Source organism: Mercenaria mercenaria, chromosome 12, assembly GCF_021730395.1.
Source record: "Mercenaria mercenaria strain notata chromosome 12, MADL_Memer_1, whole genome shotgun sequence".
In the NCBI taxonomy this organism is placed as follows: Eukaryota; Metazoa; Mollusca; class Bivalvia; order Venerida; family Veneridae; genus Mercenaria; species Mercenaria mercenaria.
This window is the reverse complement of record NC_069372.1, coordinates 61188899-61333077: the sequence shown is the minus strand read 5'-3', so window position 1 is coordinate 61333077 and position 144179 is coordinate 61188899. Positions and strand designations below refer to the sequence as shown.

General features: G+C 35.0%; 5 protein-coding genes across 12 annotated transcripts; 3 read left to right on the top strand and 2 right to left on the bottom strand.

Moving 5' to 3' along the window:
- Positions 1 to 28872: 28872 nt before the first annotated feature.
- Positions 28873 to 35858, bottom strand: LOC123533893 (uncharacterized). Its single transcript, XM_045315854.2, has 3 exons — positions 34653 to 35858; positions 33456 to 33655; positions 28873 to 32017 (listed from the first exon to the last, which is right to left on the bottom strand). Exons 1-3 carry the CDS (start codon positions 35713 to 35715, stop codon positions 31097 to 31099), a joined length of 2184 nt encoding a protein of 727 aa, XP_045171789.2. The 5' UTR covers positions 35716 to 35858; the 3' UTR covers positions 28873 to 31096.
- Positions 35859 to 48794: 12936 nt separating this feature from the next.
- On the bottom strand, positions 48795 to 91919 carry LOC123533739 (SANT and BTB domain regulator of class switch recombination-like). 8 transcript variants are annotated; one of them, XM_045315567.2, is made up of 22 exons: positions 91800 to 91919; positions 84758 to 84914; positions 82128 to 82287; positions 81606 to 81672; positions 80701 to 80741; positions 79567 to 79752; positions 78812 to 78838; positions 74592 to 74650; positions 73886 to 73980; positions 73003 to 73068; positions 72476 to 72562; positions 70851 to 70916; positions 70056 to 70371; positions 69412 to 69563; positions 68010 to 68036; positions 63969 to 64080; positions 61403 to 61608; positions 61077 to 61147; positions 60763 to 60845; positions 59749 to 59840; positions 59236 to 59263; positions 48795 to 50622 (listed from the first exon to the last, which is right to left on the bottom strand). In XM_045315567.2, exons 2-21 carry the CDS (start codon positions 84902 to 84904, stop codon positions 59236 to 59238), a joined length of 2088 nt encoding a protein of 695 aa, XP_045171502.2. In that variant the 5' UTR covers positions 84905 to 84914; positions 91800 to 91919; the 3' UTR covers positions 48795 to 50622. The 8 variants fall into 8 exon arrangements, with proteins under 8 accessions (XP_045171502.2, XP_045171503.2, XP_045171497.2 ...); XM_045315568.2 differs by lacking the exon at positions 59236 to 59263 and adding an exon at positions 57344 to 57366; XM_045315562.2 differs by lacking the exon at positions 59236 to 59263 and adding an exon at positions 53932 to 54012.
- A 134-nt stretch (positions 91920 to 92053) lies between these two features.
- Positions 92054 to 112753, top strand: LOC123534994 (nucleolar complex protein 4 homolog B-like). The gene is made up of 14 exons (XM_045317500.2): positions 92054 to 92207; positions 97696 to 97801; positions 98574 to 98677; positions 99282 to 99383; positions 99938 to 100078; positions 100760 to 100868; positions 101255 to 101334; positions 102600 to 102711; positions 103097 to 103157; positions 105227 to 105337; positions 106389 to 106552; positions 107076 to 107158; positions 109711 to 109827; positions 112609 to 112753. Exons 1-14 carry the CDS (start codon positions 92088 to 92090, stop codon positions 112720 to 112722), a joined length of 1524 nt encoding a protein of 507 aa, XP_045173435.2. The 5' UTR covers positions 92054 to 92087; the 3' UTR covers positions 112723 to 112753.
- Positions 112754 to 119754: 7001 nt separating this feature from the next.
- LOC123535482 (cubilin-like) lies at positions 119755 to 127140 on the top strand. Its single transcript, XM_053520194.1, has 6 exons — positions 119755 to 119953; positions 121536 to 121690; positions 122757 to 122847; positions 125038 to 125181; positions 126474 to 126688; positions 126906 to 127140. Exons 1-6 carry the CDS (start codon positions 119887 to 119889, stop codon positions 127044 to 127046), a joined length of 813 nt encoding a protein of 270 aa, XP_053376169.1. The 5' UTR covers positions 119755 to 119886; the 3' UTR covers positions 127047 to 127140.
- A 5973-nt stretch (positions 127141 to 133113) lies between these two features.
- Positions 133114 to 134467, top strand: LOC123535123 (astacin-like metalloendopeptidase). Its single transcript, XM_053518873.1, has 3 exons — positions 133114 to 133499; positions 133746 to 133903; positions 134338 to 134467. The coding sequence occupies exons 1-3, from the start codon at positions 133430 to 133432 to the stop codon at positions 134440 to 134442; spliced, it is 333 nt and encodes a 110-aa protein (XP_053374848.1). The 5' UTR covers positions 133114 to 133429; the 3' UTR covers positions 134443 to 134467.
- The last annotated feature ends 9712 nt before the right edge of the window (positions 134468 to 144179 follow it).

The window sequence follows — 144179 nt, the reverse complement described above, 5'->3', positions numbered from 1 at the left end:
TTTTATGATTAGGGACAGCCAAGAACTCAATTTGATTAAGCTACATGTTGTAAACATCAAATCAACTAATTATAAAGATTGACAAATACTATTTTTGCGTGTAAGAACACCTTTATTACTTGACAGATCTTGCCAGTTTTTATATAAGCATATACACTACTTGAACTGCTTAATAATGAAAGGTATTGACAGGTGTTATAGTAAACCATGCATGAAAATTTGATGGCTGTATAGTTTAAAAAGTAACCATCCTGCCAAAACTGAACAAATGGTTCTGTGCAAAGGTCCAATTATTGTACAAAGCAGAAATTAGTAACATCTGTCCAGTAATAACGATTTTCTTACACGCAAAAGACTAATCGTTTGTTTCACCTTGTTACTGGCAAATTAGTTGTTTTCTGAGCATGGCTGTCAATTTAATTTAGTCGTTTGCAGTATCTGATTATTTAATGACATACTTTCTGAGTCACAGTGTAATAATAATCAGTGAAATGGAGATGCATAACACTGATGTACGCTTGTATATCACTGGTGTGAATTATGTCAAAATGACCCCATCGGGTGGTTCTTGTACATATACTTAAGGTAGACCACCCAAAAATGACTTCACGTCATCCCGGAATGAAACGTCACATTTCGACATCGTCCAGAATTACCTCAAACTACAATGGAAACTGACCTAAATATGTTATTTTTCAACAACAATAATACAAAAATAAAAATTCTATACTGTCTATGTTTACATTATTTCAATGAATGAGCAAACATACTGCGCCAAAAATATATTAAGGTAGTTCTGCACGTTTGGATCGAAAAATTTTCTACAATGTAGAATTTGATTAAACTCTGATTTTTCAAAACTTCAGCATATACCTGGAAAATTCACCAAATAAAAAAGATAGGGTCGTGTGCATTATTTTTTGCTAGACTGATTTGAAAAATTTGGACCTCAAGCAATATTTCATAATGGGAGTCTATGGGAAAATCATAACTTTCATAACATTTTCGCGAATAGAAATACCTCTACAGTGTAGATTTTGATGAAACTCTCACAGTTGTAAATAAACACATGACCTATAATTTGGTGAAATAAAATGTATAGGTCCGTGTGCTTATTTTTGAGATATTTGTACATGATTAAAGTGAACCGGACATTTCTCGCTAATTTTAAGACATTATTTTGAATATTTTAACGTGTCATATGTTTTAATATCATATTTTGGTTTTTAGAAATATAGCAACACTGTCATTGTTATAAAGTTACTCACAGGTTTCGATCAAATCATAAAATTATTTTCATTTCCGTACGCCGAATCCAGGCTTTATTCTACGTTTTCCAGATAAATGACGTTACGCCATCACTTCCGGTTTATCAAACGTGCAGAACTACCTTAAAATAAAACGCAGATTAATTATATAAATTCAGCTTTTTTACCGAGATTACGCGACGTCATTTGTAGGTCGTCTGCATTAAGGAGGATTAAGGAAAACATTTTGTCTGCCATTAGAAAGGGGTTCATCAGTAGCTTACTTCCAAAATCAGGCCGCGATAGAATAAAACGTATTACTCGTCAATACTAAATTATGATTATTTTATTTTCAGGTGTAAGGCAAAGAACTGCGCACAGATTTGTCAGACGGTCATATTTCGTTGCTGGCCCTAACGTCATATGGCACACTGATGGCTATGACACAGTGAAGCCGTATAGACTATATATATACTGCTGCATCTGTGGATATAGCAGGAAGATGATGTTGTTAAACGTTTAGAGTGATTGGAGGTTCTTTTCTGGAGGCTATGGAGAGAAACGATGGCATTGCGTACATGATAAGGGGCGATGTATTGCTAAAAGACATGCAAAGTTGGTTCCGGAGGCACGATGATCTTAGCACAACATACCTTGAAGGAGCAACACACAAAACCAAAGAATTGAAAGTTGGTGGGGGTATTTGCGACGGCAGCATATCCAACACTGGATGGATATTTTCAAGAATCTCCAGGACAACGGCGAATTCTCTGCCAGTGACCTAGACAAGAACCTGATTCAGTTTTGCTTTATGTCATTGATACAGGTAGATTATTTTACTGAAGTCATCTACACTTAGTAACTCGAAATTTCGAACATTTTGATACAAAGTCTGCGGTAATTCAGGTAATAATTTATTGAATGTTCAATTACTCTCAGATAATTCCTCGACCATTTTAACTTCAGACGGTAGAATTTGAACATTTTGTCATGCTTTTCTTACTTTGACATAAGGAAATCACTTCACTGGCAAAGAACGGGATGAGACAGGTGACGCTTTGCTCCACCACTGCCAAAAGTACGTGAGGCTTGTCGATGTGATGAAGTAAAGTATCCCCATAGAATAACGACCCCTGGTCATTATTCTTTAGAAAAAGTGACCCTTTTCTAAATAATGCTGACCCTAGTTAAAAAAAATATTAACACACATCTAGTCGATCACTAGCTGAATATTAACTACTGCAAGTGTTATTATTGCTAATACTTGTTGTTGTTGTTGAATTTTGTCAAATATTTCTGGAAAATGTAGAATTTTAAATATCAATAAACGATGCAAAATAAAATGTAACCTGAGCTAACTCAGTTGATAGAGCTACAGACTACCATATATAGGGGAGGGGTCCTGGGTTCAATTCCCTTAAAATTGATTAACACTTTCCTTTTTTAACATTGCAGAACAGATAGGAAACTTCACATGATGAGTGCCTGTGTTGTATGATTTCCTTTAGTTTTGTTATTTAGTCAAAAATGTTTCACTCATCCTTGGGGATCAAATTTGGGCATACAAGCATATATCGCACAAAGTGACTGTGGTAAACAAACAGATCCTAATGTTAAGGTCATACTGACTATGAAATCTTAAATCATTTGCAATCAACATATATAGCTTAGAATAACAGACATCAACTCTCTTCTTAAATCCTGGTAAAAAAATGGTTCGTTTTTCTTTTGGGTCCGTATGTCAGATGTCAAGAAAATGTGCACCCCTTCACATAATTTTATTTTTTTTGTGCGCGTAGGCTTGTGGTATCGCATGTTGCATTTATATTTGACCAAATGTTTGTTTCTAATAGATATCTTTTTTAATTTCTATGCCATAACATTTCAGGGCATGTACATGTGTTAAGCAAAACATCTTGCAAAATTAATATTTTGTGTTGCATTAAACAATAGCAAATATGAACACTTAGCAAGATTAAATGCTTTTCCAGTATTATCCTCTCATTGTTGTAAACCTTTCGATAAAAGAAGCGTTAGATATGTTCTTGGTTTGGTATTTTTTAAATCTGGAGTACCGATGACCATGCTAAGGTCATATACATTTTTCCTGTTTGGATCCTCAACACACACAGTCGCGCCACTATCGCCCTTTTCGGCAAAATGTTTTTGCACTGTTCCTTCGCCACATATTTCGTCTTCTACTTGAATTAAGGTAGTTGAAAGGCCATTGTTAACACTTGGCATTGTAATTTCGCCTTTACCTGGGTGTGATATGTATAGGCTGTCCACCCCTACATATTTCATCCTCCTCTTCATTATATTCATGTAATTTCCCTTTCAGAAGAGTTCGTCAGATGTACTTGAACATCGTCCCATCTTCTTCTACAGTTTTATTATTAATGTAGCAGAAATGTCAAGACCTTTAGGTTGATGCATGTTGGCGAATTTTGATATATGACCAATAATAAGGCATTACATTGTGACCTTACCTCACGTAAAAACATCGCTGCAATCTTCGAAAAGTGTTTAAAAAGAAAACCGCGTTGTCCTTCTCAATCATTTGTATTTGCAAAACAACAAAGCATGTCATCTTTGACAGTCTTGTGACCACTTGCCATTCTTGATCTCAGCGAGTAAGAAGTTCTATTTTGGCCCCAACGTGCATAAATTCCATGACATGTTCTGCAGATGAGGCTATTTTGAAAGAGTCAGTACCATATCTTTTCAGAACTAAACTAACATATTTCTTTCTAAATTCCTCATTTGCCTGGTTTTCAGGTTCAACAACATAAATGTAAAATGTTCGGTTACGATAACCTATTCTTTTTATCAGGGGACATATCTGGAAACAAGAGGGCCAAGATGGCCCTTTATTGCTCACCAGAGCTGATCAAGTCTACTGACCTAGTTTTTGACCCCACATGACCCAGTTTCAAACTATACCTAGAAATCATCAAGACAAACATTCTGGCCAAGATTCACAAAGATAGGGTCACAACTGTGGGCTCTAGAATGTTAGGATTTGACCAAGTGACCTAGTTTGTGACCCTAAATAACCCAAATTCGACCTTGACCTAGAGGTAATCAAGTCAAACATTTTGACCACCTCTCAAGAATTTCAAACTTAAATTCTGGACTCTAGAGTGTTCACAAGACTTTCCTTTGAGCTGGCCTACTGACCTAGTTTTTGATCCCACATGACCCAATTTCTAATTTTACCTTGAGATCATCAAGACAAACATTCTGACCAAGATTCATAAAGACTGGGTCACAACTGTGGCCTCTAGAATGTTCACAAGCTTTTCCTTTGATTTGACAAGGTGACTACCTAATTTTTGACCCTACATGACCCAGTTTTAAACTATATTTAGAAATCATCAAGAAAACAAATCTGACCAAGATGCACAAAGAAAGGGTCAGAACTGTGGCCTCTAGAATGTTAACAAGTTTTTCCTTTGATTTGACCAGGTGACCTAGTTTTTGATCCTACATAACCCAGATTCGAACTTGACCTAGAGGTCATCAAGACAAACATTCTGACCGCTTCTCATGGGTTTAAAACTTTAATTCTGGACTCTAGAATATTCACAAGATTTTCCTTTGATCTGACCTACTGACCTAGTTCATTATCCTACATGACCCAGTTTCAAATTTGACCTTGAGTTCACCAAGACAAACATTCTGACCAAGATTCATAAATATTACAACTGTGGCTTCTGATGTGTTTACAATATCCTTTCCTTTGATTTGACCAGGTGACCATCTAGTGTTTGATCCTACATGACCCAGTTTCAAACTTGACTTAGAAATCATCAAGACAAATATTCTGACCAAGTTTCATAAAGATTGAGTCACAACTGTTGCCTCTAGAGTGTGCTTTGACCCCACATGACCCAGATTCGTACTTGACCTAAAAACCATCAAGAGTGTTCACAAGTTTTTCCTTTGGTTTGACCAGGTGACCTAGTTTTTCAGCCAACATGATCCAGATTCAAACTTGACTTATAAATCATAAAGACAAACATTCTGACTAATTCTCACGAGTTTCAAGTTAAAATTGTGGTCTCTAGAGTGTTAACAAGATTTTCCTTTGACTGGCCTAGTGACCTAGCCACCAGGGCAAACATTCTGCCCAAGTTTCATAAAGATTTTGAGTCACAACTGTGGCCTCTAGAATGAGTAACTTTTCCTTTGAATTGACCGGGTGACCTTTTTTGACCCCACATGGCCCAGATTTAAAGTTGACCTAGATATCATGCAGGTAAATATTCTGACAAAGTTTCATAAAGATTGAGTGACAATTGTGACCTCTGAAGTGTTCACAAGCTTTTCTTTTGATCTGATCTACTGACCTAGTTTTTGACATACATGACCCTTGAGATCATCAAGACACACATTTTGACCAAGTTACATAAAGATTGGGTCACATGTGTGGCCTCTAGAGTGTTCACAGCCTTTCCTTTGATCTGGCCTACTGACTTAGTTTTTACTTCCACATGACCAGTTTCAAGCTTGATCTAGAAATCATAAAGTTAAACATTCTGACCAAGTTTCATAAATATTAGGTCACAACTGTAGCCTCTGGAGTGTTCACAAGCTTTTCCTTTGATTTGGCCAAGTGACCTTTTTTTAATCCCACATGACCCAGATTCGAACTAGACATTGAAGTTATCAAGACAAATATTCTGACTAAGTTTCGTAAAGATTGAGTCACAACTGTGGCCTCTAGAATGTTCATACGCTTTACCTTTGATCTGGCCTACTGACCTAGTTTTTGACCCCACATAATCCAGTTTCTTGGCCTAGGGATTATCAAGACTAACATTCTGACCAAGATTCATAAAGATTGGGTTACAACTGTGGCCTCTAGAGTTTTCACAAGGTAAACGTTTTCGGACGACGCACGATAATGTCCGGTCATAATAGTTCACCTTGAGCAAGAAGTGCTCTGGTGAGCTAACAATCCTTGTACATCTGAAAACAATATTATTCGGTCCTTTACTTGAAGCATATATTTCACACCTCTACAGGTAATTTGAAATATGTCTTAGAGTATTCTTTGTTCTTAAAAACAAGGAACACTTCTCTCCGATGCAGGGATTTTCATATGCCAATGACTTTGTGTGAAATTACATTGCAGCTTCAAACAATATTGCAACAGTTCTTGTTTTGCATTTAGAACAAAACATTACATCAGGGTAGGAGCGATTTCAAAGTTTCGGTCCTTCAAAACCTGCCCATATACATTCCTAGAAAAAACGTTAGACAGCGAAAAAAAACCAAAGAAAATCGAAACAAAAAAAACAAAAACGATCCTCCAATTATTGACAATAGAATACATATAGTCTTTACCAGTACATCTTAATTCTCCCTCAGACTGGCTTTTTCCCCTTTATTTACTGTTAGGTGTGTGAAAATAAGGGTTATTGGCTAAAAAACACCCGCACCCCTCTCCCTGCCCCTACGCCTATGTATTAGACTTGAAACCCTTGGTCTGGTTTAATATATACTTTTTAAGATTTGTTATTTCAACAAACAATCTAAAAGGAGAAGAACTCTATAAGACTTGTTTTTCGTTCTAATCCTTTTCATCTACTGTACATGTAATGTTTGTATTTCAATATAGTTTTGTATATTTTTGGGAATAAAATATGTTTAAACAAAACAATCTAAAAGTTTGAAGGAAAGAAACAATTGTTTCATTGCTGGTCATGAAATACATGTATAACTTATAATATATAACCGTGCAGCCTTCACGCAAGATCAAACTGAAACTTTGAAATCAGAATTGTATAGTCAGCCAATATTTCTAAAGAAAAACTCAACCACTTTTATACAGAATTTATTTTGTTGTTGGGTTTAACGTTGCACCGACACAATTATAGGTCATATGGCGACTTTCCAGCTTTGATGGTGGAGGAAGACCCCAGGCGCCCCTCCGTGCATTTTTTCATCACGAGCGGGTCCCTGGGTAGAACCACCGACCTTCCGTAAGCCAGCTGGATGGCTTCCTCACATGAAGAATTCAACGCCCCGAATGCGGCTCGAACCCACATCGATGAGGGGCAAGTAATTTGAAGTCAGCGGCATTAACCACTCGGTCACGGAGGCCCCTTTCATAAAGAAAGACAATATGTACATGGCCCAAAATAGTAAAATATGCCAGCCTCTGTCTAAAACCCCACAGAATAATAGAAATCACCCGAAAAAGAGCCGTCGGAGGACAGCCACGCTCGAATATTCAAAACAGCCTTCTCACAAAAAATCTTTATACACAAACTTAAGCAAACATACTGAGCCGAAAAAAAGGCATTACTGTCTGATGAAACAACGTAGAATTATGAAACTTGTACATTGTACGTCGGTTTACAACAGTGAAAAAAACGTACAAAGTTTGAATTTATTAGTTCGAATTTATTTCCGCTATTGTTTATTGAAATACAAGCTTACGTTTAAACACTTTGAGCGATTTTATTTAATGCTTTAAAATCGGTTAATTGTTGAGAACCAACATTTTTTCTCCATCAAAATCAAGTAAATCCCAAACTTGTTGATTTCTTCTGATTGGCTAACATTCTTAAAATTTTAGTTTGATTGGTTCTCTTTACACAATTTTGATAGGTCAGTTTAGTAAAGCAAAATTTTCTTTATGTTAATTTTCTTCATTCTGTGTTTTTCATACAGAAAATATTTCGTCAAAGTTGAATTTTATTTATTTAGTCAATCAAAAATAATGTAGAAAAAACGAAAGGATTTCGGAAATTTATTGGAATTCTCCAATAACAAAAAAAAATGTTTCTTTGAAAAATTTATTTTGGTAAAAATTGGAACATTTGTGAAAATGTCCGGTTCAGAAAGTAGGAAAACCAGTAGGTCAACTGTAAGGCACGACTACAAACAGATGAGTGAGACTGGAATCGAAGTTGACACTGCAGAAAATCCTTCAGGTAGCTCTAGTTGTATTTCACCAACAGAGGGCGCTCGACCAAGGTTGACAAGTGAGGATACCTTACAACTTCTAGTCTGAGTCCTAGAATGTGAGTATAAATCCCTTGTCCAGGAGCAAGAACAGCTCCAGAAAGAGGCACTCATCGCTAAGATGAAGAAAAAGGTGGATAGAAGAGATAGCAGAACTAAGAGGTGAGAATATTTTAGTTGACAACAAAGTTTCTTAACAAGATTTGGGGAAAGACAAAAAAAAACTACGTTCAAAAGCAAAGAAAACTTTAAAAGAAACGGGGTTATATTCTGAATCTACAATTAATTCGTCAGAAATAGATAGCTCTCTGTCGGATAATGACGATTCAATAAATGAGAAAGAGAAAAACAAACGTTTGAAAAAGCCAGAAATTTAAGGTGCTGATTCAGAGCCTGACGAGCCGTCAAATACACAAAAGAAAAAGAAAAAAATAAAGAAGAAAAAAACTAAATCTAAGAAACAAATAGTAAAGGATTCAGATAGTATTGACTCCAGTGATGATAGTAGTTCTACCAGCTCCTCGAGTAGAAAACATTCAAAAAAGAAATCTGGCATTTCTGCTAGGTCATCTGATAATGTTAAACATAGACAAAAATATCCGCAAGCATACTTGAGATTTGAGCATGTCAATTCGAAAGTCAGTTATTTTTCTTTAGACATGAATTTATTAGTGGCTGGGGAAGTAGAGATTATAACAAATTCATCAACCAAAAAGATAGAAAAAGGAGCAGGTTTAGATCTATTGAAAAGGCTTATGTATCTCAGCGGATCAAATGAGTTTTCTACAATCAAAGCTTTATACGCGACTATTTTGCGTGAAATAGAACTAGGGCATAAAGTTTAGGGAGATAGTTTTCATTATGTCGAAACTAATATATTAGCAAGAGCAATTGTAAAAAAATCTTATACTCCTTCTTCTTTCAAAAAATTTGGAAAACCTGTCAAAAATGATGAAAATGTAGAAGAAAAGGTTTGGTTCTGCCCATTATATCAAAAGAACAAATGTGAACATAAGTCAAGTGCTCATATGATGGTTGTAAAAGGAAAGCAAAGATGGGCCAGACACATTTGTGGCACTTGTTGGTTACAGGACAATAAAAACTTTAACATCCAGAAGTGACTCAGATCTGGTTTTGCACAGTTATCTGAAGCCTGCAATTCAAAAGAACATTTGGTGAATCTTTTTCTTCCAAAAGTTTGTTTAAGAAATACAGTATAGAAAATACAAGGGAAAATTATTTATTTCTGTCATCATGAAAAAGTGAAGAATTCTGGGATACCAATTTTTTGGGGTTGTAAAATCATAGTTAATGAAAAGATAAATGCTGAATTTTGACAAAGAATGTTGGTTGGTTATAGAGATACTCTAGTCATAGATTTGCTACAATATGGTTTTCCATTAGAATTTCAAGGTAATGTTTCATCTTTCGAACAAATTGAATTATGGAAATATAAAAATCATGAAGGAGCGGAAAACTTTCCTTCAGACATCATTAACTATTTAGAAAAAGAAAAATCAAGTCATTGTGTTATTGGTCCTTTTAGAAGAAATCCTTTTAGTGATGAAATTAAAATTTCTCCGCTAAATTCTGTTCCCAAAAAAGATACTTCAGGAAGGGGAATTATTCTAGATCTCAGTTTTCCGAGAGGTAAATCAGTAAATGATTTTATTGACAAAGACATCTATTTAGGTGGACACACAGAATTAATTTTTCCAACAGTGGATGATTTTATCCAGTTAATAAAACGTAAAGCTCAACATTGTTTGATGTTTACCCCTTACCCTGCTAAATTTCTATAATGAACTGGTTCATCTTTCAGTTTGGACAGTACCATTAACTGTTAAAAGGGGTGCTTACCAAAAAGTTACTGACAGAATGGCGAACAGTGCAGACCGTGATCAGACTGCACGGATGTGCTGGGTGATTTTGGCCTGCATTGGTCGCAAAGGCAGAATCACTTACCGCCAGCAGGCTAAGGGTTAAATTAGATTTACGCAAAGCATATAGGCAAATAAGTATATGTCCAGGAGATTACAATTTAGTTTCTTTTCGGTGGAAAAAACCCCACATCTTTTGCGACACAGTTTTTTTCTGTGGGTTTGAGAAACGCAGCAGCCATATGTCAAAAGGTGACAAATGCCATTGCATTTATGATGTTTAGAATAGGAATAGCCATTCTGAATTATTTAGACGATTTGGCTGGAGTAGAAACAAAAGATAAAGCTTGGCTCGCATTTTACTGTTTAAGATTAGTGTTGGAAAAAGCAGGATTAGTGGAATCATAAGATAAAGTATGTCCACCTTCAGAAATTATGGTATTTTTTGGGTATTTTGTTTAATTCAAATTCAATGACAATGGAAGTAACTTTGGAAATACTTGAAGGAATTAAGAAATTAGTAGCATTTTGGTTAAACCAAGATAAAGCAACTCTTCGGGAATTACAGTCTCTAATTGGCAAATTAAATTTTGTAACTGCATGTGTCAGACCTGGACGGATTTTTATAAACAGGTTTTTGAATTGGTTGAGGAGCATACATAGTGAACATCCTCATACAGAAATGAAAATTCCAATGTATGTTAAAAAAACCTGATTTGGTGGGATAGATTTTTGATCAGTTATAAATATATCAATTATCAAATATATCAATTATGTTATTTGATGATTGGTCAAATCCTGATAGTATTTTTTCAACAGATAGTTGTTTGACAGGATGTGGTGGTTATTTTCAAGGTGATTATTTTCATACAGAATTTCCCAAATTCATAATGCAAAAAAACTTGGATATCGGTTTATTAGAGCTCTTCACAATTATTATTGCTCTTAGAATATGGGGTCAAGAATTTAGAGGTAAAAGAATTATAGTATACTGTGATAATCAATCAGTATGTCAAGTTTAGAATACAGGCAGGTCAATATCTGAATCCTTTCAAGAAGGTTAAAGGGAAGTAAGTTACTTATCTGCAATGCATGAATGTGAAATCAAAACTTTACATTTTTCAAGTATTGAAAACAGGTTAGCAGACTCTCTTTCTAGATGGCATTTAAGGAAGCAGTATCAGAATGAATTTTATACTCTCACTGCCCATTTAGAAACTTATGAATGTTTAATCTCAGATGAATTATTTAAATTTTTAAATGATTGGTAGAATGGTTAATCTTTTTTGTTTCAGAACAACAGTTTAGAGAATTGGAGCACGACTTAAGAACTTCTACTAATTTGTCTGCTTATGCTTCAGGTTCTAGGAAAAACTTGAAAATTCAATGGGAATCGTTCATTTTTTTTTTTTGCTTGTATTTTCATTTGAAGTATCTTCCGGCAGAAACTTACACGTTACAATTATATCCTCTGTTTTTGAGTCGATCCTTTAAATCAGCGGACAGTATTAGAAATTATTTAAGTTGTGTCAGAACTATGCATTTATTGTTAGGCTTTTCTTTAGATAATTGTAATCAGTTTCTGATTAATTTGTCTTTTAAAGGTTTAACTAGGTTAAAGCAACATTGTATAAAGCAAGCTGAACCTATCACTCCCGTCATTTTAAGCAGGATTCATTCTGTTTTAAACTTATCAACAAAAGAAGATGTAGTCTTTTGGTGTCTGTTTCTCTTTGACTTTTTCCTAGTAGCCAGAAAATCAAGCTTAGTTCCTACCACAAAGGCAGATATAGTGTCGGGTCATTTCTTGTTAAGGAGTGATGTCAGTAAACTTGACGAAAAATTATGTGTCAGTATGCGTTGGACAAAATCTATACAATTTCGTGAAAGAGTCTTACAATCACCTCTTCTACGCTCGCCTTCATCCTGCTTATGTCCAGTGACAGCCTATTACAAAATGATTAATCTCATTCCAACCACTTTTGATGATCAACCAATATTTAGTTTAAGTGATAAGAAAGCTGTTACTTTTTAAATGTTTCAAAACAGGTTACGGTCCTTTCTTTCAAGTCTAGGTTATGACGCGTCATTATTTCCTTCTCATTCATTTCGTCGAGGCTTTGCCACATTCGCATTTAGGTCTAATGTGGCAGCAGATGAGATACAAATTTTGGGTGATTGGCACTCTGACATATACAAAACAATACATCTCACTTTCTGTACAAGATAAACTAGAAATCTTTAAGTCAGTCAGTGATAAATTACAATTTTAACGTAGTATTTACTTGCAATGATTTTGGTACTTTTTCCTTTTTCCTCTCCTAATATACAGTAGGATTTATCTGTTTATTTTTCCTTTTTATTTCTTTCTTCTTAAGTTTCTCGTATCAATCAACTTAGAAACCCTGCTTTGAAGAGATGCTTAACTCTTTCGGATTCCATTGCCATACATGTTTCTGACATTAGAGAGACTGATATCTGCTCTTTTCCTGGAATAACCATATCTCAGTTGACATACATCAAAAATCATGAACGGCTCTATCAATCTGAATTACGAGAAAATTCTCATTCATGTTGGAACAAATGACGTTAGCAACTACTCTTTTGGAGAAATTTCTTCATTGTATTCAAACCTTATAACAGCCGTTAAAACATTCGCAGATAGTTCTGTCACCATTTATTTGTCAGCTATTTTACCTAGACCTGTTGATTTTTCTGAAAGAGAAGCGAAGGTTAAAACCATTAATTTATCCTTAGAAGCTATGTGTATTGAAAGAAAGGTTAAGTTCTTAAAGTCTTTTCGACCTTTTTAGAAAACAAATTTACCTCCTAGAGAATTGTTTGCAGTTAAGGATGGGTTCTTCATCTAAATTTAGAAGGTACAAGACGTTTACGACAGATTTTTATTAATACGGTAGCACACATGTAGAATTAAATTTTTTAATAGGAAGCATTTAATCATACAATAAAGTTTATTTTTTGGACAGTTTATAACTATTTTTCATTTTGAAGAGATATATTTAATAAGAAAAGAATGTTTCAGTCATTATACTGATATATAATATTTTCAAGAATATTCTTGTATAAAACTTTGATCTTTACTGCTTGTAACATCTAGGTTGTTACTTTGGATTCAAGAATGTTTTCTCTTTAGTTAGTGTTAACTTGTTGACTTCACTTTGGATATATGATATCAAAGGAAGTACTGGGACATGTGGGATCTCAAAGTAGTATGTTATACTTTGGATCCAAGGGTTTTTCTAGAGGAAATGGTATATGACTTTTCCCTAGAAAAAGGACAGAGTCAATATATGAACTTATTTTGATGAAATAAGTGAAATTTTTGACATCTTTATGGTGTATGTATATATGTTTCATGATTCATTCTGATAAAACTTTTATCAGAAGAAAGTATATATCTACAAAGTACTATGTTATACTTTGGGGTATACACACAGGTCTAGAGAAAGTGGTATACAACATTTTCCTAGTACTCAATAATATATAATGAACATGTTAATACACTGGTGTGTTTTTTTGACATTGTTGTGCGCCTCTTTTATGATTTCATTATGATGTAAAACGTATCGGAGGGAGTTATACATATATACAAAGTAATATCTTATACTTTGGAATATTACAGTGCTAGAGAAAATGGTATTTTACATTTTCCTAGTATTTATAGTAAATATTGACACTTATATTCTAGTTTTAATCTTGGTGTATTATTCATTCATCTTGCGCACTATTATAATGATTTCACTCTGATGAAAAATTTGTCAGAGGAACTTGTATATCTACAAAGTATTAACTTATAATTTGGGATATATAGTGCTAGGGAAAATGGTATGTCACATTTTCCTAGTACATAAATAAGTAACCATGGACATTGAGGATATAAATATATATGATATAAAGGAAAAACTTTTATATATTATGTATTGTCATATGTTCTATGTGTTAAACGTATTATGCAAGTTTATTTTGTGGGGATGTATTTGAGGTTGCACGTGGTATATGTTATGTTTTGCCTGTGGGTTGGCGTTTAATTAAATACTGACATGATTACCCTACTCATTTATTAAAAAAATTGTTACTACCACTTCAGTTATACAAAATTGTGTTTGAAGTAATGATTAATATATAATAGTATAAATATGTCTAGGTCTTAAGTGGTTAGTTTGTAATTTGTATTTTATAACTTATTATATCGTGATCTAAATTGCACCTATTAAAATTTATTATATTCTGCTCTGTTTTTTATAATTTATATCTATATATCTTAAGTCAGTAAAACAAAATATAGGTGATCCTATAATTTGAGCGATTTTATTGAATTCATTAAAATCGGTTAATTATTGAGAATAAAAATTTTTTTCTATCAAAATCAAGTAAATCCCAAACTTGTTGATTTCTTCTGATTGGCTAACATTCTTAAAATTTATTTTTGCCGTGCGTTCCATTTGATGATAATTCCGCGCAGGCGCAGAACGGCTGCACCAACTCTGCAATGAGAAACATTCTTAAAATATTATTTTGGTTGGTTCTCTTTACACAATTTTGATAGGTCAATTAAGTAAAGCAAAATTTTCTTTGTGTTAATTTTCTTCATTCTGTACTTTTCTTTGGTCAGATCACGTCGTAAAAATTTAGTTTTTCCCACCCACCCATAATATAGTGGTTAGTTTGTGATTTGTATTATTAATCCACCGCCGTGGCGGAGGGATTATAGGAATGGTCTACGTCCGTCCTTCCGTCCGTCTTTCCGTGCCCGCGAAATGATGGTTAAGTGACTGCATAACGGTACTTTCTCTTTGATGTCATTCATTCCGTTCTGTTTATGTGACTATTTTTCTTTTTATGTGACTGTTAGAAGAATAGAGAGAACAATGGGGGAGTCACATAAAGACCGTTTCGTTAGAACTTCCGTCCTTCCGTCCGTAACAAAATCGTGTCCGGTCCATATCTCCTAAACCCCTTGAAGGATTTTCATGAAACTTGGGTCAAATGATCACCTCATCAAGATGATGTGCAGAACCCATGAGTCAGCCTTGTCGGTTCAAGGTCAAGGTCACAACTCAAGGTCAAAGGTTTGAGCCTGCCATTTTGTGTCCGCTCTATATCTCCTAAACCCCTAGAAGGAATTTTATAAAACTTGGGTCAAATGATCACCTTATCAAGACGATGTGCAGAACCCACGAGTCAGCCATGCCAGCTCAAGGTCAAGGTCACAACTCAAGGTCAAAGGTTTGAGCCTTCCATTTTGTGTCCGCTCTATATCTCTTTAACCCCTTGAAGGAATTTTATAAAACTTGGGTCAAATGATCACCTCATCTAGACAATGTGCAGAACCTATAAGTCAGTCATGCCGGCTCAAGGTCAAGGTCACAACTTAGGGACAAAAGTTTGAGCCTTCCATTTTGTGACCGCTCTATATCTCCTAAACCCCTTGAAGGATTTCATCAAACTTGGGTCAAACGATCACCTCATCAAGGCGATGTGCAGAACTTAGGAGTCAGCCATGTCGGCTCAAGGTCAAGGTCACAACTGAAGGTCAAAGGTTTGAGCCTTCCATTTCGTGTCCGCTCTATATCTCCTAAACCCCTTGAAGGAATTTTATAAAACTTGGGTCAAATGATTACCTCATCAGAACGATATGCAGAAATTATGAGTCAAGCATGCCAGCTCAAGGTCAAGGTCACAACTAAGGGTCGAAGGTTTGAGCCTTCCATTTGGTGTCCACTCTGTTTCTCCTTAACCCCTTGAAGGATTTTCATCAAACTTGGGTCAAAGAGAACTCATGAGTCAGCCATGTCAACTCAAGGTCAAGGTCACAACTGAAGGTCAAAGGTTTCAGCTCTGTATCTCCTAAACCCCTTGAAGGATTTTCATGAAACTTTGGTCAAATGATCACCTCATCAAGACGTTGTGCAGAATTCATGAGTCGGCTATGTCAGTTCAAGGTCCAGGTCACAGCTAAAATCAAAGGTTTACCCTTTCACTATCCATAGCAGTGGCGGGGGATTTAGCTGTCTTTCAGACTGCCTTGTATTAACTAATATATCGTGATCTAAATTGCACCTTTTAAAATTTATTATATTCTACTCTGTTTTTCATAATTTATACCTATATATCTTAAGTCAGTAAAACAAAAATTAGGTGATCCTATAATTAATTAAAAAACTCTTTCTGACAAAAGGTCATAACTTTGTAAAGAAGCGACAATGAATCATGGAACGTTTGTTTTAGATGCTTAGATGAGTTTCTATTGTCTTTTTAGTAAGATATGCTTTATGTATCTCATAATGCGTCAAATACTGCAGGACTGCATGAAAATTTTCTGTATGAAGTTTAAGATAATTCGCTTTCCTTATAAAGTTTAAAATCCAATTAAATGCATTTTCATGAAATTAAATCCAGTTTAAATGCGATGTAATTAAATGTTATGTCAGTCATTAAAGAAAGAGTACAGCTAGTCTCTTCTTTACTGTTAAGAAATGAATAAATGTTTCTTGATTGAATTATATTGCCTGGTTTAAGGTTTTGATTTTGGACTGTTTCAGCAATGTAACTATCTATTCCAACTGACAAATCTGTTCCATATCTTTTTCTGCAAACATAATCTCTTACATACTTGTTTACCTGTCAATATTATGGGGGTTTTTTTGCTTGCATAGCAATATATCATGCCTTGTCTGCAGTTCCGAAGACCTGTCACAAGCATTATCGAACCGCGAACCGCGGTAAAAATCCCCATGCGAAAGTAAAACACAAAGAAATGCAATTCACAAGTACTGAGTGAAACTATACCGGTATTTTATTCTATAAGGGTCTTGAGACAGATGGCATGTTTGTTTATATTTAAACTGTTATAGTCTATAGTGTGTATTTCCCTTTTGTATTATTTGATCAATGATGAATGCGCGCAAAATAAGTATCTGATAAAACAGGTTTATCGATGTTACGTTATGCACGCTAGATATAGACCGTAATTATGTCAGTAGGACAGTGTATTTTTGAAAACAGTTCAATATCTTATTCTTTGAAAATGTTCTATTTGAAGATAGTTGCACGGATACGAGGTAATAATGAGATAAGCGCTAATATAACCTATTATAGATCAAGCTATTATATTTCCTGACGTGACAATTGTCAATTATTTATCATAATAGATATCATATGACTTGTGCAATTCTAAATGTCAGTAATCAATCGTATGACGTGCGTACTACGGACGGTAGTATTTCATTTATAATGCAATATTCGAGTAGGTTGAAGACCGTTAGTCTATTGGTAGAATTCCCGCATCGAGTGCAGGAGGTCGTGGGAACAATCCCTGGCCGCGTCTAACAAAAACGTAAAAATGGCCCTAGTAGCTTTCTCGCTTGACACTCAGCATTGCATTAAGGGGATAGTGCTAGGACTTGTCAGCCCGATGTAAGTATAATGTGACTTGGTTGCGTATCATGTCACGTGTCTACGGCGTGATATTCCACTGAGGCGGCACTATAAATTTGGGTACTGTGTTTATTGCTACAAAATGTACAAGTAGACAACGTCTTTTATAAAATATGATAGAGTATTGTAAGCATACAGTATTTTAAGATCAGGGCCTTTATATATTCAGTACTGTTCTTTAAGCATCTTTCTTAAATTTCCATTCTATAGCCCAATTTAATTGTGAACAACACTTCCAAACAGGAATCATCGGCTCGAATGACGAGCGAATTATTTTCTCTCTGAGTGAAGACAATACAACGAAAATTTGTCCTTAAATTCATGCGGAAAAATTGTCACTAAATTATTGAAAAAAAGTTGTTTGGAATACAAGGATCATTGGTGAAGAGTTTCTGTTACGAACATATGGTATTTGACGTATCCTGTTGAAATACTTTTACATTCTCAGTTTATAGCGTGAGCAGTTAGCTCAATAGAGAGAGGTCAAAGTTCGAATAACGAGCGACTAGTATATTGTCTTTGATTATTTAGTGAAATATTATATTTTTCTCCATCTTTAAAATAGAGAAAAGTGGAATCTTCCCAGGTCGCTCAACACGACAAAAACGAAAATGTTGCAGGCTCGGTTTGATTGAGCCTGTTCATGGACGGTAGAAGAAATGCATGCTACCACCGTCCACGCCCTCTAGCCCCGGGTTGAGCAGAACTCAACATTTACACATGCTAAAAGTACAAGAAACAATTTAGAGACACCCGCAGATGTATTCAAACGGCGGCGAACATGGAACCTTCAATGATACACGTGTTGAGGCGTGTAATTCCATGAAGAGCGGCGTTTGGTCCCCAGATAAAGTAAAGGGTTTGCCCCGAACGAGAAAACAATGGGCAGAACTAAACAAACTGGAATTTAGGAAGGGGATCTGAGGTTATAGAGCCTGCGTATCACAGGAACTGTCAAAAGACAAAATTAAAAAGCAGGCACCATATCCATGGGATGATTAAACAATACCCAAGCCTGTGAAAGCGGGAGCATTGGAACCACCCGAGCAGAAATGGTCATGTTGAGAAACTAAACAATACCAATAACACGACATAAAAGTCGTGCTGAACGATCTGAGAAGATCGAAATATAACAGCCCTGATTGGATGTACGGGGAGACTTTTTACGGCCGCCACACGGCACAAACAACGCTGCTGTGATAATAAAATAGAGAAAAGTGGAAACTTCACAGGTCGCTCAACACGACAAAAACGAACATGTTGCAGGCTCGGTTTGATTGAGCCTGTTCATGGACGGTAGTGGAAATGCATGCTACCGTCCACGCCCTCTAGCCCTGGGTTGAGCGGAACTCAACATTTACACATGCTAAAAGTACAAGAAACAATTTAGAGACATCCGCAGATGTATTCAAACGGCGGTGAACAAGGAACCTTCAATGATACACGTGTTGAGGCGTGTAATTCCAAGAAGAGCGGTGTTTGGTCCCCAGATAAAGTAAAGGGTTTGCCCCAAACGAGAAAACAATGGGCAGAACTAAACAAACTTGAATTTAGGAAGGGGATCTGAGGTTATGGAGCCTGCGTATCACAGGAACTGTCAAAAGACAAAATTAAAAAGCAGGCACCATATCCAAGGGGTGATTAAACAATACTTAAGGCTATGAAAGCGGGAGCATTGGAACCATCCGGGCCGAAATGGTCATGTTGAGAAACTAAACAATACCAATAACACGACATAAAAGTCGTGCTGAACGATCTGAGAAGATCCGCTAATAAAATAGAGAAAAGTGGAAACTTCACAGGTCGCTCAACACGAAAAAAACGAAAATGTTGCAGGCTCGATTTGATTGAGCCTGTTCATGGACGGTAGTGGAAATGCATGCTACCGTCCACGCCCTCTAGCCCCGGATTGAGCAGAACTCAACATTTACAAATGCTAAAAGTACAAGAAACAATTTAGAAACATCCGCAGATGTATTCAAACGGCGGTGATCATGGAACCTTCAATGATACACGTGTTGAGGCGTGTAATTCCATGAAGAGCGGCGTTTGGTCCCCAGATAAAGTAAAAGGTTTGCCCCAAACGAGAAAACAATGGGCAGAACTAAACAAACTGGAATTTAGAAGGGGGATCTGAGGTTATAGAGCCTACGTATCACAGGAACTGTCAAAAGACAGAATTAAAAAGCAGGCACCATATCCAAGGGGTGATAAGATAATACCCAAGGCTCCCGGGCCGAAATGGTTATGTTGAGAAACTAAACAGTACCAATAACACGACATAAAATAGAAAAATGTGGAAACTTCACAGGTCACTCAACACGACAAAAACAAAATGTTGCAGGCTCGGTTTGATTGAGCCTGTTCATGGACGGTAGTGGAAATGCATGTTACGTCCACGCCCTCTAGCCCCGGGTTGTCGTGCTGAACGATCGTGCTGAACGATCTGAGAAGAACGAAATATAACAGCCCTGATTGGATGTACGGGGAGACATTTTACAGCCGCCACACGGCACAAACAACTCTGCTGTGATAATAAAATAGAGAAAAGTGGAAACTTCACAGGTCGCTCAACACGACAAAAACGAAAATGTTGCAGGCTCGGTTTGACTGAGCCTGTTCAGGGACGGTAGTGGAAATGCATGCTACCACCGTCCACGCCCTCTAGCCCCGGATTGAGCAGAACTCAACATTTACACATGATTAAAGTACAAGAAACAATTTAGAAACATCCGCAGATGTATTCAAACGGCGGTGAACATGGAACCTTCAATGATACACGTGTTGAGGCGTGTAATTCCATGAAGAGCGGCGTTTGGTCCCCAGATAAAGTAAAGGGTTTGCCCCAAACGAGAACACAATGGGCAGAACTAAACAAACTAGAATTTACGAGGGGGATCTGAGGTTATGGAGCCTGCGTATCACAGGAACTGTCAAAAGACAAAATTAAAAAGCAGGCACCATATCCAAGGGGTGATAAGATAATACCCAAGGCTCCCGGGCCGAAATGGTCATGTTGAGAAACTAAACAGTAACAATAACACGACATAAAATAGAAAAAAAAGTGGAAACTTCACAGGTCGCTCAACACAACAAAAACGAAAATGTTGCAGGCTCGGTTTGATTGAGCCTGTTCATAGACGGTAGTGGAAATGCATGCTACCGTCCACGCCCTCTAGCACGGGGTTGTCGTGCTGAACGATCTGAGAAGAACGAAATATAACAGCCCTGATTGGATGTACGGGGAGACATTTTACAGCCGCCACACGGCACAAACAACGCTGCTGTGATAATAAAATAGAGAAAAGTGGGGGGGGGGGGGAAAAAAAAAAAAAAAAATTTAGCTGTTCAGGACGGTAGTGGAAATGCATGCTACCACCGTCCACGCCCTCTAGCCCCGGATTGAGCAGAACTCAACATTTACACATGATTAAAGTACAAGAAACAATTTAGAAACATCCGCAGATGTATTCAAACGGCGGTGAACATGGAACCTTCAATGATACACGTGTTGAGGCGTGTAATTCCATGAAGAGCGGCGTTTGGTCCCCAGATAAAGTAAAGGGTTTGCCCCAAACGAGAACACAATGGGCAGAACTAAACAAACTGGAATTTAGGAGGGGGATCTGAGGTTATGGAGCCTGCGTATCACAGGAACTGTCAAAAGACAAAATTAAAAAGCAGGCACCATATCCAAGGGGTGATAAGATAATACCCAAGGCTCCCGGGCCGAAATGGTCATGTTGAGAAACTAAACAGTAACAATAACACGACATAAAATAGAAAAAAAGTGGAAACTTCACAGGTCGCTCAACACAACAAAAACGAAAATGTTGCAGGCTCGGTTTGATTGAGCCTGTTCATAGACGGTAGTGGAAATGCATGCTACCGTCCACGCCCTCTAGCACGGGGTTGTCGTGCTGAACGATCTGAGAAGAACGAAATATAACAGCCCTGATTGGATGTACGGGGAGACATTTTACAGCCGCCACACGGCACAAACAACGCTGCTGTGATAATAAAATAGAGAAAAGTGGAAACTTCACAGGTCGCTCAACACGACAAAAACGAAAATGTTGCAGGCTCGGTTTGATTGAGCCTGTTCGTAGACGGTAGTGGAAATGCATGCTACTGTCGACGCCCTCTAGCCCTGGGTTGAGCAGAACTCAACATTTACCCATGCTAAAAGTACAAGAAACAATTTAGAAACATCCGCAGATGTATTCAAACGGCGTTGAACATGGAACCTTCAATGATACACGTGTTGAGGCGAGTAATTCCATGAAGAACGGCGTTTGGTCCCCAGATAAAGTAAAGGGTTTGCCCCAAACGAGAAAACAATGGGCAGAACTAAACAAACTGGAATTTAGGAAGGGGGTCTGAGGTTATGGAGCCTGCGTCTCAAAGGAACTGTCAAAAGACAAAATTAAAAAGCAGGCACCATATCCAAGTGTTGATTAAACAATACCCAATGCTATGAAAGCGGGAGCATTGGAACCACCCGGGCCGAAATGGTCATGTTGAGAAACTAAACAGTACCAATAACACGAAATAAAAGTCGTGCTGAACGATCTGAGAAGATCGAAATATAACAGCCCTGATTGGATGTATGGGGGACTTTTTACGGCCGCCACACGGCACAAACAACGCTGCTGTGATAATAAAATAGAGAAACTTCACAGGTCACTCAACACGACAAAAACGAAAATGTTGCAGGCTCGGTTTGATTGAGCCTGTTCGTGGACGGTAGTGGAAATGCATGCTACCGTCCACGCCCTCTAGCCCCGGGTTGAGCAGAACTCAACATTTACACATGCTAAAAGTACAAGAAACAATTTAGAGACATCCGCAGATGTATTCAAACGGCGGTGAACAAGGAACCTTCAATGATATACGTGTTTAAGTCTTTATTGGGCCAGGAATGCATTTGATGTATAAAGGATTTTTCAAAAATGCCTGGAATAGTACTCTAGAATTTCTTGATCTCCTTTGCTGACATTTGTATTTAAAGGTAATAGATTAGAACACATAGGGCCACACCAAATTGATTACTTTCTTTACGGATTAATTTCAGAAATTTTCATTTGAGTGTTTGTGGATTGAGCAAAAGTAATAGTTAAATTATATTCAGTATAAACTACCTTCAAAACAAAATGGTTGGCATGGTATCACAAAAGTTTGACTGGAGCTACAACATGTCATAACAGCAATAAGAAGGTATCTTCCATTAATAAAAATGTCAACACTAAGCACTGCATTCATTGAAAAGCTTCCATTCTAATAGTGATACCAATATATGACCTTTTACGAACATGAACAAGTACCAATATATGCTTTAGGCCTACAGATTTTGTATATTAAACTAAATACAAATTGAATCCCTGATTTAGATATTCAAGCATGATAGTTAGGACTGAACCTTTCGAACATTTAAGATATATTTAATCACCTTTACCTTACGGCCAATATACATTTTCATAGGAATTGAAATCACAGGTTTAGCATGCGAAATATTCAGTTTTTATAAAATATGTAGTTGAATATGCTGCAGCGTTTAAATGTCCAGAAAGTACTATAAGGCTGTAACGTCAAATGATATAATAGAGTCATATTTTAAAGCATCTTTTTGAAGCATAGAACGCAACTAAGCAAATTAATATCAGATTCCATTTGACTGATTCTGTATATCAGAGGGACTGAAATGCAACACCCCTCGATCCAAATATCAGCACCGGCTTAATTGGAAATGTTGAACTTTATTATTCAGATAGCTACATTGATGAGAGTCCTTGATCCAAAAGGAACTACAAATATAGCGAAAATTGAGTCAAGTCAAGCTATGTGGAGACGTTTATTAGTCCAGGCACGGTACTTAAAGACTTTTTTGTTATAGTTCATGAAATGTATAAGAAGATCATTAGGTAGCATTGAATTTTACTGCAGACTCGGTTTGATTGAGTCTATAAATAAACTGACCTTAGAGATGCTAATGTAAAATATCCTGCCAAACTCAATTGTAAATACTGTTAGATGTATTTTCACGAAACTTGGTCTATAGCTCAACAGTTCTTTCAAATGGTTCTTTATACTTAATTTAAGGCTGTCAGGTCTAAAAATAGGAACACACTTTTAACCTTCTGTTTTCATGAACGGTTTAATGGATCCGCAGCAAACATTAGAAAGGCAAATATTTAAGGGTTGCATTTAAACGCATATATCTAAAGACTGAACACCCTATATTAATATTGGTGCCGTCAATCTGTTATTACTTGTACACTGAAGACATAGCTTGAAACCAACAAATCGTAAACAATTCCTCAGCATAAATAGAAATGGCATCAAAAAAGAACAAGCCCTGTACTGAGCTACTTGATTAGGTAAAGGCAAATGTTATACGGCATGATTCCCTCAATCAGGACATACATGCACCAGATTATTCAAATGGGTACAGGCGGTCTCTACTACATGTAAGCCTTGTTCAAATCAATGATTGTCTCTTTATTGGCCGATATCTTTTTGTATCTTAGCATTGTCATGATCATCTTTGTTTATTTATTCAGAAGTTTAAAATACAGTTTTAAAATTAAATACATCAATATATTGTTTAAATATAATAACAAAAAACAAACAGTTTTAGAATTTATGCTACTAAGTTACTACGTAATAGAACAGTATCCATTTGCGCCATCGCTCCGTTTGTAAGATCAAGTAATCTGAATATGCGGAACATTTGACCACAGTTTTCAAAATGGCGGACATGGTTATCCTGAAATAATTTTGATGAGTACTTCTTTCCATGCGTAATAGTTATACATTATCTATGTGATATGTCTTCGAAGTTAGATATTTGTTCATGTTGCTGCGTAAATTCGAATTAAGTTAGAGCTCAGTAAATCAAAATATTTTGCACAGGCTCTGTGTCAAGTTTGGGGATTCAGTGCGAGTTTTCTCCTCATTTCCTTTTTTCTACTTCATTTTCACAGTTGAGTTAAGCAATTCCAACATTACAGCTATTTTCAAAACTCTTTTATTGCTAAAAAGCATTTTAATGTATCGCGTTTCCGGGTAAAAATCTGCCAATTTTGTTATTGGGCAAATATAAGAGTCTGGTTTCTGAATTGGCCAGTGTTAAAGCACATTTCGTACTGGTCTGTTTTGCGTCAAAAACGGCACATAATATGATGTAATTATTCAGTTGCTAAGCTGTATCATGTTAGGTTAATGATAATCGACCAGATTGTGATTCAACATGATTAGCACAGATCCCAATCCAAGTTTGGTGATGCTGCAAGATTTCTGTATCACCCTATTGTTTAACGCATGATTGTGAATGAATAATTAAACGGTAACTATCATCCATCTAATTTTTCTACATTTGTGCCTATAATTATACATATTTAAGTCGATGTGTTGTGGAATAGTACCACTAGGCGCTTTGTCGTAATTGGTCTATTCATTCTATTCATGGATGGCAAATTCAATACCATTAGAATCTTCCACTGGTTGAAGGTGCGGATGGGAATATCTGGCTCGAGGGCAACTGTTTAGGCGGTAACGAGGCTCTTGCCGAGTTACCGCAAACCAATTACCCGAGAGCCAATTATTTCCATCCGTACGTTAAACTAGTGATAGATTCTTTTTCTTGCATGCCCTATTCTCCAATTTGTGGAAGATATCAAGAAAAGTGTTTTTCGGTGCTATTTTGTTATAGTTGCGTATGAATTTACGCATTTATTCATAAATTATAGCACGTGAGTCATCTTACACCCCTGGTTGTAAGATGAGTTTTTGTAGCACCGGAAAAGCACGGGAAAATCCTGCCCGGCATGCAAGAAAACACCTTATATTGTTTTGTATATGATATTGCAACTTTGGGCTTATATACGTATAGGATAGACAACGAGTGCCGTTGTCTACGGGATATATACAACGAGCAAAGCGAGTTGTATATATCCTGTAGACAACGGCACGAGTTGTCTATCCGACTTAGACCACGTGACATAAAAACTGCAATTATTGAACAATAGAAATTAGGATTATAAAGTAATATCATCTTTGTACCGTTAGCGCTTGTCAGTAGGGCATATGAAATAATGCAGGTTTTCTGTATAAATTCAGTTTTTCTCAAATACCGGATTTACTAAGATTTAACGTTCATTAACACTTTGAGTCATTTGCAATCACAAAATTAATGCTAAACAGTTAAGTATGGATTTCTCAAAAATACTCAAAATTGGACTGCATGGTGAACAATTAGTTTTTGTGAGGAGTTTGCATGTTGGCGAAACACGATGACAGATACGTTGATTCAAGAAGATAGCCATGTTATTTATTTTTTTAGTTAGTTAGTTATTTTTTTTATTTGTTTACTTTGTTTTCAGGATATAGTTAGTGGGTAGATGCACGCAGGACTAGGAATACCTTTTACTATATCGTGCCCTTCTTGTAAGAATGATGTAGTTGTTTTACTTTCTAACTGGGCCAAGTTGTTCGAAACTTTAACGGGCTGTAATTTAGTTTAGTTTAGTTTAGTTTATACTAATTTGTTTTAGCTCGATTATGATGAAAGCTTTAACTGTTTAAGCTTATTGTAACCACTCTCGAGTCCATTTCCTATGAAAACTAGTACTGGGGTCATATGAGAAGTCATGGTCGTGACCCCAATGATGCTCGAACCCACGACCACTGCATTAAGCTGTTAAACTTACCGCCTGTTAAATTTCTATTCAAGATACTAGTCTTGGTGGGTGGGAAACACTAGTATGATATTTTAATTTTACTGTAAAGATGATTAAGTGTTTATAATCCTTAACAAGTACATTTGATTTTCTAAGTTTTCCAAACTGTCGAAATCTACTGATAAAGTTAATCGACCGTTAAGTCAACCGCCTGTTAAAGTTTCGAAGAACTGGATCCAGTTGTTTGCAAATGTAAGGATCGTGCTGACATGTCTTTTTTATAACAAGTGAACATAAAAAGTTACAATTGTTGGAAACATTTCAGTGAATGTGTAAATTACGTTTTTCCCAGTTGGTTCTACACTACAAATATGTAGTTTATTGTAATTCAATTTTATTGATATCTAATAACATGGGGTCATTTTCACGATATTAATATTTAGACGTTGTCAACTGAATTCACCTCCAAGTCAGTCTTATTTTTTATCCCATTGATAACTGGTGAGAATATTGCAAGGTCATTTAACTCCGGCGTTCGCCTGTATTGTTAGATGGTAAATTGACACGAAATTCACGCGTTTTTTGCCCAAGTTTCCCGCGATATATATACAACGCTACTGTTGTATATGAAATATAGACGGGTACAAGTCTGCTTTGCGATTGGCTATTTACGGATTATCGTGGTATAAATACTAATACCCATGGGCTTACAAATAAAATTTGTTCATTAAAATTATACTATCGAGTCGTGAACCTGTATTATTTTAAGGCGACATTGAATATTGCATCAATATTATTATCATCATACTAAAATTATATAACCATGTATCTAGAACGTAAAAGTGTTTTTCATAATACATTCAAAGAGAAGAAATGAATTGAAATATCTATCAATTTATCCTCGATTACTGTATAGCTCCCGTTTCGGATATTATAAACAGACGCGCAGTCAGTCCAAGAGAGATTTTTACAGAAGTATTGACAATGAGATGTAAAAATAAGAAAGTTAGACTGAAAACAGTTAAATATACAGAACAGGTTAAACCATACTTTGATACAACTAATTGCATATATGTTTTTATACTGTCTGCTTGAAAGATTTAAGCTTGGACAGAAGAACAATATTAGCCTTGGGCTGTTCAAAATACGATGCAATAGTCAGGCAGCAACATTGATTTTCTCAGAAAAGAAAATACGACGATAAAGCAACTGCTGTTAGGCACGACGCAAGCCCATATTCAATGAAATAAACACCAAACTCTCTACAGCTTTGATTAACTATTATACATGAAAATCAAACCTAAACGCAAACAAGACACACATAATTATATAGATATAAATCATTAATGAACTTGCAGTTTAATACTTTCATAAGAAGAGATTAATCGACTAGTTTGCGATGTTATGTAAACAGAAGTGTGTTTTTTTAACTTTAAGAAGAATTTTAAAAGCAGTCAGCTTATCCGCTTCCCCAATCCTGACAGAAAGAGAGTTACATAGCCTTTTAAGTAATTCATTTCATATATCACGCTTCATGTTTTGGCAAGTTTCTTGTTATTTTTTGTTTCTTACTGGACTGTACACGTCTATAGTATTTTTAATACAGGCTATGATTTATCATGTAGAACCTTATAGGAGTAGGTCACAGTAGGAAATGGAGCTCCTTTAAAGGGAACGTCCTAGTAATAATGTGTTCTAAACACTGGTATAACACCGTCCAATGTGAGTCGAATCACCGTACACAGAGCCTTATTTGCTGTCCAAAGTTCATATTTGAGTCTTATATTGTCCCAGTGTTCTATTTGGTTTGTTTATTGATTTTATCAGAGTCACCGTCTCAGCGATGAGCCTAACTTGTCTTATTCGTGAGAGACACATAACCTGTGTTTTGTCAGCATAAAGCGTTAACACATGATGATATCAGTGAGTCTCAGACAAGCCTCCTTGCAGTGTCGGTGCCTTACACCTAGCCCAGCTTCTGATGGCTAAAAGGAAAGATATGACTGGGAGTCCTTGGCGTAGAAATGATCAAGCAGTTCGTGGCGTCTACATGTGGCACCCACGGATTTATTGTACAATATGTAGCTCTTGGGACCCAACATTGATCCCTCAGGTGCTCTGTATTTCATCAACACAAACGTCGATAACTCACCATCAGGGCACGGTATTTGATAGCGATCGCTCACATATGACGACATCCGGGCCTGTGCTGTGTCTGTGACTCAATAATAGTGTTCAGGGCGATGTAACAGTGTTTAGTGTTCAATAGTGTCGTAAGCTGTGGATAAATAAAGTCGAACGACTGTGCCAGAATTGTGGTCAATGGACGGATGGATGATGCCATTCTTTCTGTAAGCAGATTGCAGTCCTTCCTGAAGTTTGTTTTCATTTAGATGCAGCTCCAGACGCACACTGGCCTTTAGTGTTCAGGAGTATTTGGTTCGAGATAAGGTTTCTATAAGAAGTATTATCCTCGTTTATTAAAACTCCTTTGGTACTATATCCTGAGAGGGTGATATGAAAAATATTCTCCGCGAGAAATATGAGTATCAGCCTGTCAGGATTGAATTATTTTTTATCATACCGATAACATAATGCTTCTTAACATTTACTGAAAGAAAGAAAACGTAGTGAGTGAAATGATTTATTGAAATAATGAATAAAGTGTAAAATATTAACAACAAACAACTATAAAATATCGCAGATTCAATTACTTTATACATTGTGCAGTATTTTTTCTTTGTTTTATTTTGATAGTCCCTTTTTGTCGTTAGGCGAACGTTTTGTAAGAAAACAACAAGCGTCTAGTCAACATAGATCGTTGCATTGTGTAAATAAATGCAAAAGAACTCTCAATAGTTATCTAAACGGCTGAGAAAAAAAACACATGGACAAAAAATTGAGATTAATATATTGAATTACTAGGGAATATCATATTATATTCGAGTTATACCGATGGAAAATTTGCATTGATCATTATAGAATACAAATACGTAGTAACAAATACAATGCAGCTCAGAGCTTCACTTTTCTGGGGACATGTTGACATGGTGAAATATGTGTCTCAAATACAGAAACAGATGAACTGTAATTTAAGATAAACTGTATAACATGTGCACATATGAATGGCTTTGGGAAATTTGGGGGCATTGAGAAACGGGATCTCATTCTAGAAGATACAGATAATATGATATGTGATAAAGTTTAGACAAAATATTACATTAAGATATCTTTAAATACATCTACATATTTCCTTTCTTACAAATAAAATAAAAAAAAATAAGTATTTAGAAATATAAATCAAAATACGAAATATCTACAACAAGGAACATGTTGCTGCCATTTGAAAGAATTCAGGACAGACACTGCTATTGATTTTCACATATAGTTTAAATGTATGATAAAACACTTTAGGACCCTGTCTTTATATTTAATGACCCCTGAGTTCTCATTTTTCTTGTCAAATAGCCTTCCAGACACAAAGTATGCCATTTTTAATATAGGCATAGCAATTGAATTATTTGCTATTTCTATTTATTGCCTACTTCCCTCAACTGTTAATGAAATTTAGGGCTAATTTCTAACTAGTACATATTTTACTAAACTGCAAACTTCAGACTCGAATCAAATAACTTATTTCAAACGGCACAGAAAACGTTTTATTTCAACTTTAAACATATTTTTATTATCAAAGGCAATCAGCCGATGTCTCATTGAATCTTACAGATTTTCACTACAAGTCTTTAGTCCATTGAAAATCCACAACTCAAAAACAACATCTGACCTTCTGAAAAAAATAACCAAACAGTGTGTAAACGACCTCTTCATTTATAAACCCAATAAACTCTGTTTACTGCATAATATGCTATATCGTTATAGCAATTATTGTATCGGTTAGGGGCAAAGTCCATAAAAATGAACTCGTACATGACACTTAAACAATTATTTAATCATATATTAATCGATCTGCCCATAACATATACCATGTAATGATGTATCAAAATGCATTCTTCGATTCAATCTTTGTTAATACATGAAAATTTGACCGATATTTTTTCATGACCTTTTTCATTAGAAGTATATAAACTTTATTTTAATAGCTCTCCATAAATTATTATTTTCGTACTTGGACCGTCATTTACCGTCATTAGTTTCTTAAAGATTACATATCGTGCTTCCAGATATTTTGATTTTTGAACAAATTAAATTATTGCCGAAATTCACCTTATTAACTGGAGGGTGAAAAAGGAGCGTACTAAAATAAGACCCCAAAAATATTTCGCTGTAAAATGCGGTTTGTTGAGATGTTAATATATAATGTAAGTGTGAGCATGTAATATCTTTAATTATTTACACTTTCTTTTTTTTGACCATTGCATAACAGATTAGAAACTTCACATGATGAATGCCTGTGCTGTATGATTTCCTTTAGCTTTGTTATTTAGTCGAACAGTTAACAAATATGTCTTACTGACCCTTGGGGGTCAAACTTGGGCATACAAACAGACCCTGAAATCATTTGCAATAAAAGTATCAAGCTTAGAATAACAGACATCAACTTTCTTCGCTAACATTGGTCAAAAATGGTTCGTTTTTCTTTTGAGTCCGTGTATCAGATGTCAAGAAAATGAACACCCCTTCGCATAATTTTAGTTTTTGTGCGCGTATGTTTGTGATATTGCGTGTTGCATTTATATCTGACCAACATGTTTGTTTTAAATAGATATCTTTTCAATTTGTATGCCATAACATTACATGGCATAAACATGTGTTAAGCAAACATCTTGTAAAATTGATAGTTTTGTGTTAAATTAAACAATAGCAAGTCGAATTAAACACTAGCAAATATGAACACTTAGGAAAGTGTAAATGTTTTTCCAGTATTATCCTCTAATTGTTGTAAACCTTTTGATAAAGGAAGCGTTAGATATGTTCTTCTTTTGGTATATTTTGAATCTGGAGTACCGATGACCATGCTAAGGGCATGTATATTTTTTCTGTTTGGATCCTCAACACATACAATCGCGCCACTATCGCCCTTCACGGCAAAAGGTTTTTGCTCTGTTCCATCGCCACATATCTCGTCTTCTACTTGAATTAAGGTCGTTGAAAGGCCACTGTCAACACAAGGCATTGTAATTTCGCCTTTACCTGGGTCTGACACTGCCCCATAGATATGTACGGGCTGTCCGCTCCTGCATATTTCATCCTCTTCCTCGTTATATTTATGTAATTTTCCTCTCAGAAGAGTTCGTCGGGTGTCCCTGAACTTCTTTCCATCTTCACCTACATGCTCATTTAGTAAAGCAGCAGAAATGTCAAGTCCTTCAGGTTGATGCTCATTGGTGGCTTCTACCATATGACCAATCATTGCATTGTTTCCTTCTCCAACGTAATATACATCTCTGCAATCTTCAGAAACGTGTTTAGAAAGAAGACCACATTGTTCTTTTCCATCATTCATATTTGCAAAACAACCAAGCGTACCACCTTTGACAGTATTGGATCCACATGCCGTTTTTGTTCTCAGCGAGTAGCATGCTCCTGGTCTTACTTCTATTTTGGCCCCAACATGCATCAATTCTGTCACACGTTCAGCACATGGAGCTATTTCGAAATTATGTATTCCGTATCTTTTCAGAACTAAACTTATCTGTTTCTTTCGCATTTCCTCATCTGCTTGACATTTAGGCTTAACGGCATAAATGTAAAATGTTCGATAACGATAACCCATTCTTTTAATCGTGGGACTTATCTGGAACAGTTCATTGCGCATCTGAAAATAGATAATTAATTCATTCACTTCATGCATAAACTCCACACAACTACACGCCTCTTTGAAATATATCAGAGAGAATTCCTGTTCTTAAAAGAAGAGCACATTTCTTACAAATGTAGAGATTTCCGTATATCAATGTCTTTGAGTAAAGTGGCATAGTAACTTAGAACAATATTTCAGCATTTCTTAAATCGGATACACAGATATAAAATATACTTTTCCAGAACAGTGTAAATAGAACTACTGACAATGCATCTCAATACCTTCTCGAAATTTAATTTACTGTTAATTCTTTGACAACTCAGTTGTTCGGGCTAAAAGGCATTCCGTTCACAAAGTTTGAAAGAGTTGACCTAAGCCCTTACTCCTACACTTATGTATTTAACGCATAAATGATATCTTATGCCTGGTTTCATACACATGAAGAGCGTTTTGACAGTATTGTAATAAAGCTGGCAGTCAGACTTCAATCAATCAGGAAATTTTCTTAATGTTTATCATCCTACGTTAGGTTGTATATCTTCGCTTTATTCAAAGAATACGATTTAAAGTTAGTTCATTTACTGAACAAAACTACCAAATAAACTGTTTCGTTAAGCAATAACTTTTTAATTAGAAGCCTTACAACTTTGACACAACAGCATGCGCTCTGGACTTTCGGAAGAAGATCACGTTATATCCACTTCTCTTTACTGGTACGTGTATATATTTAAACAAATCAAAGTGCCCGCTTTTCGCAAAGTTACACTTTAATTTTGAAATTGAAAAAATATGGTCAATCAATATTTCTCAAAGGAAAAACACTTTAATGCAGAATTGCCATATGTGCCTAACGCGTAGCCAAAAAGGGCTAATCACGCAGTCATCCTACTAAAACCCACACATTGATAGAAATCAATATAGACATCAATAATTATGGAAAGGTGATAAACGACAAAACTCTACTGGAACACGCTGTTTGAGTACAGGCACCGTCGACTTTTCAGCCTTGTCACAAAAATCTTTACCCAAAAACTTAACCAAAAACTGCTGAGTCAAATAAACAACACAAAATTATTAGAACTGTTCATTGTACTTCGGTTCACCACAGCGAACAAAAGTTCTTGAGAACGGCCACAACCAGCTGTCTTAAATTAATTGACATACCAGCTTACAATAATACACTTAACCAAAACGCACTGTCTCAAAATTATACATTAACTCACCAAACCACGGACCACGGATGCCGACGAAAGGCTTGGTGAAATAGCTCTATCTACTTTTTTTTATATATTGAAGTAAAAAAGTAACATCTCTGTCCAGTTTTGCTAAGCTCAATAATAATGTTCTATATAAAACTTCAAATAATTCGGTTTACTTATAAAGTTTATACAGCCAATTTTATGCGGAGCCTAGTAAAAACTTTTGTCCAGTAGTAACAGTGAGTTGTTGTTACCTCTTTGCTGACTTTATAACTCTGTTTAGGAACATTTGGCTTTTCTGTTTCGGGAACATTACTCATTCCGTACAGAGCCAGAATTGCTTCTATAAGGCGCTCTGTACTTTCTTCGACTTTTATGTGACCTGTGCTAGGCGACTGGTATTCTGTATCTGATAAACCGATCTTGTCTGAAAGTACTGTTTTCCGTCTTTTACCTGCAGAATACATTATTAAAGTTTTACCTAAATATAAAAAACATAAACACGATCTACAAACTTAATCTTCCTTGTAATATAATGGGTATTATATTGTTGAATCATCCATTGATACTTCCTGTTAATGATTATTTTAACAAACAAGGTAATTTATTGTTGTGTTAGTAGGGATAGTAAAATTATTCAATATATATGCGAAAAACTGATTCAGAATATGTATAAACAGAAATCAACATTTCAGGAGCAAAGCAACGCTACTGTTTAAAATATCTATTTTGAGAAATATGAATTGATAATTGAACATGTTAGAAAATAAAGAATTATATGATATTTTGTGCAGTTAGCCGGTAATAAACCATATTGGGGCTGCTTGCGATAGCGCGATTCATTAGTCACATTATTGTTTATACTTATCTAAACACACAAAATTTAGCATTCAACCCGCGGAGTTACATTTTTACAGTAGCTTGCTGCAAAAAAGTAGTTTACTTTCCATGAGTATCAGAAAATCAAACTGAATTTCAGTGTCAGTCGAAACAGAGCAGCCGAAAGTCGATTCAACTTTGATATTTACAGGTCAAAAAAAAGTTTTATGTTCTTTCCGAACATTGTGTGCCCAATTTTGAAAGATTTTATTCGAACGACGCAATTCTTTCATGTATCGTTTTCTTAGAATGGCGTCAAATAGCGTCTAATCTCGCGGAAAGGGCCATCTTTCAAATTACTACACCCGTATTGTTTATACAGAAGTAAACGCTTTTTCCTTTCTAAACAAAAACAAAAAACAAACAAACAAAAAACATAAAGTGAATGTAGTCAATGTTGTTTAACTTGAATATCAATTATTTCCGACATTCCCATCACATTTGTCATCGTTATATAAATTGGTAATGGTTATGTTAAAAAAAAATTCTTTTCGATATGACGTCACGATGCTTATTGTTTATTATCGGATATTTCGTCATTACTGTGTATAACAAATAATCTTTATTTTTACCTTTTGATGTGGTAACTGTATCGATTACTTCCGATCTCTGACGAACAAGTCCTTTAATTTCTTTTCGTTTGGAAATTTTTGTGCTGGTAATGGTGTCTTTGGAACCGTTTAGAATTCTTTCACCATGCTGAGACCTTATTCTTGTGTATATTGATGTCGAATCAGGTGCGGATGTATTTACTTTGCTTTCTTCATGTTTGTTTATATATTTGTTAACCTTTTCGGTTTTTTCCTCTAGAGAATGTTCAAAGCCATTTTGCCGACGGAAAGACATATGACCAGATGTTAAATCGGGTTTGTTCTCAGTTTTGATACCAGTATGCCTGTATCCGGGTCGATACTGATCAGATGAATGCATATGGTGAAAACCATTTGGCTGATTTATAGACGTTTCTGCAATCATTTCTTTCCTGTTCCTTAGTTTCCTTTCCTTGTTCCCTGCCTGCTGTATTGTGACAAATTCCATATCAGGAAAACCAGTTGAATTTTCAGCAGCGTCCTTATGTTTCAGCAAATCGTAACAATTCTCACATATTAGTTTTAATGGCGCCAGTGAAATGCGTTCCAACAAGTTATCGATTTCATTTGCAACGTTTCCTTTATTTGCAACAGTTATCGATTTATCATTCGCTTTCAGTTCCTTCTCTAATTCTGTCTTAACATGGTCATCTTCAACAGCCACAATGAAATGAAATTTATTTTTTCCAAGTTTCATGATTTCCTTTTTAGCTTTAATGTCAACAATCATTAAAGAAATAGTAAGGTCAGTCTCTTCTTGACTATTTAAAAATGAATAAATATTTCTTGATTGTAATATTGCTCCTGGTTTAAGCTTCCCGTTTTGGACTGTTTCAGCAATGCAACTATTGATTTCAACTGGAAAATCAGTTTCATTTCGTTGTCTGCACAAATACAGTTTTACATACTTATTTACCCGCAGATCTGCGGGTTTAGGCTTGCCAAGCAAGAGACTATACCTTGTGTGCAGTCCTGAAGACTTGGTACAAGCATTATCAAACCGCGGAAAAGCATCCTTTGGGAGAGTAAAACACACGAAATCCATTTCACACGCACTGAATGAAAATATGAATTATTTTATTAAGTACGGCCTATCATAACATAACTGACATGTTTGTATTTATTCAAATCGCAATAGTATGTACTTCCCTTTTGCATTTTTGCGCAATTATGAATGCGTGGTTATACATATCTGATAGAACATGCATAATGATTTACGTTTAATATGCACGTTAGATAAATAAAAGATCATTATGTTAGTGCGACAGCGCATTTTTCGAAAACAGATTGATATCTCATTCCTTGAAAATGACCTATTTATAGCTTTTGTGCCCGGATACGAGTTAAATAATGAGGGCCATTTAAAATTAATACATGTGTACTTAAAATTCAAAACTTAAAAGTTATTTTTTGATATTAATTGATTAAAACTTAATATCTAAATATTGCATATTAAATAGAGAGAGAGAACACGACACATGCATTCGGCGACGGCTTCCAAAAGGCAGTTGCATGAATTAGCGTTTTAAGGGCAACTGTAAGGGATATCAACGAACTAAATTATTTAGAAGTTGACTACCATCGACTTGGACCATCCAGTGACTCTCTTGTTATGACTTTTGCTATCGCCAGTTCAGCAAGACACAAGTCTGGAACTGATCATAGGTTACTTTCATGAAGGCTTGAAGTATACAGAAAGAGTTTAATTAATTTCTACTTTGCCGCTGTAACATTAAATATTGACCCCGTTGAAAATTGACCCAATGGGTCTTTTTTCAAAGTTGAGAATTGACCCCACTAACATTTCAACTTTAAATTTTGATCAAAATGTCGTTGAAAATATTGATCAGTAATGGGGTCATTTTTTCAACAGTTATTTAAATTTAAGTAAAACGTCGGAGATCGTCTGTATGTAGAAGAGAAACACAATGGAAAGTACCGGGAACTATCGCAGGCTTGCTGGATAAATAATTTCACAAAGCCGAGCCCGGGCTCAAACCGCTAACTTTCCCGAGGTAGGCGAGATCATCTTTATGTTGGACAGGAACTGTTAACGAAAGTTAACCACAATGATTTTCAACAGGTGGGTGGGATGTGGTCGCACTTCGACAGGCACATCAAGACTTCCACACAAGAAATATCAAAGATATTTATAAGTGATATCTCTGTAAATTGTAGTGATATCTCTTTAACACAAAGCGATGTATTTTTACGTTATAAAGATATCTCTGTCCTAGTGCCAGGTTTGAAATATTTTTATTAGGAATTACTAAATCCTAATTACGAGATAGTAGAATTAGGACTTAATAACTTCTAATTATGAGATAAAGATATTAAAATAATCATCATTTTTCTACCCTTTGATCAGATTTATTTTTTGTATAATATCAAAGTTAATGCACCAACAATGCTTGTAAATGCTTACTATATGTCATTTTGTGTATAATCTTCCTTTTTACGCTCTTTTATAGAGTGTACATACATGGTTTTTAGATACAGTCACTTATAATTCTGTTTAGAATTACCACATGCTTTAATGGTTTTATATAGTGTGTATAATTGTAAATGTGGATGAGACTTTCATAAATTATAAATCCTTCTGGCAGTAGGACGCTTCCATATTAAAGCGATTACTCTCTTGTGTAATAGGTATTTATTTTAGACGGTTGTGTAACTGGCAGAAGTGGTAAACTTATACTTGAGGAGCTTATGGGGGACACGTGACTATAACTCCTGGTTTGTAAACATCAAAATAATTTTTGGCGCGTAAAAATGACGCGTTTGAAATAACAACGGCGAATTTGATGCTGAGCTGAGTAAAGTTTTAACTACATAAAAGATGCCGCAAAGAAAGATCAGAGACGCCGACGCCGCGTATGAAGCGACGTTCTCTTAATCAAAACGCACGCCAAAGTGAAAACGTTTCACATTAGCGCACGGTGGAGGGTCCGGATGAAATAAATATAATCTGAAAAGTAGATCCCTCAGAAGCACCGAGAACAAGGCAAACAGTGAAAATTGCAGACGCGGTTTGATTGAGTCTGTTCATGAGCAGTAATGGAAAATGCAACACTGCCCACGCCCCCTAGCAGCGGCTTAAGCAGTATTCAATCTTCAAATCTAAATGAGTTGAAATCAATGATCCCGAAGGACCAGAAAATATAACAACACTGAGATGAAGTCGTGGCGACGTTTTACGGCCGCTACACCGCACTTAACACCCGCTGTTGTGAAGTAAATATAATCTGAAAAGAAGATCCCTCGGATGCACCGAGAACAAGGCAAACAGTGAAAATTGCAGACTCGGCTTGGCCGAGTCTGTTCATGAGCAGTAATGGAAAATGCAACACTGCCCACGCCCCCTAGCAGCGGCTTAAGCAGTATTCAATCTTCAAATCTAAATGAGTTGAAATCAATGATCCGGAAGGATCAGAAAACATAACAACACTGAGATGAAGTCAGAGCGACATTTTACGGCCGCCACACGTATATAAGACGCATATACAGTGACTCAAATCCACGACCTTTGAAGGGAAAGGGGATGTTTATTCATAAAACACAGTGGTGATTGATTATAAACACTTACCATGCTTTACTTGTTCAGTTGTACTTATAACTGTACAATTGACTGTTTATAGAAACTGACCAAATTAGTTTAAGGACCGTCTGTATTTTTGCAAAATCTGTTCAATATAAAGCAATTTACATGCAATTAAAATAGCTATTTATTAATGAATCGCGATAATTTCATTTTAACGGTACTCGGTAAAATCCAAAAACAGGTAAAGCAGGTATGTTATCCGATAAGTGGTGTTAATTTGTATATTGTAGTATTCTTAACTCTAAATACGATCCTTTATTCCAAAACAGATTTGTAGTCTAGTGGATAGTGTGTCGGACATCTATTCTTTTTATGTTTGTATGGTGTAGGTTCGAGCCCTTCTTTTTTTAAATGATTTTTACTTATTCTATTTTGCAGGTTTTTGTTTATATCGTCTTTTGTATTTTTCTTTCATTCGTTTTTTTATGTATTTGTTTAATTATTATTGCAATGTATATAGATTCAATGTCTATTCTAATAAGAGATCCTCTGAAAAATGTCAATAAGTACTCAGTATAAGTGCACGAGAAAATCATGATATAAATATTTTTACATGAATTCCTTCTCCAGGTAAAAACATGCTGGAAAAATAAAAAAAAGTAGCTCGTCCTGTATTCGAACCAGCACCGTAAGCTTACAAATCATACGTGTTAACCACTAGACCACGCCGCAACTTGCATTGGTTTTGCGATATAAGATATTTGTCATATAATGTGTCCACCTGATTCCCTATTTCATTGTTATGGGTTAATCCGGTATTAGTAAATAAAGGCCACAGTTATCGCGTTTTGTTAATACATGCCTTTAAAGGGTCTCCGTGCCTGGTCATCCAGTAAGTGGCTTACTGTCCTTTTCCACAATTCATTTCGGTATCAGTATTTGCTAGATGACTTTTTGTTAGCAATATTCTCATTCCAGTGTAAAAATTGTAAGACTGGTTTTCATAGTGTAAGCAGAGTCATGCATTGTACAAATTCTTTTGTTTTGATATATGTTAATAGCGTTATTGAAAGAATCCATGGCATAAACAAATTTTTGAGCATTTCTGTAAAAATCTTGCTTTTAAAGAGTTAGAGTGGGTAGTATCATTTGCCGTGAAAAACTTGAAAGAATTACTTGTTTTGCACTACTATTGTGTGAATTAAACAAATCAGCGCTCGACTATTCAAATCTTTGACACAATGGAATTAACTATCATAATAAAACAAGGGCCATAATTTTAAAATTATCCAAGCACGGGTTGTCTGACTTTATTATTTTAATATGTTTGATCACTGGGAATACCTGTGTGATGTTTAAATCCAATACATCCAGTGGTTACTGAGATATCGTCTTGATGGTACTTGCATGTAAAATCTCAACCAGAATGATTTTAAGTCGAACAAAGGCCACAATTTGAATTATTTTCAAGCAAGAGTTGTCTAACGTAATTATTTTAATAGGGTTGATAACTGGGAAATCACGTGTGATGTTTCAATCCAGTGCATTAAGTGGTTACAGAGGCATGGCCTTAATAGTAACTTGCACGCTAAACCTCAATCAAAGTGTGACGCAGACGGCAACGCGGACGCCAGGGCGAGTAGAATAGCTCTCCTTATTCTTCGAAAAATAATGATAATAGTAATAATAACATCTTTATTTATAGAAGGTAGCACATGACGATATAGATCAGTACAAAGTACAAATGATACATCTTAATTTTAAATGTGGCCTTTTGAAAAAAAAACAACAATAACCAAATACAATCAACACTATCACTGTCGAGCTAACAAAATGTATGACTATGAGTATAGTTTTATTTTCTTTCATCTTGTTCTTTCATAAAATGTCTCTTCATACGACACTAGTAATGGATGCGCTTAAGGAATCCAAATTTAGATACTTCTTTGATTACAGTATCCGGATTGTAGTTAACGGTGCTCAATCGGATATGATATTGTTTTATAAATGGTAGGTTTACACATAATTGTATCAATTGTGTATATCTCATTATAATTAGACAAGAAAGTATTGTTCATCTTTTGATGAGCAATTTGGCAAACTCTTTGGAAAATATTTCTCTAGTTCACCATAGTTAAGTGAAATGAAACATAAAATGACTTCTTCAGATTTGTTTCCCAGATTTTGAAGAAATTATCCGATCTGGCACCTTTAGTCCCCATGATTTTCCCATGCAATGACCATACAATCCTTTCAGCTGGATGTCTTTATGTGATGAGTTTTGTGATTACAAGTCGGCGACCTTTACCATCCTACATAGGCGATCTCGCTAGAAAAAGGCATGCGTTATAGCTCAGAGTTCATGGTAACATGTAAAAGTTGTTGCTATACGATTTCCACAATATATATTTCTGAATGTTTCGGAATACAAATGTATGCGCAATACTATCCGCACTAAAAGGCATGTACTGGAACTTCCCAGGAAAGACGGCTTCGCTTCTATCGTTGCTATACACCGAGCACGCTAAAGAATCAGACTGTCTATTCGCAAAGAGCTAGGCTAAGTTAGCCAGACAGGATCTTTCTATAAAGGGTTTCTCTCTATCTGTTCTAACTCTGTCCCTCTGGTCAGATTGCTGTTTCTCTACTAGTATACAGAGGATGAATTTCGCGCCCTGTGTGGCTGCGTTTGTTATAGGTAATATGTAAAGCGCCTTTGAATGTGTTTATCATGAAAAGGGCGCTATATAAATCTGGTATCATAATGACAATAATAATTTCACAGAGTCTTAAGACTTGACCCACCCATAATATATTAGTCATTCGTATCGGTTAGCGTTTTATTTTCGGTCATGTAAAAGTGGTGTAATGTTATATTTTGTTTGTTTGTTTGTTTTGGGTTTAACGCCGTTTTTCAACAGTATTTCAGTCATGTAACGGCGGGCAGTTAACCTAACCAGCGTTCCTGGATTCTGTACCAGTACAAACCTGTTCTCCGCAAGAAACTGCCAACTTCCCCACATGAATCAGAGATGGAGGACTAATGATTTAAGACACAATGTCGTTTATCAAATAGTCACGGAGAACATACGCCCAGCCCGAGGATCGAACTCACGACCCCGCTATCCGTAGACCGACGCTCTACCTACCGAGCTAAGCGGGCTATGTTATATTTAGACCCCGTCGGTAATTTACATAGGGGTCATTTACAACGTTGAAAATTTACCCCCTGTGTCATTTTAACGTTACATCACCATTATACATGACAGACCCATAAAACATTCTAGCATAAAACTGCTGTTCTTGTCCCTTCAGGGGTGTTTTAACAAGAGAGAAATCGTGTGTTAACAGAGATTCTTGCGCTCGTGAACGTGCTGTTACAATACATTTTTATATATGCGCATTCCTGGCGAAGCATAAATGTATAACGGTCCCAAAACGGATAATTCAAATGGAAATGACGTCAACGTGAAAAAACAACGTGGAAATTTTATGACGTTGAGGGACAATGTATTCATTTATTAGTTTTACGCATTTTATGCCAACCAATCCGTCGGGATTCTGCAGATGTTATGACACGAAAAAAATGCGTTATCCCTACATAAACAACCAGGTCAATACTGCGACTCGAACTAACGGTCCTAAAACGATGAGAGCTTTTGAATTTAACGTTGAAATATGACCCGAATGTAGCTGATCAGTTTTCAGACATCCCTTCCATACATTACACATATAGTCACCAATTTACACATAGACGTTAATAAGCATCTTAAGATGCACAATGTGTAGCTGGGTTTTAATTTCTATATCTGACCAGTATCTGCAGAGTTATGACCGATGAATTGGCAATTGATTAGGCGTATTATTTATTAGCTTGTGGCGGGCATGACTGTATACCTAAATGTTTATTACTTACTGTCCTGAAAAAATACCAAAAATGTTAATCTTTGATACGTATCGTACTAGGCAAATTGCTTAAGATTATTAGGATCAGTTTTCAACGTTAAATTAAATCAAATATTTAGTAGCTAAAGTTAGATTTTGGTACGATTCGTAAGCTTTTCACGCACTTGAAATTACACAAAATCAAACAATAAATAATATTCGTACATATATGATTATTCTGTTTTATTTAATAACGTCTATTTGAAGTCAATGTCTCGTTATTTATTGGTAATACTGGATACGAACTGAGACCAAAAACCAAAGTATTGGGCCACTTACCTACTGTATACTATATGTGCTAATATAACAAGCTTGTCTTTTCTATAGTTGCTACTTCCTGACGTTCAGTCCTGACAGAACACTATAAGGTGAGCCCTTTTTCTGTATAAATCACAGCGACAGCAGGGATCAGTTTCTTAGTCAGAAAAAATCTCTGAACACAACGTACGTATCAGTATTCTTCCCACTCTCGTTATAAAATTTAGAAATTCAGAAACCACAGTGCAATGTTTTCCCTGTGTACTGTACTTCAGTATGATAGTCTGTATACAGTAGTTACTATTTCTTTCATTCACATGAAATAAGATGTTTGTTATGTTACCATAAATAAGAAGGGGGTATTACTAGTAGTTGCCTACTTATCCGATAAGTTTTCCATCTGTCAGTCCCAAACTCACTTTCAAATGTTTCCAGGAAAGACAGAAAATGTGCATGTTATCAGGACATAAAGATATACTGCAAACTGAAGGAGCATATCCAGTTTGACATAGAAAATGATATTAATTACGTAATATTCATCAAAGCTTATACCAGAAAGATCTCTTACAAATTGTAGGAAATCTACCTCAGTCTTAAAGGATATTATCACGATGAAGAGAACTTAAACACATATTGTAAGAACATAAAAGTCTCAGAGTTCTGACCCTTTTAATATTGCCCAGTAAAACCAGTCTAGAACGAAGACGTCACCGTGAGGCACATAGCGCTGAGATCAGGCAGGTATTAGTGGGGGAGGGAGGGGGCATCTGTCCATGTTAGGGAAGTCGGGGGGGGGGGCGGGGTCTTCCCCCTGGAAAATTTTGATATACAGGTATGAAATGGTGGTCTCTGGTGCGTTCCTGTGTCTAAAGTTTGAGAAAATATTATTCCTTTGCTAAAATAGAAGGGTGCATATTTGATGAGTATAGGTCACTTCTCAGCCAATGGCGTTGGGAATGTGGGGGGGGGGGGGGGGGGGCACGAGCCGGCACGAGCCTCTTCGGTAGCTGCAACCGAGCGCCTGTCGTTTTACCTCATTTTGACAAATGAAACTGAATGCCCTGAACCCAGATTTCGGCAAATGAGAGAACATTTAAAAGAATCAGTTCAGTTTCAATGAGTTTCTTTTTGTGTGCTATAATAAACAAAGGAGAAACTTGAGGACCTACTTGTATGCATCAACTATAGAACTGAAGAAGTATGATTATGGACCTTAATTTTGGTCACACACAAACCTATTCTCACCTTGTATGCTTATTACGTTATTCCTAGAAAGTGATTGGGTGAGATGAGGATTAGGCAAAGATTTTACAAGACAAGGCTCATTATTGAAAGGGTATTGTTCAAATTACATTTTACTTCTCATTAGTTATGCGCAAGAATAAATCTAACCAACCAGACAGGGGGTAATAGCATAGCGTTTGACAACTGTTTGTAATAATCTATAAAATATGTATAAAGTGTTGTTGCCATAGCAACTGTATGTTTACATGTAGAAACAAAATAAAATGACCTGCATATTCTTTGTATTGAACTTTCTACCAGATTTCAAGAAAACTCTTGTACTTAAAAGTTTTTACAGGATCCATCTTTGTTATATATATAGTTTAACTGTTGGTTACCATAGGAACCACATATTCAACTAAATAGAAGAACCTAGTATATATCTGCATGTCTCAGCCACGTTTATTTCAAGTTATTGCAGGGTTCCTTCTTTAAATAATGACTGATGGACGGAAGGGCGAACGAAACAAAATATATACACTGATATCAGACTATAAGACAAGATAAAACATACTGCAAGAGAAAAAGTATACTAGATAAGTTTGAGCAAGAACATATATATGCATCAGGCAAATATTCAACGGCATTTTAAATGACTCGTCCACAGCAGTTTCAGGGGAAATAAGAATAAAGGTTTAAATAAAGATACATTTTGTAGAAGTTTGCTTAATGACTTGTTTTTGCAAAATTTCTCTTTTAATAAAATCTGTGAAAAGATCCTTTAGAAGCAAAGAATGCAACCAAGAAGAATAACAGCAGACTCGGTTTGATTGAGTCTGTTCATGAGAGGTAATGAAATGTGCAACACCTCTCACGCCCCCTAGCACCGGTTTAAGCGGAACTCTATTACACATATGTGGGTTTTTCTTTGATTTGACCTAGTGACCTTGTTTTGACCTCAGATGACCCATATTCAAACTTGACCTAGATTTTATCAAGGCAATCATTCTGATCAAATTTCATGAAGACCAATTGAAAAATACAGTCTCTATCGCATACCTAGGCTTTTCTTTGATTTGAACTAGTGACTAGTTTTGGCCTCAGATGACCCATATTCAAACTCGACCTAGATTTTATCAAGGCAATCATTCTGACATAATTTTATGAAGATCAATTGAAAAATACAGCCTCTATCGCATACACAAGGTTTTTCTTTGATTTGACCTAGTGACTTAGTTTTTAAACTAAGATGACCCATATTCGAACTTGACCTAGATTTTATCAAGGCAACCATTCCGACCAAATTTCATGAAGATCAATTGAAAAATACAGCTTCTATCGCTTACACAATGTTTTTCTTTGATTTGATCTAGTGACCTAGTTTTTGACCCCAGATGACCCATATTCGAAGCTGACATAGATTTCATCAATCATTCTGACATAATTTTATGAAGATCAATTGAAAAATACAGCCTCTATCACATACACAAGGTTTTTCTTTGATTTGACCTAGTGACTTAGTTTTTAAACCCAGATGACCCATATTCGAACTTGACCTAGACTTTATCAAGGCAACCATTCTGACCAAATTTCATAAAGATCAATTTAAAAAAACAGCCTCTATTGCATACACAAGGTTTTTTCTTGGATTTGACCTAGTGACCTACTTTTTTATCCCAGATGACCCATATTCAAACTCGATCTAGATTTTATCAAGGCAATTATTCTGACCAAATTTCATGAAAATTAATTGAAAAGTACAGCCTCTATCGCATACACAAGGTTTTTCTTTTATTTGACCTAGTGACCTAGTTTTTGACCGCAGATGACCCATTTTTGAGCTTGGCCTAGACTTCAACCAGTTAATCATTCTGACAAAATTTCATGAAGATCAGTTGAAAACTACAGCCTCTATCGCATACACAAGATTTTTTCTTTGATTTGACCTAGTGACTTAGTTTTTGACCGCATATGACCCATTATCGAACCTAGTCTAGATTTCATCAAGGTAACCAAAATTCATGAAGATCAATTGAAAAATATAGCCTCTATCGCATACACAAGGTTTTTCTTTGATTTGACCTAGTGACCTAGTTTAATGACTCCAGATAACCCATGGCCTAGATTTCATCAAGATAATCATTCTGACAAAATTTCATGAAGATCAGTTGAAAAATACAGCCTTTATCGCATACACAAGCTAAATGCTGACAGACAGATGACAGACGCCGGACATCGAGCGATCACAAAAACTCACCTGAGCATTGCTCTGGTGAGCTAAAAATGCATCATAACTTGAACCTGAAATTCTAAGTAAAAAGAGGGCATAACTCATAACATATTGGTGCCAGCACTGTGGACCTTGTGTCATATGGTGTAGGTGTAGGTGATGATGTGGAACAACCTTCAAGTTTAAATTAAATCCATTTAGTTATAACAGATATGGTGAAAAATCATCAAAGTTAAACTGAAATTCTTATCAAAAAGGGGCATAACTGATGAAATATTGGTCCAAGAGTTATAGCCCTTGTGTCATATGATGCAAGTGACGATGTGGAATAAATTTTTATGTTAGAATCAACTCCATTAGGTAATGATAAAGTTAGAGTGACATTGCATAAAACAGGGAGTAATGATACAATATTGGTGCCAGAGTTATGGCCCTTGTGTCAAATGATGTGGGTGACAATGTGGAACAATCACTCAAAGTTTTAATCAATCCATTTCGTAATAACTGAGATAGAGTGAAAATGCATCAAAGCTTTAACCTGAAATTCTAAGTAGAAACAAGTGAATGAAGTATTGCCATGCAATACAAAGTCACCTACTGGAAGGGACCTAATTTTCTCTACTGCAGTATACTAGTACCATAATGAACTGATATCTGTCAATATTGTATAAACAATAGTGTACACAATATGCTATAACAAAACAAAAAAGAATTTGTATATATAAAAACCTATAGTAGTTTTCATATAGCATTTTCTATATAAGTCCACAAAAAACTCTTTACCAGCTAGAGATCGGTCAAAATACACCTAAAAATTGGATGTAGCATGTATGTTGTACCACAGAAAACTTGTCTCAATTTTTCCCTACGGCCTATAATAAATAAGTTACAATATAAGTTATTTATAGTAATAACAAAGGGACAAAAAAACAAGAGTGCCTCATGGTGGTGAACATTTGTCCCAAGTTACATCAAAATCCCTCCATGCATAAAGAAGAAATGCTCCGGACAAAGTCATTCTTAAATTTGGCATTTGACCTCTAAGTGTGACCTTGACCATATACCTAGGGACCTGGTTCTTGTGCAAAACAATCAATCTCATTGTAGTGAACATTTATGCCAAGTTACATAAAAATCCCTCCATGCATAAAGAAGAAGTGTTCCAGACAAAGTCATTCTTGTATCTGACTTTTGGCCTCTTCGACCTAGGGACCAGGTTCTTGCGCATGACACTCCATCTCAAAGTGGTGAACTTTTGTGCCAAGTAATATTCAAATCCTGTTTTGCATGACAAAGTTATACACCGGACAGGAAAAATGTCCCATTGACCTTTGATCTCCAAGTGTGACCTTGACTTTTAAGCTAGGGTTCTGGGTGTTGCGCATTACTTGTTGTCTCATCATGGGGAATATTTATGCCAAGTAATATCAAAATTCTTTGATGGATGACAGAGTTCTGGACCGGTCAGGAAAAAAACCCTATTGACATTTGACCTCCAATTGTGACCTTGACCTCTAAGCTAGTTTTGTGCTTGACACGTCATCTCATCATGGGGAACATTTGTGTCAAGTAATATTAAAATACCTTCATGGATGGCAGAGTTATGGACTGGACACGAAACAGACCCTGTTTATGCATGTTAACATTTGACTGCCAAGTATGACCTTGACCTCTGAGCTAGGGGTCTGAAAGTTGTGCATGACACATCATCTTATTATGCGGTATATTTGTGCCAAGTAATATTAAAATCCCTTCATGGATGGCAGAGTTATGGACCGGACAGGAAAAAGGCTGTTGACCTCTAATTTTGACCTTGACCTTTAAGCTAGGGGTCCGTGTTTTGTGCATGACACATCGTCTCATCATGGGGAACATTTGTGTCAAGTAATATTAAAATCCCTTCATGGATGACAGAGTTATGGACCCGACACGAAATTGCAGACAGACGGAAAAGTGCATTCCTATAGTCCCCGAAACTGGTTTTCAACCAGTAGGGGAATAATAATTCATGAAATATTAGTGCCTGAATTATGGCCCTTTTATCATAAGATGTGATTGAGTGATGATGTGGAACACCTGTTTTAAGTTTGAATCAAATCCTTTCTGCTATAACAGAGATACAGCGAAAATGTATCAAAACTAGTGCTGCTTTTGAGAAAAGCACAACTGCCTAATCATCTAAATAGCTAGTCAGTCTTTATATTCTGTTCACTCACTACAAATATACCTTTGAAGAGTAAAACTGGCGATGTGGCTAGTTAATGAACTTGTCTGAGGAGTTATGGTAAAAAAAACATTTGGTTCAAGTTTGGTGAGGATCAGATGAGAAATGTTCGACTTAGAGCGCAGACAAGAGTAAAAAGGCCGATTTTCGGTAATTCAAGGGCCATAATTCTGAAGTGCCTGGGCTGATTTGGCTAGTTATCGAACTAGGGCGAGGACTTAATATGATCAAACACATTTGGTTCAAGTTTGGTGAAGACTGAATGTGAAATGTTTGACTTTGCGCGGACAAGAGGAAAAAGGCCGATTTGCTGTAATTCAAGAGCCATAACTCTGAAGTGTCTGGACCGATTGGCTAGTTATCGAACCTGGCCGAGGCCTTATGGTCAAACACATTTTGTTCAAGTTTGGTGAAGATTGGATGAGAAATTTAGAGTGCAGATAAGAGTAAAAAGGCCGATTTTTGGTAATTCAAGGGAGTGCAATCATTTGGACACACTGGAGAAGACTGTGCCATAATAATACAGACCATGTTTAATGTAATCAAATTTTATGAGGGGGAGATATTAATAAGTAGAAGTGCGGACAACTGACTATGGCCGACAACTAACCATCAACATACCAAAAACTAACCCTGAACCCTTGCTTCAGGTAGTCTTAAATTACTACTCTCTCTCTAAAAAGGAATTAAAGTACTTGTAAATTCTTCATAATAAAAATTTATTTTTTGGTATATATTCATCAAAGGAATTCACAGCAACAATATATTCAAAAATACAACAGACAAGATTATCACATTGATATGCAGCAGTCTACCTCAAAATATCGGATATTTTCTTCACACCCTGCTAAAAAACAACTGGTAAGATTGAAGTATGTTATATATCATATTTTTGTATATAAAGAAAATTGTTAACCTTTAAAATAGTAAGACAAGTTGTACCCCATAAAAATAAAAAAATAAAAAAGGAAATCTACCATCTAACAGATACAAAAGCAATTTATATAAAAGGTAAAGTAAAACATCGATAGTACAAGGACTGCCTGCATAAACTTCCCAAATACTGTGAAATCAGTTATATTCATGGGACAATGTTTTTTACAGATTTTGAGGTTGTGTCAATCCAAGCATTTAAACTCTAGAGAACCCATAATATTCCTATACATTTAATCTTCAAAAATACCAAGTCCTGTTTCCATACCATATCATTATATAACATCAAAATCATATAATAAATATATTAAATATATCCAAAGAGTTTCAATATTCATTAAAACAAACATTCAAGCAAACTTTAAAGATGATTTTCAGGCACAGCATGAACCTGGGTAGAACCAAAATCTTCCATAGGGTAGCAGGAATGTTTTCTTATATACTAATAATTTTACAATCCTTGTGAGGTTTCGAACCAACAGCAGTGACGGGCAAGTGATTGTCATCAGAGACTCTAACCACTGGGCAACGGAGGCCCCTTGCATTTATATTGACATGTAATTCAAATACAATCATTTTGTAAATTAGAATACACATATGTTTCAATATAACTATAGAAGAACAGGTTATTGTAGTAAGTGTATAAAAAGTTAAAATTTGAAATAATCACAGATTATTACATAGCTAATTAGCACAAAATTTATCAAATTATATGATTTTTTCAATAATTAATCAATTTCAAACACTTAAAAGCCAATCAGAAAATCCCTTTTATGTTTTTATAAAAAAATGTTTTTAAAGAATGCTTTACGGTGTTTCGGTGCTTTCCGGTGAATTTACTGTGACACTACGCTAACCGGACGGTGTGTGATATTTTAACGGTGAATAGAGTCACTATACGTATTATCTAATGAAACTATTATCATTTTTGATGACTGAAATAACAATGCATGAAGAAATTTAAGATACATTTACACAAATAACATAAAATGAATTTGCCAATAAAAAACATTTAAAAAATCTCTCTGAAGGTATCATTTCAACAATTAATTAAAAAAATAAAATATAAAGAAATAACAAAAGTGATTGTAAGAAAAGTAAATAGAAATTGATTGGTAAAAGTAACGCAGTGTTCATGGTTTCAAAGCATTTTTCTACATGCCTAACAGAATGGTCAGTTTAAAATATTACACATAAGCATAAACTCTTTTTCAATTTCAGTGGAATGCCCCAATAGCATAAAGCACTATAAAAACATGAAAATCATTCAAATAAAACATATTAGTAAAATCTAGTATAATTTAGAAGAAAAATAAAACAGGAAAGCAGTTGTAAAACACATCCAAGGTTGTTTGATTCCTAGAGTGTTCAAAGAATCATAGTATAAAGGCATACAAGGAAAGCCTATTTGACTAACTAGAGTTGGAGTAATTCTTTAAAGAAACCCATCCAGCTGGACTTGACCCGCTACTCTAATGTGCAGCTACTGTACTGGATGTGGTAATCTTATTGAACAACTCTGACAGAAGAATAGTCCGAGATGCATGTCCACACTCAAGCCATAGAGGAACGTATCTGTGAAAACCTGGAACGATTCCTGAAAAACAGAACAATGCAATTATTTCGTTTTGTTGAAAGTTTGAAACAAAACATTTTTTACTATTATGAGTATGAAAATGCAACATGTTTAGGCTAGATGTGTTTCCCCCTTATTTCTAACGGTCACAATCATGTTTGATTCTATCTTGCTTGAAATATTCACCAGCCTCTATAGATATAATTAGCAATCAATGACTGACATACATAAATTGAAGAAACTATGCCTAATTATCCCATAAATAACCAGTAGTCTTTCTCAATAAAGTTATTTTTGGAAAATGTTAATACATGTAATTGCATGCATTTAGGAAGCTATCCATTATTAACCCTACTTTAACTATAGTCTATCTCTACAAAGCACATTCCCGAAACCTTTTGTAATTGAGTTACAGCACAGAAGAAGTAGTTGGTAAAATGCACAGCCTATCTTTAAGTAGGACACTTTGGAAGCTGTTGCTTATTTAACACAACTACAGTTTATCTTGATATAGTAAATTTGGAAAGCTGTAGACCATTGAATGATTGCCAAGCATATCTTGACACAGAAAGTTTGGCAGTTATACACACCTCTACCTAAACGGACAACACTTCAAACCTTAAATGGCATTTTCCGCTTTGTTTTGATGCAATAATAAATAGTTAACAATCATATATCCTAAGCAATTTACCCAGAACAATAATAATTCTTATTACAATGTATTTTAAACCAGCAATGAAAAAGTCTATTACACCAAAATTTTACATGTTCAATGTCCAACATTTTCAGTAATACAATGACCGTGTCAATTTTGATTAAGGTAACACAATAATTATCTGTTGAATGAAACTTGACAATTTAAGTGAAATATATATTAACATTTTTCCTTTGCTCAAGAAAAGCAAAGTAAATACAGTGCACATATATGTCGCCATGATAAAAAGCTGTGATAAGCTATAAAGCAATAACTGAAAATGAAAATTTTTGACTTTAAAATGCACAAAACCTTTTACTGAATCATAACAAAAGAAAGAAGTAAACATTTTGGGCAGAAAAATAACTGTCTACATCATTATCTCCCAAGCTAATAATGTTATCAACAACACAGTACCATTACGGATTCGGAAAATGAAATGCTCAGAAGTGAAGTAAAAACTAATACATAATAAGAAACAAAATGATCTAAGAAACTTATTTTCATGCTTAAGAAATGCACTAAAAAGCTAATGAAAGTAATATATATGACCATGTGTGCAACCATCTTCAATGATGTAAATAAATTAAAGAAAGTGTACAACATAAAACATAGAGAACAAATCAAACGATACTGTATCTACATAAATTTTGTAGGCAGAATGCATGAGGCAGGACTCAAAAAACACCTTCAAGAAATGAACGAAATTCATGGCTGGTAAAAATACCATTTTTCCAGTTTATATGTCAAGTTCAGTTTTCTCTAACACAGGTGCTCTGCTAATTTCTCATCAAGTCAAATCTCAAACAGTAACCTATGTTAACCTTTACCCTGCTATATTTCTAAAATGGACTGGTCCATCATTCAATTTGGGCAGTACCACTTATTATTCATTGTTCACTGAAAATTAACTTACTGAACAGCGAACAGTGCAGACCATGATCAGCCTGCACAGGGGTGCAGGCTGATCTTGGTCTGCATTCAGGTCGCAAAGGCAAAATCACTTCCTGCCAGCAGGCTATAGGTTAAGCAAAACAACATTATCTTAACAGGGATTTACATTTTTGACAACATTCTTCAAACTTTCAGTACATTAAAGATATATTACGTCCAACTTTCACAATAATATTTTATCATTAGACACTGGTGTTAATTTAGAAAATCCTCATCAAACATATTTAACCTTGATCAAAGTATATAAAATATAAAGCTGCAATCATCAATATTGTCTAGAAACAGCCATTTGTTAAAAGAAACTACCAGTTTTTTTTCAGTTTCATTACACATTCATACTGTGTTTACTCATATATGATGTGTAGTTAGTTTAAACCTAACTGTGTAAAAATAAACATGTTTATTTCACATTTGCATTGATACTGTCTAGTTTTAGAAATTTTTCCTGTTTCAAATATGAAATTTGGGCATACTATATCTTTAAAGCAACAGTTCACTTGTCTTGAAATAACTGGAAACATTCTACAAATAAAAACAAAGCATGCAAAACATGCAGAACATGCAAAACTATCAAACAAAATACATGCATACAAAAAATATAAAGAAACTGTAAATACCAGTTCTTTGGGAAGCAAGCATACAGGGGATTTGATATCCCTTAGCAAGACAGTTAATTGTTACAGATGTCTTAAAATATGGAAATTGTATATATACATGGAAAATACATTTATATTACATGAAGCAAGAAAAATGTGAAATAACCTATTGCCAGTTTTTTGTATGTATGTCAATGAAAAGTTTCAAATAAATGACAGCCCCAAAAAATATTCTGCTACAAATCTTAAAGCTGTTAAAATTCCATATAAATGGGAGGGTTATTCTATAATGGTGTTTGACTCTGACATTGTCTTCATAAGATTCAGGAAATGTTGGAAAAAGCAATAGTTTTGTAATTTCTTATAGAACAGTTACAGTTCTTGCGCTCAGTATTTCCTTTTCTCTGCTGTTCTTATTTTTAGGTATTTTTAATATAAAATCTGTCATTTTATGAGTGAGATATTTCTAGTGCATCTACTTAAATTTTTACAAAAATATTCCTTTTGAAAAAGGATTCTTTATATAAATAAGACAAAGCTAGTGGAATGCCTTAAAATGCTCTAAAAGCCAAATTGAATGTCTTATTTTCATGCCTAAATAGGCTGAATAGTGTAAAACTAGGCCAAGATGCTAAGGTGGAAAAATTTAAAAAAAACAAACAAAAAAACAAGAGCTGTCACTAATGGTGACAAATGCCCCCGCAGTGCCTTGACCTTTGATCTGGTGACCTTGACCTTTGACCTGGTGACCCCAAAGTCAGTAGGGGCCGTACACTCAATAAGTACTATCAGCATGTGAAGTTTGAAGGTCCTGGGTGCAGTGGTTCGCGAGTAAAGTGCCTTCATGCAAAAAGTTAACGTTGTGACGAACGAACGAACGAACTAACGGACGGACAGTTGAAAACTAATATGCCTCCCTTCGGGGGAATAAAAAAATTAAAAAAAACAGCTATTCAATAAAGGTTTTGATACTACTTCAGCAGGTTTTACGCATGCTTCACAAATACAGGATGTTATTTTTGAAAACTGGTATTTTAGTGTTAAGTCATTAGAAAGAAGAACAGTGTGTGTAGGGGAGAAAACCACCTTGTCTTGAACTATACACCAGATAGAGCTCTCCTGTCCTTCCGTGCAGATATTGTGTGGTATGTGTTACTTCGACTCAATCTGTGGATCAGTGAGAGAGACACAGCACATGAAAACATGCACGTGAAAACATGACACATTTAACAATGAACTGAAATAAATGTTTCCCTTTCTGGGGTATTGAGTGAACTTTTGTCAAAACTTATATTTTGGTTGATTCAATACAGATATATTTTGCAATTTTTATTTAGTTTTTAAAGCTTAGAAACCGCCAAGGAATATTTTACAATCTGCTAACATGAACCGACTTTGAATGTTACAACTCTGAAGTTCTAAATAGGGCTATGTACACCATACTGTTAATGTGAATTTTCAAAAATGCCCCAAAACTGCAATACCTAATATGCAAAATCCCATGTGTGAAACTTCTGAAAAGAACTACTAATAGATCAACCTTTTCAGTAACAAGGTTTTTCCTTGATTTCTTGGTAACTCAGGATTTAATGCCACTGATGTTATACATCATTTAAAAGAAATTCAAGGAAGTTTTTAGATTTAGATTTCATCACAAAACACTACTTTGATGGGAGTTTTCCATTGCTACAGTAAATTTCTGCCATTCTTGAACACACACACAGGTTTAAGATATTTTTACTTTATTAATTTTGTGGACTGACTTTTATAAAACCTTTGGAATTTCAAAGTTAGTATAAACGGCAACAGTTGCATGTAAAAAAATTGTAAAATTTTGAATACATGACTTTGAAAATTTTCATGGCCAGAATTTTAAACATAGAAAATAATTTTGGCTACAAAATTGACATGTGCAAAGATATCTAAAAAAAACTACTACCATCCTGAACACCTTTTAGTCTAAGAATAATGTTTAATTCTTATCTCAATCTTGCATCATAAAATCCCAATTCATGAAAAATATGGGATCATCATCAAACAGTAGATTCTAGATTCCCTACTCCTAGAAGCTGAGGGCTTTTAAAAATTCATCTCTGTACCTTCGTTTAAATTACACCCGTCTGGCAGCCCTAAAGCTTTTTTTATATCTTTGTATTTATTTCAGCTCTAAGGGCAATGAACACATCAAAAACAACAACAGACACTGCAACAGGGAAGTATAGTGGACAAGCACATTGCTGAAGTTGGTTTCAAAATGATCTTTTGTTAAAAGGTTACACACATTTTACAAAATGTAGTAAAGTGATAGCATAAAAAAAAATAATAATAAAATCCACTCAGACCATTGCCTAACTGTTATAATATTATTATATGTGGACTGCTCTACCTATTTACCTAATTTTGCAACAAAACATCTTTCTTCATTAAAGATTGAAATACTAATTTTAATTATACTAATACTGGTACAATAAATCAACACATCAAAATTTATACTGCAATACAACTGAAATGATCTGTTAACCCCCATTTAGCCAAAACTGTTTCCTTCCATTTAACTATGTTTGACTAGCAAGACTAAATAAATTAAACATGACTCTTTATAGTTGGTTTTAGCCATATCCTAAAAATCATGTATATTCATTTTTTATCAACAGCTGTCTTACTTGGTTACCCTACATGTCATGATATCCAACTATGTCATTTTCCATTTGAAAAAAAAAACAAAAACTTAGATTTTCTTTTCAATTCTTTTATATAGCGAAGCAGTTTTTTTTTCATTTATATGCTAAATATGTAGACAAAACTATATCAATATTGCACTGAAATATAGCACTTTTTCCAACAATATCAACAAACAGGTACACTGTACATGTCACATTATACAACACTGAAACACAACATGAGGAAAGCCATTCTGCATAATGACAAGACTCGACTGATGTATAAAATTAACAAGAGGGTCATGATGACCCTGGATCGCTCACCTGAGTAATATGAGCTACATGTTTCAAATAAAATATTAAGAAAGTCAGTAGGTCACATTCATGGTCAATGAAATTCAGTTTTACGATATGTGTGCAAAACTGTGTATGTCATCAAAATTTCAAGGCTGTATCTTAAAAAAACAAGAAAGTAGGTCAGTAGGTCAAGGTCACAGTCAAGTGACATCATATTACTTGGGGTCATCAGGTAATTATAATTAAATAGTCTTGGAAATAGGATCAGATGATTTTTTAAGTATTTTTCCTATATAACTCACATAATAACTAAGTGACCCCAGGGCGGGGCCTCTTTTAACCCCAGGGGCATAATTTGAATAATTTTGGTAGAGGACTACTAGACAATACATCATACCAAATATCAAAAGCCTAGGTCGTATGGTTTCAGACAAGAAGATTTTTAAAGCTTTTTCCTATAATCTATATAAAACTTAGGCAGGGTAGGGTCTCTTTTCACCCAAGGGGTACAATTTGAACAATGGACCATGATTCAATGCTACAAACCAAATATCAAAGGTCTAAGTTTTGTGGTTTCAGACAAGAAGATTTTTAAACTTTTTTTTCTATATATGTCTATGTAAAACTTGGGATCCCCAGGGAGGGACCATATTTGACCCTAGGGCGATAATTTGAACAATCTTGGTAGAGGACCACTAGATGATGCTACATACCAAATATCAAAGCCCTAGGCCATGTGGTTTTGTACAAGAAGATTTTCAAAGTTTTCCCTATATAAGTCTATATAAACCATGTGACCCCTGGGGTGGGGCCATATTTGACCCTAGGGGGATAATTTGAAAAATTTTGGTAGAGGACCACTAGATGATGCTACACACCAGATATCAAAGCCCTAGGCCCTGTGGTTTTGGACAAGAAGAGTTTTAAAGTTTTTCCTTTCGGTTGCCATGGCAACCAGAGTTCTGCATGGAATTCAATTCTTTGAACAATTTTGAAAGGGGGCCACCCAAGGATCATTCCTGTGAAGTTTGGTGTAATTCTGCCCAGCGGTTTTCAAGAAGAAGATTTTTTTAGAAATTGTTGATGGACTACGCACGACGCACTACGCACGGTGGACCATGGACATCAAGCGGTCAAAATAGCTCATCTTGTCACTTCGTGACAGGTGAGCTAAAAATATTATTGACATAAAATTCAAATTTCAAAAAATTCACAATGACTGTACAGGCAAAAAGCTGGATGTGAGGAACAAAAAGTCAAGCTGAAACTTGTGTCTTTTACCACCCTTGTTCAGTGTAGCAAACAATCAAAAGTCAACACATGTCACTTAAATGCTTAAGTTGTAATTTTTGGTCTCCGAACATAAAAACAATGAATCAGGGAAGAATTGCATGTGCATATATATTCAAGAACATGATTGTGTAAGAACGTGTTACATTAAATCATACTCCCTTCTGACAGTTTAACATACAACACAGATGTAGAAGAACAAAGAAACAATCTGCTGTACTGTAATACACCACTGTAGTGTTTATACATACCGCCTTAAAACTTCCAAACATTTCTAGGACAAAATTATGTTTCAAAATTACACTTTGGCCAAAACAAATAATTTCTTTCAGTTAGTTTTACAAGTTGTATATCTCACCATTGCATGTTTTATTTTTGTGATGACTACAATTATAACATAACAGACTTAATTTCAATTTTTAAGATGATTAATTATTCATCAAGTGACAAGCTACAACTCAGGCAGTATGGCGATGAATGGAGAAAGTTACGGACATGTCCTACAGTGCATTTATTTCAGGCACATAGACACCTAGATACAACACCAATCTTTTAAAATCTGAACAGGGTGCCTTCTTAAAAGTACATGTATAAATGAAATCTTAATTAGAGAAAACAGAAGAGCAAGGAAAACCTCAAACAACATTGACCTCCTAAACAGGCAGGCCCTCTATAATTAAGAGTATGTATTTTATGCTTTGAAACATATTATTTTATCCTACTATTGTTATCCACATGTAAGTTTCTAATAAGCTGGTTTTGGATTAGAAACGTTTTTCTTTCCAATAAATATACCAAAAGCCTATGAAAATCTCTTTCCAAAAGGGCTAAATGAATATTTCCCAACACTTTCTTTACATGCTGCTGATTTAATACATTCTTAAAGAAAATTGTTAATTCAAACACTCATCTTAAGACACATGTATAGAATTTTTTTTATAATTGTGCTGCAATAAGCTATAGTATGTTTCCAATAAAATGGTACATTTAAAGGTCAAAGTGAAAAAAGCAGTACATATTTATACATCAAATTATACGTATATAATTACATGTACAAAATTAGTAATTACTATAAAAAGTTTACCAATGTATAATATACTGGCTGTTACAAAGTTCATGCACAAAGTTCGACAACTTTTATTCAATTATTTTTAAACAGATTTGCAATATTTTACATGTTAATTAGCAGATGGATCACTTTTATTTTTAATGACATTTTTTCAGGCAATCTGGGATAGAATGTACTAGATTTTGTGAATGCTGAGATGGTAACCTAAACCTTGTGTAATAAAGGTTACATCACATTGCATCCATTGTATTTGGTACAGGTTCTTTATAACTGTTATTTTCATTCATGCCAAAGAGATTTTCTATAGAATTAACATCAGGAGAGTTCTCTAGCCATTCCTTTTTAGGTATAAAGTTGGGCATATTGTTGTGTAACCAGTCGTGGGTTTTATGGGTGATATAAGGAAGGGCCCAATCCTGCATAAAACCAGTCCCTTCAGGATGATCCAGAAGGAGTTTCATTTGTTTTACTTTTCTAAAACAGAAACTCCTTTGGAAAGCAGGTTTTAGGTATTTCCCAGGAATATTGTTTATATAAATATCTGATGTTACAATCTTGCCTGCAGGTAATAATACATGTACAAGACAGATTTTTGATTAAATCTGACCAGTTTTGTTCTTGAAGATAAGGCAATACAGATAGATGACTGACAACGTTTATGGCCCATTTCAATTTTTTAGCCACACTTCGATTTACCATGTTTGTATTTGGTTTTATTGATGACTGATATAGCCCCATTACATATAACTTCTAGATGACCACTTCATATTGCATCTGTCAAAGAACCAGCCTTTCACTATCTAGCTGCGAAAGTTTTCATTTACAAACAAATTGCTGAGATTTACCTATGGAGTCAGCTATTTCCCATTCTTGATATCCTAACTCAAATAAACTCCTTTCATTCTTAAATAGGAATTTGGTAGTAATTTTACCTATGCATTGGGAAGGGATAGTTGTATATTATTTCAGAATCTAAACTTGGAACATTTCTTTAAGAAATCCTACGATAAATTTTGTGCACAAACTTTTGTAACAGCCTGTATGTAAGGCAACTACAATTTATACAAATGATACCTATATCATTTTTTTCTTTGAGTTTGATCTATCAAATAAAAAAGATAGCATTTTATCCTTTTATCTGCAACGAAAACCTGAGTGATGGACTGTAACAAAATGCAAAAAAAATCATTTCAAATCAGACCCAAAAATATATAAAATTAACATTATAGCACATAAAGAACTCTTCACATAACTTGTATTGTGAGTTGACTCTGCTTGCAAATATGAGCAGAAACTAAAAACATTGCAGATGTTAACCAGACTACAGTAATCAACGCTTTACCTGATAAAAAAGCAAGAATTTTAATGAGAAACGTAAAGGTAATTCAAGTTTTCTAACTTAACAGATTTGAAGTTGACCTATTGCATGTAAAAGTGTCTGCATATTCTTCACAAAGCAAACAAATCCAAATAAAATCAAGCAATTAATATAGATTTTTTTATCACAAAAGAAACAAATTATTTTTTTCACCAAGTACACAAATGGCAAAGGGAATCTAATGGTGATATAACTAGAGCAATGTTTACCTGAGCTGTGCCTGAGCTTGTTGCTTTGCTTGTTGCTGTAGATACTGTGCTTTCCACTGTGACTCTAGGCGACAAAACACCCCACCTGCATACTGTAACATATAACAAACAAACTACTGCTCAAAACTTAGCTTGCTTCCTGGTTACCTTTATGAAGCTTTTATGAAGCTTTACTTGCCCCTCATCGATGTGGGTTCGAGCCTCACTCGGGGCATTGAATTCTTCATGTGAGGAAGCCATCCAGCTGGCTTACGGAAGGTCGGTGGTTATACCCAGGTGCCTGCTCGTGATGAAATAATGCACGGAGGGGCACCTGGGGTCTTCCTCCACCATTAAAGCTGGAAAGTCGCCATATGACCTATCATGTGTCGGTGCGACATTAAATCCAACAACAACAACAAAAATTTATGAAGCTTTCGTGCCTACTCAATTTGGGTTTAGCAGTAACAAGTTTGCAAGGAAAAATCATATATCTTATAATAGCAACCAGAGCCTTAGGGTACGCTATATTCTAAAAATATTAAGCTATGTTCTTCATCCTCTAACATCATTTAATAAGCAAGATAGATTTGGCAATTTTCACAGCAATTTATTTCACGATTCGATAGACAAAATATGAAGCAGTATCATCAAGATTTTGCATTTTACAAACTGTTTAAAATGCCATACATAATTAATTTAAATAATCTATAGAGCTTGTAATATACTTGTTCTGACTGCTGATCTGCTGATTTTTAACCATTGTAAAGAATACCCAGACTACAGTATTAAAATTCTCTAGAGATCTGAAAATACCTTCCCTAGTAAATACCACTAGATGGTCTACCAGACTCATGATTTTGGGTGAAATCCACAGAAACATTGAGATATTGTGAAGCAAACATTTTATCAAAATCAAAAGATTTAATACAAAATTATCAGAAACTAAAAATCTTATCACTCCAATGTACAGATGTTTCAGCTGCATGTAAAATAGTCATTTCAAATAAAGCTTATATGCCTTAGCATTCTTACCTCTTTCTTTGGTCTCTCGATTTTTTCTGGATTCAGTCTCAACTTGGTAAGGTACACTCGAATCTCTTTCATACGCCTTAAATCTGAAATACAAACAACCAACATTTAGTTTCCTTCTATTACCACTATATGCACAATTAACATACATGTATCTCTCGTGTTAGTGAGGAAATGATGCAAAACTGAAATGCTTAACATCACTCAAAGATGTAACAATTAAAAAGATTTTAAAGCTTTCAAAATGAAACTGAATTTAACCGGCATGAAGACGCTAAAACTTTCTGAAGGTACACAGTATAAACCTGAAGCCTTACCTTCAGATCTCTGGGCATCCTGATTATACCTCATAGAGCGTCCTGTATCCCATGCTGACTTCTTATTTTGTCTGAAAAATGTACAATCAAAGCAATAACTGAGAAGCATTGTGGTCCTATTTCTTTTTACTAGTATTACATAGCTTTAACATCATTTTCAACAATAGGTCATCTAATAATATTTGTTCTCCACCTATCAACTGGCAGGGCTAGCTCTTACACATTACTGCACAAATTTCAGTCAACAAGACGCAAGTCACTCTCAAATTTTCCCCTGAAATTATTTTCAAGGTAATTACTTCATATAAACTTGAGAAAACTCTTACTCAAAGCCAGGGGCATCCATGAGAATGGCCTGTGGATCAATTGTGACCCTTGACTTCTTCAAGCCCCGCCCCTTTCTGGCAGTGCCCTTCGGTTGTTCGTCATCACCTATCTCATCATCACTCTCACCAAAACCAATGTCATCATACTCAAACGAAACTTCTCTGTCGATTGTTAGAGCTTGAAGTCTAGGTACTGGTCTGGCAGTCTTAAATATAGCACATATACAACTTCAAAATGAAATTAATATTTATGTAAAAGCAATAACTTGTACAATTACAGGACTCTGCATCTAGAGAGTGCTTCTGACCAGTTGCTTTCAATTTTTGTAGTTCTGCAAGAAGGGGCAAATTTATTTTCTTCATCGCTATTACGTAGAGATCTTTTTCCACTTAAAGAGAATGAAATGAACAAAATTGATATTCTTAAGAGTTATGTAAGAATCATATGTATCAATTTGTTAGCAAGAATGAATCATAAACATTGCACAATTCCACCCTTCAGGCCAAGATAAGCTGATAGATGAAGAGGTTTAATCTTTTCCATACAGAATCATAAAACTGTGTATTAATTCTGATTTCAGATACACTGTAAATTCAAATATAACATTTAAAGTAGTGGAATCGTAACGACTAACAGTAATTTCTGTTAGATTACATAAATGATTTTGGCATTCTTCAGTTGTTATGGAAACCATTCCTCATACAAGATACTTTCATGACCGAAGAATGCTGAAATAACAGATGAATATAATTATAAACTCACATGGAAATTGCTAAATATCATTATGGGCTCACTTTCTTAACCTTTATCCTGCTAAATTTCTAAAATGGACTGGTCCATCATTCCATTTGGGCAGCAACACTTTGTTCACTGACAAAATTTATAGACTGAATAGGGAACAATGCAAACCATGATCAGCCTGCATGGAAGCAAACAGTGCAGACCATGATCAGCCTGCATGGAAGCAAACAGTGCAGACCATGATCAGCCTGCATGGAAGCAAACAGTGTGGACCAAGATCAACCTGCATGGAAGCAAACAGTGCAGACCATGTCAGCCTGCATGGAAGCAAACAGTGCAGACCATGATCAGCCTGCATGGAAGCAAACAGTGCAGACCATGATCAGCCTGCATGGAAGCAAACAGTGCAGACCATGATCAGCCTGCATGGAAGCAAACTGTGCACACCATGATCAGCCTGCATGGAAGCAAACAGTGCAGACTATGATCAACCTGCATGGAAGCAAACAGTGCAGACCATGATCAGCCTGCACGGAAGCAAACAGTGCAAACCATGCTCAGCCTGCACGGAAGCAAACAGTGCAGACCATGATCAGCCTGCATTGAAGCAAACTGTGCACACCATGATCAGCCTGCATGGAAGCAAACAGTGCTGACCATGATCAGCCTGCATGGAAGCAATCAGCCTGCATGGAAGCAAACAGTGCAGACCATGCTCAGCCTGCACGGAAGCAAACTGTGCAGACCATGATCGGCCTGCATGGAAACAAACAGTGCAAACCATGCTCAGCCTGCACGGAAGCAAACTGTGCAGACCTTGATCTGCGCTGCATGCAAAACAACACGTGTGCAAACCATGCTCAGCTGTCACGAAGCAAACTGTGCAGACTGTGATCACCTGCACGGAAGCAAACAGTGCAAACAATGATCAGCTGCACGGAAGCAAAACAGTGCAAACCATGATCAGTCCTTCACGAAGCAAAAGTTTTGCAACCATGATCAGCTGCACGGAAGCAAACAGTGCAAACCTGATCAGCCTGCACGAAGCAAACAGTGCAAACCATTGACTCAGCCTGCACGGAAGCAAAAATGCAAACATGATCATGCGCATTGAAGCAAACTGGTTTACCACATGAATCACCTGCACGAAACCAAAACATGGCAGACAATGCTAGCTGCACGAAAAACTTTGGTGCGAGCCATGATCAGCTCACTGAAGCAAACTGTGCAGATCCATGATCAGCCTGCAAACGTAAAGAAATGTCAGACCATGCTCATCCTGCACGAGCAAAGTGCAAACATGATCAGCCTGCATGAAGCAAACTGTCACGACCATGCCAGCCTACACGGAAGCAAACAGTGAGACCATGTCATCTGCATTGAAGCAAATGTGCAACCATATCAGACTGCATTGAACAGCTAAACTGTGCACACCATGATCAGCCTCTGGAAGCAACAGTTGCTGATCCATGATCAGCCTGCATGGAAGCAAACAGTGCAGACCAAGATACGCTCGAATGGAAACAAAACAATTCAACATGATCAGCCTGCATGGAAGCAAACAGAGCAGACCATGATCAGCCTGCATGGAAGCAAACAGTGCAGACCATGATCAGCCTGCATGGAAGCAAACAGTGCAGACCATGATCAGCCTGCATGGAAGCAAACAGTGCAGACCATGATCAGCCTGCATGGAAGCAAACAGTGCATGCTCTGGTTGCAAAGGAAACACCACATGCCATAAGGAGGTTAAAGGTTTAGTAAGTCACTAAATAATGTACAAAAATAAAAAATGGCCTTTTTTACACATGGCAATATACTTACATCTGTCTTGGAATCATCTTCCACACCAGATATTATAGATGATATGGCCACTCCTTCAGATCTTGCATTGCTGGCAAATTCCTCATTAGCAAAAACATTCAGCTCCATTTCGCTGATGTAGACAGATACATATTTACATAATTATTTATATCATCATTTTACAATACTTTTTAGAACTTGATTTATTCACCCAATAATATTTAACATTATAAAATCTATTTGAAAAAAATTTGTGAATTTACTGAAATTTTAACAACTGTTGACAAAACAGTACAATCAGACTTATTTTTCTCTCTACAGTTCATTTCTTACAGAAGTTCAGAAAATATAAATAAAGAAAAGTTTCTTTGCAGACCTCTTAATGTTTTCTAAAAGTAGAAAGAAAATAAATAAAACTGCTTGATCTGTTTGTTTCTAATAAAAGAAAATCTTTTTTCAAACTAATGTTTTGACTTGATGTGGACTTTATTCGAGATATAAAATAACTAATTTTAAATATGCAAGACATCATATGAAAATTACTGGATTTAACTTTTCCAGGAGTGAATTTCCATACCCATCTAAACTCAAATATATTGGGCCTTAAATGAACTGGTTTGTGAACTTACTACAAATACATGTAACAGCATTTTGTGGGGGTTATGGTCATGTGTATCATTTTATTCTAATTTTGCTTACAACATAGGCTGATCTAAATACCAGTTTTCTAAATTTCTAAAGAATTTATATTTCTTCTATTTTCTAAAGTCCATGCAGAAGTTGAGTCAATACATTCATGCTATATGACAAAATGTTTTTAAAAAGAAAACTAATTAAATACTTACCACAATTTTGCCACCTAACCAAGGACAAAACAGAGGTGCCCATTTAAAAAAAGGTTTCTATTACTATGGTAACAAGAACATTTAATGTAACATTTTATCAGAAACGGGCTGGAACAGCTAAGAGATGTAGCAAAACTACAGGCCTCTGTGTCATGTTTTTTCTGCAAAGTTAATGGACTTTGAGACACATTTTATCTCTAATGAGACAAATTATGTTTTATCCTCATTGCTGATTTTCAGTAAAAGAGGAAAAATACAACAAACAATTTCAAATGCAAATTCCTTATAATACAATATGGTAGTACCTTTTATCTTAACAAACAGGGAATTTATGATGAAAGATTAAAAGAAATGTACATAACAAAAACAAGGTTTACTAGGTAAAAAAATAGGTGTCAGTTGAATTAATAAACATTAAAAAGGTAAAAGTATTAAAAGTCATAAGGAAAGAACAAAATATTACATTAAATGGTTAGATGTTACCATAGCAACAGAAAATTGTGTCCATACAATGACCTTGGAACAGTGTCAGGTTACTATAACAACAGTGTGATACTACATATACTGAATGTGAAATAAAGATCTATGAAGAACAGAACAGTGCAAACTATATAGAATTCTAGAGGAACTTTATTTTTATTTGTGTTCTAGAATGCAGTCTACATTCTATTCTTAGACTAGTTGCTGCATTGGACACCTAAAACCAGTATGAAGACTATATACTAAAGGAAGTCTATTCTACACCTACTAAAATTTTGTATGCATCATATTTTAGAATGGGAATGACACAGAGAATGCAATTTTTATGTCTGATAAGATTTGTTTCTAAAATGCAGTTTATAAATGGAATGTAGTTTACACCTACAATGAAGTTTTATACCTACTACCTTGGATGTAGTTTACACTTTAAGGTATCTAGAATTCAGTTTTCAACTAAAATGCAGTTTGCTCATAAAATGCAAATTTCCTCAAGACTGCAGCTTTGTGTCTAAAATGCAGTTTCACATCTAGAATGCAGTTTTGTGTTGCGAATGTAGTTTTGCATTTAGAATGCAGTCTTCTGTCAGTTTTCTTCAATCTTGTTTGTTACGAATACATGTTATAACTGTTTATTTCGTAAAAGTAATTAAATTAATATATGTAATAGTTAACTTTCAAGGAAAGGGTCATTTACTAATCTTGGCAGAACTTTTGGCCCGACCCTATTGCTATAATCAATTGATTGTTAATGTCTATATGTGCTGTAATTATATAAATACATGTATTATAATATTATTATGCAATAAAATATGTTTAAACTAAACTAGAATGCAGTCTATAACTTCTACTAGAATGCACTAGGCATCATATCCTAGAACACAGCTTACATACTAAACATGCTAAAGGCAGTTTTCACTAAGGATGCATTATGTGTTTAGAATGCAGTTCACATGTAGAGGACAGTTTACACCCAAAATAAGATATGCCTATGCTGTATACAAAGACATGTTCAAAGTAATTTTATATTTGAGCCGTGCCATGAGAAAACCAACATAGTGGGTTTGCGACCAGCATGGATCCAGACCAGCCTGCGCATCCGCGCAGTCTGGTCAGGCTCCATGCTGTTCGCTTTTAAAGCCTATTGGAATTGGAGAAACTGTTAGCGAACAGCATGGATCCTGACCAGACTGCGCGGATGCGCAGGCTGGTCTGGATCCATGCTGGTCGCAAACCCACTATGTTGGTTTTCTCATGGCACTGCTCATATGAATTTAGTGGATATGATTATCTACAAAACTTTATCATAGATATATTACTCTACAGAGTAAGACGTTTCTTGTGGTTGTTGTGTGTTTTAAACAGTTTGCTTGCTTTAGCAAATAAGTAAACCACTGAGATACAAAATATAAACAAGTCATATTCTAGTACTAGTAGTATAATGCCATGAAAGGATTTGAAAGATGTTGCCACTTTATTCCAGATTAATTTAAAAGTAAAATGTACATGAATATTGGTCAGTCATTTTGCAAATAAGGCATTTTACAACAGTAAACATTTCATGGACAGTCAAGATACCCTACAATATGCTTAAGAAAATTAATTAAAGTTTATTTTCAAATTTCTCCTTTTTTTCCTTCTTTTTTTTTACACATAAATATATTTTTCGTAAACTATAAATTATTTTACAAACACACATTTACCAGCACTCCCCTTTTAACAATGAAGCAGACAACATTTAAACAGTTCTAATTATAATGTTCAGTTATCATGGATTTTGTATTGCACAGGAACTATTTCACCTTGAACATTTTCCTTTATAATTTTTAACCCTTACCCTGCTAAATTTCTATAACGAACTTATCCACCTTTCAATTTGGACAGTACTATTAACTGTTGATAGGGGTACATACCAAAAATATACTGACCGAATAGCACATAGTGTAGATCATGACCAGACTGCACTGATGTACAGTGATCTACACTAGTCGCAAAAGCAGAATCAGGGTTAAAACTCTACAAGATATTTTCATATGTTGAAACATAATGTGAAACTTACGACATTTGGTGGTTAACCTATCATGGTGGGATTTGTTTAGTTTTGACCAGTTAAATCTTGAATACATTTAGATTTTACTGATACAGCACATTAAACTTACGGAGTTGTTATACCGTACAAGTTGATTAGACATTGAAATAAAGGAGAAGAATATCTCTGATCTGACGAACAGCTGGAAATAAAAACTGTCTCTTTATGCAAGAATTAAAATGTGATGGACATATATATATATAGTAAGAAGTAATTTGTGCAGGGTTAGATTTAAAGCATGTGTTAATCTGTAAAGACATATCAAACAATTTTTTATAATTTCAAAAAATAAAGAACATTTTTGTTCTAATTCACTCAAAAATTGTTTCCTTTAAAAAAAGTTTAATTTTAAAAGATAAAAAAAAACTTTTCAAATAGACATCATTTCTCCAAGTAATACTTTTTTATCTTTCTTTTAACATTAACATTGGAAGTTTATTCTTTACAAGATTAAAAAGGAACAACTGTATTATACTATTATTAAATTTTAAAACTTCAATACCTTCTTTAAATGAACAAAAAAACAAAGTGACTAACATCAGCTTAATCAGCAGTGAAAAGCAGTAATGCATAAATATGATAAAATATAATTTTGATAAAAGAGAAGCACCTCTAAAATGGTGTACAATAAAGATACTATAATGAAATTACCCTGTCATCCAATCCAAGTATTTTCTACTGTAAATGTCATCAAATAAAAATGAATAGTTTTGGTGTTCTTTTATAAGTAGATCTATTTTGAATGTGATTAATACCCCTGTATCAATAAGACAACTATGAGGCAATTATATGGGACCTGCTGATGAAGATTTTTAAGCTACAGATTGAGTGCTTCTTTCATCACTTTTGTTTCACAATCTGATAGTCAACAGCTCTTTTTTGCATTCTAGCCACTTTTCTGGTTCTAATTCACATTCAATATTCTTTTCTGTTTTAAATTTGCAAGTTGTATCAGTTTGTAAGCAGAGAAAATAAAATTATTATGAATTCCCAGTCTACAGAAATTTAGAAATAGACTATAGACACTGACATATTAATGTATAGAAACATAGAAGTAGACTATAGAAACTGACATATTAAACCAGGTTAACTCAACAGAAGGTGTTTTACTATAAACTTAGAAAATTTAGGTAAGTATTAATTTTCAATACTAGTTTATTATTGAGATGATAAAATAAAAATTAAATATTTTGGAAACAATTATTCCTGGTACGTGCACAGTGTATCGCTTTTTGCATATGGGTATAATGTGACAAATAAAACATGTTAAACCTAATTTATAGATAAACCAAATTATCTACTAAAGTTTGGTTTAATGACTCATCAAATCAACCAATCAAACTATAAAAATTAACAGCTAAATCCAGAATCCAAACTTTCCAAACTAGAATTCACAGCAACTCCACAAAAATGAAGCCAAAAACAGACAAAAATCAAATCAAAACTTTGCCACAAGGGAACAGGAATTAAGAGCCCAAACTGAATGCTAAGATCACAATGAACAAGAATTCTACACACTGCCACATACTTCTACATCCACATAGGCCAGGACCAGTTCTAGTTTTAGAGTACGTAGTTGTGTTCTCAATAAGTTGCACATTGAAATCAGCATAAAATCAATTAAATTAGTAGAGATTAAAAAAAAATTTAAAATCCATTTATGACTAGATAGTCACCATTATTTGTACATTTAATGGCAAAGATTATTCACCTGCCAGGCAATGACTAGTTCAAATAAAGTACTTAATGACCAGGGGGAGATAAGCAATTTAAGACAAGTATATTATTTGGAATAATCTGTCTCATATAGGAGAAAATGTAGACAAAATATGATATTTAGCCTAAATATTGTGAAGAAATTACTTGTCACAAATAATAGATTTTAAGTAAATTGTGAATTTATGTAGAGGGTCACCTAGCTGATGAATCAAAAACAGAACTTAACCTTTTAAATATATCTTACCTTTAACCAAGAAAACAAATGGGCTCAAAAAATCCTGATCCTGGCCTATGGAATGGACAAGAGAGATGTGGACATTTGTTATAAGAATACCTGGCATCTGACAGTCTTTGATATGGAACACAAATTACATCACGATGGGCTAATAAATCATCGTTAACTTTGTTTAACTGTGCCTGTAGGTCCGTCTCACTGCCGGGATTCACTTGTGGTACATTGACTACATGGTCTCGTACTCTGCAACCCTGTGTAACAAATTCAACATCCATATATGAAATCAAGTTGTTCATTCTTAAATGGCCTTGAAGCTCAATTTCAGTTCTGTGTGATACTTTCACTATATAGTCACTGTAATATGGTAAGAATGTCACTCAGTATCAGTAAGATGTTTTTGTTTGTTTTTACAAATCAGGCTATCAATATAAAACATGTTCCCAGGTTGAAACGACGGAGAGACACCAGCTGTCCATATGGGTATTATTTTTCTAATATTCAGTTGAAATAATACAACTACCATTAAAGGTCATATGTGTTGAGGGAAAATGACTTGATGTCAGCGACAATAACCCCTCGGTAACATAAGCCCCTCTCAATGAAATGAAACAAAAACATGTTGAGGCTTTGAATAACATGATTTACAAAATTTTCATGACTTGTATCAAACCGAGATGAAAATAAAGAATAAACTATACCTTCTACATGTAAACCAATAACTTCTATGATCAATATCTTATTACCTTGTTTTGTTGTGTTGGGTCAAACCTGAGGCACTTTTGATGACAGCAAGGGTATGTCCCAATAAATGACGAATTACTCATTTCATTATCGTACCGTGGTGGTTCTGGATGATACTTGCAGTGGCCGTAGTCTGTGCATGAGAATGTCTCCCCACAGCGACTACACATCTGATGGTGGATAGTACCCCACACACGCCAATAAACTTCTCGCCAAGATTTTAATTGTGTTTTAAGATCAATCAGATACTGGTTTACATCAAAAGAGGTATCTCTTACATGGCAAAAGGTCAGCTGACCTCTTTTGTCTATTGTCATTCTGTAAACAGAAAAAGAGAAAGCCTCTAAAACTGTAATATTCTTACTCTTTTCTTCTATCTTATGGTGAAACAGTTACAAAATGCAGATACATAAATGTCATACATTCCAACAAAAGTACAATTTATTCAGTAATCTATTAAATTAATGGTCCATGAAATGTCAAAGCATTTCTAAATCCTAATTTTAGATAAATAAAAAATATCACTGTGCATTTGTTTCAATATCTTACAAGTAATAAGAATTCTAACTTTTTCATCATCTTTAATCATCATCATCATCATTGACATCTTCATTACCAACAATCCTTACTTTTGCAGACAATTTTTCAAATAAATACTAACTCACTTAACCAGTTTCCTATCAATCAACCTCTATAAACAGCAACAACTTTGCTATAAAACACAAATTTCGGTCTTCCTATCAGAGTTGCTCTGCAGAAGTTGCAATGAATTACATGTAAGTTGCATACGGACTAACCTGCTTGGCATACATTTAACTTTCCTTTCTAAGTTTCGAGTCAACATCTTTTTACATATAGAGCACCTGAAAATTGATATAAATTCACAATAACTTTTCACATGATATGCAAAAAAATGTAACAATCCAGCAAATTAAGTTCTGTGTCTGTTATACTCCATACAGAATTGTCAGTGTTATCCTGGACTGAGGCTTAATCATCACCTTAGTGCAAAAAAATGAGTAAGTCCTTCTATAAGTCAATGGAGTTATTCACTTTTTGCACTGAGTTGACGTAATGCAGTTAAGGTGAAAATTTGTTGTCTGTTGTCAAAAATATTTGATAAATAAAAAAGTAATAATCTGAACATGAAACAGAATGCCTAAAGCTTTGAAATCTACAAGTGACCTTGAATTTTAGCTATGGATCTAGGTCAAAAACATCCTCTATTATAAGTATCCAAAGTATTTTCAAAATCCCTTGCTGAGTTGCAGGACCTCATGGACCCTTTAGATTCAAATGGTACAGCACAATTTGAAAGGATAATAAACTAACGTACTTTAATTAAAACAATGGAAACAAGTAACCCTTATTATTATGCTGGAAATGATGGATCCCGCCTCTGCTACCACCATCGATCATGACCAGCCTGCACATCTGTGCAGTCTGACCATGATCTGCACTGTTCACCATTCAGTCAGTATTTTTTAGTAAAGCTAATGGTACTGTCCAAATTGAAAGATGGTTTATTATAGAAATTTAGCAGGCTAAGGGTTTTAGAATATATAGCGCTTCTTTCACATGAAATTCAAATAAAACAGAGGTGTAACAGGGGCTGCTAAAGTGCAAATAAGCCAACTGCTATGAAAAGTTATTTGAGCCACGCCATGGGAAAACCAACATAGTGACTTTGTGACCAGCATGGAGCCAGACCAGCCTGCACCTCCAGGCAGTCTGGTCAGGATCCATGCTGTTCGCTATGGTTTCTCTAATTGCAATAGGCTCTGAAAGTGAACAGCATGGATCCTGACCAGACTGCGTGGATGCGCAGGCTGGTCTGGATCCATGCTGGCCACAAAGCCACTATGTTGGTTTTCTCATGGCGCAGCTCATTTCATCTTCATGCCCCAGCATGTACTGGGAAAGATTAAAATCTGAATATTTCATCTGTAAATGCAATGATAAGTATTTTAGAATAGAAATATGATAATATAGATATTTATTATTTTATGAACATTTAAAATGGAGTTTGTATTTTTAAATATGATTTTTCAATACATTGACAATTATATTTATTTTTATTGAACATATTTATTTTCCTGACATATATGAGCGCTTTTTATCATGATACTGATCCTGGGTAGTTTTTAACAGTTTTTTCTATTGTTAACATACCAAAAAACTTTAACTGAAAGCAATATACCTGACAAATATATGAAACTAATACAATTGGGGGACGATTGATTTTAGACACAATGTCTTTTATAAAATCGTCATGGAGATTATACGCTTTGCCCAGGGATCAAACTCACGACCTCACGATCCAAAGATCTGCACTCTTCCTACTGAGCTAAGCAGGCAGGCTCAGTAAAATAAGAGCATAAAATATACTAGGTTATTATGTAACAATGATTAAAACATTTACCTAAACAATGTTGAAGCATTTTCTAAGCAGTCTTGGTTGGTAAAATCTGACTCAAACAACTTCTCCAGCTTTTTTGCAAACAATTTACTGAAAAAGCAAAAAGCAGTTTATGTTCAAAATGCAAAAACTGATTATTAGACAGACAAAAGGTGAAAAGGTGCTTTAAGCTAAAACTGTAACACAATTCTTTGTAAATAAAAATTTAAAATACAGAAACATTTAGATTCTATTTTTTGTTGGGTTAAGAGCCACATTGACACAATTTTGGTCATATGGAGACTCTTCCAGTTTTTGATAGGGCCCGTATCTTTGTATGCTTTATATTTGTGCAAAGTTTCAATGGATTCTAAAGAACTGTTTTAAAGTTTCACCTAAGACATGAGGCGTTTCAGGCAAATATACAAGCAAATGGACAGTGTGATTTCTACATGCAACCCTAAATGGGGGCATAGGTGTTCTTGAGACCCATCAGCAGAATTATAAATTGCAGTATTCTAAGAAATGAAAATACAACCATAGATACATACCTTTTGAATTTGTCTTTTCTATCCTTAATATCATCTGCTTCATTGTGTGTAAATAAATCAGCAATTCTGAAAAATGAGTCAAGAACAAAATCAAATTTTGTAGATTTTATCTGATTATAAATCACACTGGCTGGGTTGAATATTTCTCAGTTACAATCGTCGACCTAACTGCTTTCTGTTCAGTATTTGCTTGTTTTCCACAGACAACAACTTCCAAACTTTAATCATAAAAAAAGGAAAAAACAACTTTACTTGCTATGTTGTTAGTTAGAAAATGGTGCACACCATTCATCTTGCATGGTGGTTGAACCTAACACCTCTGCATAACTTGTGTGCACTCCATACTAAACTTAGAAATAGCGGCTTATAGATTTGTCTTTAGAGCAGCTCTCAAGGCATTTGTCACAGCCAGATAAACATGTAAGTAAGTAAAATTCTCATGCAATAAAGGCAAAATACTGTAATTTTTTTTCTACACTATTTAAGGTGTCATGGCAGTAAATTAAGCTGGCCAGTATTCAAGATTTCTGTATCAGTATTAAACAGTACTCACTATTATCCGAAGACTTTCTACATGAAGCAGAGGACAAGTTAGTTAACCCTTATCATGCTGGACACCATTGGTTTTGCATTTGCGACCAGTGTAGATTATGTTCAGCCTGCACATCTATGCAGTCTGATCTTGATCTGCACTGTTCGCTATTCAGCCAGTATCTTTTTGGAAAGCACACCTTTTAACAGTTAATGGTACTGTCCAAATTGGAAGATGGACAAGTTCGTTATAGAAATTTAGCATGTTAAGGGTTAAGATTAATTACCTTTAGTCAAATTACCCTTGTTTTGGTTTTACCTTTTTAAGACATAGACTACCATGTGTACTCACCTTCCAACAAGTTTATCATTGATACAGTTCATGTTACATGGTGTACTAACAATGGATGACATATTTCCATGACAATATTCTATGCACTCTTGTACCTGAAATAAAGTTTTACAAAGTTTTCGCAATTTCAGAATTTTTAAATAACTTATTTACATATATTTCTGTTGTATTGTAATTCAGAACAGATACGGTCACAAGGCATCTTTACAGCTTTGATACTGGAAAAAGGCACTCCACCCCCTCATCTGTGCCCTTCCCACCCCTCCCCAGCTGCCCTAGCTGGCATCATTTTGGGCCTGTCTGCCATTTTAATTGCTTGTGTAGAAAACAGAACATGTTTTTAACATTACATACTTTGAGAAAATATTCTTAAGATAAAAATTAAACAAAGTCAATAACTTCAATAACTTTGTCTTATATGTGACTTTAAAATGAAGAAACCATGTATATTCAATTCAAAATGACAACACAATACAGAAATATCAAACATCATACATGTGTTAAATGTCATGTAGATTGTTGAGGATTTTTTTTCATCAACTCAAATCATCTCAAATGCCTTACTCATTCTAAAGATTGTTTTGTACTTTACAGAGACTCTGATTGGTTGATTCCAATCTTGAAATTGTCAAATAGCTAAGTTCCATTCTGAAACTGGTCTACAAACTCAGATATTGTAAAAGAATCATTTAGTTTGTAAACTTACCAAGCTGTCCATCTTTAGAAAGTCAGAGGAAATCAGTATAGATATCACATTGTTTGGTTCTGAAAACAGAAGTTGTATGGTTAGACAAACTTATTCAACTCAGCTGTCCAAATTTGATATCACATTGTTTGGTTCTGAAAACAGAAGTTGTATGGTTAGACAAACTTATTCAACTCAGCTGTCCAAATTTGATATCATGTTGTTTGGTTCTGAAAACAGATGCTGTTTGGTTACAAAATTTCATTCAGCTGTTCAAATTTAATATCATGTTGTTTGGTTCTGAAAACAGATGCTGTTTGGTTACAAAATTTCATTCAGCTGTTCAAATTTAATATCATGTTGTTTGGTTCTGAAAACAGATGCTGTTTGGTTACAAAAATTCATTCAGCTGTCCACATTTAATATCATGTTTTCTTCTCACAAGAGAAATTGAAAGGTTAGAAAAAAATCATTCAAGAGTGAGCTATCTAAAGGACAATAGTTGAGTTTTCTAAGTAGAACATATGGCTTCAAAATTCAGGATTAAATCAAATTCTGAATAAATAGAAAATGTGCTGAAACTTTATAATAACCTTTACATACATTTATAACTGTATAATATTTCAGTAAAATACAAAATAAGGAAATATACAAAATAAAAATATTTCTCGCCTCCACCATTCTACGTATACTGTATGCAGCATATTAACCAGAATCTACCAGTGGCATCGGTGCATACAAACTGAGTACTATTTCTAAAATCTACATTCTGACAAAGACCCAAAAATTTTAACATATCCACTAATCTATGACAACATTTAAAAGTTTCCCTAAAAATTCAACTACTGTATCTAAAACTTTCAGAAAATGAAATCAGTAGATCCTGTGAACAAAACAGTTAAATTTCTGCTATATCAAATAAGTAACTGTTGGTTGGGAATAGCAGTTGGGAATATGCTGGATGGTGAAACTGAGCACATGTGAGGAAGCTGGAGCTGTCACTCGAGTGTTTAATTACTCCAATGTAATGAAATATTAGACAATAGCTTAAGTCTGTGTTAAATGTTTTTAGTAGTAACAGGGATTGAGAAGTGTATCAGAACAATTAATAAGTATAAAAGAGACATAATTCATGGAAATTTCTGCAAAAGTAATGCACAGGGAAATTGTGTAATATCATGTGGCTAATAATGTGGAACAACTACATGTATTTGAAGTTTTAATCAAATAAGTGAGATAGAACAGAAGTACATCACAACTTGAACATGAAATTCTAGTAAAAAGGGGGTATAACTAATAGCATTCTGGTGCCAGCATCATGAACATTGTGTCATTCAGTATTTCAGTCATGTAATGGCGGGCAGTTAACCTAACCAGTGTTCCTGGATTCTGTACCAGTAAAAACCTGTTCTCCGCAAGTAACTGCCAACTTACCCACATGACTTATCAGAGGTGGAGGACGAATGATTTCAGACACAATGTCTTTTACCAAATCGTCACAGAGAACATACGCCCCGCCCGGGGATCGAACTCGCAACCCCGCAATCTGTAGACAAACGCTCTCCCTACTGAGCTAGGTGGGCGGGCCTAAAATCCATTTAGTAACACATCAAAATTAAACTGAAGTTCTAAGTAAAAAAAGGGTCATTAGTCACTAAATATTTGTGCCAGCAGCATTATGGACCTTGTGTCATATGATGTGGGGGATGATATGGAACAACTGTTTTAAATTTGAATCAAATCCATTTAGTAATAACTCAGATAGAGAGAAAGTGCACCAAAACTTTAACCTGAAATTCTAAGTAAAAAGGGGGGAAAATTCATGAAATATTAGTAAGAGAGTTATGGCCCTTATGCCAGATGATGTGGGTGATGACGAGGACTAACTATCTTTAGTTTGAAGCAAATCCATCAAGTAATTACAAAGATAAGGAGAAAAAAGAGAAGTGTATCAAAACTTTAACCAAGGTGTGGACGCAGAAAGACGCCAATGCCAAGCTGGGGCGAGTAGGATAGCTCTTCATATACTTGGTATAGAGTATTTATTTGTACAAGCACTTCACAGCCATCTCAAATCATTTCAAGCCGCATTCTTCTTTCATTTTATAAGCCAAAGCTTGAAACTGAAAGTGTGTTCCCATTTTAGTGCAAAATGCAAATTTAAGCCCTTGGAAAGTTGGACACCCGATAAAGTCACATGATGAGAAATTTACATGATTTTCTAACCCAACAGTTTGTAACAATATTTCAGCTAAATATACCAGATAGCTGACCAGTAACCACTTTGTCCCTGGATTTCTTCCTAATACTAATCTGTCCTCTGCAGGTAAAATGACAACTTCCCTACATGAATCAAAGGTGGAGCATGAATGAACTTATACTTATTGTCTTTAGTCACTCAGCACAAAAAACATAAACCTCACTAAGGTTACAACATCTTTAATGGTCTTGTGTTTCACCTACTCACATAACCAGACAAATCCACTAATTTAAAAGGTTTTTATTTTCTCAAAGCATTTGGAAAGACAAACCATACCCCTTGCTTTGGAATTTTTTTAAGTATTTGGTCAAATCTAAGGAAAAAATTCAGTCATCCACCCAATAAAATCAGTCATAAAAACTTGTCCCTGGATGTTACATTATAGAACAAGCAAATTCAGTGAATTTATATCCCTCGCTAAAAACTGTAAGTTGTTTTGTGAATGAGAGGACAATATTTTGAAAGCAGATATACACAGGTTATGTACAAAAGGACCATGCAACTGTTCAATGGTTCCTATTTTTTATAAAATCAACAGGAAAAATTCTGCTCTATAGTGATCTATATTTGTATTAAGGATAACATGGTGTAATAGCCATATTTCATATCTTGTAACTGGATTGTAATATTTAAATGAAATTTGGTCACTTTAAAGACATTCAAAATTAAAAACGTTTCACCAAGAGATTTTTCAAATTGTATCATTTTTTGGGAAGATAATCGACATTGAAGCTAACATTGATGCCTATAGGAAATATATAATTTCTTTGATTATAAGAATCTGAACTTGAGTTTTGAGAAAATTTTGCAGTAGAAAGCTGCGTTATATGATTCTGATACAAATATCAAAATGAAATCTAAAATTTCCCGTAGGGAAAAGGAGAAATTTTTTTTTCTAATTTTCAGGGGAGATATATAATTAATGAAAAACCAAAAATTAACAGGGGAGATAATCTAAATGAAATTTTTGAGAACTTCTGTCACTATATAACTTGTTAATATGCACCTTATTTCTATCGTTTGACATTTTCAAAGCATACATTATCAAGTTGTATGTACGCTTGTGGTGAAATTGAGGCTTATTACGGGATGTCATCCTTAAGTTTCATGCAGATCCATCAATGAGTTACTTTGTTTTGTGTGAATTTATTAATTAACAATTATAGGGCAATAACTCTGCAGTTACTGAAGAGATCCTGATGAAGGTAGGCAAGCACCGACGTTTGTGTGAAAATTTCTTGAAGATCTGGCAATGGATTACATTGTCATTTGGGAATTCATGGATTGTAAAACAATTAAAGGGCAATAACTTAGGTTAATGAAAGGATCCTGATTAAACTGTGAATGCACAGCCCCCTTTAGTGGTCTATATTAATGTACAGTTTCATAAAGAGCCATCAATAGGTTACTTCAATACAGTCAAAAATCCCTATTTTTACAAAAACAAGGAGAAAAACTCTGCTTTTACTGGGTCAAAGGGGATAATACTACAATCATTATGTGAGGTTTTGTGATTCTAATAAAAAATCTTAATGGATAATAGGCATTTTCAATGTTTTTACTGCTTATATTACACTTCAAGGGGGTTAATACAATGAGTAAGCAAAGGTCATGTGCTAATTTATCATTACGTGAGATTTGGTCATTTTTGCTGAAATACTTTTTGAATTATAAGCATTTTCAATCAATTCAATGGGGAAACTGCTTGTACCCGGTAATAATACTATGTGTGACCAAAGGTCTTGTGCAAATTAATATGAGGTTGAGTGATTCCAACTTTGCCTTATTATCATAAGCATTTTCAATTTGTGATGGACAGACATACAAACAGCGGACAAACAATGCCAAAACAATATCCCTCCGCCTTCTGTGGGAGATAATTACAAATGCCTAAGCATGTGCAAGAAAGAAGATAGCTACAATCAGCACCAGAAAAATTGGAGGCTCTGTGTCCTGCACCAAATGATTCAATCATACATACCCATCTGCTGACGTCTGCTAGTTTTTCCTATGTGGTTTTAATTTTACATGTATATTACCAATAACTGATTACCTGTATTTCGTGTAAATATTTCAATTAAATTTTGTCAAAAATCTTTAGGGATGATTATAGTATTGTAAAGAGTGTCCAAATACTAATAGACTGGGAAGAAAAAATCTTGGGACTGTTTAAACAAAGAGGGAACTGTATTTTCAGTTGTCACTTACAGGTAATCCTGTTTTGCTTATTGGTTTAACTGTTGATTTTTTGTATCATAACAATAACATATATAATGTGCAGAGCTTTTCTTTATACTGAAGAATTTATCGTGAATGTTACAGATAACACTACTCTGAAACAAAGTTAAAAGAAAGCACTGTCTAGTACTTTGTCATATCTAACTTCAGGATATAACATTTTGATCCTGCCACATTTATGCAGCCATATTTCAATTCAGAAATATACAGAAGAAAATATTTTATTTGCTTAATTTTTAATTTGCCATTGCTGCTGAAACTGTGCAGAAATTAAAATGGTCTAGCATCTCTACAAACTAGGTATCTTCAAAACGTAAGACAAAACAGGAAAATCTATCATTCTTGATTAGGTGTGAACTTGGTTTAAGGAATAAATGGTCACATATTAGCATCAACACTAGCTTTTTTTCAGTCTTGATCTCTTTTGGCTTGCCCAAATCTAACATCAACATCTAATACAAAAACAACATATAAAATATATGTCTGAGTAAAAATTACCTAATTTAGGTTTTTCACTGACATCACTTCGTTTAACATATCTCATAAGCCACTCAAAGATCTGTACGTCACAGTGTACTGATATATCCACCTCCTCCCATCGCTGAGCATCTGTCGAGAGATACTCTGCAAAATACTTCATCTCTTGCACCAACAAGTCTCGTGGACACTGAAAATCCTGTTTCACTGAAAACATTGAGAGATACATTAACAATAATACTGAAGAAGTTTTAATATCATTTGTTGTGTGCAATACACACTGAGATCACATTCACACTAGCAAAGAAATACTAAGTTAGCCACTGTCAAAAAGTGGTCCTTTATTGCAAGTGGTTTATTTACAGATTATGATAATACTATACACTGCAAATTCTTAAATCTAGAAGTAGTCAGAACAAGTTTGTCTCCATTTGTAAGTGGGCTTTGGCAAAAGTTTGACTTTATATCCAAGCTAAAAGCTAATGCCACATGACACTCTCCAGCTTTATAGATGGGGAAGGATTACAGGTGTCTTCCTGGTCATCTCCATCTCTCATTGCCAAGCACTTTAACATTTAAAATGCTTAGCCTAGCTTTTTCTCAAAACATCACAAGAGAAATTTATTTATTTTTGAAGGGTTATACGTCGCACCAACACAATTAGAGGTCATATGGCGACTTTCAAGCTTTGATGGTGGAGGAAGACCCCAAGAGCCCCTCCGTGCATTATTTCACCATGAGCAGGCACCTAGGTAGAACCATCGACCTTCCCTAAGCCAGGGTGGATTGCTTCCTCACATGAAGAATTCAATGCCCCGAGTGAGGCTCGAACCCACATCGATAAGGTGAAAGTGATTTGAAGTCAGCAACATTCACCACTCAGACACAGAGGCCCCCTCACCAGAGACAAGATAACAAGCAAACCTTTTTATTTATACTAATTTAATGAGTAAAGGCCTTTGCATTGTTTACAAGCATGTCTGTGGGCATGCTTATTTAACGAAAGTTTGATGTTAAAAATAAATCAAAGATTTTTGATGAAAATGCTTTTGAATATATCTATGAATGTATAGATTAAAGTATCCTGGGATTCAACTTGTAACCTTTCAAACTGTAACCTATTCTCCCTATTAATGTTAGAGACCAGTCACTTACAATTTTTGGCTTCATCACAAACGTGTATCACCATCATTGGACTGAAATAGATAACAATATGCAAAATACAGAATTCAGAATTGAGAGTCTGAATTATCTGTAAGCCTGAGGCACTCGAAAATCATAATTCCTGAGCAATTAACACTGCTCCTACAACATATTCTTACAAATATATTCTGAACCAATGGCAATAAAAACAACTGTTATATATGTAAACAATCTAAAGATGATTTTTTAAAAATCTGAACATGACGGGTGTACACTGTATGTTCTTCTAAGAAAATCTTTATTCAAGATCGTTTTTATCACTGACGAAAAACTGTCCAAACATTTACTGTTGAAGTTCTTACACAAATAACAAAATTGAAGCACTGGAGTTATTATAATATAATCCATTATATTTGCATAAAAGCTCTGAATGGAATGGAAACAAGAGCTGTCAATGGAGACAGCGTGCTCGACTATTTCGATGCTGGATAGTGAAATTGGGCACCTCTGAGGAGGCTGGAGCTGTCATTGGGGTGTTTAATGTTCAATGTGGATGAAGATATTTAACAATAGCTTGAATCTGTGTCAAAAGTATTAAGTGATAAGAGAGATAAAGATAAAGTGTATCAAAATATTAAATAAGTATAATTCTAAACAAAAAGGGGGGCATAATTCATGAAATATTGGTGTGAGAGTTATGGCCTTTGTGCCATATGATGTGGGCGACGATGAGGAATAACTATTTGAAGTTTGAAACAAATCCAGCAAGTAATTACAGATATAAGAAGAAAAAAGAGAAAGGGTAAAAAAAAACTTTAAACAAGCTGGGGAATGGAAGGACGCCAATGCCTGGGTGAGTAGGATAGCTCTCCATATACTCTGTATAGTCTAGCTAATAAAACAACGGGATTACCTACCCTTTATCACCACTCTTTAAATCACTTGAGTTATCTTTCCCAGTCATATCTTTATCATCTTTCCCACCTGTAAAGTATAAAAAAAAACAACTCTAATACCAAACATTTTATAAATAATATGTCCACTACCAACAGTCAAATCAGGACAACAAATTGCAATCTTGATAAATTACAAAGGGTTATATTTGTTTGTGAAAATATTAGAAATGTAATGCAATGAAATTTTTCATAAATGATTTAGATGCAGGGTTTTGACATCGAGAGTCTTCAAAACGTTAAACATAGCTAATACCTTAAGTGCATTTTCAACAAAAATAATATTTCAATATAATTTACATTCAAACTACTGCATATTTAATTGTTGAACTGTCTTTCAATTTACATAAAATTTAAAAAATAATCTGCTGGTACATTTCTGAATGCAACAAAAGAAACATTTAATGACACTGAACTGAAAGTCAAAATAATTCAGTCCACTATTTCCCTGAATCATAAAAACTTTAAACAAAGTACTTTGATTACCTTTTGGTTTAGCAGAGCAAGGTCTACTGCTGTTTTTACCGAGGTCAGAGTCAGACATGCCTGCAGGCAGGGTACCCCCTTGTCCTGTCATGTTTTTCTCAAACTGATCAAATGGAAGTATATCCCCACTGAATAGCAGTTCCTCATACCTCCTCGCAACCTAAAATATCAAACCAAATCATATGAATCATAGTTTTATACTCTGCAAATTTTCATACTGTATTACCTCTGATAAATGCTCACTCCACCTCTCAAAAAAAAACAACAAGAGCATTGCCTGTGAGTGCAATCATTCCTCTGCAAGTGCTGGACAATATGTAAGAAAAGAGTTATAGTTCAGATTTTCTAAGTACAAAAAGGGTCATAATTCTTAGAGTTATAGTTCTTGGCCTACATAGTCCCCTAATGACGATAAACAGGTGTGCAAAGTTTCAGAGCTGTAGTTCTTGTAGGTTTTGGAGAAAAGGTGGACCTAAACAAAATTTTTAACCAAGGCTGACAATCAAGTGACAATAATACCTCATAGACTTTTTAACAAAATCAGACCTGCTATAAAAACAATTTGAAAATACTTTTTTTTAATTTGTAGTCTGTAACTGATTTTAGCATTATTCAGGTAACAACGGTTAAAACAAGAGCTGTCCATAAGACAGCAAATGCTTGACAGTGAGTGAGTATTTGAACTATTGTCCCAGAAGCAGGAATAGTTACCCTTAATGTTAGAATATCTTCAGAGTTTCAATCCAGTATCTGCATTAGTTTTGGAGATACATGTAGTAACTTGCATGCATTTTAACCAGAAGTTTTCAGTTCACAGGGTACATAATTTGGCCAAAAATGCATGTCAGAGTTATGGGACTTGATGCTATAACCTAGTTTTATAACCCTAAAGATATAGTAAAGTTTCAATATCTGCATTTGATTTGGAGATAGTAACTTGCATGCAAAACCTTAACCAGAACTTCTTAAGTCCAAAAGGAGGCATAATTTGCCCAAAATACATGTCAGAGTTATGGGACTTGACCCAATGAGGTTGGTAATTGACCTAGATAAGAAAAAAATAAGTTACAGAGCTATATGCCTTTAAGTAATAGCTATATGTACTTGCATCTTGCATGCAAAACTTTAACCAGGATTTCCTAAAAGGATTTCCAAAAAATGGGCATAATTTGGCCAAAATGCTTGTCAGAGTTATGGCTCTTGATGCTATCAACTAGTTTTATGATCCTGATGACACACAATGTAGTTTCGATTCAATATCTGCAGTAGTTTTGGAGCTAGTAACTTGCATGTAAAACTTTAACCAGGATTTTTCAAGTCCAAAAGGGGGCATAATTTGGCCAAAATACATGCCAAGAGTTATGGGACTTGACCCAGTGAGGTTGTTAACATTTAGCCTGCTGGTGGCAAGTGATTTTGCCCTTTGCAACCAGTGCAGACCAAGACCACCCTGCACTACTGTGCAGGCTGATCATGGTCTGCACTGTTCACTATTCAGTCAGTAAATTTACAGTGAACACCCCTTCAAATAATAAGTGGTACTCCCAAAATTAAATGATGGAACAGTCCATTTTAGAAATTTAGCAGGGTAAAGGTTAATTGACCTAGAAAAAGAAATAATAAGTTTCAAAGCTATATGCCTTTAAACGATAGTCATTATTATGTACTTGCATGCAAAACTTTAACCAAGGTGTGACGCCGACACCAGGGTGAGTAGAATAGGTCTAGACTACTCTTCGATTAGTCGAGCTAACAAATCTATAAATTTATTATGCTCACCATAGAATTTTTAAAAATCTTTTTAAACTTAGTCCCTAAATAAACTGCACCTGCAAAATGCAAATTGTGTTTAATGGGTTAATATCTTGGGTCTTAACATGGGATTCAGATATGACTGAAAGAAAAGCTTTCCAAATCATTTTCCTGATCTTGGTCATTTGAACCACATAGCATGATGATAACGAGAAACTCTGCATTGAAACATTGTACTTAAACACATCAAAGAAGCATTTCTATCCAAAGCTTAACTTTTCACACAAAAAGTAGAAAGTTTTAGACATATATCAGTCAGGGGTGTAACTGTATTAAGTTATGTAACCTATTTCAGTTATTTTTTCCAGCATTTTATAACCTGTATTAGTTATAAAATATAAGTTAACTCAGGTAAGTTATTCAAAAAAAGTTGTTTTGCTGTTCTCACAAAGTGACCTATACAGTGAAATAAGTAGCAATCTGTGGTTAATCAAATTCTCTTTTAGTCTGATCATGACCTGATAAGCATAATGGGATGCTAAGAGTTTTATAGCTTTAAACCTTTTGCATAAAACTTTATCAGCCTTGCGTAAAAAATGTTACTGCATAGCTGGAAAGATAAGAGTTCAAGGATTCAGGAAATAATTGCATTAGTCACATTCAAAATGAGGAATTGGCACAGGAGGGCTTTGTAATATTTTATGATAACTAAAACAAGTTATGAAAATATAAGCAATAACTCAAATGGGTTATAAACTGCGATAACTTGAAACAGTTACACCCCTGACTGTATATATGATGAAAGGCAAATTAACTCTACATCTTAAAAACAAACATTTCTGTAAATAATCCAACATAAATATCAAGGGGGTTAGTACCATTCCTGCTGTTGTCCCAGGTACAAGTCTAGATATAGCTTCCCAGTTCTTACTCTGAATGTGATTGAAGTCTTGTGATGCTATAAGAGTCTTCAATATGAGATCCAGTGCAATGCCGGCTCTTGACGTTGGTTCTACTGTGCCCATTTTCAAAGCCCTGAAAGCAGGAATAGATCATTCTTAAATTATCAATTTACATCAGCCGTGTACTGATCCGTACCCCTAGTCACTTCCTTCCTGTTTCAGCTGTAACTTAAAATCTGTTTAAATCTTACTATAATAATATAGTAAGAAATTATACAAGTTTCCATAATAATTAAGCCAGTGGCTAAGGGTCTGGTAACCAGACTTCTAGGCCATTCAGGACCTCTACACAGTCCTAGACAGTCTGGTAATCAATATGATTCATTATATACTGTATTTGCAGAGGGTACTAAAATTTATCTATAAAACAAGAGGACCATGAGGGTCCTGAATCGCTCACCTGTCCCCACATGACCCAGTTTCGAACTGAGTATGACATCGTTTTTTCTATTATTTGACATAGTGACCTAATTTTTGAGCTCATGTGACCCAGTTTTGAACTTGACCTAGATATCATCAAGATAAAAATTCTGACCAATTTTCATGAAGATCCATTGAAAAATATGGCCTCTAGAGAGGTCAAAAGGTTTTTCTATTTTTATAGCTACAGACCTAGTTTTAGACCGCAGTTGACCCAGTTTCGAACCTGACCTAGATATCATAAAGCTGAACATTCTGACTAATTTTCATGAAGATCCATTGAAAAGTATGGCCTCTAGAGAGGTCACAAGGTTTTACTATTTTTAGACCTACTGACCTAGTTTTAGATCCCACGTGACCCAGTTTCAAACTTGATCTAGATACTATCAAAGTGAACATTCTGACCAATTTTCATGAAGATCCATTTAAAAATATGGCCTCTAGAGAGGTCACGAGGTTTTTCTATTTTTAGACCTACTGACCTCGTTTTGGACCACACGTGTCCAGTTTCAAACTTGACCTAGAAATCATCAAGATGAACATTCTGACCAACTTTCATAAAGATCCCATGAAAAATGTAACCCCTAGAGTGGTCACAAGCAAAAGTTTACGCATGTATGCACGCACTGACGACGGAAGCCGCACGATCACAAAAGCTCACCTTGTCACTTTGTGACAGGTGAGCTAAAAACTGATGGTTTGAAAAATTTGCTATTGTTTCTTTGTGGTTTTAAATATACTGCCAGTGATAATAATACTTTAACCCTGAGAAAATCTACATCATGTGTTTGATAAATAATCAACAGTAACAGGCAATTTGTGCATTATGTGGTAGCTTTTATCAAATTTTGTTTTTCTTAGGAATGAAGGATTGATATTTAAACTTATATGCTTTTCTTTAGTATTTTAGACTGCTTAGTTTAAGTTACTGTAAGTAATGGTGACTAATGGATATTACTGATAAAACTACATTTAATTTACAACAAAATTACGCAATGGTCATTTCTTTTAACTGACATTGCCCAGTTGTTAAGTGTTAAACTTTTAACCAATGACTTTACATCTGTGCTTCTTCAAGTATAATTAGGTGGAAAATTGCCTAGGTATTGTCAGTTTCATGTTATCTCGAGACGAAGCTTGGGCACTGCTTTAGGTTCACTCACTTGCATATTTTTTTTGTTTTGTGAAATATGCATTAATTCATTTGATTGTTTTCTTTTTGTTTGTAAATATTTGGCAAGTAGTTTTGTTGGTGCAAGTCACATTCCTAGTTAACACTAGTGTGATCCTGTTGTTTACAGGCATAAATGTTTACAGGCATAAACCTGGATTCACAAACCATAGTTTACAAACATGAAACTATGTTAACAACCCTGAACTTGGGTTTACAACTGGGGTGTTTTTCTGGAAAAATGCCTTCCATAGGTTGTCCAGGGGGTACACTGTGTAATAATTTCTTTGTCCAGGGGGGATGTTTTCCCTACTTATGCTTGTCCAAGGGGGTGTTTTAGGGGTGTGTCCAAGGGGGGTATTTGGGGGTTGAAATGCCTTCCATAGGGGGGGTGCGGATATTTTCTGGAATAGCCCAATACAACACCAAGGTGCGATCAGCATGTCAACTGAAATGAAAAACTAAGGATTTAATTAAATCTTAGTGACGCAGTCAGTATTGGGTAGGGATAGAGTGCGAAATGGACTCCATTTCGCAAAATGGACTTTACGTCTACGAAATGGACTTTTATTTTCTTAATTGTGACTTTAATGAAAAAGTTATATGTATTTTCTTCCATAGATATGATTGATAATAGGTAAAGCTAAATATTGATCACCTTTGAAAAATAATTTTTTTTAATTTATGACCAAAATATTGCAATTTATTAAGACCGCGTCCTCCGAAATGGACATTTTCGTGCAAAAATTCTACAAAATGGACTTTTATTTTCTTAATTATAGGTTTAATTTTCATGAAATATGCATTTTTATAAAACGGTATGATAGATTAGAGGTAATACTAAATGTTGGACACTTATGATAATATATTTTTCTAATTTTTAACCAAAATATTACAATTTATTAAGACCACGTCGTCCGAAATGGACATTTTCGTGCCAAAATTCAACGAAATGGACTTTTATTTTCTTAATTATGGGTTTAATTTTGATGATTTTTGTATTTTCATAAGAAGATATGATAGGTTAAAGGTAATACTAAATATTGGTCACCTTTTATACATTATTTTTGTAACTTATAACCAAATTATTACAAGTTAGTAAGGCCGCGTCCTCCGAAATAGACATTTTCGCGCCAAACTTCTACGAAATGGACTTTTATTCTCTTAACTGTGGGTTTAATTTTGGTGAAATTTGTATTTTCATAAGAAGATATGATAGGTTAAAGTATGGGTCACTTTTGATATTTTTTTTTTTCCAATTTATTACTAAAATATTACAATTTATTAAGACCGCCTCGATCCTACGAAATGGACTTTTATTTTCTTAAATGGAACTTCAATGAAAAAGTTATATGTATTTTCGTAAATAGATATTATAGGTAAGATGTAAAATAAATATTTGATACCTTGGATAAATTATTTTTCCAAGTTATAATCAAAATATTACAATTTATTCAGACCGCGTCCGCTGAAACGGACTTTTTTCGCGCCAAAGTTATACAAAATAGTCTTGTATTTTCTTAATTGCGGGTCTAAATTTGTTGAAGTTTGTATTTTCATAAATAGATATGATATATTAGAAGTCACATTTGATAAATTATTTTTTAATTTTTAAACATAATATTGCAATTTATTGAGACCGTGTCCTCCGAAAATGACATTTTCGCGCCAAACTTCTACGAAATGGATTTTTATTTTTCTAAGTGTGGGTTTAATTTTGATGAAATATGTATTTTCATAAATAGATATGATAGATTAAAGGTAAAACTAAATGTTGGACACTTTTGGTAGTTTTTTTTTCTAATATATAACCGAACTATTACAATTTATTAAAACCGCGCCCTCCGAAATGGACATATTCGCGCTAAAGTTCTACGAAATGGACAATTATTTTCTTAATTGTGGCGTCAATTTCGATGATATTTGTAATTTCCTAAATATATATGATACATTAGATGTATAACTAAATCCGGAAGAAACAATACATACATGTCATAATAAAACTACTGCGAACAACTATTTACTTAAATTTTCACTCTGATGTTACTGTTTATGCATTACAATTAATGAAACGATATTTTTGCGCTAGTGCGCTGCACATCCGACAATTATGTACTTTCAGCGGCGAATCCTGAACTTTACGCAAAAAATATTGTGATGAACTCCTTTAATATATTTCTAACTTAATCAAGACAGTTGTTCAATGTGATATTTCGTTATTCATAAATGTTTTCCTCAGCCACCCCCATCCCCAATTGTATTATATGTTTATATTGTTTCTTCATCCCCATATTGTATTTTGAATACTTGGGTGAATAAAAGTAATGTTGTAAAAAATGGGAAATTAGTTCCTTATACATGTAAAATAACATGTCAGACAAAGTCTGTGATTGTACACATGAATATAAAACCAATTTTCCAAGTATGCACAAACAGTTTAAGTGGAATTTAGTTATCGTCAATTTTGGTACACGTACACAATAAACGCGTGTAGTGCCATTATTTATTAATATATTCGTTTACAATTTTCACCAACGCTTGAGAAAGAATATAGATTGAATTCCATACCGAAAAAAAAAACATATCGACAAAAAATGTACTCAAATGTTTATAAAAACGGTCAATTTTTCAAGAAAATACCCATAAAATTTCATACAGCGCGATCTTAAATCTTACTTTCGTTATAAAAGAAAACAAACATTACAAACTATGGGCATAATATTCAGACTTAGGGACGGAAAATACAAAAAACAGAATAGTAAAATCTTACATAATGAATAAACGGCAGGAATTTAAAAACATGGAATAAAACGTTTTATAATACACTGCCATTAACATGCATACGTAGTTCTTGTTTAGAAGTGGCGCTCGCTTGCTATTGGATAAAAAAAAATCGAGGGAGGAGCTTATTAAACAGCGGTCAATTTAATTTGTTAGTGGGTGGAATTTGATAAAGCCGAGAAAATTAATCAGTCTGATCTTTTAGCTAGAACTATAAAGATAAACACGTGAAATTAACATAATTACTTTAAGCAATCATTTTGGAAAACCAATTTGGTCACGAGCGTAGCGTAAATGTACCAGGGTTGAAATAAAATAGTTGAATTTAGTTAATTTTGATCTCTTAATATGTGCAACGAAATAACGAAATATAACATCATTGATATTCATTTGTTAGTTAAGGCACGTATAACTTGCGAATTATTTTTACTAATTCTTACTAATGAAAATCGGAAAAGCGTTTGTCACTAGAATTTATTTATAAAGTTTTTACGGCTGGCATTTTTATGATTGTTCATCTTCTGTTAATAATTTTTACTTCAATTATTTTCTTTATACATGAGACAAAAACGGTGTCGAATTGGAATGCATGAAAATTTCATTTCTCGTGTTTAAGGTCACAAGAACAAGAACTGAAGGTGAAATATACGTGATATATGATTCATTGATGGAATTTATTTATAAAGTTTTTACGGCTGGCATTTTTATGATTGTTCATCTTATGTTAATAATTTTTGCAAATTCCATTTCGTGATATTTTCGCAGCTATCGGTAGTTGAAAAGACATTGTACATCAATTTTACTACATACATGTAAATTAAATTAAATTCAATTTCGATTTATTGCATAAAGCGTGTTAACACAATGTCTATAGCAAATACAAAAAAAAATATAATATGGAGCACAGGGAGTACATAATTAAACTAATAAGTCAATAAACGACAATTAATGTATAAATCCAATTATGCTAATTTTCTTATTTGAATGTAATATATTACCACAATCAAACAACAATTCAAAACTTTAAAACGAAAATTCTTACCTCACAGTAAATACAATCCGTTTTACAATTTTCCAGACACACTGAACAAGCGTATTTCTTAGACATTTGACAAAAAAAATGTAAGAGTAGACCGCGTATTCAATAACGGGTGTATTTATACGATTTTATTTAATTGGCATTTCTCAATTTTATATAATTGTTATTAAACTTACCTTTGACTGTTTTTGATGTCGGAGCGAACAAATATACTTGCCGCTCTAATATATGATAATTAGTAAGGTGACAATGGTAAAGATACACACGTGGTCAATCAAGAGGGGCTGATATTATACACGTGCATACACTGATTAGTTAGGTGTGATAATCCAATCATCGGGCAATTAACGCGAAAATAATATTAAAAGCTGCGGCAACTTAATTACAATTAAATAAACACTTTATGACATGGAAACCAAATTTAAATAATTTTTAAAAGTATCTATTTGTATCTTTTAAGGGACATATCTATTTCGTAAAAAATAACTCATTATTTAAACGTTCTAACCTGTCTAATATTTCTTATGTAACTATGTTCCGTATAAAATACGGCAGGTTATCAAAAGAGTGTAACATGTAAGTTAAACTCTAATCTATCACATCTGTCAAAGAAAATGACGATATCTTCAACATTAAAGTAATAGAAATGAAATAAAAAGTCCATTTCGTACAAGTTTGGCACACAATTTCCATTTCCTATGACGCGCTCTTAATTTACATTGTAATAATTCTGTTATAAATAACAAAAATATATCATCTAAAATGACCAATCCAATGTGAAGGTTTATCTATTATTTAATAAAATAAATTGAAGAAACTTCATAAATCTTTGAAATTACTGTAATGCCGCAATTAAAAAATAAAAGTCCATTTTGTATAAGATTTGTATGAAAATGCCCATTTCGTAAGCCGCGGTCTTGATAAATCGTACAATTTCTTTTATTCACCCGGCCAGTTTACCATCAAAAATAATCATCATGTAGGTGAAACTATCCTCTATCAGATTCATTTAAGAAAATACAGATATTTTTGAAAATTAAGCCGTATTTTAAAAAATAAAAGTCCATTATGTATAAGATTCTGTATGAAAATGTTCATTTCGTAGGCCGCGATCTTGATAAATCGTACAATTTCTTTTATTCCCCCGGCCTATTTACCATAAAAATAATCATCATGTAGGTGAAACTATCCTCTATCAGATTCATTTAAGAAAATACAGATATATTTGAAATTTAAGCCGCATTTTAAAAAATAAAAGTCCATTTTGTATAAGATTCTGTATGAAAATGTACATTTCGTAGGCCGCGGTCTTGATAAATCGTACAATTTCTTTTATTCCCCCGGCCAATTTAACATCAAAAATAATCATCATGTAGGTGAAACTATCCTCTATCAGATTCATTTAAGAAAATACATATATATTTGAAATTTAAGCCGTATTTTAAATAATAAAAGTCCATTTCGTAGACGTAAAGTCCATTTCGCGAAATGGAGTCCATTTCGCACTCTATCCCTACCGGTCAGTATTTAAAAGTAACGATATTAACCGAGTTCTTTAATTTTTTCAACTGGTCTCTATCCAAATCCAAGGACTCACAGTTTTGTCAAGTTACCATAGGTGTAAACGAAAATATTTTTTTATCAAAAGTAAAATATTTAATACAAAAATAATGTATTGATTTCTTCGTCTATTATCTCCTAAATTTACAAGTAATTAATTACTGATTTGTCTACCTTTTCATATATAAATCTAAAAACATATAAAATTTCGTTTTTTTAAAATGGTACAAACGGTGTTGCGGAAAAATCGCACGTTAGTAACATCACAAGAAAGCATGAAAATGAAATCGTCAGAAAAGAAACAAGTTTTATTGGAAATAAAACAGAAAACAAATAATTGCCTCAATAGTAGAAAGCACGCAAATGATTTGATTGACATTATCTCAAAAGTTCAGGTAAAATTTTATCACATACACACATAGTTTCGCGGGTTGTTTTCAATACTTGTATAGTATTCGGACAGGAAAACTTGATTCACAATTTGTAGTAAGTGTCTAGCTGACAATGTTGGGCGGTTAATACCACCCCTGGTTTTAACCAGCGGTTTTAACCGGTTAAAACCGCCCCGGTCAATACTCCCAGAAGTGGTCAATACCGGTCAATACTGGTCGATTGGTCAATACTGGTCAATTAGTCAATACTGACTGTTAAGATATTTTGCAATGTTTATGAACAATTCTAACATGGCTCGAATTGATTTCCAGTTAAACAAAGAAGAAAATCAAGCTCTGTATATCCTGCGATAAACAACGGTTGACGTGCGAGAGCATTATGACGTCAAATTGGCGCATGACGTCCGATACATTACTCCTCGCGTAAACGAAGCCTAGCATAATATTTGTTAAAATGTATCAATGAGCATGTCAGAATGAAAACAATCAAGGCCTTCTTGTGATTTATCGTCTAATTTACCACGGTTCATCGTTCAGATGCTTCAGTATTTAACCACTCGGGCTAACGCCCTCGTGGTTCAATTCCTACGCATCTGAACTCTGAACCGTGGTAATTCAGACGATAAACCACTCGAAGGCCTTGATTATTTGTTAATTAAATAATGACTGTTTTAGAACATCTGGGGCCTGATTATGGTAAATGCAGGCATTAGTATTTAGTTAAAGCAACCAAATCAATACTCCCAAGTTGGTCAGAAGTGGTTGATTGGTCAATACTGATTGATACTGGTTGTTAAACATTTTTTGTTAGATTAGATTACAAAGATATATAGTTTTGCTGAACTTCATTTGTAGACAGTATTTCATAAACTGTAGCAGTAACTGTTTTATTCACAAGTGATAAATCTAATGATTTTTATATTGGTAAAAATAATAATAAATTTAATGAAATACTGCTGCAAAACACCTGGACCCTTTCATGGAAGTGGTTTAATTGTGTTTTGATAGCAATTGTCACATTGCCTTATTGACACCATGTCTTACAATATACAAAAGATGTTGCAGACCTGTCTATCTAGTCACTAATTAGCTGTCAAGATCAATAATCCCACTGTATTATTGAGATGCTTGAACATGGTAAAATAAGTCATGCAATCAAAGTATTCAACTGACCAGTATTGACCACTATATGTATTAATTAGGGATATTGCGTAGGACCAAAATTTGAATTGACCAGTAAGTACTGTCTGTTTCAATGAGTGTAATTTATATTAATAAAATCTTTAATTAATTAATTAAATAAAGGCTACTGTAAGAAGATAAAAGCATTGAATAAACTAGTATTGACCACTGACCAGTCTAAGTATATTGTCCAAAACTGAGCCTGACACATTGCCACAGACCAAAACTGAATCGACCAGTATTGACCACTATACTTTTTAATGAACAAAATTTTATATTATTCAAATTGCTTTATTATTTTCATATTACTATCACAGCCTGTGCCAATCTGTGAATGTGCATTATGTAAAAGTGTTGAATAAACCAGTATTGTCTATTGACCACCCAAGAGTGACCATAGTATTGAATCGACCAGTATTGACCGGTATTGACCAGTATTGACCGGTTTTAACCAGTATTGACCGACGGCCCGGTCAATACTCATATTGACCGGCTTTTTACCAACATTGCTAGCTGACCGAACACTTAACCTGCATTCTACCCATGTGATATCCCTATGTCTGGCCTGTCCTCTAAGGGTTTTTAGCTTGACTATACGAAGTATAGAAAACTGTCCTACCTGGCGTGATTGGCGTCTAGTCAAGATAATTTGATGGTCAGATTGTTTTACATAAATTTATGACTGACAGTCGAACCATCAAAACTTTGAAGGGCCAGAAAAATGGAGGATAAATCACAGTACACAGTCGTGTTATATTTTTGGTTTTATCGCTTGCGCATATTTCCATGTAGACGTGATACATTACATGCATATCTGATAATTTTTACATTTGTAAATCAATGAGGTATTGAATCCCCTATTGATACATGTAAGTTTTACAGGAATGGTCTCCTACCGTCTGCCTTCTGTCTGCCATTGAAGGATTTTCATGAAACTTGGGTCAAATGATCACCTCATCAAGACATTGTGCAGAATTCATGAGTCTGAGCCATGTCAGTTCAAGGTCAAGGTCACAGTTAAACTTAAAGTTAAAGGTCAAAGGTATAATACCCTTTCACTATCCATAGCAATGGCGGGGGAATTAGCTGACTTTGAGACAGCCTTGTTTGAATATATCTCATATTCACAACAGGTGCATCAGAAACTGGATTAAACCTGTTGGACAACATTTTCTTTTTATACATGCCAACCCTAGCTGATCAAAGAAATATATTTATTGTCACTGCTGTTGACAAGTATTTAATTCAGGGCCAGTGCAGTACACATGAAATATTATTAAAATGATGTGAAATGCTTTAAGTTTTATGGGTTTTAGTGATTTAACTTTTAATGCAGATAGCACTGAAAGCTTGATTTCATCTTTTAATTTTGTTGTTATTTTGATACTTATTTAGTTCCTTTTTTGTCTGGCATGCCCTGGCACCAAAATCTCTCCACTTCTCCCTAAAATCTCTCCGCTTCTCCTTAATCTGAGCTGAGGGAGAAGTGACTTCTTCCTAAAATATAAGTTTAGCTTAAGCCCTGTGAAAGTATAGTGTGCCCCATGAAACCAGATATCGTGTACGAACTTCCGTTGAAGTGTCCTTGTTTCATGCATATATTTTGTACCCACAGAGAATCATACCCATAAATCAGCGCATTCTCCTAGGCTATCGTAAAAACAGGTCAATCATTATATAGATAAACTTGACACCTAAATTTTTTGCTCATGATAAAATAGAAATGGTTTAAGCTATTACTGGTGCTGGCATCCTAATAGTCAGGTGACAGATTGGAAAACAACAGTAAATTGCTAGTTAAATTTCATAGGTGTCAATTAAAGCATAACCAGGCTTGTTTCTTTTTTTCTTAAAACTGTAGGTTGCATGCCCCACCCACACACGACATGTTCTGATTATGAACTTGATTTGATTTTAAAGGATGAAGTGTTACAATGGTTTTGTTAAGAAACCCACTCTTAATCTCGATAGTTGTGTCCGCGCCCCCTGTCCTCCACTTTTCCCCTCCCCTTCCAAAATATTGGGATTTCACTCCATAAGACTAGAGATATTGCTCTTGGCTTAGTGAAAAATATTCATATATCAAAAATATTCATTAATGGTATTAAAGTTAGTGTCACATGTATCTCAAAGTAGTATGTGACCTGGAGTTGTGGAACTTTATCAAAAATGGAATGGTGTTCAGCATGTGAAGTTGTGCACCTTTTCAGTAGTCCAAAATAATCCATGATAATCAGATGAAAATATATGATTAAGCTAGCTATTGGATTTAAGCACATTGTTGGTATATGGGTGGTTTTCAAAATAATGAAGCAAAAGTGTGACATAGGGGTTGAAAATTCAAACTTATTTCTGATGGTGGTCATCTATTTTTTATTATAGCAAATACTTCAAATTTGAAGGAAATAACTTTGGGGAAGTGTTGAGAAATGCCAATCAGAAAATATTTCAGCCTTTAATTCGAAAGTTCAGTGAATTTCCAGTAAGGTGGGTGATAAATGTTGCATGGTTTTATGACAAGGAAATATGTATAACAGTAATTTTTTCAACATAAATGATAAGTAATGGGTGTATGTGTACGGTTTGAAACTTATTTAATCATATGTTTGTGGACATTGGTTTTTAAAATCACCCTTTCTGCACAAATTTGACATGAAAATAAAACTTTACCTAGAAAAGTTGTTGCTGAATGCAAAATAACTACCATATAATTATAAAACCAACTTTTTTCTGACATGTTGCATGTTTATAAACCTTATGCCAAATTTCAAGAATGTCCAGTAATTCTAATTTCTAGAATTGTCTACTCAAAATTGAGTTATTTTACAGATGCACAGGGGACACATACTGAAGATCAGTGTAATATTCATCCATTATTAGTTTTCTATTCATAAAAAGACTACTGGTAATAAACTTTAGACAAATACTATCAAAAAAAAGTTTATTCCATAAAATAACTACAAAATTGAAAATTTTCACTACAAAACCATGAAAATTCAACAAAATGTAATGCTTTAAATGAAAAATAAGTGACTTTATACATAACTAACAAACTGAAATCATTTAATTTAAATGAACTGCTTATTCATATTAGAAAAATGACAAAATACCATGCATGATAAAATGGAATAGTAAAATTCATACATACTTTATAATGTTACTAAAAAGGGTGCACAGGGGACAAATTGTATCAAAATATTTATTCATAGAATATGTTCATGGTAAGTAAAATTCTTTTAACTACATAATATTTACTAGTGAACATTTACATATTTAGGTAAACTTAAGAGCTTAAGAAGCAATAAAATTGATATTTCCACTTTTAAACTTGAAAATTGGCAACTTCGGAAAAAATGCAAACAATGAATTTTTAATTGTCCAGGGTTTCTTATATAATGCTAAATTATCAAGTAATGCCTAAATTTTGCATACACACTGCTAAGAATAAAGAAATGCCACCACAAATTACAGTAATGCTATGATAATTGATATATGTCATAAAAAGGGTGCACAGGGGACATCACTTTTGGCCTTGTGAATGTTTAACAGTCAGTAATATGTGAAGTTGAAGGCTGCTTTTGTATCTGTTGTAACTCCCTTTCAAGGAAAATAAAGTAAAATCCCATTTTATTTAAAGAATAAAAGATATCTGACACTTAACAACTGAAAAGGTGCACAGGGGACATTTTTAGGTGTATAGACATTCATCAAGTTTCTGAGAAAGTCGATTTATTAAAGAAAAAAATCATACTGTGTCTTCACAGCTGAAAGGATAAAGATCTTAGAAAAACATTAAGACTTTAGAAAAGTAATAGGGTTATGAAATTGTAGTGTTCAACATTTAAATTTAGTATTTTTTTCACTATTTTTCGTGAAAAGGGTTCCATCACAAGATGTGAAATAGTGTTAACAATAAGATGTAGGTAAAGAAAAGAAGTATTTTATTTAAATGTGCAGAGTTTAAGTTACATTAAAAAGCCACAGCTGTAACAATAAAGCATGATTTTAAAAAGTAAACCTCAGTTGAAAACTATACTTCATGTAAAATGTCACACTTTTTTGGGTGCACAGGGGACAAAATTAGCTATATAATTTAATATAACTTTAAAACTGCTTGAGCCATCAAGATAAAATTCCACACATTTATTGAGTACATTGATTTGGATATATTTTGCTCCAAAACACATTCTAAAACTGAACTGAATTAAAGTAAGGTGAGAGAGAAGAAAAAGCTTCATTATTTTGAAAACCACCCATATATGAAGTGTTTTAACTTAAAATCTTTTTAAGCTAAGACCTTTTGTTTCAGGATGATGAAGAATCCATTGTACTTGCCAGTATACGCAGTGTGCACAAATTGTTTTCACATTACCTGGAAGTGAGTGAGATGTGCATGGAACAGACAGCTTCGGAAGGTATATACATGTATTAGAGAGTTTCAGATTTCATACTTGTATTGGTTAAGATAAAGGTGAAAGTATTTAGGTAAGCTTTATTTAACATCACATATATTCAACAGATAGCATGAGCTTCATATCCCTTGTGCCACAAAATAGGTATCCAGTAACAGATACTTACTGTGCTTATTTTACCTCCTAGTACAACCCTTAAAGTACTGAGTGCCAAGCAAGGGAGCTACCAGTACCATTTTTCACACAGCCAAGGCCTGAACCCCTGACCTCCCACACTCACACTACTATTGAGCAATTGCGACAGGTACATGTAGGATTTCATGTTTTATTTTGCAATAAATGTCATTTGTTAAATTCATATCTTTCAGACTTTGTAATGCTAACACATTATAGCCCTACACATTCAAAAGACACTTGTAAAACCTGACCTTTGAAGTTTAAAACTTGTAGATTTACATGAAGCAGGCAAGTCTATGAATTTTCATCAGACAGTTCATGCTCATACAGTATGCATAGTTGTTTCATTCAGCCATGTAGGTGAACACCTTAACATCTCAAAGTTTCTGTCGCTCTGTTTTAACATTTTCATAGATGAAGACAAAGAACTGTCCCAAATACCAGGTAATCATGCACATCTTATGTATACATGTTATATCAGTGTTAACAGTATTTTCTGACCACAGGAAATAGTTATCTAAATTACTTAGTTTAAAATGCCACCACAAATGTGAGATATAAGTATTTACATAAATTATCAATTTCATCACCATTTCAGAGTTATCAAAAGAAGACAAGTACAAACTATGGTTAAGAGATAGATACAAAGATGCTGTAGAGAGCTTGATAGAAATGTTGTTGCATTTGAACACTAGTGTCCAGGTACGACTTTAAATATATCATATAACTATTTAGTCAATTCTTTAGTACACTCAGAGAAAATAATTTCTTGTGTGGTTCCTTATAACAGATTCGTTCATTTTTGGAATAAGTTGTTTTTCAGTAGGCTTTAAGAAGACTTGTGGTTTCCATCACATACAATTTGATGTAAAAAGATGCTATTGCTTAAAATTTGATTTAAAAAGATTCTATTAAAGTAATGATCTGATATGTCTTTCATGAATCTGACACATTCAAGGAATTTTTCGGTAAACATGAACCTTCTTTGTAATTTCAGCTACCAACCTAAGAAAAAAATTAAATTGACTCTGTTTTGTTTTTGTCAGTTCCTTATAAAACTTCCTGAACATTAAATCAATATATATGCAACATGCTAGTCTAAAGATTGAAAAAACTTGCATGGATGTTTACTATTATACAGATTAAATATTTATTGAATACAAGTTCTCACAAGCCCTGTAGGAGTCCAGTAGAATGATGGTATTTTGTTTCCTTCACAGTAAGGAAGAAATTTTCACTAGCCTAGTTGCAGAGTTACTGAATAAAGGCATACTATTTTTCTACAAGTTTGTTCTTGTCTTTTCAGGAGCTTGCACTGTCAGTTCTAATGAAATTGGTAACACAGGAATCAAAGCATCCATTGATGGGAAAAGATGTGAAGGGTCCTTTCCCCCTTAATCTTTTTAAGGTATACAAAATGCATTTTCCTTCTGCCTACTAAGCAATGACAGTCACAAGTGAAAATGACAAAAATACAGGGATTATGGTTGTGTTAAGATTACCATATTTTTTTTCACAGTTTGAGAAATATTAGAGCAGAGTCAGGTTTTGTTCCAGAGCCCACCTGCTTAAATTTGTAGTTCAAAAATAGCCAGAGTTCAAGACTGAATTTAGAGAGCAAGGGTTTGATTCTCTGGGTGTATATTCTCCATGACAATTTGACAGACAACAATGTGTCTGAGTGATTTGTTTTTCACTTCTGATTTATATGTGAAAGCTCTCACTTGTTTGGAACAAGTTGGTAATGACCAGTACAAAATAGAGAAACATGACAAGGTTATATGACTGCCATTACATAACTGTAATATTGTGTTAAAGCAAAATCCACTTTATATTATGTGTCCATGCATATTTAATCTGTTGATAATAATTTGAAAACTGTTGAAAAGGTAATGATGGATAATTTTGAATTGGTCTATATCCAGATTTATGTCTGTTTAGTTTGAAATACGAATGTTTCAGAATATGCTCAAAACACTGTTGTCATCAGAAGTCAACAATGAGGCGTTGTTGAACAGATTCCAGGAGTATTACGAGTTTGATGACATCCGATACTACACAATGAAACATGTTCTATCAGAATGTCAACAAAAACCAAAACAGGTTGTGTATTTATCAAGTATCTTTCTATTTCCTGTGTGAGTAAAAGATGGGTTTTAGGCCACTTGGTGAGCTTTTTTGATGATGGATGTCTCATGCTTTTGTCCCTGGTCCGCTTGGTGTCCACGGTTGCTTTATTTATACTTAAGTAACAATATATCTGAAGCATCCTTACTCAAACTTGGACAATGTATATATGGCTGTAATATCACAGATAGGACAATCTATCAAGAGTAAGGTTCCAGTCTTACTATTTTTAACTTGATTTATTTCCTCCTCACATCAAGATTGCATCCTGTCTAAGACTGGGATGAGCAGACAGAGAGCCATCATGGCCCTCAAGTTTCTGAAAACAACATTGTCTTGTTAGATTTTCACCAAACTTAGTTTGCAGCATCCTTGAGTACTTGGACAGCATGGTCTTGTGTCAGTACTTTTCTTTAATTGATGAATTTCCATAAACCACTTTATTGGCTTTTTGCAAAACTTTGCTTTTAGCTTCATTGCATGGACATCTTTCATAATTTTACTCATGATTTCAACCCTCTTCACACAAGTTCATTTTGCTCAGATGAGTGGATTGTAGTCAGCAGTATGTCTTATACTCTATATAAAAGATTTTGTGATTTTACTGTTCGCTGCAAATGCCCAAGATTATACTTCATGTAATGTATGAATTTACAGGACATTGCAGAAATTTGGCTCGGAAATGTGTTTGCAATACTTGAAAACTTGTTGGTGCCTTCTGTGAGTAAGGATCAGGATCTAAAAAAATTCTTGTGCCAGAAATCAGGTAAGTCAACATCATTTTTCAAATCTTAAGTTTCAGACTAAAAACACTGAGATGAAATAGGATCCTGGAATCTGTTTCTTCCAGAGAATCAATCCTGGTGCAGGTCTTGACTGTGACATTAATCAAGGGAAATAACTGAGACCTCTGACTGAGCAGCTGACATTTACTCCTCCAACAAATGCTTCCCTTACAATGACTACATGGTAAACAATACCAGATCAAACATTTACTGCATAATTTCTGCCAAAATAGCTATTTTATGATGGCATAAATTCATGGTTTTCAAATTTAATTTTGTTGATTGATTCAACCACAACGTCTTCATTGCTCAAGAATGTATAGAGTAATTTTGCAGCAGTTATCTATTGATTTTTTTTTATTTACAGTGGAAAACCACAAAATAACTTCAGTAGTAGAACATCGGAGACTGTATTCATGTTCATGGGTGGAATTTCTTAAGTTTAAGGTTAGCTGTTAACTGATACACATCACATGAGGGCTGTTGAAATACAAGAGTGTAGATGTTGTCTATAGCGTCTGTATATTGTATTGATGCAAAATAATATGTACATTGTCGTGATTCCCAACCTTTGAAAATCTGATGCAAGTAGCACTATATTGTAAGAAATTATGACTCCCTTAAACAGTCAGTAGCAGGAAACCAGTGCATGGTGATTATATTCGAGTAACATTTAACAACATGACTTTGCAGGATACTTCATTTAACCTATATTTGTCATTTATGTTTTATAGCCATTTTGATAAACACTAAATCATAACGAGTTGTTTGTTTAGAATACTGTAAATAGTGTGAACCAAACTGCCACACTACTCAGGTAGGGATTCACATCAAAAGAAATTGGTATAATGGATTGATGCTTACAGCAATTCTATGATTTTCTGTTTTTTTCCTCAGTCTTAGCTCTTGGCTATCTGTTAATCATTTGTACCCCTTGAGACTCAGACACAGATGGACAAATATTTCTGTAACATTTGTTTGGTTAATTTGTACATTTTAATTAGTATTTGCCAAATCTCCATAGAACTTCTTTGATGACATTATGTGTTTTTAACAGTAGTACTTGCTTAGTTTAAAAATCCGAATGATGCCATACTTCCAGTGCAAGTCGCCTTAAAAGCATTTTGGACTTTGGCATAATTTCTGGTAATTTAGTAGATTATCAGTGAGAACATTACCAGGTAAATTCAAACAATAAGAGATAAAAAATCAACTGCCCCAGCTATGCATAGTCACGACAATTAAAATGGTCGATTTGCTTCTCCCTATGAGTGCAAATGTTATGAAAAATATATGACCAAATTATACAACGACTATAAATTACACTGGTATATTATATATTACACTGTATGCAACAGGCAACATGTGTATAATACAGAGTTAAAGTTGTGGAATACCAACAATTGAGTCTAGCTTGTATAAATACACCAAAAGGGTGGCCAGAAAAGTTTACCAAAATGTGTAAAAATGATATTTTGATCAATACAACATCCTCCCATATGATGTATCAATCAAACCTATAATACTGGTATTCAGTATTTATTTATACACACCTTAGTCAGCACCAAAGCTGATGTCTTGCTTGGTGTTCTTCAACATAGATGTCACTGTTTAATTTATGCTCATTTCACTAAGGTATTGGCTTCATAATTCATTTGTTGTCAGTTTAATTATATGAGAAAATCATGCCAGACTTATTCTTGTATTTTCAGTTGACAGCTACATTGTACAGGAAAGTGTTGGTGATTATCCATGAGAAAGTCATGCCTAATATAGCATCACCTCTAGTCTTAAGTGACTTCCTCATTGAGTCATATGATATAGGTGAGAGCATCTGTTGTGTTTTTCAAGATTCTTTGATTACATTTTTTATCATACCGGTATTTTAAAAAGCTATAAACAAAATATAACATGTTATATTTATTTAGTTGTGTTGCTCGGTGTACTAGGCATTGAACATTTAAACACAAACTGGTTTACTTCAAAATTTCTGTTTTTCAGACAGATTTATTTTCATTTTCATTTGATTTGGAATTAATTCCTGTTCGTTGAATTTCATTTAAATCGGGTCTCAGATTTATTCACTTTTTCATTAATAATAATCTGTTACCTAACAGATGCTTAGAATAATTAACTCATTGTCAGTCATTTCTTATTTACATTTACACTGTAGCATATTGTATGATTGATTTTATATGTCTTTATTCAGGCGGGGCAATAAGTTTATTAGCACTTAGTGGCTTGTTTGAGTTGATTCAGAAACACAACTTGTAAGTACTTACTTTTGGTCTTCTGTGTTTTTCTGTTGAAATTGTTGCACATTGTCATTAAGCTTCAAGCTGTAATGTTCAATACAGGAATAATCATAATGAATTGCTTGTGCAGTTTTAGTCTGCCCATTTAGTTATTTAAAGATGTTTTTCACAATTATTTCTAGCGGACAGAATTTTTTGTAACTCTGCATATTTATAGATTGATGTATGACAAGTTAAAATAAAAAATAAAAATAATAGGTACCCGTGCTTCTTTTTTCAATACTCAAAGTATATTAAGAACACCAAATCGGTATTTTTGTCCGAAGAAACAGTACATACATGTCATAATAAAACTACTGCAAACAATTATTTATTCGAAATTTCACTCTGATGTTACTGTTTATGCATCCGAATTTATAACACCACTATAACAATGCATAAAATGTCAACATATAGATATATTAACTCAGAAAAATTACTCTTGACAGATGTCGAAAGTATCTGAAACTGAGAAAAACACGAAGTATTTCTTAATGATATGAAAAATCTAGCGGACAGAATTTTTCCATATTTTATATTATGTAAGCTAGAACTATGACAAAAAAATCTAAACCAAAAAAATAATATCGACCCGTGCTTGTTTTCAAGAAAAATTAAAAAATATTCACTCCACCCACAAAAGTATTTTTTCATTACCCCACCCACCTAAAAATTATGAACATTTTTTTTTCTTACAAAACAAATTGCACAATGTTATTATCAGTTCCTTAACCAATATTCTTACTCACATGAGGAATAATGCTCCTTTAAGGTTGCATGCCTCTAGGTCAAATACTTTTTGAGATACGTTCTACACAAGCTTTCACATCCCATTTACGTATATACTTGGCCACGTCAAGGGACATAAATCTGTTTTTATTGAGTGAAACCTCAAATAAAAGCACTGGTGCACAACTTCTCATGCTGAATTTAATTCTTGTGTGGTTTCGTGACTCTTGGCACATATAATTTTGAGGTACATGCGACACAAATGTTTAGACACTTTATGTACAATTTGACTATCAAGGGCCATAACTCTGGTCTTATTGCGTGAAATGCGGGATGGGACACAAAAAGTATAACAACATTTTTAGGAAGTCACATTTGAACTTGAAGGAGATATATCTACGTTAAGAGTTTCTGGAATTTTATTTGACTTGGAGTCGGCTGCATCATTACTGGACGAAATAGTTTACTTTCAAATTGGCTGTCCACAATGTATTCGATTCGAGCACTTCCTACAACTACTCCTCCAATAAAACACCATCACTTTTAAAGGTAAAATATGGATGCACGACCTATATTGTCAGTACATACGATATATTTTGCGCGAGTGCGCTGCATATCCGACAGTTATGCACTTTCGACGGCGAATTCTGAACTTTACAGTAGATATCGCTTGCTGCGCGATTGAGCTGCACACAAAATATTGTGATGAACTCCTTTAAAGGCAGCATGATAAGCAGTTAGAAACCTCCACTGTTGATGCCTTGAAAAAGATTTTCTTAATATCTTTACCTCCAGTTTAAGGTGTGCATAGTGTTAAAAGTGTAAGCTTAACATGATCTATTTTTAGAATTGTGTGAGCTTCTTTAACACACCTGACAAAAATATTGTTTAAATTGTGTGTTTATTAATGAATAAGCAAATAATTATTAAATGATTGTTGGTAATGTTAAAGTATATTCATATATTCCATAATTAATACATTTAATATGATACAGGGTACATCTTAAATGTTGTAAATGTTTCTCTGGTACGTACAACCCGCTTATATTTAACAAAATTTGAAATTTGATTGACTTGAAGCATTGATGGCTTAAACAAAAGTCCATAGGCCCCACAAAATTATGTCCTAGATAAGAATTTATGAAAATCATTTTGTAAATGTTTTAACAAAAGTTTTTGCATGCATAATTGCAATTGTCCATTTAGTTGTCCAATATTTCTTGTACTGTGAACTACATTTAAGAAATGACTATTTTGTTATTGTCAGCACAGGTTGCAGCGCTTGTATAATACAGATCTGAATATATCTGTTGCAGACATTACCCAGATTTTTATGAGAAGTTGTATGTACTTTTTGAACCAACTATATTCCATGTGAAGTACAAGGCCAGGTTCTTCTATCTTGCAGATCTATTCTTGTCGTCCACGTAAGTTTATTTTCAGATTTAATTGAAATTAAGTACCTCTTTGAATGAATGGTTATGTTTGATCTCTTTTAATTGAGAACCTTTCGATTCAGATAGCTTGTCAGGGATCTGTGTTTTTACCCAGGTGTCGGCTTTTGCTCTTAAAATGGCCCTGATGACATTTTGGAGGTTTTTTTCTCCAGTATGACAGCTGGGAAGTGTACATAGTTGTAGATGACAACTAAAACCTAGCAGTTCAAAGTGAATTGGCTATTTGTGTATGACTGATAACTTTTTCACTTAAATTGTTTTCTTTAAATGTTGTAAGAATGACAGAAAAAAGAAATGAACACTATATTATATAACTATACTTACTGAATATTTATGAACCAAAGTATAAGTCCCCTGCCAACATTAGAAATACTGTGAATCATTTCATTTTATAGGCATAAAATTTTGTGGTTTTGCCCAGGAAGGCAATGTCATGGAGATATGAACTTGTAGTTTTTCACTGTTGAAGATGAAATGAGCCACGCCATGACAAAACCAACATAGTGGGTTTGCGACCAGCATGGATCCAGACCAGCCTGTGCATCCGCGCAGTCTGGTCAGGATCCATGCTGTTCGCTTTCAAAGCCTATTGCAATTAGAGAAACCGTTAGTGAACAGCATGGATCCTGACCAGACTGCACGGATGCGCAGGCTGGTCTGGATCCATGCTGGTCGCAAAGCCACTATATTGGTTTTCCCATGGCATGGCTCAGATGAACAGGACTTTGCTTGTTCATTAAGATTTAATTCCTTGGATTGCTTCATCCGCAGAATCAGTGGAAGTAAGTTACCCCATGAATATTGGTAATTGAACAATTCCTCTAGGAAAATGGCTGATTCAGTTCAAGAGATCAATTAAACCTTTTTATTTGCTATTGTAGACTCGAAATGTTTTTGTTATATAATCTAAATGTGTTACTAATGCAGTACCTGTATACATTATATTTTAATCTTTTTTAAGGTAATTCTATTTTAACCAACATTTAGACAATAGTAATCAACATCTTTTATGATTTTCCAGGCATTTACCATCATATCTTGTTGCTGCCTTTGCTAAACGTCTGGCGAGAATCTCACTAGTGGCGCCACCTTCAGGTCTCCTTGTGTCGGTACCATTTATATTTAACCTGATCATCAGACATCCTAACTGCAAGTCACTCATACACAGACCTGATATGGAAATGGGTAAAAATGATCTCTCCTTAAGTTCCTTTGTATTTCAACCCCTTAAATTATAGTTTACTCATAAATTGCAGACATTTACTGTCATATATTTTCAAGCGAATTTCTGTACATCAGAATCTTCATTTACCCTCTGTAATATAAATTAATCTATCAATATCACTTGTAGATGTCTTAAAGCCTTTCATTTAAGCTGGCTTAATGATGGTCTTACCAAAATGCCTGTTTGTTACGAGAGTCTATGCCAAGGACTTAGTTGTTAGTATGGCTTTAGACCCAACAAACTGATTCAAACTGAACAAAATATTATAAGTTCTGTGAAATCATGTAATTTCATGGATATGAAATTTCGTGGTTTTGGTCAAATCTGCTATTTCGTGGGGATGTGAATTTGTGGATTTCAACTTTTGCATATAAGAATTTTATTTATTGGTTGAGATTTTATTCTGCGGATGACTCAACCATGGAATCATTGAAAATTAGTCCCCAAGGAATGATTTTACAGAATATTCTATTTCTCTCGCAGATTTTGATGATGACCCATATGATCATTTGGAGAAAGATCCTGCAAAATGTAAAGCAACAGAGTCCTGTCTGTGGGAACTTAAGGTACAATTATCTATGTACATTTACAGCTAAACTTGTACCAAGAGCAATCTTTATTACAGATCTATGAAATCAACTTCTATAGGTTACGGTTTTCTGTAAGCAGTCAGTCTAAATTAGTGCATCTTGACATGTTTTTAGAGACCACCTATTGAAGAGCACTTTTCTCATTTTCTGAGATTAATCTCTAAGGTCAGGTTGGCCTATATGATGTAAAATTCAGAACATGATGTTGAACTTGTTGAGCTTGAATCTGATCTTAACTTTTGATATTTTGATGTCAGTGTGGTGGCAAATCTGTTTAAAAGTGTTGTTTCAAGGACTTATTCTGTCTTCTTGTGTTACTGTCAAATGATTGCTTGAATTGATGAAAATCCCATTGTAGCAGAATGTAGATGTACAATTAAAATTAGTCCTTTATTGCCAAAGGTTAAAAAACTGAATTGCAAAAAAATGTACTGGTTTTCAGTTCATATTTCCTTCATCACAACTTGTCATTTTGATTTTATTATACTTTGTGTGCATTTCCCTATACTGTATATATATAGTTAAAAAAATATTGTCAGAATGGCAATTCCTGCGAAACAAATGTTGTTGTTTTCTCACAGTAACTGCACATTTTCTATATGAAAATTATCACATGCTCTTGAGAAAAATAGCAGATTGTGAACCCTTGAAAAACTAAGGTTAACCTTGACATATGCTATGGTTTTGCTGGGTTTACATTTTATTTTCAGGTATACGATATCCATTGTCCCCCATGCATGTAATATATAAATTTATCGGTATACAATCATTTCAAAGAAGTGGAGGTATATTGCTTTGCACCTGTAGGTCGGTAGGTTGGTTCGTTTGTCTGTCTGTAGGTAGAGCGAACTGTCTCTCCTTATAGCTTGAGAATTACTTGACCCAGATCATTCAAACTTTGTAGCATGATTGGGCTTATGAACTAGATAACAGCTCTTATTATACCCCCACAAAACGAAGTTTGGGGGGTATATAGGAGTGAGCTTGGCAGTCTGTCGGTCGGTCGGTCCGTTGGTTTTGCATGGTTTCCGGATGATAACTCAAGAAAGGATTGACCAATTGAAAAAATTTTTGGTACACAGGTGTAACATCAGAAAATACAGGTCAAGTTCGAATTTGGGGTCAGTAGGTCAAAGGTCAAGGTCACAGTGACCCTGAACAGTTAAACAGTTTCCGGATGATAACTTGAGAATGCTTGGGCCTAGGATCATAAATTTTGGTACACGGGTGTAACATCATGAAATGCAGGTCAAGTTCGACACTGAGGTCTGTAGGTCAAAGGTCAAGGTCACAGGGACTCGGAACAGTTAAATGGTTTCCGGATGATTACTTGAGAACGCTTGGGCCTAGGATCATAAATTTTGGTACACAGGTGTAACATCATGAAATGCAGGTCAAATTCAACTTTGAGGTCTGTAGGTCAAAGGTCAAGGTCACAGTGACTCAGAACAGTTAAATGGTTTCCGGATGATAACTTGAGAACGCTTGGGCCTAGGATCATAAATTTTAGTACACAGGTGTAACATCATGAAATACAGGTCGAGTTCTACTTTGAGGTCAGTAGGTCAAAGGTCAAGGTCACAGTGACTTGGAACATTTAAAAGGTTTCCGGATGATAACTTAAGAATGCTTGGGCCTAGGATCATGAAAATTGATAGGGAGGTTGGTTATGACTAGCAGATGACCCCTAATGATTTTGAGGTCAGTAGGTCACAGGTCAAGGTGACAGTGACCTGGAACATTTAAACAGTTTTCTGACAATAACTTGAGAATGCTTGGGACTAGGATCAGGAAACTTAATCTGGAGGTTGGTCATGTCAAGCAGATGGCCCATATTGATTTTGAGTTCCAAAGGTCAAAGGTCATTTAAACCTTTTACGGACAATAACTTGAGAATGCTTGGGGGGAGGATCATGAAACTTCATAGGGGTGTTGATCATGACTAGCAGATGACCTCTGTTGATTTTGTGGTCAGTAGGTCAAAGGTCAAGCAAGTTCGGCTTTGACATTGGCTTAGTTCTGTGACAAGGCCATATTGTGGGGGTATGATTCGTCACTCTTGTGACAACTCTAGTTTTGGAGGCAGTAGTTCAAAGGTCAAGATCATAGGGGTCTGATTCTTGAAAACAGTTTCTGCTTAATAACTTGAGAACTACTTGACCCAGAACCTTCGAACTTGATAGCTTGATTGGACTTATGAAGTAGATGACCTCTATAGTTTTGAGGGTCAGTAAGTCAAAGGTCAAGGTCACAGGGACCTGTCCTTATAAACCATTTCCACTCAATAACTTGAGAACCACTCGACCCAGTATCTTCAAACTTGAAAGCATGATGAGGTTAATGAAGAAGGTGACCCCTAATGTTTTGGGGGTTAGTTGGTCAAAGGTCAAAGTCATAGTGATCATGGGGCAGAAAATGGGGGCATACATGTTTTACAAACAGCTCTCTATTTCAAGAAAATAGAATGATATCAGAGTGTGTTATTTTGTATTTTTACACATCACTGAGTTCATTATTTCTATTTTTAGACATTACAGCATCACTATCATCCAGATATAATCAAGCTTTCCAAGAAGATTTATGATGGGGATATACCAGATATGGTGCTTGATCTCTCTGATAAATTTGAGCTCTCTGCCAATGATGTAAGAATTTTTAAGAACAGTTTATAAATGTTATGAGATATTCAGTAACATCTTAATTGGAGAATTAAATAGGATTCTTCTTTGCTACATAAAAAAGTGTATTTCAGCAGTATATTGGTATAAGTATTGCATTTATAGTCCTTTAACCCTTACCCTGCTAAATTTCTGTGATGAACTGGTCCATCTTTTAAGTTGGACAGTACCATTAACTGTTAAAAGGGGTGCTTACCAAAAAGATACTGACTGAATGGCGAACAGTGCAGGTCATGATCAGACTTCATGCATGTGCAGGCTGATCATGATCTACACTGGTCACAAAGACAGAATTAATTGTGTCCAGGGTTTAGATTTCAAATTCTGTGGTTAAAATAGATTAAACAGCTTGCCAAATAGATGTTATGTATAATTACAAATGCACATGTTTAGAAAAGTACTACTTCCAATACTGCACATGAATTTATGCATGTAAGGAATTAATATAGCTTATGTCCATAATAAAAACATGGCAAGTACATTATAAAAAAGAAGGCTCTATGAGCCATTCACCTGACCGTTTGAATTTCTTACCATTACAAACTAACCCTACAGAAATAACAGAGTTAAGCTTATAGAAACATTTTATTGTATCAGTGTTGTGCAGTAACAATGAATAGGTCATAGGAAGAGAATTTCAGTTTTAGATATTATAATGAAGACAGTACTGTTGTGTGATATTATAATAAAGACAGTACTATTGTGTGATATTATTATAAAGACAGTACTGTTGTGTGATATTATTATAAAGACAGTACTGTTGTGTGATATTATAATAAAGACAGTACTATTGTGTGATATTATAATAAAGACAGTACTATTGTGTGATATTATTATAAAGACAGTACTGTTGTGTGATATTATAATAAAGACAGTACTGTTGTGTGATATTATAATAAAGACAGTACTATTGTGTGATATTATTATAAAGACAGTACTGTTGTGTGATATTATAATAAAGACAGTACTATTGTGTGATATTATTATAAAGACAGTACTGTTGTGTGATATTATAATAAAGACAGTACTATTGTGTGATATTATAATAAAGACAGTACTATTGTGTGATATTATTATAAAGACAGTACTGTTGTGTACATTAACTATATATTGGGATTTTTTGTGTTTTTAATCTTGAAATTATATAGCTTCATTAAAGAGATTTTTTTATCACCACAAAGCCTTACCTGTATATAGGTGGATAACATTCATGATTTCATCAAGTTCTGGAGTTGAGCTGTTTCCAGAAATTATGAAACTAAACCCTCTAATGTCTTTTTTCTGCAGGGTATTAAATTTTGCAGATTTAATGGGATTTTAGCTCACCTGAGCCAAAGGCTCATGGTGAGCTTTTGTGACCACTCAATGTGCGTCGTCCCTCGTCAGTCATCCGTCGTGTGTCGTGTGTCTGTCAACATTTTCTAAAAAAATTTTCTTCTTGAAAACCACTTGGCAGAATTACACCAAACTTCACAGGAATGATCCTTGGGTGGACCCCTTTCAAAATTGTTCAATGAATTGAATTCCATGCAGAACTCTGGTTGCCATGGCAACCGAAAGGAAACACTTTAAGAATCTTCTTGTCCAAAACCACAGGGCCTAGGGCTTTCATATCTGGTGTATAGCATCATCTAGTGGTCCTCTACCAAAATTGTTCAAATTATCCCCCTAGGGTCAAATACAGCCCCACCCCGGGGGTCACGTGGTTTATATAGACTTATATAGGGAAACTTTTGAAAATCTTCTTGTACAAAACCACAAGGCCTAGGGCTTTGATATTTGGTATGTAGCATCATCTAGTGGTCCTCTACCAAGATTGTTCAAATTATCCCCCTAGGGTCAAATATGGCCCTGCCCCGGGGGTCCCAAGTTTTACATAGACTAATATAGGAAAAAAAGTTTAAAAATCTTGTCTGAAACCACAACACTTAGACCTTTGATATTTGGTTTGTAGCATTGTCTTATGGTCCTCAACCACAATTGTTCAAATTTACCCCTGGGGTGAAAGAGGCCCTGCCCTGGGGGTCCCAAGTTACATATAGACTTGTATAGGAAAAAGCTTTAAAAATCTTCTTGTCTGAAATCGTATGACCTAGACTTTTGGTATTTGGTATGATGCATTGTCTAGTAGTCCTCTACCAAAATTATTCAAATTATGCCCCTGTGGTTAAAGAGGCCCTGCCCTGGGGTCACATAGTTATTATGTGAGTTATATAGGAAAAAAATACTTTAAAAATCACTTGATCCTATTTTCAAGACTGTTTAATTATAATTACCTGATGACCCAAAGTAATGTGATGTCACTTGACTGTGACCTTGACCTACTGACCTACTTTCTTGTTTTTAAAGATACAGCCTTGAAATTTTAATGATATACACAGTTTTGCACACCAGTTGTAAAGCTGAATTTCATTGACCATGAATGTGACCTACTGACTTTCTTAATATTTTATCATCAGTTTGACATTTGAAACATGTAGCTCATATTACTCAGATGAGCGATCCAGGGTCATCATGACCCTCTTGTTTTTTTTATTATTTCTTGAAAATTTTAATAGCTCTTAAGGAACAAATATTTATAACATAATTATACAGATGTTAAACCTGACATTATTAGACTGATTCTATACCAAAATTCTGAAGTTTGGTCATACAAAAATATGTGATATTTATATAGTCTTATCTACTGTAAAACTCAATTTTATTGACTGTACTAGATTCCATTATATTTTATATATATCATTTCAGTTGTTTGAGAAGGAATGCAGCAAAAAGTTGAAGACTACAGCGGTTACCTTTGAACCTCCTAAAGGATTACTGGGAACAAAAGATGATAAAATTGGGCTATGTTGGACTTTATAAAATATTATTGAGCAATAAAGTTAAGATTTTTTGTGACAAGTTGTTATTATTTTATTGTGGAAATCATCATGTCATCCCAGAGGTTGTAGATTAATTTTGAAAGTGATAACACCAATGCACCTCCTGATAGACACAAGTACCAGCTTCAAGGTTATTAAACAGAATAAAGAGACTGTTCTCAGAATTGCCATCAGAAAGAATTAGTCAGATCATTGGTGTGAATTTTTAGCTCACCTGAGCAATGCTCAATGCTCAGGTGAGTTTTTCAGATCGCTCGATTCTGGCGTCCATCGTCTGTCGTCCGTCAACATTTAGCTTGTGTATGCGATAGTGGCTGTATTTTTTAACTGATCTTCATGAAATTTGGCCAAAATGATTACCTTGAAGAAATCTAGGCCAAGTTCGAAAATGGGTCATCTGGGGTCAAAAACTAGGTCACTAGGTCAAATCAAGGAAAAACCTTGTGTATGCGATAGAGGCTGTATTTTTCAATTGATCTTTATGAATTTTTGTCAGAATGATTGCCTTGATGAAATCTAGGCCGAGTTCGAAAATTGGTCATCTGGGGTCAAAAACTAGGTCACTATGTCAAATCAAGGAAAAACCTTGTGTATGCGATAGAGGTTGTATTTTTCAATTGATCTTCATGAATGTTGGTCAGAATGATTGCCTTGATGAAATCTAGGCCGAGTTTGAAAATGGGTCATCTGGGGTCAAAAACTAGGTCACTAGGTCAAATTAAGGAAAAACCTTGTGTATGCGATAGAGGCTGTATTTCTCAATTGATCTTCATGAATATTGGTCAGAATGATTACGTTGATGAAATCTAGGCTGAGTTCGAAATGGGTTATCTGGGGTCAATTACTAGGTCAAATCAAAGAAAAACCTTGTGTATGCGATAGAGGCTGTATTTTTCAATTGATTTTCATGAAATATGGTCAGAATGATTGCCTTGATGAAATCTAGATCGATTTTAAATATGGGTCATCTGGGGTCAAGAAATAGGTCACTAGATCAAATAAAAGAAAAACCTTGTGTATGCGATAGAGGCTGTATTTTTCAGTTAATCCTTATGAAATTTGATCAGAATGATTGCCTTGATAAAATCTAGGACAACGTCAAATATGGGTCATCTGGGGTCAAAAACTAGGTCACTATGTCAAATCAAGGAAAAACTTTGTGTATGCGATAGAGGCTGTATTTTTCAATTGGTCTTCATGAATATTGGTCAGAATGATTGCCTTGATGAAATCTAGGCCGAGTTCGAAAATTGGTCATCTGGGATAAAAAACTAGGTCACTAGGTCAAATCAAGCAAAAAACTTGTGTATGCGATAGAGGCTGTATTTTTCAATTGATCTTCATGAATATTGGTCAGAATGATTACGTTGATGAAATCTAGGCCGAGTTCGAAAATGGGTCATATGGGGTCAAAAACTAGGTCACTAGGTGAAATCAAAGAAAAAGCCTTGTGTATGCGTTGGAGGCTATATTTTTCAATTGATTTTCTTGAAATATGGTCAGAATGATTGCCTTGATGAAATCTAGGTCGAGTTTAAATATGGGTCATCTGGGGTCGAGAAGTAGGTCACTAGGTCAAATCAAAGAAAAACCTTGTGTATACGATAGAAGCTGTATTTTTCAGTTGATCCTTACGAAATTTGGTCAGAATGATTGCCTTGATGAAATCTGTCAAATTTGAATATGGGTCATCTGGCTTCAAAAACTAGGTATTATCAAACAAAATACTTGTTTAAACTCAAGAGACCACATTTTTGGTCCAATTCTAATGAAAATTGCCCAGAATATTTGTTTCCATGAAATCCCTAGGTCAAACATGTTTAAACTGTTATGGTGTGTTTCACAGGTGAGCGACCTAGGGCCATCTTGGCCCTGTTGTTTTATTAGTAGGGGTGTGCCCCCAATAATGAAACATTTGAAACAAGGAATTTATAAATCACTATTGTTTTAAGCTGATATACTTGTTATTAGACAGATTAGTAATACATCAAATCACTGAGTAGGCAGTCTTTTTTTTTGCAATTTTATACAGACCCATGTCAAGTAGTTTCTATACATATATGCTGCTGTTTGTGCATGTCCCGTAGAAAGTGGGAATTGGTGGGGTGCTTACATTTGCCCTTGTCCATCTGGATGACGTCTGTCCAATTTATGTTGTGATTACCTAAAAATGTTGACCTAGAGTCATCAAATCTACGATTCAGCATGTGAAGTTTTGTTTGGATATCACTCGGCCAGAGCAGACTGATGGTCCTTTTCTTTGTGAAAAAATATGCAAACGAGCCTAAAAGTTATGTTTTGGATTTTATTCTGCCAGACCAAAGACTAATTTAACAAGAGCGCGTAGAACACGAAATGCCCCCTTGATGCATTCAGTAATTGCACAAGGAACAGAAAACATTTGGTCACTGTACACAAACGTTCTACTATTCTTGGTCGCTGTGACCTTGACCTTTGACCTACTGACCTCAAAATCAATAGGGGTCAGCTGCTGGTCATGATCAACCTCCCTATTAAGTTTCCTGGTCCTTAGCCCAAGCTTTCTCAAGTTATCGCCCTGAAACGGTTTAACTGTTTTGGGTCACTACAGGGAATGACCAACCTCCCTATTAACATTCATGATCCTAGGCTAAAGTGTTCTTGAGTTATCATCTGGAAACCGTTTAACTGTGCCGGTGACCTTGACCTTTGGCCTACTGACCTTAAAATCTTTAGGCATCATCTGCTGGTCATGACCAACCTCCCGATCAACTTTTATGACCCTAGGACCAAGCATTCTTGACTTATTGTCCGGAAATCGTTTAACTGTGACCTTGACCTTTGACCTACTGACCTCAAAATCAATAGGGGTCATCTACAGGTCATGACCAACCTCCCTATCAACTGTCCTGATCCTAGGCCCAAGCGTTCTTTAGTTAACATCCGGAAACGGTTATACTGTTCCGGGTCACTGTGACCTTGACCTTTAACCTACTGGCCTCAAAATTAATAGGGGTCATCTGCTGGTCATGATCAACCTCCCTATCAACTTTCATGATCCTAGGCTCAAGCGTTCTTATCATCCGGAAACCAATTGGCTACATACCGACCGACCAACATCTGCAAAACCATAAACCACTCCTTCAAGAGGTTGGGGGCATAAGAAGTATGCATAAAGGCGTCATATAAGAGTTTACTTAGTAACATATGCTTGTACAGTGAAAGGAAGTAGGGGGTGGGGCACCACTGTGTTATGGAAACATCTATTTATCAGCTAATCTAAGCAGGAAATGCTGAAAGAGCTATTGTGATCTTTAGTCAATGCGTTCTGGTTATCCGATTAACAATTTCCATGTCACCAACTTGGTAGCCTAATGGTAAAGCTTCTGCTTTGGGTATAGAATGTTGCAGGTTCGCTCACTTGCTTTGTTGTACAAAACACGTACCAACTAGTAGCTCCATTGCTTTACACTGGGCATTAAAACAGAAACTGACTGTTCTACTATCCTACCTGCGAGCAGTGGATACCATTAAGAATGACATGTCTAGGACGATAGATAGTAGAATTTGTTTCATAATGGACCTTAAATAAATTTGTATTGCAGTCAAACTCGATTTAAGCAGCCAGCACAGGGAGTGACAACTGGCGGATAAAGGCACTGACCTACAGATCGTAGGACAATAACAAAAATTTAGATATCAAAAAATAATTGCTACTAGTATATTTCATAAGAAGGCTTTGAAACTTAGTTACTGGCAGATTATATGTTATTGAAACACAAGAATTAGTTGTTTTTACTATTTTTCCATTAAAAAAATGAAAAGCATTTGTGACGGATTATCCGAGATAAACTGCCTTAATTATAAAGCTTTATATCTAATGAACGTTCCGTAATTATTCCTCCATGGAGTATTGGTGAAGAATGCAAGTACATTTTTATTGCCGTGGCTGTCCGGGTTTGATTCCCAACTCTGGCATGTTTTTTTTTTCTTGATTAGGCATTTTAAAGATAGTTAAGAAACAAAAACTCGTGTTCTAATGTTAATAATATGACAGAACTTCAATTTTAAAGAAAAATCATTTATCCAAAATCTAGAGGCCAGTGCCTTCTAGCCGGGTAGCTGTTTAAGGTGAAAGTTCGAACAAACGCGATTTGGTTGGTTAACTTACTGGCTGCTTATAGGCAAGTGGCTGCTTATTACAGGTGACTGCTAAGACATTTAAATGTAAACTAGTTCCTTGTTATCAAATTAAAGACGGCATTTCTTGACGAGTCTTCAGGAAACTTACTTGGAATGTATAAGGTCAAATTATCTTGAAAAATTAAAATTTAAATAATGACTACAGTGTGTGAGGCCTCGAGTTTTCTCAAAGAATAATGGTGCTCAAGGTGAGCTGTTGGAATACCCTTGTGTCTGTCATTGTATGTCGTCAACAAATAAGCTGTTTTACTCTTAACACTCTTGAGGTCGCAGTTTTGGACACCTCTTCGTGACCTTTTGGCAGAATATTTGCCTGACCAAAATCTTCAGGCAAGTTTGAAACCGTTTATCAGAGTAGAAAGCCAGATCACTATGTGAGATCATTTAAAGCCTTGTTCATCACCTTGTTAACACTCGTGATGCCGCAATTTCTGTTTGATCAGTTTGAAATTTAGTCTGAAAGTAAACGTTTAAATGAAATCTAGACCAGTTTCGAAACGGACTCACTAGAGCCAAAATTTAGGTCACAAGGTCAATTGGAAAACCCTTGTTAAAACTCGAGAGGCCGTGCTTTTGATAGCTGATCCTAATATATTCTCTATAAAGTCTCGATAAAGTCTGGGGTCAAAATTTAGGTCTCTAGTTTAAAGCAAAGAACAACCTTGCTAAAACTGGATCGGATATGTTTCCTACTAGCTTAAGATCTTCAGCGCTCTCGGTTTATATACTGGATTTGGACGGGAAAGCCGCAACTATGAAAAAACAAAATATGAAAAAGCGACATTTAGAGTTTTGGAAGCCAGGACTAGTTTCCTACCTGACCTGTTCTACATGAGAGCTATTAAATCGATGTCCATCCAGGTTGAAACTAGGTCATCTGGGGTCACTTGTTCCATTTGATCTGTATGAAATCAGGTGAGAATAACTGTCTCTATGAAAGTTAAGTTCGTATCATTTTTATGAATGCACGTATTTGTGTACATTTACGTCTGCATAAGCTCGAGGATCTCAATAGAACAGCAAAAAAACTCTTGCGCCAAATTGTAATTTGCCTTCCGATTAATACACAATTTTTTTTTTTTTTTTTTTTTTTTTTTTTTTTTGAAATTTTAGTGTTTGATTTTAATAATATAAAATATACAAAATACACAGTGCATATAAATATTCAACTTAAATCAGAATTTCGATCGAAGATATTTTCTTCACTTTTTATACACGCCCGTCTCTGAAAGAGCGGGGCGTATTATGTGAACACCCGTGGCGGCGAGCGGTCGGCGTCCAAAGCATGTTTTCTTGTCTAGCAGTTTTCACCCGATCTTCAACGAACTTGGCAATGCTGACAATGTTTGTGGGCACAATATCTCGACCAATATGCCCCTGGCATTCTTGGAATATAGGCCTTGAATTACTTGAAAAATAGCGAATTTAGCATTGTCCGCTCTCTAAATCAAATAGTTTTCATCCGATTTTCACCAAACGCCTGCATTGTTTGTTGGCATAATATCTCAGCCAAGTTCGATAACCAGCCAAATCGCCCCTGGCATTCTTGGATTATGGCCCTTGAATTACTTGAAAAATGCGAATTTAGCCTTGTCCGCTCCCTAAGTCAAACAGTTTTCATCCGATCTTCACCAAGCTTGCTGACAATGTTTGTGGGCATAATATCTCGGCCAAGTTCGATAACCAGCCAAATCGCGCCAGACACTCTGATTATGGCCCTTGAATTAGGCCAAGTTAGATTACGGCCGTATTTTGTGACAGTCTGGCACACTTGTATCATATTGTTTAGTTTGCCTTATTGCAAATGGAATTATTTGAAAGTTTTTTAGATACATGGAGTATAAGAAAATTGCTGATGGTGGGAATGGGGGTGTTGGGGGAGCAGTTTAAGTAAATTGTGAGAGTTTCGAAGTATGCTTTTGTTTAAAATCTGCATGAATGTTGTAGTTACTATTATTTCTTAGATCTAAATAAGATAAATAGCAAACTGTATTCTTATAACGACCCGTACATATAAGGAGAAATAGAAATCCTCACATTCTCTATGTTCTCTAAAATAGTTCATATAGTTAAAATAAGCCTATCGACATTTCAAATAAAAGAAAGTCCTGTCATGATATGGATTATTATACAAGAAATGTAATCACATTCATTCGTCATGAACTTTTACATTGTTTTATAGGTGTCTGTCGAAACCATCCATACTGATTGCTGTTATCTGTATAATATCAGAAGCGAGTTTGAATGTAGACGCTGATCATCCATTATTTGTTTAGATACCGATAGTGTGTCAAGCTGTGCTGTATCCGAAATTAAAGTCTGAGTCATTATTATATTCAGACTATGTGCTTTAAATTACTGAATACAGCCATTTCTGCAAATCTACAAAAAAATAGGGTGTAACGAGGAGAGGGCGGGGCGGGGTTTCTGTACGTGCATTATTTATATCCTCTAGAAATTTGTTGCGGCCGAAATGATTCTAAATAAGAGGATCATCGGACTCTGGATACCAGACTTTAATCCAGCATGTCCAAAACTATGTTTCAAGATTATGAAACTGGGTTAGAAGTCAAGTCTTGCTATCGGTGAATTTAAAGACTGTTAAGGCCGTTCTTCAGCAAACTGGATCTGGCCTCGCTGGCCAAAAAGAAACAAAGAAAACAACCACTATACGAATTGTACATTTTTTTTCTGCAAACAATGTAAATTTTAAAATACTGTTACAAATGAAAGGAGCGGTCACGATATCTAGTCAGGCGCATTTCTCACTCTATTTTGAAATGTTGATACTTGTACTAGATTACTTATCACTAAAATTACATTTATCACCGGTAGTATTGTAGTATTGATAAAACTAAAATAATTATTAAATATAGAGGATATCTCGTATACATAAAGTCGGAGTTTCAGGTGGTCAATTAAAAGCTGAAGCTTCTCTATAATTATCAGGATTAGAATCGTCATGAAGTACCAACTATTCTGTATATTTCTGTCGATTCTCGGTCATTATGCGGCTGCCATAACCTACGGTAAAAAAATTTGTATTATTCCATTAGTTAGCCATTTAATATTCTTTCAATATTGTCATCAAGCTTTTAATTTATTTTAAATATGTTAGTAATTTTGAACTAAGTTGAAATCAACTTGAATTGTTAAAACAGACTGCAGGTTTGGGTTTAACGCTGTTTTTCAACAATATATCAGTATAACGGCGGGCAGTAACAGTGTTCCTTGATTATGAACCAGTACAAACCTGTTCTCTGCAAGTAACTGCAAACTTCCACACATGAGTCAGAGGTGGGGGACGAATAATTTCAGACACAATGTCTTTTATCAAATCGCCACGGAGGACATACAGCCCGCCCGATCCGTAGATTTCACACTTGAAATAAATGAATGCCAAAAAAGAACTAGTGATTCGACTGTTTTAAAATCGACTTTGAAAGATGACATATTATACTCCGTACATATTCATGTATACCCACCCAATTATGACTAGACCCACCAGACACGTCTCTTTTTTGACAAATCAGTGTGGATTTTCACAATTTTAGTAGGTCACACAAGAAACATTTCTTTACAGTTATTTCAAAATCAGATCTGTGGTTTAGGAGGAGGTGGCATTTGAATACTTTTCTATTTTATTTTAGCCCTTACAAATCGGAGTATTATGAACACTTTGAAGTTGGTCACCCACGTAACATTTTCAAAGTCGGGTGTAAGTTCTTCACGTGAAGAGTTGCTAAATACTTTATACGGAGACTGGCGTCTATTTTTTGACGAATCAGAATGTTATAAACTATGTGTGGAGGGTCACCAAAAAATTAACATTCCTGTGAATATCTTTCAAAAAAGATCTTAAAAACGGATCATTCGTATGAAATTATTTGAGAGATATTATCACTTTATTTAGCACATTATGCTACTTTAATAGCAAACATTCATATATCATGCGCTAAATTCTGCGGCATCAGGTCACCTTTCTTTGAGGATCAAAGTCGATTTTTCACGAAGAAAATCGTCATTAAACTTATATCAGTATCAAATAGCAAAGCTCGAGTTCGCTCCGACGAGTTTTCACATTCTTGAATACTCGTGCACGCGATGAACAAACTCGATACAAAATAATAAGACAGTTCTCATATTCATTCATTCATTCATTCATTCATTCCACACTCGTACTGGCCTCTACAAACCTCTACAACGCCAACCTTGTTACATCCAATTTTTTGTTTAATTTCCATTTTAAATCTTACAATGTTTTATTCTTTATTTTGCCTAATTTGCATCGTTTGTATGATTTAAGGGCATTTTTACAAGACATTCTATCACACTGTTACCCCTTATTATCAGGGACCCTCTGTTACTTCCAGCCATGGTCTCAGGCATCGACTCACTTGTCCCGTACGGCTATGGGCAATGTTATGATCCTTAGAAAGCCTCCCAGCTGGCTTGCTAAAGACCATTGAATCTACCTAGTAAGCAGACACCACTACCTGAAGTAATGGATGGAGGAGTATTTTGAAAAGTCGCTATTTGACTTAGAAGTGTCCATATGGTATAAGAAAATCCAATATAAACTAAGTACTTATATGTATTTATCATATTTAGAGTACATGGACGAGATATGTAACCAGGACATTGACTTAGGACTGTTTGATTCAGTGAGGTTGAAGCTTACTTCCAGCACCTGGTACAAAAGAAACATGAACTGTTATATCCGAGTTAAAACAGACTCTCTCAGCAGAATCATGTTTTACTTCAAGGTAAGTCTTCTTAAGAAGTCACATAATTTTAACTTTGATGGGTTTAACAACTTTGATGATCATACCGGTATGTTATTCGCCCCACAGAGACTAAATCTATTCCACGCACTAATATTCCTGTCAGACCGCAAGTGGATACCCTATACTATACTCGATATCAACAAAATAGAAATCTATTCCACGCATTAATATTCCTGTCAGACCGCAAGTGGAGTACTGTTCCTCAGTGTGGATACCCTATACTACACTCGATATCAACAAAATAGAAATCTATTCCACGCATTAATATTCCTGTCAGACCGCAATTTGAGTACTGTTCCCCAGTGTGGATACCCTATACTACACTCGATATCAACAAAATAGAAGTCTATTCTACGCATTAATATTCCTGTCAGACCGCAAGTGCAGTACTGTTCCCCAGTGTGGATACCCTATACTAAACTCGATATCAACAAAATAGAAATGGTGCAAGTAACAGCAATCAGATGATAAATTCCGCTTTGACAGTGTCTCAGAAATGCAGATTTCACGAATGTTAAGATCCCTGATTTCATACAAACCCTCTAGCCTATAGACAAATTCATACAATCGCTAATTATAACACAAGTACAACAACCTCCATTTCAAATTTCTTCTCCTGCCCACTATTGCATATTTCAGACATGCAGTATGCGTAATGGCAGCAAGGTGTGTTGTAACTTGATTTTATAACTGTCCTATTTTTTCAGTCTCGTTTTCTTTCTTTCACGTCTCACTATCATTACCTTTGTAAAACTCTTTTGCTTGCACTGACAGTACGTTTTGTCGGTAATACTGAAAGTGGGATAAACAGTAGTCGAATGTTTTGACACATTCGGCATTTTTCACAGAACGTTTCTTATTATTACTCAATATTATTATTAAAATTATCATCAACTTTTCATTTTCGTATTGACCTACTGTAGTATCACCATGGAGTGTTGAAAAGCGATACCACTGTGTACCTAACAGAACATCGTATACATGTATATTTCAAATTAATATATAACTAAAACGTGTGTTAATATTATACAATATTTTGTTTCAGAATTTCGATGTGGATTCGACCTTATCATCATGCACAAATGACTGGTTGGAGGTACGGGATGGTGAATTTTCAACGTCTTCATATGTCTCTGGTAAAAGCAGCCATATTATACGCTTCTTTTGTTTTCTATGTTACTTATTGCAACTTTTTATGTTGTTTCCTTTTTCAGTTTATAACAAATTAATTCACAGGCTCAGAGGAACAACACATTAAAAAGTCAGAACGTCTAAGATTTTGACTAGGTCTAAGACAGGAAAACGAAAGCTTTCGCAACACACATACTCAATACTTTCTTCGAAGACTTCGCCCAAATCGCAGTGTGCAATTTATCTACAAATTTGGTCCGTGAGAAAAAAAAACACTTTTGGGCTCAGTATTTGGGAAAAGTATTAAGAATGTATGGTAGACGATTTGTGTTGAGGAAGGCATTCGTTTTACTGTCTTCCACGGTTTTATATAAGGATCCGGAAGATTAATATTTCCCCCAAACACGCCAATACCGTCAAATACATATCTAAATAGTTGTAATTATCACAGTCCATTGAAAATCGGTAGGTGGCGCTTATGACCTTAAATGTTTTTTTTTAATTTGCAGATATTATGATTTTTAATTATTTAGCGTGTTGTTTACATCAAAAATGATCTTTCCCACAAGGGTCATTTACCTGTATATAAGGAGTTTCTAATAAGAAACTGATGGGTGCTTTGGTATAGTCAATGTCCAATAACAATGCGTACGACCTTTTCCGAAAGGTCATAAAATGTAAATAAACACTATTAAATTTACTGGTCAGCAAAAACAAAAATTGAAAACATTCTGGTAATAATTTGAGTGTAAATACCTGGTGATCGGCAAGTATTTTTTTTTTTTTGTATGTGTGTTTTTGTTTTGTTTTGTGGGTTTTGTTTTGTGGGTTTGTGTGTGTGTGTGTGTGTGTGTGTGTGTGTTTTGTTGTTTTGTTGTTGTTTTTGTTATTTTGTCTAAGTACAATTCGATAAATTAGTATCCCCCGCCGAATCGGTTTGTGATGAGGAATGGCAAAGAAATATATCTGGAGTGTGATTGGTGACGGGGTGGGGGTTACAACTTCACATGTCATGATGATAAATTGATACATTTTCATGGGAGGTTTGAACTTTTTTTTTTTTTTTGAGGTGAGGGTAAAAAATCTTCACATGTTGAAAATAAATATTCATGGAAATAAAAATGGAAAGAAAATGTTGGTGGTGGGAGGGTGCATGGTCGGGATGGTGGGGGTGACTGGGTGGAGGAGCTTTACAACTTTGCATGTTGATAGATATTCATGAAAAAAGTGGGGTGGGGAGGGGGAGGGGTGTGACCAGGGAGGTGGGGGTGACAGGGTGTGAGTACACACATTCACATGTTGATAATAAAAAATCATGGAAAAAATGAAAGAAGTTTGATTTCATTTCACCAATTTGCTAGTTTGTTATGTACAAATATGCGGATTTTAAACAATTGAAAGGCAATCACTCTGAAGATACTAAAGAGATCCAGACGAAATTATGTGTGCACTACCATATTATGGTGATCTAAATTCGATCTAAATTTCATAGTTCTAGGTCAAAACTTTCACATTTTTTTACGTAGAACATAGTTTACAGGACACAAATTTTACATCATAATTATATTTATCTAATATTAAGACTGAAAAGGAGGGTTTGAAATCGTCAAGGGATACAAAATGACCAAAATGGGGACGAGTTGACTGGGGGACGAGTAAACTGTAAATCGTCTACGGGAGGTCACTCCGTATCAGAGTGGCAAAATTGTTTCACTACTAAGGGGATTCGTTTAGGACACAAGCTATTCCACGGATTATACTGTCTAACAGTATAGCTCAGAGCACCTGCACACCCCTTAAGAAAATGGTATCTATTCCATTCGACAACCTGTGGAATTCTTCATCCACCAATCAAAATGTACAGTTTTAATCAGCTGTTAAATGAACTTCACCCCATATATTTACAGGAAGTAAATGTGAAATCAATACAGGCCTGCGGCCGGAAAAATTGTTACCTGAAATGAGCGATTGCCTCCATGTGAGCAATGCCAGAATATAACATAGACTGGCCATTGACTCGAAAAATATATGTATACACTTTCCGGCTGTAATCAATAAGTTCTTTTTTCATTGTTCATATAACTTTGTGAATATATTATAAAACAATTGCAGGAATATATTTAGGTCTGAAATAGTGTATTAATATCATATGGCACGTGATCAACATGTTCTCAGTATCATTGATTTCTACATAGGTTTGTACGGGAAGCAGTGTGGGTATTACATGAGCAGTACAGTGCGTAAGACTTCAGGAAACTATCTGTATCTTAAATTTGTCAGCGACAGTTCTGTCTCGTACGATAGTGGTTTCGACATGGTTCTCACAAGTTACCATACAGGTATGACGCAACTAATTTATCTTTGTCGGTATTAATTTTCACATAAGAAGAAATATGTGGATGAGCATATAGTTGCCGCTTTGTCCGTCCGTCCGTCCGTTAGTCCGTTCGTCACACTTTTGTCAGGAGTATATCTTGAAAAGTGTTAATGGCAGTTGATTGAAACTTCGCATATTCATAGAGGTCATTGAGACAAAGTGCAGTGTCAAAGAATCATAACTCTACCTTACTTAGTTTTTGAATCATCTCCCTTTGTTATACAAAATAAGGCTTGTCCGGAGCATTACGTGAAAAGAATTAATGGCATTTCATTGAAACTTCACAAAATGATAGTGGGCTTTTTTTTTTGGTTTCTAATAAGTCAAACTAGCAATAAATAGTATTCCCTATATATTCTATATAAAACTGACATTTTAATGAGCTACCAAACATAGCTAGACCAATTTTAGAAAACAAATTCTTACTTCTTTTTAAAGAGTTATAATAAAACTGACATAAAATGAAGAGAAAGGTAGGGGTCATGTATCTTCTAAGGGAGATTTCTTTTGTCACATTTGCTTACTGTAAAATCACATCACACATCAAAGTCACACTGCTGTGACCCGGAAGTACTACTCATACTAAAATTGAGTTTCACTTCACCAAATCCAACAACTTTTCTACCAAAATGTCAAAAATACACCGACAATGAAAATTCAAACAGAAAACAGTTTTAAATTAGACCTGTCTGGCCATGCCAAGTTAAAAAATAGTGTTCAAAAATCTGTCCGCCATTACGCAATAGACCAGATGGCTCCTACACTGGTTCCTTTACTGTAGTTAGGCCTAAGACGTTATTCCCCATATTGGGACAAGCACTTGCACCGGGGAGCATCATTCGGTTTTACTGATTCCTTGTTCGAGACTTTGTCAAAATGATGCAATTACAGTTGGCTGTTGACTTGCATATTCTGAAAATTTGCTTAAAGCTGTTAAAAATCAAATTCTAACACTCTTAAATATGTAAAATGTACTTTGTTCCTATAAATAAATAACTATAAACATTTATTATGATCGTTACTTCAATCATACGCCTTTAGATTCTAATAATGTTGAATGTTTTGTTATCTCGAATAATGCATAAAAATGTAGAAAAATTACCATTAGTTTTCCTAATCATAAATATTTCATATACGAAGTCATATGCTATGACAAAAACCTTCTGCATAAATTCACTACTAATTTGATAGTACACGACACCACGACACGCATCACAAGTTCAGGAAAACGCACTTCTTTTCTGTTTTTTTTAGGTTTGTGTTATTCCTACGAGTATTCCTGTGATAATGGCCGCTGTATCTCGGACAGTTTGACGTGTAACGGTTACAACCCATGTGGGGATTATTCCGACTGTAGCGTCATCATTGCTGGTGGCGCCATCGCTGGCATTGCCATTGGATCAGTCGTCTTTGTAACAATTTTGTCAGTAGTTATTGTGATAATGTGTCGCCGGCGTAGACTAGCATATGTGAGTTCTTATATTTGATTTCATAAACAAAAATAGGTACGAATAATTTCATGAATTTATAGCCTTAGATGCTTAACAGTCATGTAGGTCTACTAGACATCGGAAAATAAAATAAAAAGGATTTTATTTCAGTAATATAGAAGTTGAAAAAGAGCAAACTTTCCTTGTAAGAAATGATTTCAGCTGATTCATTCATTTAAGTTACTTTTTTTTCTAGGTCGGGACCGCTGTTCATCAGCCGGTTAATGTGGTGGCGACAACAACAGGGTATAATCAACCAGTACCTCAACAGTACCCACCGCAGTACATTCCTCAGCCCCAACAGGCATATCCTGCCGGTCAATACCCACAATACTGAAAGGATCAGAAATTAATGATTGTGTATCAATAATAAAAGTAAAATCGAAGCATTGATTGCTTCGTTTTAGACATTAAAAATCAGTTTTTCTTTACATATTCGTGGTTATATATAAAACAATTGTGGTTCTGATTCTAATTATTTAAGAATGTGTAACTACATTATCCCCTGATAAACTGGGCTATAATGGAGTAGCACGTGTCCACCCGCCGGTCATTTCTTTCTAAAACAGTTTTATGGATTTTCACTACATATAAATGTTCACCATTATAATACGCGTGATGCATGCACGACCCAGGTAATACGGTCAGGTCACACTGGTCAGTTAATGGTCAAATAGCTTTGCATATTTTCTAAACCAATTGAAAATTTTTGATTTAACTAGCATCATTTGAGCGCACGACGCAAGTTAAAAGTCAAGTTTATTTATAAAACATTTTATCCGCATAAAACTTGTAGGATTTTGTATCCTTACGGCTAATTGTGAAGACCCGGAACAGTTTGGCTAAAATTCCATTACATAAAAGCAGGTTAATACTGTGGTCATTTATATTGCCAAAATAATTATGTAACGCGTGCTATTAAATGGGGAAAAAATGATATAAGCAGTTGTTTTAGAATGTCAAACAAATACTTTCCATTCAACTTCCGTAATAAAGAAGGTAAAGAATCACGAACATTGAAAAAAAGTTTATGTTCTTTAACTGAGAAAGTAAATTGACATCTGTCTCGCATTCATATAGCGAAATCCATAGAAGTTTGACTCCTGTTTCGGCCTAATATATAGTCAGGTGACAGGAGTAGCAAAACCATGCGGAAATGCGCTCCTTGGGGTAAGATTAGATTGAAAAAAAAAACAATTGCTTGGTAACTTTCTTATATTTAGGAGTCAGTGAATTTTGAATACAGAGCTAAAAGTGTAAATTTAAGTGTGAAGGTCGTTATTAATGTTGTTCCTCTGACTGGCGTTTCTTGGTTTGAACCCACAAACACTTGGGGTTCAGGACCTCCTCCGTCGCTCCTGGCAACTGTTAGCCAATATCTTTGCGTTTTAACAGGAACTGATCATAGGGGCGATCATAGAAAAAGTTTTATAACAATTTCAGCATATTTTAAAAATTCTCTTTTTATAAGCAAATCTCTTTATATTACAATAAACTTGGAAATATTAGTCGATTCAACTTTAACATAAGCACCAACATTTTATCAGCCGTCGGGACTGTAACCATTCCGTTAAATGACACCGGTCCTGACAATTGACATTCCGGGTTCGAGTAGAAATCGATAACTTCCATAAATCGATCAATTTTTTTTTTATTGAGCTTATCTACAGTCGCCGGGGTGACTCCTCCAAAAGACTGTTAGTAATGTTAGTGGTAGGAAAGGGCAAGATACAGAAGACGCTCGTATTCCAGAATCTTCCTTAGTTTTTCGTACCAAAATTGATTCGCTTTATACTTCATTCAACCGCATAATTACTAAACGGGGAACGCTTACACGATACGCTTTAATGCTGGTACCCGAAAATGGGCGATACAATGCCTGTATCCAGCACAAAAAAAGGTTCCCAGTGTCAATTTCATACTCGCCTGTCTTGTAGTATGAACAGCAATATTGGTAAAGTGTTCATTTTCAAAATCTAGCAAGGGCGGTTGATTGGAGAGTCCTGACCACATGTAACCATTACCAACACTGTATTTGATCATAGCGAGGGATGTTCGAAATGAATTGCTTATTTCTATCTGGAGACTTCAAATTTCAAGTTAGCCCAAAAGGGCTCATTTCATGCCCTCGAAGTACTCCCCGTGGCTAGAAATGCAAAGTTTCAGCCGATGTATCCACTTCTTGAAGGCGTCACGGTACGCTGATTTGGGCACAGTAATAAGGTACTGATGAATGGCAGATCCAAGTGCCTGTCGGGACTGGTATTTCCGCCCAGCAAGGAATGATTTCAATTTCGGAAACAAAGAGAAATCACATGGGGCAAGGTCTGGGGAATACGGGGGGTGAGGCAAAACAGTTACTTTTTCTTTCTTCAAAAACGCCGTAACTATTGCGGAGGTATGAGCGGGGGCATTGTCATGTAGAAGACGGACATGTTTAAAACCAGTGGCAGGGCGTCGTTTCTGATAATACTTTTTCAGTTTCTTCAGTACTATGTCTTTGTAGTACTTTCCGGTGATGCTTTGCCCTTTTTCACCGGCACTTTTATTGCGACTCCTTCACCAGAGAAGAAGATTGCATACAAAACCTTCTTTGCACTCAAAGAACGTTTGGCAATTATTGGGCGTTTGCTGTGTTTAGTGGCCCAGATCTTATTGCTAACCTTTCTGACGGGTTCAAAATAATGGACCCAGGTTTCATCACCTGTGACGACATTGGCAAACTGCTTTTTGTCATATTTTGGAAACATTTGAAGCAACTTTTTGGCCACTTTAATCCGTTGCCTCTTTTGCTCATCAGTCAACAGATGTGGCACCCATCTAGCAGAAATCTTTCTGACTTTCAAATGCTTCTTCAAAATAAGGTGAACCGTTGACAGTGATATGCCTACCTTTCGTGCAATATCACGAACTGTAAATCTGGCATACCCTTCAATGATTTCCTTTATTTTGGAAACTTTTTTTAACTTATTTTTTTAAACCAGATGATAAATGTTTTCACAGGTTGTTCATAAACAAAACAATCTGCGCAAAACTTCGGATTTTTGCTCGATTTTTCAAACTGAAGATTTTGTTAGCGAATATTTCAAAACATAACGATCGTTTTTGGCCCAGAAATTGAAAGTGTAAGCCATGGCCATTCCTTAACAAAACTGTCAAGTTGATTTACAAGAATTGGCTTCGTTTTAATAGAAATAAATGAAAAACTTTACCTACCGATTTACAGCTGGGTTAAATTTCCAGCGGGCGTCAGGATAGCCGGTTATCCAGTGTGTTCTTGGCTGATATGTATACTTCTATCATTCCCTATATACGTTGGGGAAGGACGGTAGGTGCGGGTAAGAATTTTTACGGCACTCTGTACCTAACTGGCAGCCAATGGAACACCTATACAGGGATAATTCTATAATGGTGGTACTGACTATGTGAGCTGCCGTGTTCTGAAAATGCATTGTCTCATATCACTAAACAAAGTATTGCACTTGTGTATACATAATAATCTTAAGGTAACCAGGCAATTCACGAGGGTTTTGGTGGTATCGCTGATCAAGCACCATTTTACATGAACTTTTTTACGGAGTTGTGCATACCCAAACCTCCAAACATAGTTCCCATGCATTAGTGTCTAAATATTGCACCGAGATTCCTGCAACAGATTATTCATTTTGTTATAACAAAGTCACCGACCATTGTCGAAATGTATGCAATGTATCTAAAGTTATCCTTTGATGTGTGAACAGCACTACTTCGGTTTTATTTGCATGCAGCCTCAGCTTGTAGACTGGCATCAGTCGTTAGAGTCATGTAAAATAAACCGCTCTGCCATAAAATCTTCTTAAATAGCACTCTCTGAATTTTTTTTACAACTTACCTCTGACTCTGTTGAGATAAGCCTAGTGAGAAAAAGGGTTTTCTGAGAAAATGTCAGTGTCAGTATGAAGAAAGAATACTTTATCTCAACAGACTGTAAGTCTACCTCAGCTTGTTGCAGTTCATCAACGAGACGATATTGTCATGGCAACTCAGATAACGATTCAACATCTCATTCCTAGATAATAGGTATATTGTAACAGTAGCTTGGTCTGGGGTCATTGGATTTTGCCAGCCCGTGACCTGCATCAACCGGGGCGCTCAAGCGCCTGTTGTGATCCGGGCTGATAAAATCTACGACAGCAGTATGCAACAGTCCTGATCAAACTACTGTTGTAATGGCTCATTTATTTGTAAAAAGTATTTTACAAAAAAAAATTAAAAAATACCATTCTGTAACGTACGGGTTTTTATTTTTACTCGGATGTTTTTCATTTAGCACGCCTTTTGGAAGGCCGTGGCCATTTTACTGGTAATTTGTTAATGCGCGCTAAATTCCCGCGCTTCCTTTACAGAAGAGATTCATTGGTCAAAAAGCGTTATAAATTGTTCAGAATTTAAAACAAAATATTGTCAAATGTTTTGCTGTTAAGTTCTTCCTTAAACCAGGAGCAGCTTAGTCAAAGTACAGTTGGGAGCATGTTTCTCAGTCAGCGAACATGACCCATTTAAATACGCCTTCACCACCTGATCTATGTCTGTGCTTGATAAGGGTACATGACGAACATGTGACGCATGAAAAATCTTCAATAAAAGATTGTAGGTCGATGGTGTGTAGTTCGTCTTCTGTACTGGAGCTTGTACACTGAAAAATGGTCAACTGTTGCCAGTATGATCACTACGACTCGATATATGATACAAGGCTCTCGAGTATGAACTCTAACGTATGACTGCGGACATGGGATAGTCCGCATACATGCTGATTCCTGCCAAAGGACTGGAAAATACCAGTATATCTGGCAGCGTGCAAGTTTGGCCGTATTCAGTTATCCTGCAATAATGTTAATTATCATTTTTCAACTGCGAGAAGACCGTTATCTATATATCACTTACCAGACGCATTGCAAATTCATTGATATGTATGTGACAGCCTATGCATTCAGTTGTTAAACGAATTGTCACGACTAGTTGTAATGCCTCGCAGTATAATTTGCAGACTTACATAATTATATTAAAGAGTCACTCCCCTGCTCTGTGTCTTGCCATACTGAGCCACATGTTTTATCAAGTAGCATTTCGGTATGTTAACCATATACACGTTTTGTCAATAGTACTCTCATCATACTAGACCAAAGTGGACATACTTCTAGCTCGACTATTCGAAGAATATGGAGGGATATTGAGTATTGTACTCGCTATGGCATCGGCGTTTCGTTTAGGTTAAAGTTTTATAAGTTTTATTACCAGCTTCTCCATTAACCATTAACTGCTGTCCCTATAATGATCAAACTTTACATGAGGGTTGGTCTTAAAGGGACAGATATATCTTGGTATAGGGTCAGGTACCTCAAAGGTCCAGGTCATCGGGATCAAAAATTGTAGTAGTGCTAAAGTTTTATAGCTAGCGTCTCAGTTTGCTTCTCAATTTCACTTAAATATCACTTTAATATACTGACCCAAACACTCTTCTTCTACTCGACCACCCCTCTTCCCTCTTTCAAGCTAGTACACACCTAACCCCACTGCCCACTGCCCCCACCCCAATGTTTTTAGGTATTCCGCATGCCCTTCCCCTATTCCCCACACACTTCTATCCCTCACACCCTCTTCGCTCCCTTCCTCGAAACATTTTTTACATTCCATACACTCAGATCTTATCATATTTCTTCCCTCATACATCTCAGCCTCAATCCGATCCCATACCCTATCCCACCCAATCTAAAGATTGTTTACCCACACTTCCCTTAAAAACTTAAAAAACGTTTTTAACATTTTTCATAACTACCTTAAATCTCATGGATTCTTAGTATTCTTCGTACTCCACCTCCCCCATACCAACTCCTATTTCTACCCCCACACAGGCATCATTTTTTTAAATTTCTTCCACTCGCATATATAATAGTCATAGACTGGTAAATATTGTTGAATAGTCGGGCGCGCTGTCCTTCCGGCAGCTCTTGTTTCTGAAGAGAAACTGCGGGGATCTTTGTTGCTATTATGAACCTGGTGGAAAAAGAAAAAGTACACGACCCTTTTTTATGCCAGCCAACATTTGTCAAGATTTTATAGGCCACTTTCCATTAAGCACATCAAGTTTAAAAATAAGCGGCCAGTCTTAACAGTTGGCACTGTTTACTACATAAAACAGTAAAAAAAAAGGTGATCTGATTGAAAACATTGTTTTTATTTTTTATCAGACTTTTTGTTCAGATGTTTATAAAGAAATCTGACATTCCCACTGACTTTGAAATGACTCAATGGCAAATACCTGCTGTGACCACGCCAGTTACGATATTTGAAAGGTTTTACCCTTTCGAACTAATCAGACATAAACAAGAAAATGAAGATTGTGGTCGCATCATAGTGGGTCATAAAATTAAAACAGATAACACAACTGTTATTACAGATAACAAATGTTATTGCGAAATTTAGATTACAGATGTACGACATAACGACAGTGACACATTTATATTTGATACTGTGTTAACATAGCTTGGATTTTGCATATAAAGTGTTTGAATTTTGTTAATATTTCGAAAACGCACACAACCCTAGGAAGTAACAGGAGAATTTAGATTGAAAATTCTATTAACATTGTCCTTCTTTTAAAGGGATTTAAAGAAAGGGTTTTGTAGAAATTAATATATCATTGAAATATACATCGGAGGTATTAGTCGTAATAGATCCATAATGAAGTTTCTTTTGCTTGTATATCTGGCTTCGGCGTTTTGTTTCTGCAACGTGGGAGCTCTTTTGACTTGTAAGTACTGTAAATAATTGAATATATATTTCTGATTGTTTCTAAAATACTGATTTTTTTTCTCTCTCAGATGTGCTGACAAAATTAGTGACTTGGTAGAATGCCTTTGTTCTGATTATTTAAGAAGTTAATTTGATTCGCTCAGCGACTGAACGGGTTCGAAACTGCTTCACTCATTACTTATTTCTAACATCATTTGGTTATAATTGTACGTCGAATGATAAAAATAGAATTATTTCATTTCAGATTATATGGACAATTACTGTAATGGTACTTTGGACATATCGTATCTAGATGCAGTGCGGCTGAAACTTACACATAGAAGTGCTTATAAATCAAATATGAATTGTAACCTGCTGATAACATCAATGAAATCATTGGATAGGTTCATGCTTTATTTCAAGGTATGATTTAGAAACAAATATATACATATGAGCATATAGAATAATGTAAACCATGAAGGATCAATCACAAAAAAAAATCAATCTTGTCAGATTACTAACCCGGTAGCAGCGAGATTTCGAGTCCCTTTAGAAACATAACTGATCGCGGTCAAAACAGTTTTGGTGTAGTGATGTCAAAAGAACTACTGGCAAATTTAAAACTTTGTTTTCGAAAATTATAGCGTTTTGATGAATATTTTCATAAGCGTACGCCGTACTGTTAAGACAAACATTTTTATTCATGCTTTTCACGATCCACAGAATCTTACTTATATGAGTTTTAAAGAAGACCATGACTCCTAAAAATTAAAAGATATTAATTAGCTTAACAGACTGTATACTGCATGTTGAAAAGAATGCTCTTAATCAGATGAGAAACTTGAACTTTTTTTCAGGATTTTGATATTGAAAGTAACATGGGGTGTACACATGATTGGCTAGAAGTACATGATGGCAACAGCATTTATTCTCCATATGTGTCAGGTATGGACTTTGGTTAATTCACACGACAGGTATATTTATCTCTTTACACTGCCGATATACAGCACCTATATCCAGTATACAGTGGTTTATTTACTATTTAGACTGTGGTTGTGTGTATGATTTAGACTCACCATTATTTTTTTCTGCACCGCAGACTATTTTCTTGTCCCATGCTCACACACAAAGAGGCATTTAACTGAAATTCAGACAGGTTTATGTCAACATTTCGCACGTGAAATGTTGTGATATACCAAATATAGTGTTGAATGGTAAGAGGAAGATCTTTTTAAATGACTGGCTGAAATTAAGATACAAGGCGAAACACCACAGAGCGGTGAAGGTTAACAAATCTAAGAATAATATGGCGCCTTTACTCATTAATATTTTCTTTTTAATTTTTCAGTTATTAAATGGCTTAACTTACGTTCAGTATTGCAAAACGGTATTGTTATGCGTACTAGACCTGGTACAAGTTCCCTCTCTTATTTTAAATGAAATACCTTCCAATACCAAACAATCCCGGAAATAATATATACATGCATACATTTATATATTTAATACTGATTTAAGATGAGGCTTTTGCTTATAATACATACACATGTCTTTTGGATGAGTGAATGAGAGCTGCAAACTCTAGCGAACTCTTAAATTTTTCTATAACGTTGCTTGTTTTTGATTTTTGTCGTGTAAAACCTCCCTGAAAATTAGTTTGCATGTTATATTTATGCTATATACACTTTGTATGTGTGTTACCTTTCCAGAATAAAGAATTTTATTTATTTATTATTATCATCGTCATTGTTATCATGATTATTATTTCATGGCTGAAATGAAAGGCATTTTGTACAACTGAAAAAAAAAAACACGATATTAAACATTCATTCACGTGGACATTTTGATAGGATGCAAGCGGCTATGTCCGGGTTTGAATTATCGTTGAACTTATAATATACATGTATATTTTCTTACTTGCAGATGGGACTCCATCAGCCAGTCAATGTAACCGCCACGACAGCGATAAACTACGGTGCAGGCTACAACCAACCTGTGCCACAACAATATCCACCTGTGTCATATCCTACTGGACAGCAATATCCCTCTTCCCAATATCCTAATCAACCTTATCCAAATTAAAGACGTCTGGGGTTTTGAACATAATTATCGGCATGACATGTCAACAATACTTTAATGTTGGTGCACTTTACATGCCGTTGAAATAGTAAAACAATCATGTTTTGTATTATCTTAAGTATCACATGTCATTGACTTGATTGAAATTTAATGCGTTTTATTTAATATTTATGCTATGTAACCAGTGGTCACGGATTTAGTATAAAGTATCATGACTGACTTTCACCAACAATTACCTTACTACTTTCACATGTGTAAAAGAATCAAAGGTCGACAGAATGACTTAAACACATTGTCATATGCATAATCACATTTGCCGGGGACTGACGTTCAAATGGGCCAGTTCATTTCATCCAGCCTGGTATACGAGGCAAGAAAATCATTCTCTTCGGTTTTAGAATAAGAGTAGCGATTCTTCGGTTTCAGAATAAGAGTAGCGATTCTATTCGGTTTTAGAATAAGAGTAGCGATTCTATTCGGTTTTAGAATAAGAGTAGCGATTCTCTTCGTTTTTAGAATAAGCGAACGCTCCTGCGTACTCCGGCCATGTAAGTAATAAATTTCTGTTATGACCTGTTCTAAATAAGTCAGCAATTTTTGCCTGTGATATGTTTCTACCTTTACGGGTATTATCAACATATTCCAAACGTTTATCAGAATTTATATCGCGAAAATATATTATTTCCCGCTAAGCCAATCTCACATGACCGGTGTAATGAAGTATTTCGACCCCCATAGAATAATGACCTCCCGGTCATAGTATTATGACCTCCAGATTATAGTACTATGACTCCCCCACATGAAGTAAACTGAACCTCACAAAGAATATTGATTCCCATAAAAAAAACGATCCCCGGTCATTTGGTCAAATTTAGTGATAACTCATGTATCTAAGGCCTAATTGCTGCATTTTATGCCCCCACTCTGAGGAGGGGGGCATATAGATTTGCCCTTGTCCGTCCGTCCGTCCTTCCGTTTGACCATTAGCCCCAGATACCATTACTTGACAGAAATCAGAGCATTCCGCAACGGGAAAAGGGATTCTATTTCTAGACGCTGTATCTTGGTGTATACATTTTTTTCAGGAAAATAACAATTCACAATACGTTCACAAAACACACCAGTGTCAATAATCCCTGCAAACTTCGGTATGAAGTAATTCTTCAGAAGAAAACTGCACAAGAAACTGCTAGCATAGAACTTAGTATTAATAGAAATTGCAATACTTAGCGGTGGCAGTAAAGTACGGTAGCGGCAACAATAGAAAGTAGTAGTAGTAGTAGTAGTAGTAGTGGCAGTGGTAGTGGCATTTGCAGTAGCAGCAGCAGCAGAGGAATAAGTGACAGCAACAACAGCAGCAGGAGAAGAAGAGGTAGATGTACAAGACGTATTAGTGGAAGCAGGTATAGTAGTATCAGTAGTAGCAGTTGTAGTAGTAGTAGTAGTAGAAGTAGTAGTAGTAGTAGAAGAAGAAGAAGTACATGTAGTAATAGCAATAGAAGTAGCGGCACCAGTAGTAGTAGTACAATCAAAATGTTAACTATTGGCAATGGAGGATATTAGAGTTGTAGATCTAGTAAAATTGTCCGTTAGGTTTGGTGGGGATCACTTTTTAATAGATATTATCGTCGAAAGTCTTTTTAGGAGCCGGTGTTTTACACGGAAAGAGTAACTTTTTTAAATAGAATAATGTCCGGGAATCGATATTGTATGAGAGTTCGAATGTAGTAATTTCGGCAGTGAGTATTTTACATGGAAGGAGTCACTTTTTCTATAGAATAATAACCGGGGTCGTTATTCTATGAGATTTGAAGGGAGTCATCTTTAGGGAGTCAGTATTTTACTTGGAGGGGTCAGTTTTTCTATAGAATAATGACCGGGGGTCGTTATTCTATAGAGTTTTCAAAGGGAGTCAGTTTTTTATAAGGGGAGTCAATATTTTACAGAAAAGGAGTCACATTTTCTATAGAATTATGACCGGGGGGTCGTAATTCAATGGGGGTCGAAATACTTCATTACACCGGCACACAACGGAGTACATTAGAAATGCTCATAGGCTTTACTTTTACACAGGTATTTGTCTGTGAAAGATATATTTCTTGTAAACAAACACATTCGGGATATCTTCAAGATTCAAAAGTTCTTACTACGACCATTGGTAACATTTTACTTGGTATATAACACTCATGTACAATAAAGACAAAAATACTTGGAAAACCATGATCATAATGTATGTGTGATGTTCCCACATCATAAACGTTCCAAAATGTAAGAAATGGCTCACCTCAATGGCGTATAAAGATAATAAATCGAATTTGGACATGCTAAATATGTGTTGGAGACTTTAAGAAGGTATTTTTAAACCTTGAGCTTCCTCATTTGGTTTCCTATAAAAATCAAATTCAGTCGGTAGAATTTAAATCTGTAATGAAATACTCTATTTTGAACGCATATTTCAGCTATATCACTGTTTTTGTCATCTACTAATGTATACGATAATAATTATTTGTTTCTCTGCCTTTTTGTTGTATTACTTATTGAAGTAATATAAGTTACACCTAAAGTTGTCATGTATTATGACCTGAAAGAAATAAATGAAATTGAATTGAACATTTTAATGAGAAAAAAATGATGCAAAAAAGCGCTCGACAACCTTTGTGTTGTTTGTTATTTTTTTTATCAATGTTGGACTATCGTAAGTTGCTAGAATTCTGTACGCAGGACATTAAAACATTACATTTAGAAGATGTTACACATGCCCGGAGGTTCTTCATTGTCACAGTGCTCCCACATAACTGGAATAGCAAAAGATATTGCCACCAGATTTGATTCTTCCAATGACTACCATATGAAGTTAAACATAATTTTATATCTATCTATTGTCTTTTCAACGGTTCGATGAATCAATATAGATTTTGAAGGATATATAATTAGCCTACTAAATTATGTGATACTTTAAATGAACGATCACAATTAACTACATCATTTCCACTTATCTTTCTATAAGCTAGGGTTTCAGAAATCTGCAAATCTATTGGTAGCCCATTACCAATATATTTGTCTGGTAGCCTGAACATTTTGGCTAGTGCTTACTAGTATACTACTGTTGGATGGAATGCGGTTCATCGTTCGGATGCTTCAGTATTTAACAACCCTGGCTAACGCCCTCGTGGTTCAATTCCTTCAGACGATAAACCACTCGAAGGCCTTGATTATTTGTTAAGTAGATACGTTTACGTTACTTCTTTTTTAATGTCTTAAAATGTTGCAGGGATCTGTTTCTGTTTGGTGGTATCTGTTTCTGTATGTTTTTAAATCAGAGTTAGGGTCACACGGAAATGCGGTGTTCTTTGCTGCCATTTTAACATATTCCTGTCTTTTTGTGCACGCAGTTCAAGACTTAAGGTAATACCAATTAACACATAACTTACTGTACTTGCTTTCAGTTTTAGTCACGTTCACATTTAAATTTCATTACATCTGTCTAAATGCATTTGCAGCCACTTCCGGTACTTAGAATAAATGTTGTCTGCACGTATAACTCTACTTAAGCTTGGTTATGTGTTATGTACCCCCATTAAGTTCATCTAAATGAACATCTCAACAATAAATAAAGGTCGTTCATTTATAAGTCAAGGTTTTCCAAACCCGTTCAAAATATTTCCCTTTATCATAAAATATATGGAAAAGTAAATTTCTGCAATTTTTTTTCCTTCAAAATCTAACACAAAATAATGAAAAAAAGACTTCTCTACGGTTCGACATTCACACTGAATTCTCATGATGGGCATGTCTGATTATCATGTAGGAGAAACAATACTGAATGAAATTTGGATCAAAGCTAAAATCTATATGAGACAGTTACATAATAACTAAATTCGGTAAATAATGAAAAATACACATAGCAAACTTTTATGCTTTTATATGATTATCTGTAAATAGGAAGATGGCTGTTCATGCTGCACAGTGCTACTCAGTTTTAAAATACTTTGAGACAAGTGTCTTGGTTTGTCTTTTGTTGTTGTTTATGTTTTGTTGGGTTTAACGTCTTACAGACACAATTATAGGTCATATGGCGACTTTCAAGCTTTTAATGGTGGTGGAGGACCCCAGATGCCCCTCCGTGCATTATTTCATCAGGGGCACTGGGTAAAACCACTGACCTTCCGTAAGCCAGCTAGATGGTTTCCTCATATGAAGAATTCTACACCGCGAGGCTTGAACCTACATGGATAAGGGACCACAGATATGAATTCAACGACTTAAATCACTCAGCAACGGAGTTCCCTTGATCTTTTGTTTGTCAGGTTTAAATATGCTAGTGACAAGAACAATATCTTTTGTTTGAATAGAGTTCTTGGAATATTGCTACGAAGTGCGTATATGTTTTGCATTTGTAATGCAATGGTTCTAGGAAAATTAAAATAAACATTATCATTTGTCAGTTTCAAAATCAGTCCCGATTAAAACCAGTAAGATGCTGGAGGGTTCAGACACTGATCGGCATACTAAACATGAGAATAGGCAACTCTTTGTCTACAATACATTAACTATGATATGCAATTACTGCGTAGTAAAGAAATACGGAAGACATGAAATCTTGATCCTCAAAGAATTCAGTCTGTGTCATAGCGCCGCGAAATATGTACAGCGGTTAAAGAAATGGTGTCCTATTAACCATTATCATGTTGGACAGGATTGATTCCGTGCAGTCTGATCAAGATCTGCTTTGTTCGCTATTCAGTCAGTATCTTTTTGGTAAGCACCCCTTTTAACAGTTAATGGTACTGTCCAAATTGAAATATGGACAAATTCAATATAGAAATGTAGCAGGGTAAGGATTAAACAAAGAAAAAGAAAAACAACACATGTCCTGACAACTCCATAGTCTATATTTCAAAGGTCAGTTTAATACAAACTCCCAGATACATTGAAACGTTTTTTTCTCTGAAGGTGTTAGTGTATTGGTTTCCTGGAACATAATTACTGTTCTATCATTTGAGGTGAATATGCATCGCCTGTCTTAAGAGTGAAAAAAGTCTAAGTGAACTCGGTATTCCTCTACTAGCACGAGTATCTCGTCTTCAGTTTGTATCTATTTGTTAATCCTATGTTGTTATTGCATGCGATTGTGTTAATGTATTCATGTTCTCAGTCACAGTTACACATAGCCATACTTTAATATAGAGTTCTGTGTGAGGGGCTGCTGTATGAGTGGCTGCGTTCTTTGAATGTGGCTTTTCCTGTTGGACTTTTGTCCTGATTTTTTCCCAAAAAGAACGTTGGTAACCCGACAGTTTGGACTTGGCCACATAGTTACCCCTGCCATTCCCCCCCCCCCCCCCCCCCCCCCCCCACCCCCCGGTGTTCGTAGAGGAAAAGATGGTTTTTTATAACTTTGTATTTGAGAAGATGATAAAGAAACAAACACATATTGAAGTACGGATAAAATTCACATTTTAGAGGTACAATACAGTCAGCAAACGGGAAGAGAAGCATGGAGGTATTATATATACCATGCTTTGCTATCTGTCCCTTCTGACACGACCGACGAGAAAACTGAAGGGTCCAACCATAATGGCACTGAACATAAACTCGAGATATGTCTCAAATTAGTCCGATCATAATACCTTTAAATAAAACCTATTATACCTTTACCGAACAGACTTGAATAAGATTTCCTTTATGAATAGGTTCGGTACAATTAAGTCATTTGAAAAGACTTACCCCTAAAACTGTCCTATAGATAGAACAGAATGAGTGAGGCATCCAACATAATTTATTTCTAATGTCATACAATAAAACATTTATTGAATAGCTTGTCGGTCAATAGTAGAAACTATCTTCACATGATCCTTCAAACCTCGGGCAATAGTTTTGACTATTAATCGGCAAGTCATTCAGTAAGAGTATATTAATAGCCATTCTCAATTTGAACCCAAATCTTGAAGTTCTAGTAACATTTGATGTCACATTTTTCAAACTCAGCTGACACTGACAACTAAGATAATCAGTTGTGAATATAGGAACCAAGACCTGCTTTTCCTTTGCCACAATTCTTTATGGCGCCATTGTTCTGTCTGATCTATATTAATTAAAACAATTCAAACACCTTATAAACATTCTAGAACACTACACTCATGTCAGGAGTAGACAAAACAATATGGCCTAGATCTTTCTAACTAACACGATGTATATGTGCCAGAAATTCTTATCATTTATTGTAATAAGTATTCTGTTATATATTTCTAGCCAGATGAGAGTCATGTAGGCTCGCTTTGTGTGTGTGTGTGCGTGCGTGTGTGTGTGTGTGTGTGCCCTCATATTCCTACCGTTGTGGACACATTTGTATGATTTTGACCTTCGTTGTGGACACATTTTTCGTTGTGGACACCGGAACATGGTGTCCACAAAGATCACACCTCCAGACAAGTTAGAGAGGGGTTATCTTCCCTTTAAATCAGGAACTGTCAACCAACGTTATGGACCAGTGAAACGCACACCTTGACTGGTGCATTAAACTTGTAGATTTTATGTTTCGCTCACACAGAGATCAGTGCGGTAACCTGACACCGCAGTGTAGCAATTATATCTACCGAGGCAGTCTGAAGGGCAATTTGCAGTAATTTATGATAAAACAGGCGATAATATGTTTTATGAACCCCATCTGTCCCTAATTTATGTCAACAGAGAAAGTTAATTCAATGCGGAATATTTCACATGCCGGATAAGACAATGAGAAAGGTAATTTTATTACTTCATAGCTTGTTACTTATAGTTTTTTAGTTTTTCTTACTTTAATTAATTTGAGAAATATGTATTTGATATGTGTTTAAAGAACGTTGATAAACAATACAATGCTACCAATCTCTGATTTCAAAGTGTTTTGATAACATAACTGATCATCATGGAGAAAGATTTATATGCTATTGATCGTTAGATTTTTAAATATTGCAGTCTTACGCGATAAATAAAAATAATTTCAAATAGTTTTTCTCTCACTTCTAGGCTTTACTTGGAAAAGTGGTTGTTAAAGGACATGTGTATCCAATAATGAATCCATACTGTCTGTTTGGAAGGTAGTAGTCTAATTAAGATAATTCAATCAATATAATGTATTATACTTGTGAACTTGAACATTATTATTTCTATTCATATTAATACTATTAGAATTCTACATATCGAATGAAGATAATTTATTTTACACGTGTAGAACATTATTATTTCTATCCATATTATCAAGTTAAGTAACATTAATTAAAGCATGGCAAATAGTTATATAGCAAAACAATGTTATCAAGTTTTGATGTTATTTGATGTGCGTTTTTTCTTTACCGGTCAATGAATCAATATGTAATGATTTATTCTTCAGTGCTGACGGCTGTGATATAATAGTTAAAGACACGAATCCGACGCATTTTCAAATAGAGTTTAATTCTGAGAAGCAGGTACCTCTAGATCTAGTGTTAAATTTCTTTTACTATACTAGTACCAAGTTGTGACTATAACAGGCGCGCGCTTTAATTACCATTTTCTTGATGACACACTGCCTGCTATTAACAGATGATTGATATTTTTAAAAAGTTACCATTGCGGCATTCCACATTACCTGCGTTAAGCAAAACTGACTATTGAAGGCCTATTTTATCTTCTTTTTTAAAAACAAAATAGGTGCAAAATCGTATTGTCATAAACATTAACTTACATAAAATGCCAGATCGAGCATTGCAATCTTTGCAATATTTAGCTGGAAAAAAATACCAATTTTCAGGAATAGAAATTAGAAACTGCGCAGTCCCGTGGTTATTTTTCTAATGTAGAAAGCAACATTTTTAACAGTCTCAAAAGACTGGTCCTTAATTTTTTAACGCCGGAGTCAGATTTCTGTCTGATTAAATCCTTATTACTGTAGACGCACTAGAAAAAAAAGTTATATTAAGTTTTATAATGTGTTTTGTAATTATTTACCATTACATTGAAGTAATGAATTTTCTGAATGCATTATGTACATTGGACCCGTCTCAACAACATACTTACGAGAAATAGACTTCGCAAATTTCTCGTAAAGTTACGATATTGATAAGACGGCCCCATATACCGTCGCTTTAAAATATGTCTATAAAAGTTTGAGGAAGTAATATTTGTACACAAAATTTATGAAAATAGCCACGATGAAAATTGCCTAAATTAATGAAACAGTGCAAAATAAGGTTAACTTTAAGAATACTAGCATACTATTTTCAACAAAACTATAAGGTGTCTAATACCTTAAAAGAAAAAAAATGCTTATCAAATTTATTTATTTATTTTGTTGGGTTTATTGTCGCACCGACACAATTTTAGGTCATATGGCGACTTTCCAGCTTTAATGGTGGAGGAAGACCCCAGGTGCCCCTCCGTGCACAATTTTATCACGAGCGGGCACCTTGGTAGAACCACTGACCTTCTACGCCCCAAATGAGGTTTCAAACCCACATCGATGAGGGGCAGTTGGTTTGAAGTCAACGACTCTAACCACTCGGCCACGGAGGCCCCTTTATCAAAATAATGGTTTGTAATGACTGTTGGTATTATTCGTGAGTAAGTAATTTCATGATAAAGGATCTTTTTTTTTTAAATTTAT

Bases quoted from the DNA above. Each gene is read 5' to 3' on its own strand.
- LOC123533893 (XM_045315854.2), bottom strand. From the start codon at position 35,715: ATGGATTTCGTGTGTTTTACTCTCCCAAAGGATGCTTTTCCGCGGTTT. The intron at 33,656-34,652 runs GTAAAAATAAAG...TGTATTCTGCAG, and splicing joins TACAGTTACCACATCAAAAG to GTAAAAGACGGAAAACAGTA. The intron at 32,018-33,455 runs GTAACAACAACT...ATCTATTTTCAG, and splicing joins GTTATAAAGTCAGCAAAGAG to ATGCGCAATGAACTGTTCCA.
- LOC123533739 (XM_045315562.2), bottom strand. From the start codon at position 84,904: ATGGGCACAGTAGAACCAACGTCAAGAGCCGGCATTGCACTGGATCTC. The intron at 82,288-84,757 runs GTACTAACCCCC...TTGATATTTTAG, and splicing joins CTGGGACAACAGCAGGAATG to GTTGCGAGGAGGTATGAGGA. The intron at 59,841-60,762 runs GTAAGAATGCTA...TATATGTTACAG, and splicing joins TCGAGAGACCAAAGAAAGAG to TATGCAGGTGGGGTGTTTTG.
- LOC123534994 (XM_045317500.2), top strand. From the start codon at position 92,088: ATGAAAATGAAATCGTCAGAAAAGAAACAAGTTTTATTGGAAATAAAA. The intron at 97,802-98,573 runs GTATATACATGT...TCACCATTTCAG, and splicing joins GGAACAGACAGCTTCGGAAG to AGTTATCAAAAGAAGACAAG. The intron at 101,335-102,599 runs GTTAGCTGTTAA...TTGTATTTTCAG, and splicing joins TGGAATTTCTTAAGTTTAAG to TTGACAGCTACATTGTACAG.
- LOC123535482 (XM_053520194.1), top strand. From the start codon at position 119,887: ATGAAGTACCAACTATTCTGTATATTTCTGTCGATTCTCGGTCATTAT. The intron at 122,848-125,037 runs GTAAAAGCAGCC...ATTTCTACATAG, and splicing joins AACGTCTTCATATGTCTCTG to GTTTGTACGGGAAGCAGTGT. The intron at 125,182-126,473 runs GTATGACGCAAC...TGTTTTTTTTAG, and splicing joins TCTCACAAGTTACCATACAG to GTTTGTGTTATTCCTACGAG.
- LOC123535123 (XM_053518873.1), top strand. From the start codon at position 133,430: ATGAAGTTTCTTTTGCTTGTATATCTGGCTTCGGCGTTTTGTTTCTGC. The intron at 133,500-133,745 runs GTAAGTACTGTA...ATTTCATTTCAG, and splicing joins CGTGGGAGCTCTTTTGACTT to ATTATATGGACAATTACTGT. The intron at 133,904-134,337 runs GTATGATTTAGA...ACTTTTTTTCAG, and splicing joins GGTTCATGCTTTATTTCAAG to GATTTTGATATTGAAAGTAA.